Source organism: Helicoverpa zea, chromosome 12, assembly GCF_022581195.2.
Source record: "Helicoverpa zea isolate HzStark_Cry1AcR chromosome 12, ilHelZeax1.1, whole genome shotgun sequence".
In the NCBI taxonomy this organism is placed as follows: Eukaryota; Metazoa; Arthropoda; class Insecta; order Lepidoptera; family Noctuidae; genus Helicoverpa; species Helicoverpa zea.
The window spans coordinates 1863290-2007468 of NC_061463.1; the positions used below are offsets into that span (position 1 = coordinate 1863290).

The 144179-nt window shown below is 36.0% G+C and overlaps 1 protein-coding gene across 6 annotated transcripts; it reads left to right on the forward strand.

The window, feature by feature from the left end:
• The first annotated feature begins 526 nt into the window (after positions 1-526).
• On the forward strand, positions 527-106541 carry LOC124635107 (mitochondrial cardiolipin hydrolase-like). Of its 6 annotated transcripts, XR_006984963.1 has the most exons (6): positions 1974-2487; positions 38046-38095; positions 55073-55110; positions 82705-82739; positions 100147-100185; positions 105544-106541. XR_006984963.1 is itself a non-coding variant. In XM_047170899.1 (4 exons), exons 1-3 carry the CDS (start codon positions 686-688, stop codon positions 1639-1641), a joined length of 801 nt encoding a protein of 266 aa, XP_047026855.1. In that variant the 5' UTR covers positions 527-685; the 3' UTR covers positions 1642-1701; positions 3569-3846. The 6 variants fall into 6 exon arrangements, 1 of the variants encoding a protein (XP_047026855.1); XR_006984967.1 differs by lacking the exon at positions 82705-82739 and having other exon boundaries at positions 1973-2487; XM_047170899.1 differs by lacking the exons at positions 1974-2487; positions 38046-38095; positions 55073-55110; ... (1 more) ...; positions 100147-100185; positions 105544-106541 and adding exons at positions 527-1145; positions 1224-1543; positions 1621-1701; positions 3569-3846.
• Positions 106542-144179: the final 37638 nt, after the last annotated feature.

Genomic DNA, 144179 nt, shown 5'->3' on the forward strand with positions numbered 1-144179 from the left:
GATTATACATAAAAATGGACCTTGACCTCAAGTCATTGACCTTGACCTCAAGGTCAAGGACCATAAGGACAAGGTCAGTGACCTAACTAGAATCGGGGATTTTACATTAAAAATTGACCTTGAGGTCAAGGTCACTGACCTTGAATGACCTTGAGGTGCACCATGGTGTTTCCCCACCCTTCTACTCCCACATCCCACCGGGTCCCGAAGGCTTGATTAGGCGATAGATTTTGGTGAAATTTTTCTAAGTCTTTTTTTCATAGTGTCCCGTTTCGTATCCACTGACCCAAGTAAGTATTCGAATATATATAATATAATAATCACGTGAAGAACTTCCATTTTTTTTTGTATTTTGTTATGGACTTAGGTCCATCAATGTCCTAATACATCAAAGAAATTTACCTTACTGTACCTACTGTATTTATATCTAAAAATATAAGCAAAATATAATCATTTACACCGAATACTAAACGAAGGAACGAAGTAAAAGTATCGTTTTTACGATAGTAAAATAATACAAAATATTTTTGGAATGAGGGTAGTCAAACAAAAATAAGAAAGTAATGCAACCTACAAATATACCTTAAGCAGATGCGTGGACAATATGGTGGACTGTTGATAACTTAAGTTTCTTTTTAATTTGTATTTAAACTAGAAGTGAAGTGAATGCAGTAAATTATTAATCATGGATTGGAAAAACGCAAAGATTCTACTCGCATCAACAGCAACGATGGTCGTCGCAACACAAATAGTGAAAAAAGTTTACAAGTATTTCACCGATTCAAGAAAGGTTACTCAAAACGAACATTCGAGTGAAGACACATGCAACGAAGTCTTAAGTATTAAAAATCGTGAAATAAATGATGTGATACTATTCTCAGACGATATTGTCCGGCATACAATAAAAATACCGCCGAACAAGGATGTTACGATCTGTGAAAGTAGAGAGTTGAACTGTTTTAAATTGATCAAATACATAAAATCAGCACGTGAGACCCTCGATGTGTGCATGTATTTGATAACTAGCAGTGAAATCGCTGAACAGATCATTCGGTTGGGACAGAAGCATGTTTTAGTGAGAATAGTTGTTGACAGTGATATGGCATTCACTCCACCATCGCAAATCAAAAAGTTACAAGAATACAGTAAGCCCCTCTTTTTCTGACGATTATTTACCTATTGTTAAATTATGTTTTTGGTGACCTATACATTTTTCTTTTCAGGTTTTATCCAAGTGCAGACGAACAAGAAAAGTATTTTAATGCACCACAAGTTTTGTGTTATTGACGGGCCAAAAGCCATTAGACGGAAAAACATGTTGAAAGCACACGCGGAGAAGTTAAACATTCATGCCCAGTTCACTAACAACATTAAACAAGCACCAAAGAACCGGTTAATCAAAGGTTTCGTTATGTCCGGCTCATTGAACTGGTCCACTCAGGCTATGGTTTCAAATCATGAAAGTGTGATAGTCACATCTCATCAGCACATAGTCGGAAAATTCGAAAAAGAGTTCGAAAGTTTATGGGTGGAAAATGAACCGGTAATGTTGTACTAGCATTGTAATACTTTAGGTTTTACGAATAGTATCGCAATTTTAATGTATGTCTCTATTTTCAGGCATTAATGACAACGATATGATCATACTGATATTTTACACTGCACAATTAGAGCTTAATTTTACCATAACTGCTTAAAAAGGTGAGTGGATCAAGATAAAAATACTAGTCTTATTAAAGAATACTGGTATTTGGGGTCTTTATCTTATTTTTACAATGTTTCAATTCAAAATCATTCGTGCATGTTCTTTTTCGATCATTTCTAGAAAAACTTTTTTTGTATGGAATAGATAATGTAAATAACTGCATGGATACAAAAAAATATTTTACGAAATATTTTTTATCAAAATTATTTTATTTCAATCTTTGGACGAGAATCTATTATTCGTTTTCATTTCCCGTTCCTCACAGATGACAGGAGATCGACCATAGACAAGTCCATGTGCACTTCAATTTCGATCGATCATATGTTTTCTTTGTGTAGTTTTTTCAGCCGCTGTAATTCGAATTGGTTATAAAGTTCACGTGTTAAATTGCCTGAAAACCCTCAATAATCGGCTCGTAGTGCAATATTGACGCTCGTATGGTGTCTCTAGTGTGTGGATATATAAAATTTTGAGACAAAATTACGTGGTGCATAATAGGTGCATTTCTATGTGCACGTGCTTGCATTTTTCAGGCTAATTGTAAAGTTTCAGATTAAAAGTGCGTTGCAAGGTGACCTTAGATTCATAAGAGCTGTCCTATTTATGCAACCACCTCCGCCCGAGCCCAATTTTTCGGTTTATCCTATAAAAAACGTGTGTACAACAGTGTAAAATAAGTTTGAAATCTTAGGTTGGAAAATACTTTAGTGGTTTTATTTCAACCCAGTGTCGTCATGAATCTCGCATCCTGGATTAGTATTTCGTTGGATGAAGTGTCTGTGGTACGTATTATAAAATAAATGGGTTATAAACTTACTGAATGGGCTAAAAACAAATTGATTTTGAAGGACATTCTAGAAAGGTCATAATGTTTTTATTTATTTTATTGATTGATATTATTTAAGTACTATTTATAACTTTTAAGCCACTATATAGCTGTACAAGACCCCATTTTCATAGCAATAACGCTGTAGAATAATAAATACAAACATTTATTCCACAACATATTTATTTTTACAACTTGCTAACAGTAATAACCCATAGATTTGTTAATTGGCATGTGTTTACCATGTTTTGTTAATAAATGCCTCATTTTTACACAAAAGTCTGACATGTGCATTTGCCACATAAGCAACCATTTCATTGTCAACAGAAAAAACATTTTTCATCAACTAATCCCATTTAAATGAAGCAGTTAATATATCCCATAACTATATAACATGAGTGTAAAGATAATTAACAGTTCCTATATACTTTGTAATTCTCTAAAATAATTAAAACTGTAGTGTGTCAAACATAGTGCATAAGATAAAGCAACAGGTGCATTATGTAATTTTATGATTCATCAGAAAATATATAAATTATACAAATTAAATTAATAACTAAAATCTGAAATATATGATGTTTCCCATCAGGCAATGAATCCATATTCAAATACCATAAAAGTGGCATGGTTCTTAGTTTTTAATTCCTGTAAAAGATTATGAGAATTCAATACTATTACATTATCTTTAACATAGACCATATAATGTTCAAATTATGTTATTTAGTCACTGTCAAAGCCATATTCCCGTAAATAGTTCTATCATAATAATTACCGACTTGGTGTTGACGTTACATCAGATCGAAAGACTCATCAGATCTAGAATTTCTGTAATTAAATCAAGATCTTATTTGTATCCCATTATTAAATTGATAAGGTATCCAATTATTGTTAATTTATAATTTAGTCTGAAAATAAACTACCGAATTAAGTTTAATGTCCACACCATGTCATAAAAAACTTGTTAGTAAGCACTGAATACTATCAATCTAAGAAAAAAATTTACACCAGTTTTTACATTATATTTTGTTTTGTTTCAGATAAATACAACTAAAATGAAATACCACATGTGCCAGTGTAAAATATGTGCAAAAAGTAATTTTATAGTGAACAATTGTAACAAAAGTTGTGCAAACGACCAATATAAAACGTGAAAATAATTATAAAATATTGAAATGTGTGAAAGTCAACAGTTTTCCTATTTGTGTTTATAAAAAGTGCGCATTGGATGCAGTGTTCTTCGCTAGATGGCGTTACTTGGATTATTGCTGAGCAAGTGAGATACTTGTTTAGCCACTCCACGCTAGATGGCGCTTTTGGTGAGTTTAGGCACAAACTTATTCGATAGATTAGCTCCACCAGATGTCGCTACTCAAACGTGCGCCATCTAGTGGCGAGTAGCGAAACAATATTAGTTCCATAGTTGGAGAGATGGCGCTAGTTGGTTCAAAATAGCTATGATTGAATTCTAAAATTTAGTGCCTATGATGCACTTTTACTTATTTTAACGAGTTTTATTTACCATTAAGTTAGTGTAACTACTATCCCATACTACATCAGCTAGCTTTCTTATTGTTTTTGTTTTTCGTATACTTTTGATTTATTTCATTTTTCGTAATGTTTAAAATTAGTTAAGGTAACCTACTTGTAATTTAACTTCCTGAAAGCGTTATGCAAAGTTGGTAATCAAGCATTTATAAATAATTTCAATACAATCGCGTTGATGGATTTCCATCCATAGCATTATAATTTCACCACCGCATTTCATCCTTAAACACTTTCAATGGTCATGGACTGACCAATGACACGTTGAGTGAAATGGTCTTGGACTATGAAATGTTGTGAAATAACAGGTTATGCAATTCGAATAGGAAATTTGAATAAACCAGCCTTAAACCTTACTTACGTAGACAGAACTACCTAACTACTTGGAATTCGTTTTTCGGAAAACTAATTTGAATGCCTTCGGTATCCATTGAGTTGAACGCATCGCTTGTTAGTATTCCTTTCTTATTTCAAATTTGAATACGGTTCTTGGCATCATTGGCCAGTTGTTGGGTTGGCATAGTAGCCGAGCTAGCACTAGCCGCTAGTAAGATCTATATCTACCTCCTTTAATATTTTTTTATTTAATTGTATTACCATAATGGCCTAAATGGCCTCATCTCGCTAGGATCGTTAAAGATAATTTTAATGATCGGTATAACTACATTATCTTTACTGATATTACAAAGCTAAAGAGTTTGTTTGGTTGAACTCGCTAACTTCCGAAACTACCTACTAGCTTATTTAGAAAATTCTTACAATGTTAGATATTCGAAATATCAAGAAAGGCTACTTTTATTCCGGGTGAGGAAAGAATTCCCACGGGACTTGGGTGAAACCATTGGCGGAAGCTAGTAACATTTTTTTGTCATTATTATAATGTTTGAAATTTAAATTAATTATGGTCTTAATGACATGTCAGTTGGCCATTAAGGCTGTGTTTTATGATCGGTATATCTTCAGTATCATAAACAAGTATGAATTAGGTTTCTTTCGATTTAATGTTATTTATGTGATAAATATTTCGTAATTCCTTATCCTTATTATTCAGGACATACAATTAGATTCTAATTACGATGTTTGACATGAAACTTGTTTAGCTTATAGAATATTAATTAACTTGTATTAGCAAGTTTTGTCTACTTAAATATCCTGGCTGATAAGGAAATGTGGTAAATGCTTTAAAATTTAAACCTCAGCTGATTCATATAAAATGGGGCCCTAAATGAAAAGCTTAGATGTGACAACTTGTAATCCCTACTAACATTATAAAGCTGAAGAGTTTGTTTGTTTAAACGCGAGAACTACAAGATACACCATATACCTATTGAAAAAGACTACTTATCCAGGTGTGTAGTCATATGTGGTGTTCTCCCCAGAACTACCACAAATGACTCATTATGAAAGAACTTATTTAGCATGAGCCTTAGTAGTCAAGGTACATAATATTACCTGAAGGTGTTCTATGAACAGCCTAATATATTCAGGCACGGTGGAAGTCTGTTTTATCTATAAAGCCGCTCAGTTTCCTGTCCAGAAAGTCGTGAGGACCTCACATTCTTTGGAATTAATTAAACTGTACCTTGCACGTCACAATTTTGCATTTACGTGTTCTTCTTAGAATGCGTCGGTTTGTCAGCGTATTCTAGCTGCATTACGATTTCGTGTTAATAAGTTAGATTTGCATATATGAAAAATATTATGTACGCAATGATTTCTGGAAATTGATGGCGTTATTTAAATGGTTTTACCGATATCCTTATTGATTGACTTTGGATGTGTGCACCATATCTATCCTTTGCGATTAGAAATTGAATTCTAACTCACCGTTGATAACAGATAGAATTTTATCATTTTTTCCATATAAATTATGTCACAATATCTAATCGCAAAACTACGGATAGTTAGGTTGAAGAAATCAGCAGTAAGTACTTTAAAGAAAAGCGGTTTCGACTGACTCTAACTAGACTAAGTGTGAATACTTTTAGATAGGTAGAAATATAAGTACCTACAGCTCGGTCTACATACCGAGCACATACACGTAAGTAACACAATTCTTCAAGAGGTCACTTGCAAAGGTATAATAATGTCATTATCCGCCATTACAATGGGTCGACGACACTGTAGCTAAGTCTGATTAAACCTGGATGTAACTGGCTCAGAAATGTGTAGACACGGACAAATTAGGTGACTTTACCCAGCGTACCTTATATACGTATGATGTAGTTACGAACAAACGTTTTGGCAATATCATCTGCCTAGCCTTTTCTTTACTGCCTAGTTTAATCAGATGCAACTGAGTAGCAGTGTTTTACAAGGGGCGACTGCTTATCTGACCTTCAAGACGAATTAATTATTCGGGCAACCCTATACCTCTTCGTAAGACCTCAAGCAATAATAACCTTATCAACCCATGCGGCTGTTACTTACCACATTGAATATAAAAATATAGTAGTCTATCATTTGTCTCGGATCTTCTAGCGTGCGTAAGTGTATAAAACTTTTTTATGTTACCCAAGAAAAGTAATAACCCTGCAATCTTGTCTTCATGTGGTTTTATTACAATTTGAATAATACATTTGTTGTGCACTACCCATAAATAATTCATAAAACTCACGTATGTTATGAACTGCTAAAAAACTTGTAACCTACCATGTTACGAGTGCCACATTTCGACTGTATTAAGAGAATACAAACGGCTTAATTTATTAGGCTTTTTTCTTTTTTGGGGACAGTCTGACCTGTGTATCTTGTAAAGATCGGAACACATTAAAAGTGCAGAGCCAGACTTTTTTCTAACCACTGTTTTGGTAGTGAGTGAATAATTGGAACAATAGAAGTTCAAATTCCTTTCGATCTTTCATGAAATAGAATGTTAGTACAATTGTGGGCAATATAACCACTAAGAGGAACAATAAATGGCTACTTACACTCCAGTACAATCATTTGTACGACTCAGGCAATTTAAACCATCCTTTCTACATTCTCTTTGTACAAAAATATATTATTCTCTCACTAAATGGGTTCTTAAATGTCATTATGTACCTTCTTCAGCGCTAAAGCCAATCAATGTCCTGTTAAAATGTTCATTTTGTAACGTCTAATATTAGCAACACCAAACGAAAGTTCGATGATCTGAAAACAGTGTCGTGTTTTCAGTTAGAAAGTCGTCCACGTAACGTATTCGAGAGTGGGACGAAACTTCCCCATGTTTATGAAACCGTGCGCTTTAAAAATAGTGACCGTTTCGCTTTCTGTCGCATAGCTACCAGTGTATTTGCGTCCTAATCCAAAGACGAGTGACTCACGTAACGCTTAACATTTTAAATGTTTTTATATTTACAAACAAAGCTGCAGTTGGGTTAACAGCACCGGATGTTTTGTCCAGATATGGAATATAACGCTTCTAAAGGAAGTGGATAAAATAAAAGGGCGGGTGAATCGGAACTTATAATCGATAAAATCGTACTCGATCCGGGCATACGATTATGGTGTTGTTGACTTCGATTACTGAATGTTGTATTGTGTCGAAGTCGATCGTGACTCGGCGCCACTTTCACGTACAATGATGGGTATTGTCTTACAAGTGGCGTTAATCTTATTGCTTCGCTTATAGGAATCAATTGGAACTTGGAAATGTCTGATATAGACAGTTGAGAATTCTCAGTAGATTATCACAGTCCGGCTGTAGATTTTCATTGATGTCGTTTTGCTGTCCAATATTCCGAATCTTCCCAACTTGATTTTGGAATTCTAATGGTGTAAGGCTGTGCTAGTTCCGTGCCAAATTACGGACTGATAAAATTTTTGATAAACTTAGCTTCTCGCTTATTATTGGAATTTACAGTGCCTATGCACTTTTTATCAAAAGAGTTGGCTCAACTACTAACTCAACGTCCTCTTGTTGAAAGGCAGAACCAAAGGACGGTAAAGTTTTAATTTTACCGTATTGTTGAACTGCAATACGATTTAAGACACTATATTCCCCATTAATTATAATAAACGCACTGTTTAGCGTAAGTCTTGCACGGCGCGGGTCACGCTCAGGACTGCGAGCGGTAATGACGTAGAAGCATCATCAATCTTTTATAACTACCCTCCTAATTAATGCCGTACATTACTTCAGGTTACATTTAACAGCCAATAATTTAATGGTCCCGTCTACAGGTACAAGTTTTTGTGTATTTTATGTGCATTTGTGATTGCACTTACGTTTCTTTTTATGCAAATAAAAAGGTAATTAAATAAGTTTTCTTGCTAGCTGCCGTAATTATTTCCGTAGTTTTGTTATGTTTATTTGTTTAATTAACTTTCTTGAGTATTTTAATTTACTAAAAAGGTGTTGAAGTTGAGTGTCTGGACATACAAATGTACTTACTCGTGTCCTGGCTGTATTTACATATGTGTTTCTGACTATGACTGAATAAAAGTTATACCCTGATGTTTATTTCATACTAGAACATGATCTTGCGTAGGGTTAAGTGGGCTAAATAGAAAAACCAATGATCCGTAAATTGTGCCTGAAAACATAATTATACAGAACTTACCTTTAGTGAAATAATTAACATTTCTCTTAATTGTTTAATTTAGAATCCCGTGATCTATGTGTTCGATAGGTCATGTTTATCCATTTCAAGACATACACGTGTGTAACGAAACAATGTTTTGTTCAAGTTTGTTTTCAAAACATGTTTGTTAACTTGTTGCTAACTTTGTACTAACATTTTGCTTCTTGCCTACTTATGAGGGAATTAACATTGGGTATAATAATACTTTTGTTCCGACATTTTGGTAAATGGCTTTGAAATATTTGGGATCATGTGGGTGATTGAATATTTAAAAATACATTACATATTACTTGAGTGCTTAGTTAGTGTTAAACTAGCCATCTCTCGCGATTTATCTGCATCCCGAGAAAACTACTTCTTGCAAAAGTACCTACTTACCAAGTTTCATCAAAATCCATTGTATAGCTTTTGTCTGAATATGAATCAAACGTATAAGCATAAGTACATCCTTATAAACTTAAAAGCAGGTACCTATTAGTAGGAGTAATACTGGTTAACAGCCACATAGTTACTTGTCATACCATGTTTGGATAATTGATATCCTCCCTAATTTCGGTCCAGGGCCATATTAATTACACTAGTTCAATTGTTAAATCTTAATACATATTATCTTCCTTAAGATGGTTTCGTAACACTCAATTGTTTATAGGATATTTTTATTAATTTGTACTAGCTTCCTTGTTCTGGTATATCAAACTTGTTGTCATGTCGACTGACACATCAGACGGTCGCGCGCCATAATAGTATTACTCGTTACAAATACTAAGGATTAGCTACCCTCCAGACACGCACAAACATGGCGCCTCAAATTACTCTCTAATACAATCGTATAAAATGTGACAATAGCCCAAACTTTGTGTACACCACTCACAATAAACTTTATTACATCTGAACCTATATGATAATAGACTTAGTTGTTTAAATGCTTGAATATTATTCACTCGTATATTATATGTATAATTTACGAGCAATTTGCAAAAGTGCTAGTTTACGACTCTCTTAAAGGGACATTATGTCGGGGTCGTGTTTATGTAGTATAACGACCGGCTAGCTGTGAAGGGGACGCCCAGATTGTGGTGCACACGTATTGAATGTAAATAATCATTATCTTGCATCATTCATCTAATAAACAAGATAAGCCAGGAACAAACAAGACTTATGTAAAGTTCTCAAGTCTCACCTAAGATAAAGGAACGCGCACAATTCTATGTTAGTTAACAGCATTCTTATTAAAATTCTAATCTAAAAATAAAAGCAGTGGAGTTGATGCAAAAATGTCGTGTAACTCGAGTTAAATTAATTTTCGCGGTAGCTATCATAATTTAATTAATTAATTAAGTTTTACACGCAAGTTTGTTCGCGTGAATATGATGACTTGCTCTGTTCCGCTTCTGGCTCTGCTATGCTGTGTTCATTACAACTAGATATTATAATTTTTGCTTTTATTATTATCTCGCACATTCAGAATTTCGGATGAACTCCACCATTTTTTGCGAAGAATGTTTGAAAATTGAAGTTAATTATAAGGTTCGCGTATTATCATAGAGATGATGTTATTATAAGTTTGCTCAATAATAGGCTGACGTTAACGCGTCGGTTGGTACAGCCTCAGGGCGGTGCAGCTTTCCAAACTCTGAATGAGCTCCTCCGCTCCGCATAGCAACAGGATTAGAAACGCTCCAAATTCTCATTGTCAATACACGAATAATTGAATTTTACCATCTTCTAAAAGTTCGCCATCACCTGCATCTGGTCTATGTGAAAAAAAACCGATCCCCATATATTTGGCGTCTCGTTACTCAATGTCTTGTGCCTTTGTGTGTTCAAGGCTATTGTCTGACGCAGATTTTGCCGCGGGCAACCCCAGTTCCGTATTAAGAAATTAAGCCCTTATTTATAGTGGGACAGTATTGATTTACGAGCGTTCCGTTTTGGCGGTTTGGACGTTTCGTACGTGTCGGCGGCGGCGTCTTCCCGCCAGGTGCTAGTGGTAGTTTTTTCCTTGATAGCATTGTGGACGGTTTCGTTTCAAAGTACAATGGTTGCGAGATTTGCACAAAAACGATCCGTAAAAAGGGGGTTGTTGAAAAAACTATGGTTATGCAGAATGTCCAAACGTTAGTTCGTTGGACTGTAGTCGCGTGCCGCAATGCTTTATATTTAAAAGTTGTTTTTTTTACTTGGTTCCAGGTGAAGCCGCAGCTTGACGCGGTGTCTGCTATCACGAATCAACTGATATTGTTTTACACTTTAGACAGCCATTATGCTATGAAATTTTATTTACGTCGCAACTGCCAGCAATTAAAATTACGTTTAAGAAAGATCTTTCAACTATAGGTATTTTCGTAGCCAGCAATTAGTCTCTAAAACCGATGCGTGTTCTAGAGTTCGTTGCCACGGATTCACAAGATTAATGCGTGTTATTCTTCTTTTTCACTGGTTGACACAAGTAGCTCCAAAAATACTAAAATTGATTAGTAGTTGGTGGCGTTACACGGTTTGAATTTTATCTTCAGCACGTCAAGATTGCACCAAGTTAAACGCGTGGGAGTATATTTTAGTTGTGTCGCGACAGCTTAACAAAATTGACACAGTCTGTCAATCGGTTTGATACCCCTCAACAATGGTTCCCGCGCTTTTACAGGATGAATGATTGAACGAATGAATGGGTCGCTGCGGGCGGTTGATGACTGACTTTGTACTTGTGTGTATGACTAAATTAAATAAATATTTTATTGTACATTGTGATTTTGAATGATGACGTTCGTAAAAAGTCTTGTATTTATTTGTTGTGGTTTGCCTAACTTATGTGTGGTTATTGATGGTTTTTTGATTGGATGGCTTTAAAATGATGGTATAAAATCGGCTTGTAGCGTATTACAAAAAGCTTTAAGTACTTAATGTTGAAAGGCAACGAAAAAACTTTATTAAGTTTATAATATAATTTAATCTGAAAACAAACTGTATCTTGGGTCTTAATTAAATACCTTGAAAAAATAGTAATCAAAGCCACTGGCGCCAGATCTAGATAATGTCGATGCGCAGCTTTAGATAAAAAATAATTAATTTTAATTTTCTCCAATTATGTAAGGATTTCCATAATGAGCTTGTATTCGCAGCTGTTCGTGCATTAAAATGTTATTTTCTATTCAGATGCACATACTGGCGAATGAATACCTGAATCTAAATGAACATTTTGCATAAAAATTATCATTTCGTTATTCTGTGGCAACGACTTCCGATGGTGAAAAATTACGTCTAACAATAACAGTTCCTTCTGTGAATCTATTACGCACCTACTCAGGCAATGAATGTTGCATTCTATGTTCTGTCTATGCACTTTTTCTAGTTTTTCTAAGCCATAGTTACAAATTGCATTGCGTCTAATTTATGTCTTTGTTATTCTGCTTAGCTGGTAAGTGTATATAATTCTAGCTACGAGCCGGCATCCAAACAACTTTTTGTATTGTAAGTCTCCTCAGGAATGCAAGTCCGTTACTCTATCGATGCAAGCGCGCGATCTTTAAATATTTTCGACGTATCTCATGGTGCGCACGCGCGGCAACTCAAACAACAATTCGTGTTGTAATCCACCATCTTTTTAGCACTGTAATGTATACCAAGGAAAAACTGTGTAATTGCACATTGCGAAATATCTGCGGTACTATTATTAGTTTTTGTTAATACAGTTTCGTAGAAGCCAGCCGGCTGCCTCAAAATCATCTGGATGTAAACATTGCATTAGAGTTTACGGGTAATTAACATCGGAGCCCACTCTGTTGTGTTACCAACTGTATTACGGCTAATAAGCTTTTTTATCCAGTTTATCGAAAGCCGGTTGACGTTCAATTTCAAATATTGAACAGTGTCCACACTAGACGGAGGGGATCCATAAAAATCAATCACTAGACTCGCTGAGCTGCCGAGGGATAAAAATATCGTTTCACAAAATTGCCTGATTTTTTTTCACTTCTTTTCGTCTCCCCAGCTTGTTTGGACGGGCCCCTTTACTAAGAAAGTTTTGAAAAAGTACGCATTCAACGGATATTAAACCTATTTTGGCTGGGGGAGTCTCAGCAGTATTTTATAGTGTCTAGACTAATTCGCTTAGTCGTTACTTAGGAGTTTCGAAGTATTTTAGGTCTTAAAACTTTGATAATCGACTGCCTATTAAATGGGCTTTGCTCTAATTATGTTTAAAGCCGGAATGTTAGATAACCTCGGCATTCTTGAGGTGGGTTGTCACTATTACCTTGTAGGTTAAGTTGTTGCCAATTAAGTTCATTCACAAATACTCGGTCGTGTTGAATTTAACAATGAGGATAAACTACAGAACAAAAGTTATCTCCGTAATTAGCGACTGACTGACTACAATATTATTATTCGTTTTGCTTTCATAAAAATACGTTGAAAAAAGTCGTGAGCATTTGAGCAATTCACTCTACTAAATGCTGCTAGTGAAATGCAACTAGCGAAAATACTTACAATTTAGAAACAAAACATTTGAAACATAACGGCTTTATTAACAAATAAAAAGTTCTGTATGTTTCAGCACATTAAGTTTGCGTGTGCGGCCACTGCGCTCGCGTTTGTACGTTACTCTTACGGGATATTACAGGGAGTCGGCTCGTGTTAACTCAAATATGTATGTATGTAACTAACTAGTATAGTATTAAATATTAATGGGAGATCGTTAGCTCACACGCGACCGCGTCTAGCCGGGAAGTAGGTTGTAAAGTCGCTTTTTATGGACTGAATAAAATCTGGCCCCTCTGCGCAATATGGCCGCCTCGAGGGTGACAACTTGTTTTCGATGTTAAATTAATTGCTTCGTACCAGAATTAGGGAGTGACGCAGACTTATTGTAATTATATTTTACTTAAGCAATATATTTTTTCCACGAAATTAAAGTGATTGGATGTACTTATTAATAATGCATTGTATACAAACACAGCTCGTAACAAATGTAGGTACGTACTTAAGTGATAAGTATTGTTACAAAATAACACTAACCACAAACTAAATAGTAAGTACGTACTCGTATGTTTTATCTTTTTCTGGAAAACACAGGTTGGGCTAAATTAATACTAATCAGTAAAGTAGGTAGCTATCAAACATAGGGAAATACCCTTCATATGTGGATAAGATTTTCCTCCAAGGAAAACATGAAAAAACAATAACAATAGGCACCTAGACAATTTAATGCTAAAAATATTGATGAAGAATCGGAATTTATATCTCGATTATTCATCGAGACAATACTGCTTAATTAGGTTTCGATAATCGCGTATTGTATTTGACAACACTACCTACCGCTACATATTAAACGTGTTTTTATTGTTGTTTATAGGATGATACGACATTATTGTGATAATATACAATGTTTAACTTGTATACAAACATGCTAGCTAGCAGGTGGATTTTACGATGAAATGATTTTTATAAACAAAATAATTGACCTTGCTTTTCGCCAAAATTTATTTCGTTTCCTCAATTATTGAGTGGGTGGTGATGCCGTCCTAAATCCATGTAATTTTCCGTATTAAATTAAAACAATGTGTTAAAAAAATATTCTTTCGTTTCGTGAGTGACAGTGCGCAGTCGCCGTGACGCTAGTGATGGGCCATCGAGAAAATAATTTGCATAATCGAGTAATCCGTGCAGTTCCGAAGTTATTATCGATTTATCACATTAAAATTGATGATTTGGTTAAATGATGATACGGTTGTTAGGTAATGGCTTATTTTATGGCTTAATCAAGCTTTGGTGTTTTACATTTGAATTCTTGTAAGTAATTTAATAAACTTATATTTAAACAAAATTCTAAATGTTTTTTGTAAATAATCATATAATTATGGAAAATAAATGGCGAAGGGTTTGTAACTGTTGTTTTAAAATACCATTACCATATCCTTTACCAGTTATTGAAGATGATGATACCAGATATTAGTCAACATGGCCGCCTGGCCCTAGGTGTCTGGAAGCAACTTCGCGCCTAAATTTTGAAATGAGAACGCGTGAGAAAACGCTCGCGACTCGTCTTGAATTACGACGTTCGAAATGTGAATGAACGGCCAGTTATAAAAAAAGACATTTGAAACGAACTTTTTGCTCGTACACCTAAGTACTTAACTATTATAACATACTTTCTACCGTTATGAGGAAAAACTTAATTTTATTAAAGTTATCCTGCATTACAACCTACTTTATAGTATGGTTGCGGTTAGTCTAGCCTACTCGTGTATCGACAAACAGTTAATGCATGACGGAATAAGTGTACTGTTAAAAACAGCGTTAATCATTTCTTCGTTAAAAGGTGTATCAGAGAACTATAGATCACTTCTAAACTTGACAATCACAATCACATTCGATGCTGTTAACATTTATTCTATTCAACTACACACTAGTACAACAACTACAACCATACATTCTTAAGTCATACAAGAACAATAACAGCCTTACTTATAAACGTGAATTAATTATAAGTAATACTTAAGGGCTGTTTAAGAAAATTCTTACTTATAAACGTTGCTTAACCATGTCTTAACTAACATTTAATCACTACTTAAGACTTTAAGTAGTGATTAGTTAAAATGTTGCTTAGAAGGTGATTAGAGATTTTATAAGTAAGGGGGTTAAACTACTCCGTGACCCTTAGTAAATCCGGAATACCAGGAAGTTAAAACATTCAAGCCCAAAATCATTTGACATTTCACAACCCGTTCCCTAAAATTAATTCCTACCTCAAGAATTAACTTCATCAAACAAAAATGCTATTAATAAAACTTTCTTGAGCTGTTATGACACAAATCATTGTCGTATAAAAAATAAAATCGTTTCTAATCCCCTTAGTTATCCGTGCAGGGGACTCTTTGTTTTTTTTTTACCATCAAATTGCGCTATAGAAGCAGAACACGTGCTGTCTTGAAGAAATTACGGGTTCCAAGGAGACGTGTTCGATATACTTTAGTTAGACACGGAGTAGGGTGTGTACTGTGTAGTGGTTAGGGTGACCATGAGGCGTAGACACATTAGGATAAGTCAGGAAACTGTAGTTGTGCACAAAGAGCCATTTTGCGTACTTATTTAAAAGGTGCCCGTTAACTGTAAGACCTAGGGTTTAAACACAATAAAAAATCCAGTGTTTAAAATTAGGGTTTCTTTGTAACTTCTGTCCGGTAAGAACTGGTATTACAACAGTCTCACTTTCACCCCTAGTCTCAAATAATAACTTTTTATCGTCATATTTATGACCAAACTTGCTTTAATCATAACCCTTCCTCGTCCAAGTCTTAAATTTTTACGACAGTCCTCTTTGTTGAGTGATTGTCGAAATTAGCGTTGGTAACGGCACAGTCCACGGTAATGGGATCGTTTGGTCACATTATACATGAGCAGGCAGCGCCGGGTGCGGCAGATGGCTCTGCTCAGACGTTCCCTTTTCAATTGCCCATCTCTGCCAAGCACCCATTTTTTTGGCCCCAAACTGATTGTGATCACAACTATTGTAACTTCCATTGTGCTACACATCATTGTTACGGTGAAATTCTTAAGTTCCCGGCTTTTCTAAGGCATATTGCAAATTTTCTTTTTCTATGAATTCTATGAATCTGTGGGAACCATTTTGCAATTTGGGATTAACATTGAGGGTAATGCAGGTATGCATTGGGATTGCGATCGTGAGATGTTGATTAGTGCATTGATTTTGATGTATTGTGTTACAGTTTTGCACTGACGTTGGTGTTACACTGAGGGTACATTGTAAAAGAATTGTTCGTTACCATTCGATTTATTTATAAGCTGCTCTAATGTTGATTTATATCGATTGAATGACTGTTGGCATGAATAATCGTTTTCGCCATTTAAATAGGGCATTTACATTTTCGGACGTAGCTGGTAGGTTGTGAGTTTCAACATGCCTTTTTCCCACACTCTTGACTAGCACAACATTATCTTAGTAGGCCAATTTTACAAATTCGTCGCTTGTATTTTTCTTCAAAGGGAGTTACCCTTTGAATACTCATCGGCAGCCCTCCTGCTGCTTCAAGTGTCTGAGTTAAACACTCAGAATCAAGTGGCCTACTTGTGCCAGTTCGCCGCAATAACTTGCTTCTTGTAGTACATTTTTATAGCGTCGGCTTCTAAAAAGTCGGTAGTAAAAACGCCCTTTCAAACGTCTGTGTGTTTAACAATTTTCGTGTATCGAACAAACAGATCACGTAGCGACGATGACGTGAGTTCATTCCTCACAATTCTGTGACCCTTCATTGCCTCCAATTTGGGTCTTACAAGATTTTGTCGAAATACCTTTCTCAATTTACCTGATAGGTAAATGTAAAAATCGTTCGATGAAGATAATCGGATTTGCTCAATGCCAGACTTACTTAAACGTATCTTAGCTTGTGAGGATAGCAAATACTTGAATAATATATTTTTATTTCCTTGCAAACTGACCTGGAATAAAAGAGGTAACGACTCTGCGGATAAGTCCATAAACGGGACATAAAACTACTCATCATTAAATCTGTCAATAATCTCTTTAAAACCCTATTTTATTACATCATCCCTCTGGCATGTCCATTCGCCATATGCCTCGGAATGTCATTTCATAGAAGCCTCCAATGGCGGTTTCCACCCATAATATGTATGACGCGAGCACCACCCAAATGGCCAAATTGAGTTATAAATCTTGCGCAACGTCTTTATTTTAAATTCGCCAGTTGTCCATTTTGTGCCTAAAAAAAATTAGCGGGCACTTTTTAGTCCCTACCGTTGGATTCGAGTCACGTATGGACAGTTAAGGCGCATCTAGCTTTGGGGAGCTGGGTTTAATCTCAGAGGAATGTTGGATGCTCATAACAACGCCAGTTCTGAGTTATGGACCGATAAACGCGACGGATTTGAATACTACGCGACGAGACGGCGTCAACCCCTTCCTGACGAGCTACATGCCTAGATGGGATCCTTCCGGAGACTCCGAATTAGGAAGTCGCCGTAGTCTAGTCAGATATCTACGGCTATTTGCATTCGTCCCTACGCTTAGACGTTTTCCTCAAAATGAATGGTTCTCATCTTATTAGAAAATAAAGCGTTTACTGAACTTATTGTCTCTACGTGTGTTTAATTCTTTACTTATTCAAGTACTTCATTTGCTTTTTCTGTATCCGCAAAACTTTCATAGATTTACAGTAAAGCATAATTGCTTCTTTAAAACCTCACATTCGTATTGATGATGGTTTTTGTAGCACGATTAAAATATATTTTGGGGAACGAAAGGCCTCTGAGGTTATATTGAATTTCTAGGAAGTCTGACTGGCTGATCGTTGACAATAGAGGCGCCATGGTCACGTTGTTGCTGGCTACGAAATGTTTGTTAGTGTCAAACTAACCGTGGTCGGAGCAAATGCTTCGGTCGAGCGTCAGTGAACGCTTGGTTGGTTGATGTATGTGCAATTATGTTTTACCTTAGATAAGCTTTAATTTTTAAAAAGTCTTTTCAGCAAACCACGTAGACCGTATTACGCTCTAATTTAACGCTACTTTTTGTTAAATATATTTAATCGACGCTATTGTAGACAAAAAGATTTAAGACAATCGGTTTCCGTTTTCTATTGAGCAGATTTCAGCTTTGTCGGTATTTTTAGTTTTTTGCTCTTTGAAGAAAAGAATTTGCTCATTGAAGTTGTCTGCTTTGACAATACATTGAACATAATTGTCGTACAAATATCCTAAGAAATCTTCTATTCTTTAATTAGATTGTAGACAATACGGTCTTCATTCATATTGGTACATTCCTTATAATGGCTAGCAATTCTCATTTGAATGAATTGCTTAACATCAGGCCATATTTCAACATTAATGGCAATATGTAATGTTAGTTCTCTATTTTTGCTTTTGTCATAGAAGTACTGAGACCTTAATTGCTTGTTTTTCATCCGTTATTCAATGAATTATTTCTGTTTCCCCTATGTTTTATTGGATTAAGTGCTCTTAATACAGAACGGAATTGCAAATAGCACTTTTCACCTTCGCCCCCTCTTCCAAGGACTCTGAGGGTGTTCTAAATCTTTTCTATTATTGTGCAATAAACAATATTTTTGTCTAGACTGTATAAATATATCAGAGGTCTAGGTATAGGGGATTCAAATTTAATGGCGTTGTTTGCCTTTATGTGTTTTGTTTTATAACTTATTTTCTGGATACAGTTGCTCCTTATGTCGTGAGGGATGCACTAATGTTATTTGTACCTAACTCCTTAATGGCAGTCGCGTATGTGTTCCGGAAATTACTGGACGTAGACAGATTTATCGCTATGTGAAATAACGTCTACAATTTTGCACTGAAAGTACGAAATGCAAATGGAAACATTTCGTGTAGTTATTGCTTCGTTTACGGGGTATAACATGCCGATCTAAATTCACAGATCTTAAATACCAAGTCGGTCTATTTTTAGCGTCGTCCTCTCTAAACCCAAGGTCTCTTGAGATATGAATGAATGTGACAGATTATCGATCGTGAGCCGACCGGTCGATCATGCTTATCTAATGTTCTGAGTAAATATTGGCTCGGCGCATACCGAGAATTTGGACATAAAGCGATGTGCGAAGGGAGGCTTGCTTAAATATTTAAAGGGTGGAGGATCGGATACGGTATGAAATGCTATGAATGTTGCTGTTTAATTAATGCGCATTTCTGCTTTTAGTTAATAATGTACATCTAGACTTTGTTTACCTGATCCGTATTTTCCAAATAGGATTTGGCAAAGAACTACACCATTTACTTCTAAAGAGACAAAACTTTAGTACGCATTGATAGTGCGGACAATACGATTCTAAACTGCATTCACTACCAATAATAGCATCTTTAACTTCGAAATTTTCCATATCGCCGGTTACCTTATTAATTTTGTTTGTCCGTGTCCAAAGGTTCGGACATATTGTTCGGTTATTGGTTCCGATGTTCCGATAGCCACTACCTGCCGCCTTTACCTGACCACTTGCGTAGTTGTTGTTCCTTTTAAACCGTTCCTTGAAATAGCGATGTTACAGAAATATTTAGACCCATCTGCCGTAAAATAAACTTTCTATTATAAGGTTTGGAAAGCATATTGCGTGTTTATTGTTACCTGGAATCTATGTGACAATTTTTTTTTTCGGTTTCATTGTAAGATGTCCATTCTTATCTTGTCCACTACTTATTGATGGTTTAAATCTTTAATTATTTCAAGTTTACGTTTCCGTATTAGTATTTTGGTAATAAACACTCAGCTGGTGTTCAGCAAATCCCGACAATGAGCAACAGACAAGCTTCAAGGAGCAAGCATGTAGCAGACACGGATACCCCTACATGTGTATACGTTATACACAATTACTGCCAACTTTATGGAGTGCACACAGTAACCATGTAACGTCGGCCCGTCAAAACAAACACGCGAGGCAATACGTCCAATGATTTGATAACTGCAGCGATGCAACGTTAAACTGAGTACGTTGATCGTAAAACGAACCCCAGTACAATGTTATTAAACGTATTGTCTGTTTTATTGGCGCATATTAAATTGTTATTGTCGTGACATTGTTTTATTGGCTTTTGGTGCGTGACGTAAGCGTTTTCGAGTTGTCATTGGATGGGATTTCAATTCGTTTTATGCGTACTGATTCATCATAGTCACATTTTCACATAAGTAATTTTCAGATGTAGATTTCAGAGTCCATAACTTTATTATACATGTTTTAGCATTAAGTCCTTAATATTTGGTTATCTAGAAAAACAGAGGTATTTTTTGTTCGATCATTGAAATGCCTTTAAAATATTTCGTCTGTGTGTACTCAACCTTTTTTGCTCGTCGAGTACACAAAAAACACGTAAGTACTTGCGTGTAATCTTCTTCCAGTAAGCACGAATGTTTCATAGAAAAATTCTCTTGAAAGGTCAGCGGTCTCTTTGGTGGCGTTTTATAGTATCGTTAACCTTTCTTTATCAGGTTTATGACGTCAGAGTTCCGGGGCACGCATCGCCAACCCTTTGCAGGTGTTGTACCATGTCAGGTTATGTCGGCTTTGAAGGGTTTTCTGAATGATGGGTAGCGCTTTTTTGAAATTAAAGAGTGAAGTTTTGAGTGCAATTATTTATGTTTTTTTTTAACTTATGTTGTACTTTCTGTAATGTATTTTTTTATTTAAGTATCCATTACTTGAAAGACTGTTGGAAACTTCCTTGGTACGATTCAATGTTTTTTTTGCATACTCATAATATTTTGTAAAGCTAAATCTGTGTTGTCATATCTCGTCGTCCCTTTTTATGTTTTTCTGAGAATTAATAAACCAAATTAACAAAAAAGCTACCCTTCGCTCAGTCGGCGGACTAACATAGAATTTTAATGAAACCATTAAATGTAATCTACGCTTCTTTCTACAAGAGGAAGTAAAATAATAAAATATCGCTTGTCTAGGTTATTTATATAAAATAGAGCGCCTATTATTTAATAGTATTTCTATAGACCATAGAATAATGCATCCATTTAGTAGATCACGATTAAGATTCTGCTTACTGTTTGTAGATCGCCAGCGCGTGACGCCGACATGGATTTTTGCAATTTCGAACATTAAAATCAAATATGCATCATGTTACATGTTAATAAGATTAACAAAGTTGTCTGCCCATTAAAGAAAGTCCATAGCCCGTAGCCCGGACCGCTAGACCGTGGACTCTGTAATATTTTGAATAAATTACTATTTCCCATCGTAAAGGAGGTATGAATAAGAATTAAGTGTTTTTATTGGATTCATTGCCGTAATACGTGTTTTGAAATTATTTTCGAGTGCATACTGATAACGTTTTAATAGTCCTTCGACCTTGTAATGACTTTTACGATGCATTTATGTTGTATGGTAGAGATCACACAAATAAAGCAAAATATAGACCCCTATAAAACCCATATTGCCGTGTAATATAGTAAATATTAATAAGTTTAAATACATTATATTGTAACGCTGCGTAATCCTGACTATTAAGGGGTTAACCCTCGCGTTTTAAATACGAGAAAGCGCTAAAGGTTGTAATTAAAACGCATAACTTAGACTCTAAATAGATTAAAATAAACACTGCACGTGCTTGCAGTTTTTCACTTGAACAAGAATGTTAAATGACGTTTAATTGATAGTATTGTTTTCTTAAGGTATAAAAGTACCTTTAAATATTCAACGGTAAGTTTAAGCGATAATAAAGTCTCGCCAGATACGGTTAAACTATCACGCAGAATATATTGCAATACAATGCGCCCCATCTTTAATGCACCAAGAAATTTATTACAGCAAACCGAGCGATAAACTCAAAAATAAATTGGGTGTCGCCATAATACGTGTTACTTATACCCGTAGACTATTATTCGTATATAGAACGAATGGGGGTAAACGGGAGGCGATTTCTTTACGAATTTATTGTTCGCGCGCCGTTTTCGCGTCGTATTCAAAAGAGTTATTGGTTATTGTCGATGGGCACGTTATTGTTCGACTTTAGAGGGGGGCGCTCGACTCCGTATGTTATCTTTTTCGAAATGGCAATAAATTTTAAATGAATCGCCGTGTGATTGCAATCGTTGAAGTGGTTATCGGTTTCAAAATGTTCTTTTGTATGCCGGCTGATGTAGCCGACGCCTTTTATCGGTGCATACCGGACCTTAATCGACTGTTATTTTTCCATATAGCTTTAATTAAGAAGTAAAAATGTGGTTCTGTGTGATGGACGTTGGTGTTGTTTCTGCGTTATTAAGTTTTGTTGGTTCATAATTTTTTATATCGCGCCCATGTTTTTATAGTGCGAGGCTTTGTAAAAAACATAAAAAACATACGTGAGCATACTGACATTCTTGTTGGAGATTTCGTCGATAGTAATTTAAGTCAATACAGAATATCAAATCAGAATTAGAGTCGGTCAATAAATTTCTACAAAATATAAAGGCTCTTAAGATTGTTTTGATGAATTCCAATCTTGTTGCCTTGATGTGACCTTAACAAAAATCCTTAAGGCACTTACACTATACCATGAAACAGTCGATGACTTAATACAGTACACCACAGAGAGTACATGATCCATCGACAAGCACAGAGCGACTCATTGCCCTCAGTTGACACTGACAATTTGCGCGGGAAAATTAGCAGCTGCGACTGTTTCCGCCATTCCTGCTATGTAAATCATTTTAAACGACAATTCCGGTTCGCTTTCAATTAATTGTATGTATTGCTGTTTTGTGTTTTAGTTAAGATACTAGTGATGTTAATATAAAAAAGATAAACAGACGTTTGATATCTGTAAAAAAAGATTGAAGTAATTTTTTTTAAATGTGTCTAACGTAAGTTTATGTTTTTTGTAAAAATACCGTAGTTTTTAGTATAGAAGTCGTTATGTTTTACTACGTAAACTTTTGGATAGTCATAATAGTGCATTGACCAGTTACCAGCTGCGATGATTTATAAAAGTTGAAAATGTTAAATCACCCATTCATTTGCCTATCACTCCTTTCAAGTTTCATCAAAACTCATCAATGCACTTTGTAGTTCCACAACTCGTTTTCCTCAATCGATAAACAGCTGACACTCATCTACATACAAATGTACAACACTCAAGTTTATCGATAACTTTCCAACACTAGTGATGTGATATTAACAGACCATTACGTACGTTACACTTCATCAAGCGTTATGTCGTAGATATTAACATATTCAATATCAATACTGTTTGTTTACAAATAGTGCACGGAAGTGCGTGCACGCTTCCAATAAGCTAGGAACACTATAAAAATACAAATAATATAGGCACGTGCTTTTGATTTTTATAGCATTTGTTTATAGCCCTTTAAGGGACGTTTTGTAGTAAACTAGCCGTTTTCCCGTGGTATCACCCTCATCCCGAAGGAACTACTGCCCGTAGCGAGATTAAATATAACCTATGTTGCTTGGGGGTGTAGCTTTCCAACAATGAAGAATCAAGAATTTTTCAAATCTTTTCAGTGTAGTTTCGGAGCCTTTATTGTACAAACAAACAAACAAAAAATATATAACCGAAAAAGAAACATTATTGAATTAGGTACGTTCATCAGTACGAGGAAATTAAACGTGATTATTTTATGAGTTGTTGATATTTCCCTTTCGGATATTCTTAAATGAAATGTTATGGTTTGCGTGTATCACGTCACACGATAATCGAGTTGCTTAGTCGCGGTAATAAATCATATGAAAAAAATATTAGGTCAATGTATAATTGGGAAAAGGGTGGTTTTGAGTTTTTGTGTACAATATTACGAATTTCAAAATTAGATTGAGAATGTCAGTTTCATAATTAGATTAACAGCTAATTAACTTAGTTTTATAAGTTAGGTCCAATAATGTCAGTTTATAAATCTAGATTGTACCAAGTGATTATTCTAACAGACAATGAAAGTAAAACACTTATTTACCTAACAACCATCTCAAAATAAAAAAAAACACAAAAAAAGCCGTATAATTACCGCACTTTCATCAATGACACGGAATTTGAAGCATCCGCGTCGCGCCACCCGTCTGCGCGGACGCAGCGGATTAATACAAATAATTGTATTATAGTCAGCTGTTGCTAAGCCGAATATCATCAAGTTGGTATTCCGCATTCCTAGAGATTGGCGCTATAAAGATTCAGTTAATAGTCAGCGGCTCATCCCACGTGCTTCTGTATTAAGGCCAAGATTCTGTTCGTGCATTAAATATTTATTTTAAACTATTTTTTTCATATTATTATATTTACGCATTAAGCTGTTTTTACTCAGATACCTCGCCTGATACGTCGTAGATTCAAGATATCCAGTTTTACAATTAGGTAATAACGGAAATGTCGCCATTTAAATCGGCTATTTAGGTATTCAAACGGACTACTTACAAAGTTTTTTTCCTAAGTATTTGATTTTTTTCTTTGAATTAGAAACCTATTACGCAAACGCTGTTATGTAAAACAGTTGCTTAGGCGTCTAGTTTTCGGTAACCTTAAACCTAATGAACGAAGCCACAAAAATACAGACGGAACTTGGCCTAGAAACATAAAGGAATTACTTATTTGTCACCAATCTTTTGGCATAGTAACACTATGGTGTTGGTTTCATTTGGCTTGAATTAGCAAGGTATTCCTTAAATATTTTGGTTTGACTTTCGTTCCGAGGGAACTAAATAATAAGTAGCTTATGTCTTAATCCTGGATGTCGGCCCGTTTGAGAGTTAATCACTTACAAATTGAGCGTTAAACACAAAAAAAATAGTGCAGACTCCTTCAAGTCTCTAGATACTTACAAGTTAATGGAAAATACCAGACCTTTATAAAGAAGTTCCACTTAACACTGAATCCCTTATACCTCCAATTTCTAATTCAAACCAGTGACAGCCAGCCCAAGCTTCGCCTTAACCGGTGTTATATGTAATTGGGCCAGGATGTCGGGAATAACCGACTGAGTCATACAATCTCGTGCCTACGCCCACCGCCGGTACACTTTCAGTTCGCCTACAGTGTGAACACAGCTGATAGAGTCGCTTGGTACTTGGTCTAGGCTGGATGATGGTGGGGACAAAATATTTCTTGACAAAATATATCCTGGAAGTATGGCAAGGGTGATTGTAAAGATATCCTTGTAACAGAAAGGAACTTTACCCAGGCATTAATTCAGTAATGAAACTGACAAGTTAAAATGATAAAGAAATCCAATAAGATCTTGACTATTCAACTCCGAAGAATGAAGCCTAGGATCTCTTGCTTAGAATAACGGTATAACACAAAAAACGAAAAATTTGCAATAATTTAAAAGCGTCTTAACTTTTCCTAAAATACGACGGTCTAGATATTTCTTTCGCGAAAACCAGGACTTTGAAGATAAATAGATTTATGCACGTTTATTCAACGATGCAACGAGCCATAGCATATAGGCCACACACAAGCATAGTGACACTGGTATGACACCATTCAGATTTAGAACTATCATAAGCGATCGTACAACTGACCTAGTGGTATTTCGCCAAGTTAAATCTGATCTATCGATTAGGGAAGTGTCGAGTTTCTTTAGGCTCCAATCGTAGCATTTATATTCAAGTTATTTAAAGATGAAGATACGGTTTCAGTATGTATTTATGTGGATAATTGTGGTTTGGATCATTATTTAGGAACGTGTAGCTGGGATAAGGATATAAGCATTTGCAGGTGAGGAAATATCCACTTTTCGTCGTCCATTAACGATAGTTTTGTGTCAATTTCGTCATGTTCCGAATCTAAAACAAACTATTTTACAGGCTGTAAAGTTTGTAGATATTTGTGTTTACAAGACTACTTCAAGACGTCATCCACCATATTGCTTCCTGATTACCACTGATAAAGTATCACCTCACTTCTAGATACGTAAAATAGTGTAAGCGCCCACCAGCGAACGATAAACGTGTCTTCAAGCCAATCGCTAAATAAATGAACACAAACACGTATTTTCACGTGGAGGCCTTCAGAAGTCCGAAATATGCTTCCTACTTCAACATAAACGGGAAACATTAGTCTGTCTGTCTAGCGAACGCTAGATCAAACTGGATAACTTCCTTTGAACGTCTTTGAAAATTCCTATCATATTTTTAGTGGTGTCGTACTTATAATGCACAAGGTTTGTCTTGACCTACCGAAAAGCGGAAAAAAAAACTTTTGCCAAGAGATTATCTACTCAAAAGTTCGAAATGTCTATAGATTGTACGATTACTTCTCATAAATCGTTACTATATCAGAACAAAGCATGCTACTTTTCAGTTAAGATAAGATAAGAGTATTAAGCATTAATGCTCAATCCTTCTCCGTGTGAGAGGAGGCCTGTGCCCAGCAGTGGGACGATAAAAAGGCTGTAACAGAACAGAAGATAAGAGTGGCCTGAATTCACGTATCAGAAAAAAATTGCGCACTCGTTCACAAAAAGAAAATTAATTTCACTGTTTAATCATGAAGCATCTAAGAGATGACTATTTCTTTGATGTTTCGCACGACTCTGTCATTGTATGATTAAAGATCTGACATTTCCAGTTTAGAGTTACTTGTTCTTTGTGATTAGCTTTCCGACTCGGATAAATATAGATTTCAGTTACGCACAGACCGCAATAGTTTTACACAGTGTACCTTCAACACCTATGAACCGACCTTAACCTTCGAGCATTTATTTAATTCTAATGAGTAAAGGCGGAAATCGTAAACACTCGTTGGATAAATATATGCTAACCAGTAGGGGCCAAACAAACTCTATCGTGAATACAAAGAAGGTCAATTTATAACGACAGGTGACACATTAGTGAGGCTCTTCTCACCCTAAAAGCGTCACCAAACGATATTTCTGTACCTTTTTCGCGAGCGTTATAAAAAGCAGACGTGATTATACGCAGACAAAATCGCGGAAACAATACCCGTTCGTCTGCCGCTACTAAACATGTATAAAACATCTGTTACTACGCACCGTACCCACTAGATACGTCTTACTACGCCGTAACCAGTTCCTTAAATACATTGTAAAATATTGCGGTTTTTTTCCAACGCTAACGCGACACTCATATACATAATGTAAATTATCTGGCCAGACGACATTTCGTACTTTTAATTCGATCATTATTTTCTTATATAAAAATGAATGGGATTCACAAATTACGGGTTTCAATGTCACACGTGTATTTAGGTTGGACGTGCCAATTTCTTTGGTTTGCGCCTCAAGGTCTGCTGTTAAGTGGGCGTATATAGGTTAGTAGGATCGTCGGCTAGATATTGCATTGTGTGCTCTGGGAATCTATTGGTTTTGATTACAGTAGCCTTTGTGCGCCGGTGCGAGGTATCAAGTGATTGGAGAGGATTCCTATCTGTTGATAACGTGATGCCTACGTGATGTTTAGGTTTGTAGACGAGTCTTGAGAATTTGTGCGGCATGTCTCAGATTGCTGAAATTTTGAATGAATCTTGACTGAATCACTGTGGTGGTTTTTGCACACGATGAAAACTGAATATATATCAAAGTGGTCGAAAGAATTAGAAGCACGTAGAATACAAAGTAATTTTTTTCCTACAAATTGATCGTCTTGCTTTAAGGAAATTGTATGTTTAAGTAAATTATCAGCTTAAATTTATTCTAGGAATAAGATGTCCTTCGACTAATAAAACATCTAAGCATATTTGTCTTTCCTTATACGAGGAAAGACGTTTTGCGCATTTGCGGTACATCTTAAGTTTGATAATAGTTTTTATCCTGTTGACTGGGAATTCTTCTAAACACATGTGCATAGAATTATCGTAACGTGCATAGAATTACCGTAAAATTAACATTATATTTCTGTTGTAATTGCAAATTCCGTTGACGACTATTTCCTATGATTAGTTACCGATTTGCATTCACAACCAATTTGTTGAATTTTCAGATAGCTTCCTCGATGATAATAAATTTTAAATATGACGTCATTAAGAAAAAAATTGTGGGATGTCGTTGATATACTGTTGTCAGAAAACATTGATATTCCTGTTCAGAATTTACAGTGAAACGAAAGAATTATCATGTAAACCGAGAGTTACAGATGCATTTCAGCCCACGCCCGCTGTAAAAGTGTGAAAGAAATAGGTTAATCGAGGTGTTAGAATAAGCTATGATCTAGTGACCTAGGTCCGGCTAGTTGCTGTTATCTTCCGTGAATACTTGGCAATGAGCTAACGAAGCATTTTCAAAAGGGATAGTTGAGGATACCTTGGGATACCTTGGCAGCTAAGTGGCATATATTTCATGAATCCTTTTAAAATTACAGTAACAATAGAAACATATTTGCTGATTCTTCAATTTGTTTTTATTATGAAGTATATCTTCGTAGCTTATTCTATGCGTAACTATTCCAATATCCCAGTTAAAACAGGCTGCGTCGACCAATGCACCACACGTTCAAAGGTAAACGGTATGATTCTATTTATAAATTGACAATCATACAATGTGGTACATTCTTACGTGTGCCAAGATATGTATGCGACGTGAACAGCTCGAAATAGCTCTTGATTCATTGCGTATTGTGCAATTACATGCACTTTCCTTATGCAGCTCTCTTAGGAAATACTGGCTTTCCTTTTTGGTGCGTCTATGGACATAGTTGTTCGACTGTTCCATGAGTATGGTCCTCGTTATGGTATATGTTTGGTATTCTATTGTTCTGCTGACCTGTTGTGTAGTTACGACATTCTTGTCATCTAGATATACATATATTGATATCTACTTAACTACGCTTATCACCAAGTATCCCAATCATTCCTATACATGTGTTTTATGCAAATTTTTATTGTAATGATTTAGTTTGATTGTAATGGTAATTAATGCGGGTGCTATGCTCATGCTGTAGTTTTATCATACCTGCCTCAGAATATAGCTAGAGGAACTTGAATACTACTTAAAAGAGCTTTCAGCAAAGAGCAAAATTTAAATAATCCTACGTCAACCACCTCATTCTCACCTCAAAAAAACTTATTTTAACTTCATTTGCTTACGCAAATTCCGCTTTCGCAACTATTCTCCAAATAACACAAAGTGATTGTAATGTAATGTGCATAAATATTCGGGCTTCAAGTAAAAGAGTGCAAGTGTCAGTGAACTAGTACTCGTAGGCGATAATCCAATTTGATGCTTGTTCCGCTTGGCAACGCATCTTCATACCAGAGATTGGAGATTTTCACTGTAACCTACGTAATTTTTGATGTTGGTTCATCAAACTCACAGCTTGGTGGAACATAGTTTATTTAAAGAAAATTATTTTCGCAAATATCTATTTTTATTTGCAATAGTGCAAGAGCTTAAATGTCTATGTTGATATATTTAGGACCACGTGAATTTCTGGAGAAAAAATCTTTTCCAGAAATATATATGTATGTAGATTGGTTATCTAATTAAGGTATACCGTAAGTACTTCTTGTCTGAACTAAACCAAAATATAACCCACAAAACCTACAATATTCCTTTTAAATAAACATGAAGACGCCACAGTACTTAGGGATTTACGCCCTACAACAATTCCATTTGCTAATTACTTAGTTAATATTCAAGCGGTGATTTTCCTCGTCCATTGTGAATTATGCTCGGACGTACTTAATTAACGATGTTACCTCTGTTCTGTCACACCGCATTCAGGCCCACGTGACGACTGCAACTGTTGCAATGTAGCCTGACCTAGCACCCTATTCTAGTGTCACTAGATAACGTTACTTAGGTCAAGACTGCTCTATAAATTGTTGCATTCTAAAATCACTCTAAAATATATTCAACGGACAGTACGAACACCAATAAATAACCACGAATATTGCACTTTATTACGTCTGCAATTCTACACGTTCAAACACTTTTATGAGGTGAAAAATGTATGTAGTCTATTTTAAATTCTAGAAATACACTCAGCATTTGATTGTACATGTCGCATGATGACAAATTTTCCCGGTTTTCCTGCATTTGCGTCATCTTGTTAATGCTGGTGCATTATGAAATAAGCTTTTGTATTTAAAGTGTTTAATGTTCTCTTGTCTGGCTTCAACAGAGATTAACCTGTTGTCACGTTTATGAATGCATTTCCACAAATTTTAGCTATTCTTAAACAGTGTAGCGTATTTTAAAATGAATGGTGATGTGCATATTTAAATGGTTGCTACGTGGCATTTATCTCGTTTCAGATATGAGTGATAGATATAGTTGCGGATAGCGTAGTAGGTGCCCTACATGGTTGCGTCACACGGTCGTAGGCGCCGGCGGCGGCGCTTGCGCCCGCGCATCTCGGTCAGTGTGCCACGCGCGCACGCACCTAGTCACGCGCACAGATTCACACCAGATTACGCATTTTCACTAAGATTTTACACATTACAGATGATAACGTGCCTTTGTCATCCTTTATACATTTATAGACATTTTTATCGCAAGATATTGCTTTAGCAAATACATTCCATTAGGTTTCTTCCTTATTGTCACACCCAAGGTCGGTTAGTGGTTTTATTTGCTACAATATATATGTTTTATTTAAATTGTTTTAGATAAAAATTTTCAGTAATATGATAAGAGCGTCGTGCAAAACTAGTTTCGTTTCTGCTGTCTTTTCCTTTATTAAAGTCAATTAGTTCAGACTCTCTGCCAAGTTACTGGTGCATTTGGCTACAATTAAATTTCGTCTCAGTTTTATATGATTTTACAATCTGTTAAAATATTTATCGCAATGCGGTAGTGGTATAAACTTAGATGTTTATTTATTGATAGGAATATGTAACATGAAATATTCAGTTTCTTTTATATTTTCTGATCGTTATTTTCGTTCCAATGTCACTTTTATTTTTGCGATGTGCGAACTTTTGTTGCAAATGCAATTTTACACTCATTGTGACAAGGTGACCGTCGATTTTTATGCAATTTTTTATACCTGTTACCGCATTTTTTTGACGTGAGAACTTACAGATTGGAGTAGAGCCAGCATCTCGTTTCCTATAGAAAAAATGTAACGTTGAAGTCTCGGGTGCATTGCTACATAAATTATTTACGACTTTAATGAAGTTGCATTTTATTTTATGAGTGTTTACATTCCGACGATTGATGGTTTCATACGCTAAATAGTTGTGGAAAAGACATGACAGATGACACTCTCATTTATACATGCACTGAGCACTAATGCGAGATGCATTTAAAATCTTATAAATCTTCGGATTTTTTTTGGTTCTTTTTGTCTTAGTCATTTATTCTTTTACGTTTCCGCTGTAGTGACGTAACTAGGAATATGTGTAGTATAAATAGCGTCCTCAGTAATGTATCTCGGATAGGCCGTGGGTCAATATAGAGCTATATTAGATGGCGTAGTGCCGCCATTACGCGTCGTCAGGAAGGGAGCGCTGTACTGTGACCATGTTTTTTAATGTATTGGGATGTCTCAATCTTGGCTTTTTGTATGTTAATCTTTTGGTTGGTGTAGAACTTGAAAAAATGGGTAATAATGCGTAAAATGATTCAATTGTCTCAAAATCTAAGCCATCATTGACCTGCGTCCTTTATCAATGCTACTCACACAAGCGGTCATTGTATGCAAAATAATTCGGATGTCCAAATGATGTATAATATTTGAATTATAGAGTATCTTATTAGCACAATAGTTACATACAATGCCATTAAAATCTTATAAGAATAGGTAAATGTTCCAGACGTTTTTGGTTTGACTTTTGAATGACCGTCGTTGTAGATGTAAATGCAAATTGTGTCTTTGCTTAGAACATCAGACGATCTATTATAGTTTTACTTAATTCTCCTATTTATATACGTCTGTTGTTTCTGCATTTGTGGGAATTTGTATGGATAGTTTGTAGTTTGATGTACACGGTGGTGCAAAAGGTGACATAAAACTGCTAGAGGCAAATGAATATGTATAACATTTGGGTACTAAGGCTTATATTTCCGGCTAGCTAACTTTGAAAGGTCTTTTAAGAAATGGTATAAAATTTCAGAAGTGTCAGTTCTTTATCTTATTCTAGCTTAACTTTTGCACAAAATAACCTTGTAGACATATTGGTCATTATGATATACGCAGAAACGACATCAAATAAAACCAGAAATCCGTCATAATAAGTTCGGATAAACTATTCGTTGTCCAACAGAGAACATAAAACAGGCAAAAGCTATGATGAAAGACAACACATCCGTTAGCTCTAAAAAGCTGGCTGTACAAAGTGGGCAAAAATTAAAAAAAAAAAGCTCAAAATTTGTTGCTAATTTGTTGCTAATTAGTTGCCAAATAATCGATTTTTTTGCTTTTGCCGATTTCGAGAAATCGTCAACAATGCTAGCTTCACCATAAGCTGGCATGGATTATAAGATAAAAGTAAAGGTAAAATAAACGAAATCACTACAAATTTGTTGCTAATTTGTTGCTGTATAACCAAAATAAATTTGAGGTGCAAAAATTTTTTTTTTTCAAATAGAAAATTTTTATTTGCTTTGCGCGCTTGAATGTCAATTGTTTCATGAAAAAAATATGAAATAAATTTGTTGCTCGTCACAGAACTGTTCCTTGTCACTTAGAGAACCAGCAACTAAATAGACACCCGACGATCGGGTGTCTTGAACTTCGGTGACTAACAAACCGGCCATGCTAGCTTGAATGTCGATTTTTCCGGTGAAAAACGTTGAAATGAATTTGTTGCTCGTCACAGAGGTGATTAATTTCTCTCAGAGAACCAGCAACTAAATAGACACCCGACGATCGGGTGTCTTGAACTTCGGTGACTAACAAACCGGCCATGCTGGCTTGAATGTCGATTTTTCCGGTGAAAAACGTGGAAATGAATTTGTTGCTCGTCACAGAGGTGATTAATGTCTCTCAGAGAACCAGCAACTAAATAGACACCCGATGATCGGGTGTCTTGAACTTCGGTGACTAACAAACCGGCCATGCTGGCTTGAATGTCGATTTTTCCGGTGAAAAACGTGGAAATGAATTTGTTGCTCGTCACAGAGGTGATTAATGTCTCTCAGAGAACCAGCAACTAAATAGACACCCGACGATCGGGTGTTTTTTTCGCTTTTTTTTTTAATTCTATTTTTCTAAGCCATCCTTGAGCGCTAATAAGCAAAAAAAAATTATCGAAATCGGATGACCCTAAAAGGCCATTCCTGTGACTTCCCGCTAGATACATTAAGCGTTCGAATGTTGCCGTTTGTTGCGATGTTTTTGAGCTCGTCAATTTATGAGAGCTCAACAATTTGACTTGTGTGTTATTTTGAGCTCTCCTATTTATTTAGTTGCTGGTTCTCTAAGTGCGAGCAACAAATTCATTTCAACGTTTTTCACCGGAAAAATCGACATTCAAGCCAGCATGGCCGGTTTGTTAGTCACCGAAGTTCAAGACACCCGATCAACGGGTGTCTATTTAGTTGCTGGTTCTCCGATCGATGCCTAACAGTTCTGCGAAGAGCAACAAATTTATTTCCACGTTTTTCACCGGAAAAATCGACATTCAAGCCAGCATGGCCGGTTTGTTAGTCACCGAAGTTCAAGACACCCGATCGTCGGGTGTCTATTTAGTTGCTGGTTCTCTGAGAGACATTAATCACCTCTGTGACGAGCAACAAATTCATTTCAACGTTTTTCACCGGAAAAATCGACATTCAAGCCAGCATGGCCGGTTTGTTAGTCACCGAAGTTCAAGACACCCGATCGTCGGGTGTCTATTTAGTTGCTGGTTCTCTGAGAGACATTAATCACCTCTGTGACGAGCAACAAATTCATTTCAACGTTTTTCACCGGAAAAATCGACATTCAAGCCAGCATGGCCGGTTTGTTAGTCACCGAAGTTCAAGACACCCGAACTTCGGGTGTCTATTTAGTTGCTGGTTCTCTAAGTGACAAGGAACAGTTCTGTGACGAGCAACAAATTTATTTCATATTTTTTTCATGAAACAATTGACATTCAAGCGCGCAAAGCAAATAAAAATTTTCTATTTGAAAAAAAAAAAAATATTTTTGCACCTCAAATTTATTTTGGTTATACAGCAACAAATTAGCAACAAATTTGTAGTGATTTTGTTTATTTTACCTTTACTTTTATCTTATAATCCATGCCAGCTTATGGTGAAGCTAGCATTGTTGACGATTTCTCGAAATCGGCAAAAGCAAAAAAATCGATTATTTGGCAACTAATTAGCAACAAATTAGCAACAAATTTTGAGCTTTTTTTTTTTAATTTTTGCCCACTTTGTACTGCCAGCTTTTTAGAGCTACATCCGTTTAACCTCAACACATGATCATTTCCACCATAACACAAATTTTATTACCGGTACCGACTTCCCCGATATGGCCATTTCCTAATGGTCACCCTGAAATAGGGCGGGAGATAACACGACCAATTTGCAGATCTAATATCCGTACTCCCAAATTATACTCGACCACGGAAAAGGGCACCATGAGTGATCCACATGGGCTGTCTTTATGACGTGTTGTGAATTCCCTGCTTTTATATTAATATAGTTAATAGAGAAAAATGGCCTCCTCTCTGACTTATCGCCGGGTGATATTAATTTGTGCTATTGTGTGGGAGTGAATGTGGTGTTTTGTCTTCTTTATGGGCCACCCATGTCTGAACAAATCTGTAGTTGGCAGTTTATTTTTGTGTGGGAAGTGGTTAATGTTTTCGCGTTTCCTCGTGATCGGTACAATTTTGATGGATCTATATTGAAAGTTTGCTCAAGCTGGAAATAGGCTCAAGCGGAGCTAAACCAGAAAGTATTTATAAAGCATGTTTTTCTACTAGTCCGGAACATTTTATCTCTAATGCACAAATGCACAACCATTATAATAATCATGAGCGGAAATAATTTGTGTGTAGGTTTCGTAACTATGATAGATTCATGGCGTTTTCGTTTTATATGGGCGTGGCTGTTCTGATTCAACCTACGGGATACCCCACTCACTTTCGATTTGAACTGACTCGACAGAGCGTAGGTTCGACGCCGGAGATAAGCTATTGTTGTTTATTATGATCAAAGTAACGGGATCACAAAGTAAATAATGCATCTGGAACAGATGACAAATGTTACTTTCATTTAGGACGAGTTTTATGTACTGCATCGAAATTCTGTTAGACCAAATAATTATAGGTACGGTCTCTGAAAAATATTTCACGAAACTAACCTACGAATAACGAGAGACAAAGTTCAACCTCTTATTCCAACAACCGTCCTTGGAAACCAAGTTCACAAACAAGCCAAACACAAAATTACATTACGGTTTCCTAACAAAATTTTACAACTGATAGCAATTTCCAATATAATCTGTATCGTATCGAAACCCCACTGTCATTAGCAGTGGGTACGGAGATACCTTCTGTTGATAAATCTACTACAAATTGCTTTATGTCATCGATAATACCGTTTAGTTAATGGTCGTAGACATACACTAAATTGGTCTCAGATTATATTTTTTTGAGTGTACCTACTATATGGGATTGTACGAACATTTTATTTTATGTTGTTTTTGCTGTGACAGAAGCTGATTTCTGTGCTTGAAACGATCTTAGCTTGAAGATTCCCTGGTTGACTTTATCAATACTTTTATTTTATTAACTTTTCGTTAAATTACACTAAAAATATCAACTACCTATGTAGAAAAAACTTATATTAACTCAGTTAATCAGTTGTCTGTTCCTATTGCATCCCAACAATAGGCATTCGATTACTACATGGGAATCAGAATTGCCTCCAGTAGAAACAAAGCAAGTCCACGAATTCTGCTTACTCGGACACGAAAACCAGCTAAACCATCAATATTTCAATAGATATCATGAAAAATTCATGAAGTAACCAAGTCCTATTTATTTATGCGGTAAACGGACAATTGTCTTGTACTTCTTGTGAGTAGTTGTGTTTACTTACCTTCACGGTACATAATTATTGAGGTAATTAATGAATCATCTGTTTTATTGTTCGAGTATTCTTGAAAGTTTTATTATTATTTTCTCACATTTGGGTGTATTTTTCTTAGTAAGAATAACCTACTTCTTGGACTTGCTGTGGTCCAATTTACATCATACTAGCTTTCGCCCGAGGTTTCTCCCGCGTCTTGAGGAATCTACTACATAAGTAGCCTCAGGCTCTCCTCAACAAAATGGCTATCCGAGTGATATTGCATTTTTGTGTACTAATATTGTATCTATGTGCGTAGGTATTCAACCAAATACTCAAACTCCCAACATGACACAGTTTTTCATAAACATTATCCTTCCTGCAAACCACGGGTCAAATGTAAACAAACAAATTCGATAAGGAAAATTTCGATAAAAGACTGCAAGCTATTTAATTTCGGTAGCCAGAGTTCCCCTACATTAAATAGTGATCGCATAGCTTTATAGTTTATCTCGTCCCCCTTTTATTCCGAAACATTTTTACGATAACCCACATTATAAAACATGATAGTTTTACTGCGTCAAGTGGAACGTGAAATTTTATAGTTATGTCAATGATTTTAGTTTTATATCTTCTATCTCTAGTTTCCATTACAATTCTGGCCCGCATCACACAAAAATGCGGCCGAAGGACTTTGCTTTTAAATAAACATTCGTTTGTTAACAAGTACTAATTATAGTTACTCATACCTTTTATGTGGTTATTTACTGACGCACAGTTCTCGTGAAAAGCAAGTCATGCAGTGCATGCAAGTTGGCAGTGATTTGCATATCGATTACATTTGTAGGCGTTGTAGGACATTTTCAATTCTCATGTTTTACCTTGTTATTTTTCGGGGGAATTCTAAAAACCGTCTAGGATCCTGTATAAAATAAACGTTTTCCTTATTCGCTCGTTTGTATTTGGAATTTCAAATCCTAGATTCAGTTTGCTGTGTTTCCTATCAATATCAAACAGTCTTAGAATCTTAATTTAATAAATACAGCATGCGAATTTAGATTCGACCTTGGTATTAACCAAAACCATTATCCTTAAAAACTGCCAGACTGATTATATCATCCGCAATTCTTCCTGAAATAAACGCTTTGGCAACGTTAAACATCGTGATCGGAATAACATCCGCCGCGGCTTAACATAATATCCCAACTTTAAGCTGGTACATATCCGTACTTTATCTTAGCTTAAACTTACCAACTTAGCCTTGAAAGTTTCCTAATGCCAAATATCTGACAATCGTGATTCTTCCAACAAGTTTGCATTGTTATTTCACTTTGTGTTAATAGGTTTTAGAGCTGACTGTCATTTATCGAAGAAGGATTTAGCTTGGTGAAATTATAGAACAGGATATTGATAGATTAGTTCCACTTTTAAACATCACCATCATCTGCCATAGTCTTTACCAAACTATCTTGGGGGCAGCTGTTTGTCAGACTTTTTGGCTTCTTTCTTGTTTCGTAGCGACAGCCAAAGTGATATTATAATGTAAATGATCATAGAGACTTAAGCACCCCTTAAAATTGAGAGCCCATAGAATTCAAAAGCCCGTATCGCACTAGTCCTAGACATTCACGAATTCCGGATATCCGTTTAGTAATAACCACTTGCAACGTGCTCGTGAATAAATTAATGTAATGGACCATATACGAAATTCCATAAAACTCCCCACGCGTAGTGAAAACGAAGTAAATGACCCGGCCTAAATGGCAGCGGTAATGCAGTTATGAGTCTGATGCCACATACTTGGTGCTGCTAAGGGGCTGCTACCCCTGGATGGGACAATTAATTGTCCGACAAGCGTCCGGTCTAGACTTTCGGGGCACTTGGGGACACTCAAGTGGACGTAAACTTTGTTCCCCATTTGTCCGTCTGTCCGTACTTCTGGTAATTAATGTATTTCTTCATAAGTAATTAGTGTGTTGACCATGTTTTTTCTTTTTGTTTCAGGGTGAGTACCGCACTACTTGGATGCTTCAATTCCGTTTGAATGTAAGGAGGTAGGATATACAATGATGTTATAGTTTGTAGCTACGGCAATAAAAAAAACCACTACATACATACTCATATAAATCACATGACTTGTTACGAATTGATGACGTCGAGTACATTATTTATTTGTTGAATTAACGGTAAATAAACAATGATGCGTCTGCTACCGTTGTCGGCAAACTATCTAAAATTAGAGCGCCATTAGAGCATTATTGAGTCATTGCATTACTCGGTCGTGGCAAAGTGCATTCACACTTCACGGGAAACCTATTATTGCGAACAATTATAATATCTTACCTCACCTATTTGCACAGGAAAATCCAGTTCAGATATGCCACCTGCATTCTACGCTGTAACTATGTAAATTAAATTAGGACATGAAGTTTTATATGTTTAGTATTGTAGATTAACTTTAATGTGGATATTTACATTTATTGGTTACATTAACAGAAATATTAGTACAGTCATTAGTCGTTGTCGGCTTGAGATGTAACAGAAGCTAATTTCATATACCTCTGTATCGACTGTAGAGAGTCGGAAGGTTAGTTTATTTATGTTTTGAGCGTAAATTTTACTATCACCGAGTTTATATCCAGTGTTTTACGGTGCGCGGAGGTTCAAAGCGTACGCTGTATATACGTACAAGTATGAGTATCTCGACATAACTGGCGGCACGACGGTATCCTATGATTTACTTGGATGTACACTATTCTTAGACGAGGCACAAGGTATGAGCTCACGTGATCACAACGCGGTAGTATTTCGCGAAGTCGTAAAATTCATGTCTTTCGTTTACGTCTGTTGTGCTTGTTTTAGCAAAGGGCTCGAGTTTTAGCCGTGGGTATTAATTGATGGGTATTAGGTTATTTATTAAACGCTCCTGTCGTAGAGCTCGTTAATGGCCACTCGAATTTATTTAGCGTGGGCGGTATCCATTACCTGGTGAGACAACAGCTTAAAGAGGGTAATCATAAGGTCATGTCGAATAGTTCGCCATAGGCCAGTCGCTTTTAGCACAAGTGACGTCACGAAAAACCCGGGAAAATGCGAGGTTAAAGATCACACAAAACAACGTTAAAGTAAATATTTTGAATGTTTCCACGGCTATTTCAAACAATCATTTAGATTAGTACTATTGACCTAGTTTCTTCAATTTCTTTTTCGCGAAGCTCGGATTGTTATAAGAATAAATTTCATTGGCGAAACAAAACGAGGGAATATATTATGTTCTGCAGACAAGCGTTTTGTCAGCAGTGTGGGAATATTATCACAAGACGATAGCCAGAGGAATAGCTTACCGCTTACGAAATCCTCATATTAGTTCTTCGTTAAATCAACACAGTTGCACACTTTACGGTTAGTTAGTGTACAATTTAGAAAAATCGTAAACAAAAGAGATCTATTTTTCGTCTTAGAACAATATTTCAATCCGTCGCTTTTAGCTTTTCACTTGAAATCTACGATCGTTCAGGCCTTGACATGCAACTGTTGAGTGCAAACCAAGTCTATCTGTTCAGTCGTCTTCAGTCTTATTTGTAGCCTGTGATGAGTCATATTTCCTTGTTTCTATGATGATAGAATAGGCTGGTCATACCCCCAGTTTTGTGGAGCAAGTACAAATCATTCATGAAATGTGTTGAACTGTTTGATTTACAATCGTACGCCGTTTGTTTACTTGGCATTATTGCGCTCCAAGGTGTAAGTACTTGGATTGGAATTTTACCCAGGATGTAGTGGGTAGTTGAAAAAATATTTAACTACATACTCCGTACATGATGATATAAGTTTTCGGGTACTGACAATTTATGAGGAATTTTCTTAAGTAATTTTTGGAAATTTTACGTCATACGATACGAGGAAACGTACTTTTGAATACCAGCCAACTTTAGAATATTAGTTCAGTGAAGATTCTTTATTTTTTATTGACATAGGCATACAATATGGCTTTCAGGAAGATATCTTCTCTCTTATGATAGCCCTGTCTCAGGACTGTATGTATTGTGTGTCTAAAAGCATTTACCACATTATGTATTAACTAAAGTCATCATCGCTTACAGATCGACACAATATCCCTTATATCACTTGACCCCAAGATCCATGTGTAACACAGGTCATTATCGTATTATGTGTGTGTCCAGCACCCATTTAATTACAGCTGTTCTCATCACAGCTTAAATGGGGTCCTAAAACTATTGCTGACCATGATCCGATCCTTGTAACGCCATAACAGATACCCTTACTGGTCAAACTATACCCGGTTGATTTTGAAACGGGTTAAATAGGTATAAACATATGAAATGGCCGATGTTCGGGAAAATTTGCAAACTGTACTATTAGAATATACCTGGCACGTCAATATTGTAGCTTTGCTGTTGGATTTGAATTAGTGAAAGAAGTGGTCACAAAGGCTTCTGAAGTTGTTTGTGTTTAACCGTTTTTTGAGGTATTAGTATTGGTGTCTTCTTAAGTATGCAAGTCATAGTTTTTATTGCAATAAAACCTGTCAACTCCCAAAGAACTGCTGTCAAGAATTTATAATGTCATGATTAGCAATCACTGTGAGAGTGATTCAACAGCCCTTTTATGTCTCCATCGATGATTACGAAAGCCTAGCAAACGGATCTCTTTATGCAGTTACTTCTAAACACATGACCAGTATTTTAACCAAAGCGGATCTTGGCAAGACTCAAGGATGATCAAGTAAAAGTGATCAGTCCTTCACAGTGAAAGTAGCAATATATCACATAGTGTCGATGCTACAAGTTGAATTCTTGGCAGACCCCATATTATTGTAGCAATAGTTTCTGGCTATAATTCCTCTTGTGTCATTGGGCGTGTTGGGAATTAATAGCCGGATCCACGTGTTTTGTTTAACTATTTGACGTTAGTGATGAAATTACGATGTAGTGATAAATCTGCGGTTTATGTTTGGTGGTGATCGGTCTTGTTAGCTTGTCTGTTGTTGTGATTGCTCTGTTTCTGTTTATTTGGCGTTCGATTGAGTCTGCGCTTTGCCCAAAATGATGAACGGTTTTAAGACATTGTGGGTCTATTTTCTTGGTTTTGTCTTTAAACTGACATCATTGGAGAGTATATCATCCCATTTCTTTTCTTGAGCTTGATGGTTTCCGATTTCGCACCTCATACGTCACGTAGCGATTCATTTAAATCTTTAGTTTTTGAAAGGAAAGCACTCTAAACTACAATAAGAACAAATCGGACTACACTTTCCTCAACTCCCCCAAATTGGCGATTTATAAACAATACAAATCGGCATTTGTTATCCACAACAGAGGTTCCATTCAACCAATAGCCACGGGATAACTGACCCTCATGAATAAATAAACTTTAAACCACCACGGGTTCTCATGAAACATGCAGGATACTTTCCGTTGATGTGTGGACTTGTCAATATTTGATTTTAAGGAACCAAGCTTTTTGATGCTGAAATTATTAAGGTTAGTTTTTAATAATGAACGCAATATTAATTTCGCATGCCTTCTTCATCATCGGGTACCTATTTCATGTCATACATAATTGGTTGTTCGTTAAATGGCAATTGGTCTTACGTTTACTTCTTCCGATAAATAATTGCATATTAGTCTATGTGTAGTACTTTTCGAAATGGTCTACACTTCCATTAATTCACTTAAGCAAATAATTCATTATAATTCAATTAGTTTCAATTAACCTACAAAACTTACATGATAAGCGATACTAAATAAAACCAAAGCACCGAGGAGCTCGGTAAAGGAAAATTGTCGACTTCCTTATAAAGTACAACGAAGCAAGTACTTGAGTTACACATTCCTCTCGATACAGTCACATGAACCTATCGGGTTATTTATACTCGATTTACTAAATATGTAAATATGACTAATTTTAGTTTACCGGGCAAAACTAGAGTTTGAGTACTTTACTATATAGGTACCTATTACTATCAATTCATACAGTAGGAATGCATTTTTAAACACTGCTTTGCGTTGTAATTTGTAGAGTGTGTGACAGTACAAAAAAGAATAAGCAAACAGATTTATTTAGCTTCCATATCAACAGCTCTAAAGTGGTTTAAGATAAATAACGAAGATAATCAATTAAAACACGTAACTACTACCCGTTGTGTACATACACGAAGAAATCGTAAACCAACGTAATATTTTAATGAGTACACAGAAATTCATTGTAACAAACGATCATACGAAACCACCGATTATTCACAATTGTCATTAAAAAGTTTACAATCGTAATTTCGGGCATGACAATGGTTTGACGCCGGTTCACACAGCGCGTTTTGTTCAGTTTTCACGCGTGGCGGACTCGTACAAATTGCGCCAGATTGTCGTGTAGTGTGCTGTGGCCACATTAATCATTGTAAACGTCGGGAAAACGGTATAATGGTTGCTAAATCCACTACTTATCGGCGGTTGGTTTGTCGGCGGCTGCTCTAGTTTTGTGAGGTGCAAGGTAACTGCTGAAGCGGGAAATCGCTGTGTGTAAAGACCGGCAGACGCATTAGTTGCATAGGAAAGTTACTACTAAGTCGAAATATTCTAATATATATTTTTTTAATATATCATAGGTATCTTAATTAGAACAGACTTATAATTTGAACATTTAAAATTAAACAATAATCAGTTTTCGGTTGGCCATATTTAGAACTATTTGTAACTAACCTGTCTTATGATGTGCTTACAAGATAATGTCTCGTAAATACATTAATTTTAAGTACTAATATGGTAAGACTATTAAATCAATTACATCATCCTATATGAATTGTTTGTCGATACAAAGTAGCATATTGTAATAGAAGGCAATAAAAACTTGACACAATAGTGTTTATAAATTATCTGTCACATATACTGGATATACAATTACATTACGTGGGTGGCTCAATTATGTATAATATTAATGTTATGGACCATGTGATTAATTCGGGCATTATAAATAATGCCCGAGCATTATGAATAATGTCTAGCTTTATCGGGCCAAGTGATTAATAACTATCTTAACTTCATTATTTATCACATTGCACGGGCATTATTATATTGCTACATGACAGTTGGGCAATTTGATAATAAAGCAAAAAATTGAAGTTAGTGACGAAAACGTATCCCACGTAACGGTTGCCCGGGTAACTGGGTTGAGGAGGTCAGATAGGGCAGTCGCTCCTTGTAAAGCACTGGTACTCAGCTACATCCGGTTAGACTGGAAGCCGACCCCAACATAGTTTGGGAAAAAGGCTCGGAGGATGATGTGACGAAAACGTATCGCTGCAAAACCGACTCCACGTAGTCTTGTCTGTCCTACCCCTAGAGTGCAATTCAAAACCGCGTAAGTGTGGAGGGGCGAGGCGGCCTGCGAGCTGAGGCGCAGGTAGTTTTAACGCTCGCCGACGCGGCTGAGGCTGGCCGGCTGAGCCGGCCAGCAAGCCGAAGCTGCGGCGGTGAGCGTGAAAACCATCTGCGACGATAAGCTCGCATGGGACCGCCGGAGCCCCGCAGCACCGGAGCCGTGACAGAAGCCATGCTTGCTGCATGTTGCTTGCTTACATTTTAAACGTACTGAGTTAAAAAATTAGAAGCTAAATAAATAAATTTTATGATGTCATTTAATAGTATTTTAGAAGTTTACTGTTAGAATGCATGCTACAAATTTAGATGCTAAAAAATAACCATCATGCGGAGTTGTATTTAGAGTGGTTTACTTAGAAGATAACGAGTGGCTGAGATAGTATTATATAGATGCTCGTTAATTGTGGCTGACTTAGTAATTAAGAAGGCAACATACATTATTCGGGGCGAATAATTATATTAAAAAGGAGCCTGTTTAATAAGCACCCTTTAAATATGAATTTCCTTAACTTTTAAATGCAAAAACTAGTGGATTTTTAAGGCAGAAGTCCTTCATAATTAATCCAAATCATGAGGCTGATTATTTAAGTGGTTTAATATTTAGTTAATTTTAAATTAAATGGCAATAACAATAAAAAATTGAATATAAATATGTTATTACGTTGCTTGTATTACTTTGCCCAAAAGGTCATGGGCAATATGTATAGTGCCCGGTCAATTTGATTATTTGAATAATTATTATCAAATTGCACTCTCATATTGGGCATTTTTCATAATGACCGGGCATTATGTATACTGCTCAATTTATCACTTGGTCCATAACATTAACATTTTCAATACTAAGAATCAATCAAACAGGTTTGCGATTACAATGAAACCTTAAAGTGTCTCCTATCTGATACTGTCATTTGTCCGTGATAATGACGGCAATATAATTCAACATTGTAAATACTTAAGTTATTATTAGTCACTAATATTGCTAGTTAAACATATATCCTTACAGAATCGCAAGCGATATTTATGAATTTCATTCATATCAGCGGATTTTTAAATCGCTGATTTCAATACTTTGTACCACACGCCATCATTCTTTATTCCAGTTGCGACCCTCAAAATAGAACTAGTGACAAATGATCTTCAATATTGGAAAAAAGCACCCCTACCATAATCGAATATAACTTGTTTGTTCTTTAATAGTTTAACGGTTATTTTTTGCAAATGCAAAGATTGCTGATACGGTCCTTTCATATACGCCGGCTTAATAGCGACCATATATTTTGTCACTGCATTGTAAATGTACACAAAAAGTTGATTAATATTGTTTAAATATTTGGCTTTGTTATTTTTAATGATTAATAAGGTGTTAACTTTTATGGTGTGAGAATTAGCACATTCCTGTACTTAATTGGGTATTATAATAAGGATAACTTTTATCTGTCAGGATAGATGCGAAGAGCTTACTTTCAATAAAATATCGGAGTTTCCTTAAGAGTTGTTTCTAATGTATTTTTACCTCATCTGTATTAGGTTGTATAAAGACTGTTTTGGCATAAAATTTCAGGATGTGAAACAAATCGTTATGTATTAACGTTCCGCTTTTTTAGTTTCATTGTGTGAACAGCGCGATTCGTTCCATTTATACCCTATTAATGTTATGAATTGATATTATAAATCCCATTTACACTATATTATATGTTTCAATAGGCCATTGTGTCTGTTTTCACATACGCACAAATAAATACACAGTAACTGGGCCAGGTATGGTCACATGCCTAAATCAACAGTTTACAGTCGTAAACGATTGTTTAACAATTGTAGAAATCTAACGTTAAGGCGTACTAAATTTTGCAAAATAATGCATTTTGTCAGTTTCTTTTAGAAAATTTCTACATCTTGACATCTATTGGCCACTGTTTTCATGATTTACGTATGAATACTCCACTAATTTTTATTAGGTTCTCGCGGGTTAATCGCATCTGTGGAGCATCAATTTTACTAAATGCACAGTTATGTCGCAACTTATGGTACAAAATTCTCTTTCAAGTGACCATTTACGTCTTTCAAGTGACTATAACTAACATGACAAAACACTTTTGGTAAATCAATAGTAATGATGACTGGATGGCGCTCACACGTTGAATGAGGTAGCTTACTCTAACACTACATTACAAACGCCACCGTCACTTAACTCGAAAACGAACAAAAAACCAACTTTGTTTAAAGATGCATTCACGAAATTCTTTTTGTAGTTTTGTTTAGGAGCCGAAATGAATTTGTTATGAGAAGAGATCTTTTGTGGCCCTCACAAGCGCACAGAAAGGCCGACACTATTACCATATATATTGTCCTATAGTTCTGTGATTGATAGTCTTTTTAGTGTGCAAGTTTGACAAGCCTAGAAATTATGCGGCGACTATTAACTATGTGGTTTTTGGAAATCATTTGCCGTAACATAGACTGTGATTAAGTTGGCTCACCTGACTTCAAAGGAAACTTTCTCCTTTGAAATATGCGTGCAATTCACAAAAAATAACAATGATACATATTTGTAATGACATTTTTAATTGTAGTTATTTACATTCACGTGTTGGGCCGTCGATATAATTTAAAACGTTATCTGGAATCGCACCCTCAGCCCCTACATAATGATATGTTGGCAATTTGAGCCCACATTTTGCGGTTGCATGCAAGCGGCATACGTTGCCAATTTTGTCATAAGGGCTTCAAGTCTGACTCATTCATAATTGTGACTGTTGCTCAAATGATTTTAATGATATCAAAATTGAGTCCGATGATAAGGCTAACGTGAAGATGTTATCGTATGCGAATGGTGTGCGATATGTTTTTTTGAGCATTTTTATGGTAATTGGACTACCTTATGGTTTTGGCTTTATTTGCTTGGTTACCCCTATATAACCTTAAGTTTTATTATATCTTCTGCATATTCATATAGTTTATTGCGTTCCATAATGTACACAGAAGTGAAAAAAAAATGAGAATTAGAGACTAGGGAACTAAGATTAACTTCATTGTAATAATTTCACTTCGCGAATCATACGTAAATCCCACTAAAAGGGCTCTTAAGAGCTTTTAAAATACAATTGTTTACGTCCGCATCTTCATAGCTTACTAAACATTTCGTCAGCGATTGTCATTATGACGGGCGTCGGCCTAGCAACCGACTCTCTTTATTTATACTTTACTATTCGCGGGAGATAAGCGATTGACACTGTTTTCTTTCGGTCTTCGGTCCCTATCGTTAGTGGAAATGTACTTTTGACCCGGATTATGTATTCTCTATTAATTTTATTTTAGTTCTGTATTAACTAGATAATATTAGTCGACTTTTAGACTTATTCCAATCTCAGCTATGTCGAAACGGTGTATTGTAGGTAGAGTATTGTAAAATAAATTTCATTTAAACGCTTTTACGTTTAAGTTATTGTATTTCCACTTCTTTCAAAAAAGGTCTTGATATCTGTGAACCAAAGACAGCATTGCCCAACATACCACGATATGAAAGTCTAATTCACTTCCTGTTAAATTATTAGAGACATATCTATCTAAATATGGTACAAGATGGTCAGATTACAATGCACCTTGAATAAAACCTATTTTGAAATAACTTTCCTCTCGTAACGAGCCTTAAAACTAAAAACGTTAATGAACCGTTGATTTTATGTATTGTGGGAGTATTTAACTTCAAAGTTAATACTGCCATGCGGGTAGTTCAATACACATTTTAATCTTTAACTTTGTAAACAAAAAAAGTCGCAGGCAATTGAAATTTTTGAATCCCACCAGTGGGCCAATACGGGATCATTCCAAACATTGAGCGGACGATTATTATTAAGTCATTAATATACACAGTAACGTATGTCCGTAGAATGGTACCCGCATTGTGCGCACGCGTCTCTAATGAATTTTGGAATCGGACCCCATATTGTATTTTTTTCTGACGTTTAGAATTGACTGCGTGTGGGCACGTTTTGGCTGCAGATTAACTTGCATTGTTTTTTTTTGCTTTATCCTTATTTATGTTAATTTAATATTTTAATAAATAAAGCTAAACATGAGCCGATCTATTATACACAATTTGCTATTATTTATAATGTGTTTTATACTAAAAATATTTTTTTGGAATGTTTTGAAGTTCTCTTCCTTCCTATAATAAATGTCCGTGTATTTTTAGACTTACGCAACCGTTAACGGCAGCTAAAAGGAGTCAGTTAACTTCCTTAATAATGTTGATAAATTCATTAACATCGGCCGTTTATTTAACGTTGATGATGTTTACTCTATCATTATTTAACATAAATTGTAGTAATATATTCTAAAATATTTATTTCTAAAGTATCCAGACATGAATGGTTGCCACTTCGAATCTATTCAGCATTATTTTTATTGCATCTTAAAACCTACTGAGAGTATTTTAAAACGGTACATTTCTTATATCAGACATTTGTATCTTTTTTATTTCAAGCATGGGGAATTTATGCCCCTCATGGGAATCACTCAACGGGATCGTGCCAAAACGTTTCTGACGTATGTAAACAAAACCCTTAAATAAAATAAAAGTTAAACCGGAAACTATAGCCAGTGTCAACATGATCCTTCTGCGAAACTGCAATTAGCCAGCCTACATTATAAAAACTTCGGCTTAAGCAAATAACAATCGTTGTAAAAACCATGGAGATTTACCGAATTTAACAACATTCGGTTTTGAACTTGGGGCTTTTGCCATCACGTTTGTTGTTAAGAAGATACGTTTACTGTTGAATGATACTAAAGTTTGATAGTGGTAAATTCAAATTAGATTTTTCAAGCTTTTATTTTCATCTTTAGTATTCTAGGAATTGGTTCAAATGCATCTTTGTTGCGAAATGAGAAAGTCTGAAGTAATTTAAATTTAGTTCGTTTTACATGTTTTTCAATACGCTTAAATGGTATCAATTGGTAAGTAGTGGTGACTATGCATTATCTAACCAAACACATTTATCGAGCGAAGTGTTATGAATTACCAACATGGCGTTACAAAATTCAAATACTAATATCAGTTTTTTGTGAGTGTCGCATTCTTGGTTGATAAGGACATAAGTAAAGTTTCCACTGCGGCCTCTGACGAAACGAAGTGGAGTCACGACCTCCCATAACTGTTATCTTGAACGATAGCGTTATGTGACAACGACCGATAAGTCCCCGCTACTCACGTCGTCATCACGATTTATGATTTTTAACGGTCCAACTTTAGGCGCCTTTCCTCAAAATTTTCAAACAAATAAAAAAGCCGACTAGGTTTTTGCGGCGTTCAATTTCGATTTGTCTGGTTTGTTTTGTTGTGGGGACGTGATGAAATTGGTTCTATTTAATAATATCACAGCCATTTGATAGATATTATGATGAATATTTCCATAAATTAAAATTTTTCTGTATACTTTTTGCTATAACATGTCAGACTTCAATAAAGGCCAATACATGACCCTACTTTAAAGTGCTATAAAACAAGCCTAAACGCAATGACACGATAAAAAAAACATTCATATTTGGATGATCGTCGCATAACAGTAATAAACGCTATGCATGACTTATTCAGCGCTACTACTGTTTATATGACGTATGAGGGGCGCTCCATGAAGGTACCATTTGCCTGATTGACTTAGAGATAAAACAGAAAATTATGAGCCTCGCTGCCGTTGTGGAACAACCAATAAATTTATAGTGTTTCTAATTTAGAAATGGATCCTGCTTTAGTGTGGTCGCGATCTTTTTGTTACAAGCTTTTACAGGATTAGTGTTTTAGCAGGTATTTGTGTGGCTTTGCATATTTGCGCTGGCTGTGTCCGAACAGCTTTATTTTTCGAATTATAACCGGAATTAGGATTATTCTGATGTACCTAGATAAATTTTGAAGCTTTGTATGCATTTTGGGAGTCAAAGGACTCGTACTACTCTAATGTTGTGTGTACTTTCAAGAATCATAAAGTTAAATGACAGTGCAAAAGTCTTATGTTTTTATAGTATTGCTTTTTTCTTTTCTTATTACATACTTTACTTTAATGATATTTAGGTACCGTATTATTTTTAACTTTTCATATTGTTGCTAAAATGCTGCTTATCATATATGTTAGAGATAGATGTAACACAATCTGGCGAGCTTTTGAACATTACATTAAAATCAAAAGAAACTTATAAAAGTATTCCATCAAGGGAGTGTCTGAAAGCCATTACTGAGTTCTGAGCATTTTTACAGATACACAAGATTTTAGTGAGAGTGTCATTTCATTTGGCAGATTCTTGTAATTTTGACGCTTAAATTCCATGAACTTTTGAAATATGTAGAAAGGTCGTAAAAATCGGGAGGTGACCCCTGTAATAAATGGCAACCGTGCTTTTAACTAATTTCCTACAGTCTTAAAAATATTAATGCTCAATAAAGGATGGTCTTTTAAGACATGACAAACTGATTTTTGTTAAACTCCAGGGTGCAGGAATGCACTTGATAAGCAGTCTAAACTTTAACTAATTATTTTAACTAATTATTAATTTTACTATTAAACGTGTGTGCTTTATTTAATTTTAAAGCGGTATTGTACGAGGTCTTGTCGGCCCCTAAAGTGTGTGAGGTCTAACAAGCCACACATTTGACGAGCAATGAATACTACAGGAGTCGCGAACACGCCATCATTTATTAACAAAATTGAACCGGCATTCTAAACCGAGGGACCGAATTTACGTTCAGCTTCCTTTCGGCGGAAGAGTAATCACGATAAAGCAAAGAGAACCTCTTTAGGATAAACCGGCCGTGTTGTATGAGCCCTCTGATCTCTTAATTCTGCTAAATGAACAGGTTTGTCTGAATTTGTCGGTCGATGCCAAGGGCAACAGACAATGTGACTTCTATGTGCCTTTGGGCACAGGGAGGTAAATAAACTAAATACTCGCATTACTAACTGGAGTGTGGTTTCGCTATATCAAAGGCTTTATTAATTAACATGTCTGGTGATTAGTACGTGTAAAAAGAAAACGGTATTTTGCGTGTGTGTATGTTGCTGTTAAAGAGCAATTTCTAACTTCTTATATATTTTTTTGTTTTGTTCTGTTAGTTGTATTGCTCATATTTCAATGTTCTTTAGTGCGAAAACTTAACTACAGATATGGATATGTGCACCGGATTCTTAAAAGACCCCGCCATAAAAGGCAGTGAGTAATTCCCGTGGGTGGATTGTGATTTGTGTTGGTCCGTTTGACGTCATCTCTAAATAGCTGCATCAAACCCAACGAATTCAAAACAGTATTCAAATATCGCATGAAAACGAAACAGTTTACGCACGTGAACTTGACATTGACATGATTCCGTTTGACACATACAACTGACAAACATATTTGATGGCTCGTTACATAGTCATGTTCCCACAACTGTCGCGACGGCGCATACGATTAAACCAAAACTTTAGGCTGTTTGTACACTGCCTAACAAGACACATAAAACTGTCAATAGAAATGTAATCTTTTACTGTTTGAGAGCAATATCAATGATCATTCAATTGTCGTGTGTGAGGCGACTACTTACTTTGAAGTATTCAACTGAATTGAACCTTGAGTGTATTGTAGTCAGTTTTATTGCATGTTATATCATTATAAAATATGATAAAGATTTTTTGCAAGAAATAAAATTATTCACTCATGGTACGAACCTAACCATATGAGATAAGTGACAATCAATAGTCGCGTGGTAAGATATAAAAGTTGTTTTGACTGTTACACAATATTGCAATTAAATAATTATTGTGGTGCAAATATTACATCAGAAATTATCTAGCAAGCAGCACTTTGGACATTGATTCCTGGAAATGCGACGATCATAATGACATTGGTTTTATAATTTATCAGTTATGGGCATGGTGATAGGCGAAGACGCCAAGCCTAACAGATTTGTTTAACATTCGTGACAAAGCAAATATTAATTCAACTTTTTTTCCTTGACCCAGGATATTTGCAAAAAGGAAATTTGCGTGCAGAACACATGTATTTTGACTCCGTGCGTCAATGCGTGAATATTTCGACACTAAACGAATTCCCTTTTAAAATGCTAATAATATTCAAGCTCAGCGGACGCACTTCGTTTCGACCACGGAGATTTTAGCTCGCAGATAATGCTGAGATTAATACGAACGACGCCTGGAGGCGAGTTAATGTTTTAGTTCGCAACAATGTCCGCCATTTGCAATTTTGTAAGCACTTGGTAGGATAACTGCACTCGACCGCCATAAAGTTGACCTTCATTAATGGCGCCTTATCTTCCTCATAGTTTATTGTCACGGTGCACCTAAACATCGTACTATATTGCCTGCGTTAATATTTATACACTGATTTATTACGTTTTGTTTAAGACCAACAGCGAGATATTTCTGGACGGATGGTTCCTATTCGAAACAATTCTATTTCTGCTTGCTTGCGGTTAAGTGGTTTGGCAAAACATTTTTGGCTTTCAAATCATTGTTAGTAATAATTTAGGCTCACTGTTTATATTTCAAATCTGTGAGGAATTTATAGACTTAATTCAATAAACGCGATTTGTTTTTACAGTTTGCTTATTCAGAGTATTCCAATATAGACTTCATAAAACTTCGTAAGTATTCAATGCAGATTGTTTTTGCTGCAATAAGAAAAAGAATTCTTGCGAACTATTTGTATTTTGCAATAAAACGTGGTATCGGTACGATTTATAGTTTAATGCGAAAGTTTCCCCGAAATATTTTCCTTTTCACCTCTTGTCTGGCCAAGTCCTCATCGGAATCCAATATAGGCGTAATTTTTTTACGCTAATTTCAGCCACGCGAACTTTTGCCAAACTGTTTCTGTCTAGTATTCTGAGAAAGCCAGTTCACTGCACCCACTGGAGTGCCCTCTGCGTAGAAAATTAGATTTTTCAACTTTCTACGATATAAATAAAGTGTTGGTAGTTCGTGCCTCCGCCGCAGTTAGGTGTTTTCGGGCGTTTCTCAATTGTCTGTTATTACACTTTGCATGCAACTTAGTTTTAACCTGTCGAGTCGCTTTTTAATATTCTTTTATTTTTATTGTATCGTCTGTTGTTTTTAATTACGAAAGTTTCGTTTTAGGGGTTGGCGTGGATTAGATTTTGTGTTTTGATAATTTTGTTGGTTTTGAACTGTTTTAGCTATAGCCACAATGATTTACAAAACAGTACCTATTTTTATTCAAGTATATTTAAAATATGTTTTTTACAGTTAAATAAACGAAAACCACAAGTAAATTCGAAACAAATAATTATTTTTTAGACATATTACGTGACTCAAAAATATTCTCCCATAAAATATTTCAGATGTTTTCCTTCACCTTTTTATCAGTCATACCTGGACCACAAACTAACCTGGACTATAAAGTCTGAAATCACCAACCCGAATTGAGCAAGCGTGGTGATTAATGCTCAATCCTTCTCCATGTGAGAGGAGGCCTGTGCCCAGCAGTGGGACGATAAAAAAGGCTGTAACAGTAAAATATTTCAGAATTACAACTCATACTTGCCCAATTAAAACTCATTCAGTTTTCACATTTTATTACATTCAAAATATAAAACAAGCTATCTTCGCGAAAAATCACAAGTTTGTACCACGTAGCCACGTAACATGGAAAGACCGCATTCGGCTTGAAATCTCGCCGCATTCTGCATTGCAGCATTGGGGCGGTTAGCCGCTGCAAAATTGTTGTTTATGCACCACCCCCGGCCATTACTGAAATTATATCACGGTATTACCGATGTTTACTGAATACCGATCTGATAGTTGTTTAGCTATTTTTGTGGGCATATTACGGCTTGTTGTGTTTTTTTTTGTATTATTGCATACTAGAAAGAACGCATTAAGGCATTCTTGTTGCATAAAAATTCGATAATGAATTTTGCTCACTAGTAGAATTAAAATTTTGAGACTCTTCATTATGTATTTTTGCGGACGCAACGGATTGTTGTGCTGTTGCATTTTAGGGTTTACTGTTTCAAGGATGAGTGGTTAATTAGTCCTCATTAAACGGCGTAGTTTTCAGTTCTAGTAAACTTGTATTCCTTAAAATATATCCCACAAGAATTATAGCAAAGAGACATTTACAACGGAGTAACACATGTGTCGTGTTGGCTAGTCATACTGCAGTTGGAAAATACCGGGTCGTAAACAGGATGCATGATTTAGCAAACAGATCTAACACAATATTTGTGTGTAGATTAGTAGTCTGTGACGTCATAGACACACCTTGTCTGTGCACCTACATGTACCAACACTCACTGAAAAAAATATTAGCAAAGGTCGTTACACTTTCATACTAAATAAAATTTTATCATCCACACATTAGCAATGCTACATTTTTTTGTTTATTTTGTTACGCTAACAAGCTCAAAATGTATGTTTCTTTCCTATTTTTAATTAGTCCCACGTCCACTTATGTCCAATTAAGTCTTTAAAACATGTCACACATGACAGAAACCTGACTTCCAAAGTACGAGCACATGAGAAAACTAATTTGTAACTCGGTAAAAAGTTTAATTATATTTTGAACTTTAATTAATTAATTTAAAGTTGAATCTTGCGTGTAATGCTTCGTCACAATGTAATGGTATGTTGGTGTACTCTGATGTTTACCCATCACTTGAGCTTTGATTTCGTCATTAGCATACTAGTGTAAGTTGACCCATTATTCTACATACTGATGTTTGTGTTATGTTCCTGTTGCATGGTTCAAGTGACGATGGTGTTCAAATACGTGGAAACTTTTCGTCAATCCATCATGTCGACACGGTTCTGTGTGAACGGCTTAGATAACGTATCGTACGGTTACGTGCCGGACGGAATTTGAATGAACGATTAAATTTTTTGTTGGACTTCAAATACTTTGATTTGCAGTGGCAGTTTTTTTTGTAGGGAAGTAAATATTTGGTATATCTGATAAATATGATTGTGCATTTTCCCAGTGATAGAGTTATGTCGCTTCCTCAAAAATATTTTATTCAATTATTTTTTTTCTGAAAATAACAGGCAACCTGTTTTGTTAAATGAAATTAACGAGCGATGAAAATTAACAAGCAATAGTTACCATTTAGGAAGGCTAATAAATAATTGTCACTTATGAATAGTTATGAGTAAATACTGGAATATATTCTTGAACGGGAATGTTCCCGTGGTTTTGGACTTGGTAACCAGCATTCTGTGGTTTTAATTACTCTTTTTGAATATTAAGTAAGACACAATGGGTCACATTTATCATTGGTTTAATTTCCATGATTCCTTGAGATTGTTTTTTAACTTCCGACAGTTTTAGGTAGCCAAGGATTATAATTTTCAAATTCCTTGTCAATTTAGACCTTAAACAATTCTACTATACTTTTTAATTTAAAAGTAATGCAATCTGGGACTATAGTTTACGCTTCTAATGAGATTAAATAAATCTTTTATTTTAGTTAAGTCTGCATAATGAAGTAATTAAAATTGAGACGTTTTGTCTGTCTCACTTTAATCTGAGTTGAGCAATATCCTTGTTTTGTCTACGTAGTCCGTTGCCAAGCCGATAAACAGCGTTTAACTATCCGTAATCGATCAGTAATATTCCATTTGGTTGTTTCAGATTCATGCGGTTCACTGGCCGATAAACTGTGATAACAAGTGAGTTTTAACATTTCTGGTCTGCTCGAATTTTATTCGCGATAGTCTGTTGCTATGCGGGATTTCTGTAAATATGCTAGCGTTGGTTGTATTTCAGGCCTTTTTACATACACACTGCTTTGTTATAAATTGCACTCGAATGCAAAATTACCCTAGTTATTGATTGATTATAACGCAAGCTTTAGTTTTTTTAAACGAATTCTCATAAACAAATAAATATGTAATACTAATGAACTCTTCATAAAATAGTTTTACATACATCAGCAATGGCCATTATAGCATTTGTTGAAAGTGTTCTACGCTGCCATGCCAAATTGCCAATATTTTTTTTGTCATATTGCTATCAACTGACCTGTCAATTGTTGTCAAGCCGTTTAGGAGTTCGTTGCTCCTATCTTAGTCTTCTCACCGTCTGTACATTTTGTACCAAGTGTGCCTACTTACCTACGAAATTGATTGATTCGATTGATAGTCCTATCAGGCAGTGAACTATGCTGAATTTTCTAATGGGAAGTGCCTATTATCGCTGTAGACGGATTACCGAATCCGTACCACTGAATCTATTGTCTTTTGGCATGTTGTTATGGAAGATATTAACCGTAATTATATTTATGATAACTGTACATAGGTACATAAGTTCTCAGGGTCTCATATTGTTGTGTGCAATTGTCACTTTAAGTTAGAGCTTTACCTTCTTTTTTAACGACGTCAAGATTCATCAAATGACTCCCGCTGTGGGTTAGCAGCGGTGAGGGAGTGTCAGACTCTTACTGACTAAAAACCGTCATGTTCCGTCGTAGCTTGTCGTAGCAAAATCGTGGCTAGTAACGAAAGACTATTAAAGAAAAACTCGTCTAGCCAGCTGGACCACTGGAACAACAAAACAGCTAGCTATTGATAAAGTTAACAAAGCAACTCTTTTGCATACAAAAAAGTAAATTAAACCTAATAGTTGTACCCAGCAGAGTGTACACTATAATTTATATTGAAGAGTCTTATAAAAAGCCGTCATTACTTCGTCCATCCGAGACTATAAGTGACAGTTAGCTTGGAACTCTATAGTCTATTGTAATCAGGCTAGATAATGAGTTATTTTGTCATTTAGAAAAAGAAAACCTGTTATTTGTGTCTATGGAGTAATAGTGTGAAGACTTTACTGTTTTGCGGTGAAGGCCGATGTGACATAATTTGAAACATTATGAGGCCAAATGAGACTTGATTGTCCCCATATGTAGGTACCTAGCTTTATATTTTTTACTTTTGCACTAATATTTAAAAAAGTTCGTATATTATCTCAGAACTCTAGAATTAATATTTTTAAAACACAACATTTTTCAGTGGTAAGTCATACGATTTTAGAAGCATGATCGATGCCAACTGCGATATTTGAATTTGGCTAAAATATTTAAGACGCCATTCAAAAAAAACCTCTTTGTTTACGTTTTTAAAACAATAATCACGTGGCTATGGAAAATGTCGTGGGAAATATAATATGGGGACACATGCTAAATTCATAGTCTGGTTGTTAATTTCCGCTAAAGATAAGATAATCTAAACTATGGATAGTTAAATAAAGGATAATGTTACCATCACGTTTTTATACAACAACTTATTACCATGGCAACTGTAATTTATAATCTTTAATTTCGCAATTATAAATTCTGAATAGGTACTTACTGATTATGAATTTTGATACTGAAAAATTGCTATTGTAACTGCTACTACTACTATTTTTGTAGCTTCTCGTAGGTTCATTAATGGTCGCGACACAATTATATGCCTATACTTTTCTTAACTGAAGTCATTAATTATGGTATTTTTAACTTTCGTATTGTAGTAATTGCTAAACTCTTTTCGTTTTAAAAGGACCCGGTTTTGTTTTTTGTTTAGCTTTTTAACTTTGAGCATGAGCAGAATATTAATTTCATTTATCAGTCGTAATCAAGCGCGTTCACGCAACATCTGTGAATCTTTCACACCCTTAATTCCTCAACATATGGGGCAGATTGTAACCCACCACAGTTAACATACCTCCACGTAAATTCCATAAAATTAATTGGCATTATTGCCTTTTTTCTCAGTAATAATAGTCCGATGGTATCAGGGTCCGTTATCTCAGCATGCCATAAATCAGGCGGGGCTGCAAATTTAGCTGTTCGCAGAACTACCCATTGTGGTGGATGATCGATAGCCACCACGGGGCCACTCGGAACTTATGCTGGATTTCCCATTCTGAACACCTAATCAAGTTGTTTGTGGTCGTTTTCTTAAGCTGCGTTGACTTAAACGTTTCGTAGGAATGTCGTGTTTCTGTTGTTTCCAGCAATAAATATTGTAATTCGTGTTTAGTAGTCTGTTAACAAATGGTAATATTTCTCTGTGATGATAAATAATGAATGAATCAACGCCATTGGGATACTGTTAGTAATTGTATGGAATATGCCTACACAATGCTTTATTTTCGTGGATAAAATGTAAATTGCTTACCTTACCTACCGAGCTTAATTTATTGAGCGTTGTTCTCTCTTCAAGTAATACAATTAAAGCATTATGATCGATTGTTCATCCAAACTTAGCCATCGCGGTATTCACGGAAACTGCTTTACCAGACCTCAGCTATGTCATTCCAACTCAATACAAAATAAAAGAGTCATTTGTTTTTTATTCGTTGTACGCACAACAAGTCGTTCCCTAGTAACAGCAGTTCCGTAAAAAGTTAAACAATGCAGCAGATTTTATCGAGTGTCACCCTATGCAGCGTGCCGTAGCTAGCTATCTGTCGGATAACGGCTAGCCGGCTAATAGCTACATGATACCGCCGCACGTCTGCCTTTGTGGACGTGCCAATTTACAATGGCTGTTGTATCAAGGGTGCGATGTTCAGTTTTTCCAGCAAGTGGGTTAACGGGCGAGTCTAGTACATTTTTCACCTTGTTTGCCGGAATTTTACTTCTTTTCTTTTCGGCACGGAGTACACAGGGCATGGTAAAGTGTCATCAGCAAGGGGGGTCTTTACTACAGTATAATTATAATGCTGTCTTTTATCGAAGAAAGCTAATTACTTAATTAAAATTTTATCATCTTGCTTATCGACTCTACAAAATAATTCTAATAAATAACCCCAGATAAGTCCATGATTTGATTGTATTTGCGAGCGTGTCAGATATTTCGCTAGTAGGTACACACAGAGTCGCGGTTATCCGCAGTGTAGCTAGGCGCGGCATGCACGGGGAGGGGCGCAGATAAGTATCAGATGCATTGTTTCCCTTTCGAACTGTCACTTAGGGGTAGCACTAACGGTTTTTGCACGATATCGCACCGTGTGCGAAATTTAACCAAACCGTTCCCGTAGTCCGCGGTAACATTCCAATTTGAATAACGTCTGTTTATCGTTACGTTGACATCGACAACTGTTGAGCAATCAAGCTATTGTATTACCTTTCTCTACTTATTGTCACTTGAGCCAACTACTTATTCCCAGGATTTCACTATAAATTACGTGCTTGTACTTCGTTGAACCTTCCGCTGACCGCTCGAAGGAACACGAACTATTATGTCATCATTAACTATTTGTAAAAGTTCATTGTCAGCACTATCGTACCTTATTTTTCCTTGACAAGGTAATGAATAATGTATTCATTGATGATATAAAAGCTCATTGCTTGTAGCTCGAAGCTCACCCGCCTACCAAGAATTCCTCGCGTCATCGGCCACTGTGTAATTCCTATGTTTCCATTGATTGCTGATGGGAGAATTACGCCGTGACTACCAACAAATTACAATATTGTGTCGATAACTTTGTTTGTTTATTGTGCTTATTGATCGATGTTTGTCAGCGCAGATAGATTGATTAGGCACTAATGGTTTTACTGTTTATTCTTTGTATGTCTTATTGATTCTTGTCTGTGCCTTTAGGTCTATACGCTATTGTGAATTTGTGATATCTATAAAAGGCCCCGAAAATATATGACATGTTTGATTGGCAAAACACTTATGCTTTCCTTGTCATATCGGTGGCTGATTGAATTCGCTCACATGACGTTCATTTGATGATATATTGCGCCATCAAATCGTATGCTGCTAGCCCTATCACAATTTACTTGAAGTACTCACAATTTTCCCCTTGTTCAGTTTGTCGTGTGTGAATGGAAATGCGATCTCCTTCTATGGGGTGAATAAATTCCATAGATCTTTGGCCAACGTACTTTTAACGGTTCCCTAAGTATTATTGCGTGTTTTTGTTATGAAAATGATGTGGTATGAGTTATTTTTCTGGGTGAACATGGAATTGTTCACTGGGCTAAGGCTTTTGTTGAAATATAATTGAGGCATTCATTGGTGAAATATTGTTTACGGTAATTTTTATTTATGTGACTGGCTTCAAAGTAGGGAATGTGAAGGAATTCTTATAATCGTTTCGATTGGAGACTGCCTAATCAACAAAGTTATATCTGAACCGTTATACATATATGCAGTTTTATCTATCCATATTTTTCTGCCTGCCTACCTCTGGGACCGTTCATTAAGTACATTTTCCACTACACAGAATACACATTTCTATCTGTACGCTATTATAATTTGATCTGGACATGTGACAGGAGAGGGGTCGGCTGATGTGTGCGCTATTTTAGTGGCCCACTCGATGTACAAACACACAAAATGTAGCCCCGGGCGTACGATATTTATTTATTTACAAATGCCGTAGCCAGTAATAAAAACATCGTAAACATTCTTGCGTGTCTATTGTTAAAGAAATAGCAACGTTTTTACTTCTCCACGGAAACGTACACTCGGATACATTAATATGTAGGATTTTGCTTGGCCATAAATCTGGTAAGCCGATATCTAGGCAATCTATTAACAGCTGTTCAGTGAAGCACATAGGTTTTGACAACTGAACTCGCTTGATCTCGCACGGCATTGTTTTTGCACAATTTCTTTGCCAACGTCTGCGGTATAATTAAAGATTATGCTCGTACAATGCGGTAATCTCGCTCTATTATTCAGCAATATATGCGAGCTTCAATCGGAATCGCTGTATTATTGAAATCTATTTTTTAAAGTTTCAATATTACTCGGAATAAGTTATTGGTTTCTGGCGTTTCTTTGATTGGGTTTTACAGTTTTTCAATGTCTAGGAAGCGGTGTTAGGCGTGAAATACACTAGTAACGTAATGACGCATGGCGTAGTAACCTTATCTGTATTTACAAATACATTTACATTGTTACCGTACTATAAGCTACGTGTGTAAATCGGTTCGAAACACGTGTAGCCTAGGAATACTACAACAATACTATTTGGCGGGTTGCTTCGTCGTGTGAGAACTTCGTTTAAAATCATTTAAACTTTGATTAAACGAACGTTGAGCTGAGCGAGCCTTTTGTCTTCTGCGCATACAATATATTGAGTAACACGAGATTGCTTTTACTCACAAATTCGTACAAGTGAATTTAAGTTATGCTACAGAAACTTTGTGATAATGTATATTATGTGTTATGATTATGACTTAGATTGCTGAGGCTGCTTTATTTTATGAAAGAGAAAACCAATTGAGGTGTACGTCACAACTACGATTTTACTTAAACAGGTACATTTATGCCATCATCAACTCATTAACTGATGAACGTTGGAAAACAGCTAGATCAATATATTTTTTTAGCTATTACTTCTTGTCTAAATCTGCTATGCAACCGACCACAAGTGTAGCAGCGTCCATGAAACGCCACGGTCACAGCAGTCTTACTACCGGCTATTCGCAATAGTTTATAGGTCGTATATGTATGCCAATCAGTAAACTGCGGCCTGGCTAGTTATTTACGTGCTGATATTTTCAGTCTGCAGTTATTACGGCCGGTAATAATCTTTGCCGCCAGTATATATCTGTTTTGAACGTTCATTTGCGAAGCTTGAGAATCTTATGATTGGAAAATTTCTGATGAAGTTCTTACTGAAGAATTGAGTTTCTAGCACTAACGGCCCCTTATTTTAAAAATCGCAATTCTTGATTACAAGTTCTAGTTACAGCAATTAAAATTGCGTTCGAATTAAGGGTTCTACATCTATGACAAACCATTTGACTAGTTCCATTTATCCATATTTGCATATTACGACCTAATCAAATGTCCTCGTTAAGTTTTTCTCCTCATGGGATCTGCATTTTGTTTTGTTTGTCTGGTCGGAAAACAGAAAAACAAACGAAGGAATTAAAATATGTTAATGCGAGTACACTATGAATAAATGCATGGTTAATTCTTGGTCCTTAAGGTCGCCGGTTCGATGCTAACACGGGTTTCATGACTTATATCTGCGATGGTACTTGTGGTGGCAATTTCTTTTTTTACGTACCGCTGTTCGAAAAGGTCAGCATGCACTGGATTTCCGTCATTCTTGCATGCTTGCGCATTTTACTTTTAGTTAAAAAAATAAATAAAAATGTCAATGTCAAATTGAAATGTTAAAAATTTTGCGGCTGCCGTAGCAATTTTTTTGTCGCTAGCTTTTTAGCTTATCTTCGTAAAACTATGTTCTGTCAATAATACTTGATATCTTCGAGTCAATAGTGATAAAATCTTGCCCTTTGTGTTTGGAAAATATTTTTGTATTGCACTTCATAGTTTTGTGGGGATCGTGTCCTATCTGTTATGTAGTTATGTCATTTTGTCCTACGTGCGATATCTTCGCGTCTAAAATAAATATTATTGTATGTTTTTGTTTGTTTATTGCTTTATTTGTTGACATAGAACGCCGTGTTGGTATGAGGAAAGTCCTTTGATTAGTTGTTACATTTTTCAATATCTGAACAGATTTTGATATCATTCCAATGAGAATAAAGTAGCACCTACTGTTTTACAGAATAAAACTTCCTACTCACTTAGCTAATTGAAAACGCGGATAAACACTATTTACAAAGGTAAAGAGAATATTAATGAATGACTTTGTATAAAGTAAACACGCTGTATACAATTAAAACTATCCACACATATATTTACATTTCTCGCATGCTTGCGTACAAGACTACCAACAGTATCCGCTCGACATTAACTTCTAAAAATAATCCGAATAAATTAGTTTACATTACATAACATGTTATTAAGTATGATTCGTGATTACTATCCCAACTGTTAAAGCCAGGGATCGCATCAGTTCTGTACATAATGCCTGCTTTCTGGAGAACTACAAACGTAGTTTAATTGTCGAAATAATTGAACAATTACAAAGGTAGCCGACTGTGAGGGCCCCGTATGTTATGACCATTAACTCACTAGATTCCATCTAGAATGCTATTTAAACCGTAATTTGAGATTTTTCTGTTTACTTCACTAACTGTAGCTTTCAACAATTTCAGAGTAATATTTCATCAATTAATTACGTCCCTATTTCCTTGTTTTGCTAGGTATAATTAACTTGCACCAACTAATTAATCCCCTCAATTAAGACGGTGAGTCTCGACTTTAATAAAAGTGTTCGGATTGCAAAGGCTTCCGTGTTTATCCGCGGGCCCCTAGAAATATTCGGCTAATACAAAGGGCGCACAAATTGTCATAATTGAAAGTTTACGTGCGTTAACTGACATAATTACAAGAATTGTTTATAATTAAAGGCGTTACCTTTTTTCACTAAAACAAGCACCGAATTATACAAAATTACTAGTTGTAGTTGCCTTCTGAACTTATCATTATGTCCGTTCTATGTCCCGGGAAATTGTTCCTGGAAAAAGTTATTATCGTGCCCCATATAAAAAGTATACCAATATGAACCTTATTGGCTAGATAATAGGGCTATAGAAAAACGATCTTAGATAAAAAGCGCAGCAATTTTGACCAGAAATTAATATCTAAACAAAATTAGGTATATTGCTCGTCCTTAACGATGTTTGGTTTGAAATTGAGTCTAAATGGTCTACAAATAAGGTCGAAGCTAAACTAAATCGTTGATATAAAATGTCTTGATCGACAGGTCAATTACCTAAGGGCACGTGCACTGTGTACAAACAAACGGAACATGTTTAAATTAGTGTACGAACAATTGATGTATGAGTGATCGAAACCCACTGAATTGGTCATTACTGGACCGTTGGGTGGTCGCTTATTATTTTTTTATTTACTTTTTTATACACACCGGGTAAAGCAGACAATAATTGCTTACACCTTATACACTAGTCGTAATTGTTTGTAATGAAAGGAAACCTTTGTGAATGGTGTAATGATCTTATTTTTATTCAAATGTAAGGTTTGTGAAGGTGTTTTTATTTTTTTTTTGGGAAATGAATATGCTTCCTGAATTATTTTACTTGATGATGATTATCTGAGCATTGGTACTTATGTAGGGATTTCTACGTGATCAGAAATAGATGGGAAAGGATAGGAAAAGGAAATGTGTATTTTTAAGACATGGTTATACCTAATATTATAGTCATTTGGTATTGTAAAAATGTTAATAGAATAAAATATTAACGCTTGAATTGTGATCAAGTATCACCGTCAAGTTGTCACCTTAGAACATTTTTCAATCACATTCCAACATTTTTTTTTAACTTGACTATCAGTAGTACTATCAATGACAAATCAAACCAATCACTAAATACAACTATAACCTTAAGTGAACGACATCAAAACGACAGCAGACGCACCTGCCATTGATTTACTACATACAAAAAACAAGGCTGCAGAAAAAACTTTAACAATCCCAGGACCTACATTAAAAAGTCATCGGTAGGGATATTAACAAATGTTTAGGAGTTTTAAGGCCTCATTACGGAGGAAGGAAGGTAGAATACGAGATTAATATCAACCCTCAGACACCTGTCCGGTAGGAAAAAACTAACCACTATCAAATTCGAATAATGTTCTACTTATCGGGACTATCTAACTACTGTCAAAGATTGTCTGAACAGTTTGTATAAATGAAGGTATACGAATTGACAAAAATATTAAAGATACAAGTAAAAAAATATGTTGAAAAGTGGTTGAAAAAATCTAAAAAAAATATCATCACGTTAAAGAAATAAAAATGTTAGTTACATCAGTGACAGATTTCCGAGTAGATAAATGTATGACATCAAACATCTCATGAATGTTTATCATGGGATTGCTGGATGTAAATACAGTGGTGCAATCTGTGCAATGCATAGAATGTTTGTCTATCTAAAGTGGCCCAGTTTACAAACACCCAAATGACCCAAAAGGCAGACATGCTTGGCTAAATTCTCATCAAAGATTCCTCTAAAATTAACAGACTTAAAATACACCCCGTATGATCAAAATATAATTTTAAACATGCTGTATAAGATTTGTTATCTCAATAACTTGACACTGAAGACTTAATAAGCCCTCAGGGATTAAAAGTATGAAAGACTCAACCGCACAAAATACATAATTAAATGAAGACGGAGATTGGCTGAAACTGTTGAAACCAAATTTTCTAGACGTCTGCAAAGTTTCATCTAATTATCAACTGAAATAAGTTGGCGTTACACCGGGTGGCATTGTGTTTGTTTCATTATCCCCTCGCCATTCAGGGGGTTATCTTCACGAATCGAAAAGTTTTCACAATAGACCTCCATGTCTGTTACCAGGTAGGCATCCTCAGAAATAATAACGAAGATTCAATAAAACCATTCCAAAGAACATAAAACAATTAATTCAATGCCAAATACATGTTATTAAATATTCAATTTAAAATGATATTCTCTAATACCAATACAGTTTATCAATCCATCATAAAACCCACCACTAATGAAGGGGTATTTGATCAAATTGCGCATTAGATACTCATTAATTTCGGTCTACAAATACGTCCAAAATTACCCAACACCGGATGCGAATCAATCGTTCAATTATAAACACTAATCTAATATCGAGCCACAAGAAATTAAGTCGAAACACAAAGCGAAAAAGTTACACGTAACAAGGAAATGTGGAGCAGGTGATGGCAATTACGGATAGATACAGATGTAGGATGAAACAAAGCTCCGCATTAAACCGGACCACCTTACCAACACCTTTACATTTCCAACAGGCCAGCTGCCATCATTAAAAAAGGAAGTGTCATAAATGACGCCTCGGATAATATTTGTTTTACAATGGCCAATGACAAGACAATAGTTGGGACTTTCCTACAAAATTGTTATTACATACAAAAGTAAGCTCTGCGAACATACCACCCATAGATTTCGATTCATGAGCGCTAGCACCATAAAAGGTTCCATCTCAATGGATTCCGTTCATCTTTTGTTGTCAAGGGTGGCTGGTGAAATGGTCGCGTCTTCCCGGTAAGAGGATTCGTTATTGTTGTAACTGATGAATAAATTTTTATTTACCTCGAGGGAACAATGTCAGTGCCGACAAAAGTCAGCTGAGAGGTGCCTTCGGTTTGTTTGTCCAATTGTTTTTTCAAGTGCCATCAGTTTTTTACGATAATTACTAAAGAAACATGGTTTTCTATGTGGCAACGAACAGACTCGCAATAAAAGCCACGGCAAAATACCGTTCCATATTTTAGTGCGTGTTATTTAAGACTACAAAGACACGCAACTTGGCATTCTCGTAAATTCATCTCGATTCAAAGGAATTTAAAAACGAACAGTATTGCACCAACAACTAATAGGAACGAGTTCCCTCAATCTGATACCGCATTCGCGCTAAATTTTTTCCTCCCAAAAAAAACTGAGGGCTTTAGGTAGGCGCCAAAAAGCCGCCAGTTCTCAGAACGCGAATGAATGAAAAAAGCCATAAACTAAAGTTGCGCCTCACCGACAAACGGCTTCACGTGCCGATGCACCAGAGACCAAAACCCTCCGATGCTTAACAATTTAACGATAAACGAAGAATTGGCCCGTTTTTTGTGTGTGCCTTATCTGTGAGCCTGAGTGGATCAGTGTGGCGATTAGAAACTCTTTAATTACGGGGATGTCATGTCGCTTTGATGTCTGATTGCTTCGCTGGAAATAAAGAATTCGCGATGAATTGTATGCACGAGGGAGATAATCCGCAAGCCGGATAGCGGTCAACATCCTTTGCCTATTTCAAAAAGAATTAGTTTTCGGATTTGGACGTCTAAAAGTTGTACAACAAAAGTGGGTCTAATCTTTGTTTAGCTTAAGAATTATTTGTGATACGACAAACACCGACAGCGTTTTTGTATACGAAAGCTATCTAAAGTTCCGGAAACGGCATATCAATATAAAAACAATTTGTGTTCCGATTATCTGGTCCACAATCTATTACGTTTACGGACAGTTGTGATCCGTTCTCATCTCCATCATATCATCCGGGCTCTCCTTTGGGATGTCTAAGATCATTTCGCTATTTCCTTTGTGGTCTACCACTACGTCTCACGCTGCCTTGGGAATCCTTCTGTGGTTACTTATAAACTAGAGGGTGTATTATAACTATTGTTCTTATTGCTTTGTGTTAGCCTTGTAAGTTGTACTGACAGCGATTTGGTACCTCAGCTTAATAAAAGACGACCCTGGTCTTAAAATTTTATATCAAAGCAGAATAATAAATCTGCTTTTAAAATGCCCTTAAACATAATCAAGTGGGTATGAATACAACCATGAAAAAGATATATTCAATTCTAATTACTCGAATATTAATATTTACCCTCATTGAATATCAAGTTCCATGTTCATTAAAAAAAATCTACATCGGTACGGTCCCAAAATTAAAAATCAAAGCCCGCTTGCGATGAAGCCTCAACGGAAAATTCTAATCTAATCTTCCTCCAAACTTGGTCCATACCCTCTCATATTAAATTGGCTTTGTTCACATCGTTTGTACAAGTTTCAAGCACGTCGTATTCATTTGTATTCATTCATTACTTTGATTGATAGCATGCGAGTGTTGAACAAATTTCGACAAGATTCTTTGATCGAAAATTGATGGCGAAATAATTGCACGGTGTAAGATTGAAGTACGATTTTTGGCAACCTATGCACCTGTACATCATTTGTACGAGTCAATCAGCGGTACCGTAAAAGGTTCCCATAATTACCGCAATATCATTATCTGATTATTGGAAAGTGAAAACTTACGAAAGCATTCCCTTGATGTGTTTATTACGAATTATTCTCGATCGACAAGTTTTTCTCTGTAATATTTAAAGTTTTCAGATTTCTGAAAATTCGGTAAGTCCCAATTTAAAAGTCGCCCAATTAATGTTCCTCAACAATTATTTATTTACAGCAATAATTTCGTTGTCCGATATTATCAGTTTTCCCCTGAAGAGATTTCAGTGAGCGAAAAGAATAACTTTTTAAAAACGATTATTCCTGCGGTGTAAAAATCGCGTGCCTTTTTATCCAGCGTTGGAACAATAAGATGATTAGCAACCCTTAGGCCAAGCTCGCTCCCTTTTTAAACGATAGAATTACTTCTCGGAACTTTGTTACGATGTTTTGATAACCGAGGTCGTTATACGCTCAAAAATCTTACGTTTCAGCGCTCGCGATTATTCGCTTAAGTTTTTTTATTGAGCCTATTAGTGGTAATTTGAAGTTAACTCTCAATTTTTGCAATTTCATAGCTTTAGCTTGTAACAAGTTTTTGTCTGCCGTAATTTATGCTTTTGTGTGGCTTCGTTAGAATCAAAGTTAGTAATCAAATTAAAGTGTATTATCATTGTAAACTTTTTCAGTTTTTCATTAACGAAGTATTATTTCATATTTTGAATAGTCGCGGGCCGTTGACACACAGTCAGCTATGCGGTAATAACGCTCCAAATTGTCAGCAAGACATTTCATTGCCAATGCAAAGGTCGGTCGTTCACAGTCTACGCTCTCGTTGAGATCGTGTCAAGGTGAAGCCGGGTTGCATTAATTAACTAATACATCTGAGAGGCCTCTTGCACAGATAACACGTCCGGCCTGGAGGTTAATATGACAATTTAATACGTTTACGAATTGCTTGGGGATCAATTAGATGGTTATACGCTGATTGGGGTCGATTGATAAGACGTTTGTGAAGGGCTAATGGCCTAATTCAGGTTGATTTAAAAGAATTAGCTTGGTGGTCGAACATTTGAAAGAAAAAAACATTAGAGATCTAATTCCCTCCTTGTGTTCAAAAACAATGCACAATCAAAATGCACTTTGAAGTAATAGAGCGTTTTTTGATGATCAACTAAATCAGACACACCGACAAACAAACTTGTCGATAGTAACGCAACAATTCCACACAAAGCTATGCAAGTACAGTTAGTTAATCTAAATATCTTGAACCAGTACGCAGTATCTCTGATTGCATTCTCATTGTAAGTACAAAGCAATTATGTAATGGCTGAACAAGTTATGATAATGCGCGAGGTATTAGGGTCGTCCAATGATACGGCTGACAGCGAGAGAAAGGTGGGTGACATGCGACTAATTGTGATACTTTCTGTGCATGTTACTTGGTTTGTGGAGTAGTTTCCTACTGGGCAGAAGAATTACTTTAAAAATACTCAAAAGTCTTTTATAAATAAAAACATAAGAATCTGTTTCACACGTCCCTTCCCTCAACTCAAAGCCAAACTATTTCCGAGAAGGAATTTTCCCAGTAGTTAACTGACTCGATTGAAATTTTTCTCTCTCACGAACTTCTAAAATGGTTACTACGTTATTAATAGCATCTATCATTCCAACTGCAACAGAAGTCTTACCAACTGCAAAACGTACAAGACAAATGGCCTACATCGTAAATCAACACTAGAAAATCTAACAACTCCCTTAAAATTGATTCAAACGTATTTCCCCGGCGACAATGATTTACGTTGCTTCCGCGATCTCAAGTTACGTTCGAATGACATAAGTTTCTACACCATATATGTCATGTGTGGGACATTGTAGCCGTGTCTATTACGGAGAGTCGAGGGTGTCGCGTGGCCAGGAATATCTGCCTGTTTAGCCGTGGATGCGTTTACACCGACCGCGGCTTGGGTTCAATCACCCGAGACAAGTGTAGGTACAAAAAATACTGTTTAGACTTTAGGGGTCAGGTTTGTTAATGACCTATTGCTTTTGTGAACTGATCCTCTTGTTTAGCGTAAATGTTTTCAATTTAAGACTCGCAAATATAACGGTAAAAAGTCATATTGTTTCAATGAGCAGTAGAACTGGGAGCAGGTAAGGTGTCATATAAAAAGGGTCTGATACTAAGAATTTGTTATGGAAAACCCTAATAACAATTTGCCTGACTCAGAGATCCCTAGATTTTGCCAACTGTCGAGCTCGTAAACGCTTGAAATATTATATGATAAAGGAAATCTTAGTCTACAGACTTAGGTAAAAACACTTTCATTTGGGAAATAGATAAATGATTTATAAACGTTTGTAATACTTACACCGCTCATTGTAGCTAAGTGAAATCGTTTCCATTTACAATAATGACTTTGAAAGTGTTTGTTTACTCCGTGGCTCTTTCTGCGTTTGCTTTAACAAACATTTGATTTAATCTACCTGCAGCTTTTTGCTTTAATACGTAATGATGTAAACAACGGCTGCTTGTTTCGTTACATTTGCTCAAACTTTTAGCGTTAAGTCATATAACGTGTTTTTCTGCTTAAGTGCTAATGATTGTAATTTTTTTGCATGAATGTTTATTTTCATAATATATGATTATTATTTCACACATAAATTGTTATTAAAATTCAGTTCGGTGTAACAGTGGGGCACGTTAGTCGTTTAGGCGCGCCGGTTCCTATGTACTTTTTGTCCCGGGGACAATTCTAAATCGGGCCGGGTCGTTGCCGGTCTAATTCCGTACTATCCATGCCGCCATACTATATAGTACTCGGTGGACTTCCTATTGCGTAATATCAATACAATTGATTGCGTTTAGCGAATACGAGACACAGTGCACGCTTCTGTGACACGACACACTGTTCGTTTCATTGCGAAACTCAAGTCTTGTTGGAAAGCTGTATTAGTCATCTCCATAGACAGGAGTGCATGTTAATATTAGAGGATGTGGGCGTGTTTATCAGACGTATGATAGCTCTTTTTGTAACACAGATTCGGAGATTAGATTCGGCGTGTAATTGTGACGATAACGTCGGCGTATCGCTTCCCGCTGGATCCGACCGCGTGAATACAAATTAAATATAATGTAGGATGTCGACGAGTGGACAACCATTATGCGTTTTGAATGCTGTTTTATGGTACTTTTGTGAATGGGCCACGTAGAGGGTTGTGTTCAACGCTTGAATTCTTAAAGCGCAATTAAAAACCAATGGCGTGCAGGGTTAATTTATGCATCACATTGAACTTGAAAAAGTTCTACCTTTAGAGACCTACTAATACACATATATGTAAGTGCTACAGTATCGGTCACGTCAGCACTGGCAGACAATGTGGAATTTTAATCTATTTAAACAGAGTGCATCAACGAAGTATATAAAACGCTTGCTAGTAAAGTGTTTCCATTAAGTTAATTCCCTGTGCCCACAATAGATATCTGAAGGCACTCGAACCGTATCAAGACTAGAATAGTTGACAAGGAATGCCGGTCCGCCATGTTGGCTGGCGCACGCGCCGCTGAGCGCCAACTAATTAATACATGCCCTTCCAACTCTTCATTAGCGAGCAGACGCGTTTTTGTCGAGATCGGTGCGCGAGCGCAAGTTTTTCGCGTCCGCGCGTGCGCCGCGGGAAATGAACGCAGTCGCACATAGGAAACGCTATGAGACGCGAATGCAAATAAACATGCTACTATAAAAAGTGATTTTACACCAAGTCATCATACCTTTAATCTGATAAGTACAAAGTACTACGTTTTTGTCATAAACGGGTTTATTTTTTATCAGTCAGGTATTATTTTTTTGTCAGAAGTCGTCGACTCCATTCAAGAATTTTATAAATCCTCTCACACATTTGAATAAGAAGTCAATATTAATAAATCATAAATATAAGCAATAAATCCGCGGAGTATGAAACTACTCTGTAATTAAAATTGTATGATCAGTTTAATTGCGATCGTGTCTATGGTGGGGGTTTATAGTTTTGCCTTTAAATTCTCACTAACATAAACTTTAGTTTTTTCGCTAGTCGAGAACTACACGTACCAATATTAATAAGATGGTGTTTTACGATTCCCTCCAGTGATATGTTTAAATGTCGGTTTTTATACGGTTATGATATTACGTTTTTTATAGTTTCCGGTTTTCGAGTCTGCGGGTTATCTTTATGTTCTATTTTATTGTTGTCTTGTTCAAACGTAGGCACGGTTTTTGTTAGAGTAAGCACTTTTTTGGGAAAACCTCGAATATAAAATTATCAGTTATTTGATCAAGGAGCGAAGTTTGTGATGCGGACTTTATGGCCATACTCTTAGACTGGTACCCGTAAATTAATTGAAGTTTTTATGCATCTTTATTTTGATGTGGTCTTGCGGTTACTTGCCCATTATCACAAGTTTAATTTGAAACCACATAAAATGGAGTCGATTTCTGCGAAACGTAAAATTAAAAGCACTCGCTCGAAGAGTTTTTATCATAAATATTTACAAGAAACTCTTAACTTACTCTGTGACAAAAAAGGAATGTTTCGAATGCCAACGTTTTCGGAAGCAAGACGTGGTGAATGCAAACTACATTATAGCTATAAAAAGGCCTTGATTGATATGGGTTTTGTTGCAAAAACTTGGCCACGTGCAAACTTTTGGCTATCAAAGCGATGGCATTGACCTTTCCGATTGATTCGACAGATATCGGACGGACAATAAGGCTGAAATAAGAGCTTAACTTTGTCCAGGGTTGCCGCACTCTCGACAAACATTATAACTTGCTAAAGTAACATTGTCATAAAAACTTCCAAGAGTGTTTAGGAGATCGTTGTTTTGATCAGATTCCTGTATGTTTAGTACCCCCGATATTCGTTCTAAGTATTGTCTACCATGGTTTGTGAGTCGTTAATACACATGGGTTTATGATAGCCACGTAAGTTATGTGCTTAACAATTTATAGTCGCTTTTAGTCCGACTTAGAAATAAAATGATTGAGGTGGAACGTGCCATAAAATGAAACTGTATTACGTTTAATTGAGACTTTTATAATTATGTGTGCTATAATGTTGTTGTTTTTATTATTTGTTTAATTCGTACTTGTAATAAAACGGTCTTTAATGTATTTAAAAGTTAAACAGACTAATTACTTAATCCCAAATATAATTTTATATTACTTTTTGATATTTAAAAGATTCTCTTGATAAAAAGTTTTTTATTGATTCATTTATAGTTTAACTTTTCATGTCCAAAGATAATATAACTGAAAGCATCAATAGCTCAATAGCAGACATGCCACGTACATTCACTTTCCACAATACCAATTGTTGACTCCCCGTCTTCATAATCTTCATAATTAATTAACATAAGATTTCACACATCACAAGTATATCAATTTCCATACCTACTACTATTGGTGAAATCTCCGCATTTTGAGTATGTTTCTGATAATCTGTTTGCATTTTTTATGAATACTTTATAGTTTTAGTAGATTGTAATGATGATGTGTGAATGATGTGGTCGCCTATAATTGGGAGCGCACACTTCACCTATACAGTCGAATAGCATAACTAATATAATCGTGTAGCTTCTGTTGCAATCCAATATAAATCAATAAATACCTAAAGTATTAACTAAAAAGTAATCCGACCAGCCCTAATAACGGGGAAAATGCAAAAACACGACGGGCGGTCGGCCGGTCGGTTCGGATGGCTCTGTTTGACTCCCGTATCCGCCTGTCCAATCCACCATTAACAGGGGAATGTATTGTAAGATAATAATGACAGACTCTTTACGTGTTACACTCAATATTGTTTGGGCTTTAGTGCATTTCCATAATCTTGTGTTTTGATGCTTTTGATGTTTGATGCTCAGTGCTCGGTGCTCACCCCGGGGAGTACGATTAGCGGTTTTTTTACTACGTTATTTTTGTAAAGATAAAAAGAAAAATGAATGCGTTTCATGAGATGTTGCAAAATTAATTTAGATGTGAGTCAGAAGTTGTCCACATCTACTTATTAAGCGATTTTCATAAATTCCGTTGTACTAGTAAAATAAAAATAATAATAAAAGGCTAAAAGAAAAATAATCACTTGGAAAATCTTTTTACACAATTATCAACTTCATACGTTCCGCATGTTTTCGAATTAGGTATTTTATAAAAAATTACCGAAGTTATAATTTAATTGAAAAATCTGAAAGTCAGTTATGTCTATCGTATTGGTGTCAAGGCTGTAATTAGTAAGTCTGTAATTTATTGTCAATATTATTCTCATTTAGGTAAGTTTTAGAGCCGTGTAACGGTTTCTGAAGATATTTATTCAATTACTGTTTATCAACACTTTTAATCATAATAAAATTTAATCCTTAATAATTTGCTGTAAATTTGAATTGCAATTACGTAGTCCTTCATTAAATATAATTGTCATATTAATAGTTTTGCATTTCGCAGAAGTACGTCGCTTCGTCTAAATATGAAATTATCAAAATAATGCACGTTTCCCGCACAGGCGGGCGACACAAAGCAGGTCGTTACATCCAGCCCGGCTAGCCTCCTACATAGTTCTGCTCAGTTAGTCATAACTTCCGACATATCAAACACTTCACTATTACGTTAGGGAAGTTAGTTTCCGTCCTCTATACACAACTATACCAACAACTTTATCGCCCTACACATAGAGGTCACAATTGAATACAAAAGCGCAGTGTTCGCAAACTTAATTATACAGTTCGCAGCCAAAATCTAACCTATTCAAGCGGTGTCAGGACTGACATTAGCATATCCGACGTCGGCAAATACAATTTTGTTTGGCAGTACATTTGGCTTACCATAATGAGTGGTTTATGGTTCGTGCGATGTACGTGGGTAGACTGACACTCGCGGTCAAGGTTACGCCGTCCGTCGTCCTGCGAAGGTCACGGGACCGGCCGAGACCCTGTCTGTCCTTACAACTTCTGGGAAAATTATACGCTCAGGACACTCGCCTTTTAGATGCTTATCCTTCGAGATGTGTGAGAAACATGGTGCCCACTACATTTATAGGTCAACTCGGTTTAATGTTGCGTCTCTTGGAATGGTATACTTAGTCAAAATGACGCTTATACTCGTTCAAATGCACCTGACGAAAGAGAACATTAGTGTACTCCATACTTATGTGCTTAGCTAAGCGCAAAGTCTACTATATACTGTGTCACATTGTATCGTAACATGCAATGTACCAATTAACCTTTCAAGAATGCAGTCTCAATAAAAATTAACTACTCACAAGCAAAAGCTTAAACAACACAGCCTCTATTTAACCCGTTTCTGAGCGCCATTTATGAATGAACCGACCGCACAACGATTAGTAAAGCAACTATGTTTTCAGTACATAATGCATGTTTTTAGTTACCATTACGCCATATAATTACGAGAACGAACCCATATTTTGATATCGCGTTATAATTTGCAGGCAATTCCGTCGCTACAATGTGGACGCCTGATACACATCAGTGAAACATGATGATACCATTATGTCTTTATTGTACAACCTACACGCCATAGAAAACTCACTGAGATAACATCTCACACAAGTAAATGTCATATGAATGTAATTTACGAAGTTTTGTATGCAGAAATGTCGATTTACTAGCTCAACCTGCGCTCCGAAATGGGTCTTAGGTCATTCATCATTGTCGAAATGTGGTAGTTAAATCTAGCTTCTGCTAGATCTGTCAAGGTCTTTACTAAAACTGGTCTTAGATGTCTGTGTACACAGTCATAAACGGCTAAAATCTCTCTATGCTAGTGGCAAAATAACTCGGTTCAACTAACACAACTTACACTTTCCAACACGCTGAATAGCCAAAGAACTCACAAACAGTTCGGATCCATTAATTACCTAATCAGTTCATTCAACTTTCCGCGGGAAACGGCAGCTGGCGTTTGTACAATATACCATTATTTTCAGATTAGCACACGATCCGAAAATAACGAACCAACCATTTTTGGCGATCGTTACCTCTTCCCCCAAGCATAACATCTTCAATACGAACAGCTATTTATTTAAAAAATTGTTTCCTCATTACCTTCCGGAGCATTGTCCCGCACTAAATTGATGATCGCAATAAGGTATCACAAAACGCACCACTTAATTCGTCAAAGGGGAGCCATCAATCTATTTTCACCGCGGCCTTGGTCATGAAAAATGTTAGTGACTTCACTGGGATCGATCGGCCATTATAAATACGGTTATTATACGCTGTATCGATCCCCCGAGGTTCAAGGTAGGCTGTACTTGAGTACTTCTTGTCTTCTTTCTACTTATTCTTATTTGAATAATGATCGCTTTCAACGGTTGTACGAAATACAGGCGGGATCCCGTCGTCTGGAAAATCATCAAATTCTACATCTCTGTTGATGAATTTCTCATAAACCATTTGTCGTTTTGCAGTTGTGCTAACTCATCAAGATTGTTGTTTAGATATACTTTGGGGCCTTTGATGGACATTTGTTAGATGTTTTATTCAGTCCTGTCCGGAATAAGATTTGATGGCGTGGGCGTGGGCGTTTGTAGGAATCACACATAATTACCTTTATATGTTGTTGTATATAGAGAATCTCCCATCGTTTGACTTGTGCCAAATAATATTTTATTTTGAAACTCTAAAGTTAATAGGCTGACAACCATTTGATTAGCTACATATTAATAATTATAATATCTACCGCTGCTTTGTTTTAGTGACGAAAATTAGTTTGTTTTTATAAACGTTAACCTAAGAGTGAATAAATCTCTTCACACCCAGAGCATTGAAGTTTTCAGTCTAGTCTACTGCAATTTCAGTCAACAACAATTTTGGGAAAGTCCTGTGTTGATACATAACACTTTTTCACATGTCTACGTAAATTATAATTCTTTAAGTACTGGCCTTGTAGAGATCATTGGCAAAACTAATACTTAGCACGTTGGCGTAGTGAGGCCATCTTAGTTCAGCGACACTAAGACGAAATGTGACGAAGGATGACTTCCGTCTCCAAGGGAATTTCACAGCGAATTCTTGGTGAAATTCTTGTGTGTAGACATTCTTTAAAAGGTACTGTGTGATATGAAATAGGGCTTACTGTAAATGGACTTTTCAAGGTTGTCAAATGTTCACTTTAGATTTTAGGTGCTCCATATCGTATATTTCTTCCTTTCTTTACCACCCGCCTTACAACACTGAACAAAGTTATTATCAATACATTACCTCAGTCAAACGACCTCGCATTATACCCAGAACAGGATTACGTAATGTCGAAAACCATTACTCCGTCCCGATCTCTAATCCATCGTGTTTTACGAGAAACCATGAAAAACGATCGTTTCTTCCGAAAGCGCCGGTTTATCGCTTCGGGTGTCTTGCCAACTGTCCATCATATAGGTTCAAGGCCGGCCATGTCAAAACATTCAGCTGATGTAAGTACTAGAGAATCTCACTGATCTGATATAATAAATGAGAACATTTTTAATGTGACTGTGGGCGGCTGACTATGGAATTTGGTATACATATATCTGGGTATGTTTCCTACACAAGCACAGACCACCCAATTTATTATGCATACCCACTTTGTGACCACTGTGGGAGAAATGATAAACCCTATGTGCTGATCTAGAATGTATTCGCTAGGTATACACAAAATTGTATCCCAATCCAGTCGTCCGTAAAGGCTTGCCGGATTTTTGCGTAACATGCCCAAAATATCTAAATGGTGCAGTCGTGCAGAGGACAACGAATGTGCTCTTAAAAGCTTGTTACGATTGCTTTATGCATTTGGAACTCGCTCTAGTATTTTAAGTATTCAGCACGAGTCCTTTTGGTGATCTTTCAAAGATATCAAATGAGGCTAAAGGAACAATTTTACTTAGCCGTCGTACATCGCTCTTTTCGCAAGCTTACTGAACTATGTTTGCTTAATAGAGATGCAATGTAAAGCATGAATTTCGAAAATCTCGTTGTGAGCTCATCGCAAATGGGTGTAATCGCAGGATAGGAGCACGAACGTCATTTCATCTAATAATAATGCATTCCGTAGCGAACAGTGTACCGGCGGTGGCGGTGTTTCCTCTCGCTAGGAGTAGTTTACGTGTTGAATGTTAAATATTGTCGTCATGTCTGTCTGTCAGTGCACGTGTTCCGAGGTTCAAGGGCGGTTCGCCGGTCGTTACACTTCGCTTTTTGCGCGTTTGCGTAACTATACCTCTCCAGACACATAGATTGATGACTAAACCATGTAAACATGACATCGTGGCTGTGACATGTTCGGAGCGAATCTTGGCATCCGGCTTGGTCGCACACCGATACCCATGGATTCAATCTGATTATTTATATTAGTTTTTGTTCACACAAGAATGTTGCGTGATTTCGCCAGATTTTCCACTTAAAACAGCTTATTACGCAATACACTGATTGCTTTATTAGGCACAACTATATAAATAAACATCACCCATATTAAATTGACGCAAAAACTCAGTTTTCAGTGCAAAAAGTTGTCAGTCAAGAACGCTAGTCAATTGCTTTATTAGCAGACTGATGTCTTAGTAACGATTCGATTATTTATACATGAACAGTGTAGCAACTAGATAAACGGGGCAACGGGGACGTAACTAGGTAGCCAATGTTTAATTCAATATATTGCCGACTCCATAAAGACATTGGCAACTAAAACAGCCAATAAAATCTTTATCAACGTCTTATTTTTCCATCCACGTACACAATTTAGTAATGGATTACACCGAACAATTGCTTGACGTCAAATTAATTCTTATTTAAAAGTTTTTATAAGCGGGTACGTTGGCAGCATTATTTGGTCTAAGTACCTCGGGGACTACGGCATTTGTTATGTAAAATAAATATGCAATTTGTTTGTCCGTCTGTTTGTTCACACAGTCGCTCCCGACGCCCCCTGCCGACGACAATGTTTATTTACTACGTAAACACGAGCATCGCTGGCTTCCGAATCAAATCGACTTTTGTAACCAGTTCCCGTGGTCTCGAACCATCGACATCCCAAAAAGAGGAATGGATGGACGTGCTCTAATTTAAAAAAACACAGTAGCGGCGGTTATTATGTCTTTCACACCTTTTTGTTAAGGATTCTCATGTACTGGAGAAACGGTTTCAACTGCCGATTATTATTTGAAAAGCGTTTCTTCATTTAGATTCCTGTATTTAAGTATATCTAGTTCGGCGAGTGTGTTCTTTGTATTCCGAATACTATCTTGAATTTATGTTGATTTAATTCCACTTTCCAAGGTTATAGTTTGCGTAATTTGCTTAGAATATAAATCAGTTCAATACACTTTATATTTATCAATTCTTATTTTATTCACTCAGGGTCTCAGTCTTGATCAAGGAAAAGCATCTTTTTCCGAGCACTCAGCTTATAAATCCAATGACGCAGCACTTTAGTGAAACCTAAAAACTGTGACATGTACAATATAAAACCCTTATGCATATTTAGCGACGGAGTTGTCCAAATTATGTAGACTGTAGGCGTGTGAATCACTTGGTCACTAGTAGCTACTGGCCAAGGTCACAGGGGACCTACGCACCAATCAAAATTTTATGGTGCTTCATACCCGTGTCTCTAAATATAGTTAATGCTCTTGGTGAGCGAGGCCTTTTAAGGGGTTTTCTTTGTCCATCCTTCTTTATTTTGTGTTTGTTTTACAAATGCTTGCAAAAAATTAAGGGTGATTGGTCAGTTGGGCTTTTTGTCCGTTTGTCAGTCAGATTAGGTTTTGTAGGCTTTGAGTGTCTGTAAAATAATTACATGTACTTGGTGATCACTAAAAATATTGTATTCGAAACACAGAGCCGGCGATTAGATATAAACTAAGATGCGCATTACAGTAAATGACAAATTAGATCAAAAATTGCTCTAAAGAAATAATTTCAATCCAAGAACAGTGGTTATATTTTAAATTCCTAAACTTGTTATTGTCAACAATTTCAAAGCGAGTACGTACAAAAATCTAAGATCACATCATCATTCATGAATGCAGACCAACTGTTCGTTTGCAAATGAATCATAACAGCTTCGTCGCTTTATGCCTACATCCTTTCTGCGAACTCGGAGACTCTGACATCCGTACCGCTTTGTATCGGCTTGACTCAGGGTTCAGAGGTCGCTACCGAGCATAGCCAAGTAGTGTATCTACCACCCAAGCTCCTACCAGCGGAAGCAAGGGTCATCGGTTCAAATCAGTTTACGAAAAACTATGCCGACGACCCAAGACGGCCGAAATTGAATTAGAAGGCGTTGTCACGAATTATGTACATGATTGCTTGATGTACGGCCAGCGATTACCAATTGGTTTTTAATTACATGTGGATAATTACTCGTTGCGGTACGTTGAACTGGATGTCGAGGATCGGGTGTCTTGGCTTCACTGAGATGAGCATTTGATTGGGTAGGGCTGAAGTCCAGACTATGGAACTATAGTTTAGTAAAGAGTATTGAGAAGGCGTCTATCAATATTCTAGTTGTACTATTTTCTCTAGCATGTGCCCGGGTAAATAATGTGAGTGATGTGATGGGAACCGTAATGCAAACCAGGAATTATAACTTCGATATTTAGGGGCCTTCTCTTATGGGAAGTGGTGTCTCCTTTCCAACAAGATATCGTGCTATTATTACTCTTCGATGAACAGCAATGTACACGATTCCGATTCCGCGTTTACAACAAAAAGCACAAAATCAGCTGTTATTAAATACCGGTGTTCGGCGAACCAGGAAGAAAATACCTTTTACATTTCGTCGAGTCTTTCCTGATAAATTAATTAAACGGCCAGCTTGCTCCGACGGCCGTGACCCCAAGCTTCCGTTCCGCTTTACAACAATCTTCGTACTCTTTCACTGCATTAACTCGAAAGGAAACTAATGTATTAGTAATTGGCAACTTGATATTCTGTTGGGCATTTTTTGTAGAACCATTAGGATCTAGGTTCGGAGTAATTGCTCTATTTGCCTAGTTAGTTGTGAACTGGTTGGAAGCGGTTTGTGTTCGTTGTTGGGCTGTAGTTCGTGCGTTGGTTTAATGAAAAGAATTTTGGTGGTATGTCCTAGGTTTAACATGATTGTTGTGTTGTTGTACAGGGATATTGCTGTTGTGGATATTATAAGCTATGGTCAGTTAATGATGGTTTTAATTGAAAAACGACTGAACCACATAGCGTTGACCAAATAAAAAAACTGACTAACTTTAAAATGTAGGTACAATATTTTTGAAAGTATTACTTCATGATTACACAATGTTTTTCAAGCAAGTTGCCTTCAATACCTATCTATATACCGATAATCTAAAAAGACCAAGATAATTTGCCAAAATATTTACATGTTATCCTGTATGATTAGATTTCCATGGAACTACATTAATATGCAGCCGTTTGGCAAACACTTGAGTCACCGGCTCGCCATTCGAGCGCAGGCGCATAGTAAAATGACTCAGTACATAACACTTGTAGCTGATACTAAACGATACCAACAATTGTGGTATTTTTAAACATGATAAGATTGTGTGACACATATTTTTATAGTTCGGCCATTCAGAGAATGCGTTCCTGACACGTCGCGATTGAACTGACGACGTAACTTTGCAATGGCGTTGCAGTTACGATAAAAATATTTTTGCTGGTTGTTTACCGTTTTAACAATTGAGGAGCATTAAAACAACATTATTATATCAATAATCAATGAATGTAGTTACGTCGTCAGTTCAATCGCGACGTGTCAGGAACGCATTCTCTGAATGGCCGAACTATAGTCCTAATTCGTAATTCAATTTTATGAGATCTCGTTTTCGCAAGAAGTCAATAATGGGAATTTTATTGTTTCTCGTAACATTTGCATATGCATGGTGTTATAAATAATAGCATATGTGGTCATGGCTGAGTAATCATTTACTTACTTGCATCGATAATGTTGGTAATTTGTATTCGTCATCTTGTTAGATAAGTTTATTATTTCCTTATGGTCATCGGCTAAAATATGTTGTGTGGTTTCAAAGATATAAAAGCAAACTTTACCCTTTTATTTCTTTGATTTTCATTCTGAGTAAAATTTTCTGAGTATAATCAATTGTTTCGCATAATAAAAGGTGTTTCATCTTTAATATTCTGCGGAAGTTGCGAAAGCCGAGCCTAAGATAAGTGAGAGTTAGTTGTAAAGTATACGTTAGTTTAATAAAACAAGCTCTTCCTGGTTAAAAAGAAGTAGAATAACAAAATGACAAACGATGTCTAATTAGCGCTAATTGGTAATGTGTGGTGATAAATTTATTAATAACATCGTGATGATATACGTTATTCCCAAGAATCAAGCTATAACTGTGACAGGGTTTTAAATTCCGATGATGGAGTATCAACATGTGAGTTCGTTTGATCATCTAATTTAGGCAGACGGACGACAATTCCTATAATAACATACTGACGTAACATTATTTGTATTAGCAGCCAAATATGAATTAGATATTTTTTGTATTATCACATCATATTTATATAGGTTTGGACATGATAATAAATTGAACGTATGTATACATTATCAATTTGTGATGCTGCAGATCAATGATCGCTTAGTTTTTTATATTTTTTTGGCACTAGCCCAGTGTACGAACATCGACGTCTATAAAAGGATCGTGTGATGTCTGGCAATCATTTTTATATGATGTACCTCTTAATTGCTCGTACAGAATATGGGTTTTATATCTATACACCGTGAGAACAGGCGGTGATGGCATTTCTGAATATTATTTTACGACTATGTTTTATGAGCGTTGCAACGATTTAGCCTGGAGTTTCATTAATTCGAACGTTCCTATGATTAAAGTGATGTGTTGTGTTGTCTATAATTGTTACCTGCGACTTGTGATCGTTTCTTGCTTGCGGTCATTCTCTTCATCTTTAGCTGTACTTTTTTATGATGGAACATTCCTGAATTGGATTGTCTAGTGATCACAAGGTTTATTGCTAAGTGTCATTGGGCTTTCATACATGCATTCGCGGAAGCGGCCCGATAGACACTCTTGTTTATTACTTGTACATGAAACTTCATTATGAGACACTAAGCGCTGAAATTCTTAGAGGTACTCTAGGAAAACAGTTGGGTCTAGTCGGGCTGATTACATTTTCTCTGGCACGAACAGTACAGGAGTCGTAAGTTATATTATTTTTTTGTAAAGGCCAGTGTAAAGTAGTTGTGATGATGAATTGATGACCGGCTCCAGGTTGGAACAAACATGGCTAGTTATATCGTCACGCTACGGCGGGGAGGCGGTGAACTGTGGACACGATGCACGGGAAAAAATATGGCTATCCACGAACTGTGTTAAGCATAAGGTTCCTTATGATAATGGAAAGTTGTTGGAAATTGTGTCCTCGTCATAATGGATTAGTTGTTTGTGATCTTCAATAAATTCCTTAGGTCCATACAAGGTAGCAATTTTTCTGGTTCTGCGCTTTTTGTGGCCTTAACTCCTGCAATAGAGTAGTACAGGAGCTTAAAGTACTTGAAAGAAAGGGTTTTGTTTCTTCAAACGGAACTCTAAAACGCTGACACTTCATTATCCCTTAATTTGAAATCATGTTTGTTTTTGGTTCCAGATGAGGTTGAAGGCGGCCCCTTGATAACAACTATGGTGAGTTATGTTGTTATAACTACATATTTATTTGTTTAGCTACTTACAATTACGTACATTTTTTGTTGAAAAGCTATCCACAGATACTGATGACTGATAATTTGATGGATCGTGCAAATCGTGATAGTTTTTACCACCAATTCAGTTCAATTGCTTTACAATCTAGTACAATCCGTACGCGTATGACGCACATAAAACGCCGAATCATCTTCGTTATTAACAATAAGCTTAATTAATTTCCATTCGTGTTCTAAGCCAATTAAAGAAATATAAATAGAATTAAAAAGTTTCAAACCTCCTTTTCCTGTTCGCCACAATAATTTTCTGAGAACTTGAGGTTTTTGCGTTTGGTAACTTCGAATTGAAGTTTATTTTCGCCAAAAGCGCCGCAGATTGGACGGCGACAAATTTATATTGGCAATTAAATAACGGTTGTTGATTCATTCACGGTTTTAAACTTGACGCTTCGATCAGACCGCTTTGTTGATGCTGTTAAACGATTTTAGGAAATGGGAAAATGTTTCAATTCGGGAATAACAAAGGGAGGAATTGAATTGCACTTTTGGGTGTTAACTGTTTTGCATAGCTATCGATCCTGTTGAATGGATAGGCGTACGTAAAATTGTTTGGTGGTCACGGTTTTTACCACATCTCAGACGAACAACTCTCTAATTTCTTTACGTAATTAGACAACGAATTTGATATAGTTTTGAACTACCAATAGGTACTTCAAATAAATTATAATAATGAAATAATGTTTGATCCATTTAACACGTTGTCCGTTAACCACAAAATTCTCAGAACAGTTTCAAAAATTCACTTTGTTAGTAAAGTTTGCGGTTTCAGTCTTCAAAATAAAAGTTTCAACTTCGATCTAAACGGTGAAGGTGTTCCACTCGATACAATTAAACGTTTTTGTTATAGATAATTTGGTGAAATATTTCGTAGTAACGTTAATATATTGGACGAACGGTATCGTTTAATTAAAGCGATGGCTATTTTCCTCATCTGTATCTAATAAGTTTAGTGATTGTGGTACCGTATCTGATTGTAATTTCTGCCACTCCTTAATAGTTTTCCTCTTAGGTATTCCGATCATACATCCTCAATCCTCAAACAAATTCATAAGGAAATCTTCAGGTGTAGTTATAATGATGTTACCAAATGGTTGAAGTTATCAAAATTTGCAAGCTACAGATGGCTTCTGTCCACTTTTATGAGTAAAGGATTTTATAAAGAATGTCTCAGTAAATGTACCTGGTACATTTAGGGAACGGTTACCTTTTAAGGAGCTGACTTAGAAATATAACAACATCCTTACGATCCAGTTCCATTAAAACAATTTTGTTTATCATCTCGTTATGTTCTGCGCCATTCTTATGACAAATTCGCAAAACTTGCACGATTACCTCAGACCATTGTTATTTATCAGGTGGGAGTCTAAAGGGTTCACATACCTACACCATTTTATAGCTCGTCTTTATCTCAATTGAACAGCAAATAAACTTAAAGACAGTGTGTGGGTAGATTTAGAACAACTGACCAATGTTTAGAGGGCGAAATGGGAGGTTTATCGCCGTCCCAATTCACATCTAGTTGAATCTTTGTAACCGATCCCGGAATAACGGTATGTGTGAATCATTAGCTGTTGACTTTACGACTAATGCAATAGGCTAATAAAGTGTGAGTCTTGATTACACTTACACAAGATAAATTAAACATTTGATATTGCTGTGTTATTGCCATTTTATAGATGTACCGTCATGGCTGCCTCTCTGACTAACGGGGACCCGTAAATGGATGAGTCATGGTAGATGCAGGCTTACATATCAAATAACCACTATCCATTATTATTTAAGGCTTACAACTGCCCAAGCCTTGCTAAAAATACAGAAAGAATCATATAATGTTAACTGGAAAAGCAACTGACCATATCAATTCAAGATTCCGTTCAAATTCAAACACACATTATAATTTACATCCGAAATGGTCACCGAATCCTCAGAAATCCCTTCCCATGATTGGTTTATCACAAAGTCGGCACTCGTAACGATAACCCTGGCTTCCTCGAAGGCGACCCTCGATAACTGCCGATAACAATGTAAATAGATAGCGACATTTGGTGAATGGAACCCAACAGCCTAACCAGAGGATGTCACTTCATAAATATTTATAATTTTATACCGTTTTGTATCTACGTTTTGATTTTTTCTGTGATTGCTGTAGATAAGTTTATTACATTTGTTCCTTTTTGTCTTTTAGTATAGTATCGTTTGGTGACGTAAAAACAGCTACAGCATTAACATAATTATAAACCGCTAATCTACTTTTGTCAAGAGTTGTGACATATTATATTACAACGCTCTAGGTTTCTATTCGGCTTCACTTTGAAGAGCTATCTTTTTTTGTGGAACTATTCCCAGCTTTCTCTTTTGAGGGCTACCGGCTAGTTCCTTGACCTATTTCACCTTCACTTTCACCTACATTAAGCGTTTTAATGTCTCGCTCCGTTTCATCCTTTTCTTTTTTTTTCACTAAATTGTTGTTAAACAGTAAACAATTGACAATCGACATCATATTTCATCTATCACTTCAAGCAATAGAACTTTCTAGCCACGATCATTGATCAGGAAATTATAACTGATGTAATGCCACAGCGTATAACAATACCCTACAATTTAACCCTTCGGAATTCAAAGGTTAACCGTATGTGTCTTAGTATAATTATCGTGTGGAGTAACAGGATCTTGGTATGTGGGTTCTCGAGATGATAGTGGCAACATTGTATCAGGAGTAATAGGTCGCCTAATGTACTGCTATCTGTGATGGATTGCCCATGTTTCAATGCCACAACTTTTCTTCCTAATGCGATAAATTACATACAATTTATAGTTACCAGTAAGATTTGTGGTTTTGTGTCCTTTATTTTCTCATTTCTACTTTCCTGTTATGGCTCGCCAACTTAAATATGTTTACAAATATGCCAAAGCGTCAGGGTGTTAACTTCGGTGTAAGTTTCATTCAATCCATCTGTTACATAGTAGCTAGTCTCAAACCCGTCTTTATCCTCACCACATTTTTTATGCACCTAACCTTGGCCCATCCCGATCTAACGGCATCGTCATCCGACCGTTTTTTTCCAAACTTCGACGTCATTACACCCTGTCGCTACGTCCCAAATAAATTAAAAAGTCATCATACTACTCCAGTTTTTGTTTATAAGCCTCACAGTTTGGGTGATAGATTTTTTTTTCCAACAAGTGTAACTAGTCGTTTTGTTCCGTTGCGTGATTATAATTATGGTTGATTAGCCACAAATGGGCGGTCCTCGGCAATGATAAATACATTAACTGCTGATTAATTTTGTACTAGAATATCTGTTGGCTAATTAAGAGGATGTGGTTCAAGTACGTTATTTTTTGCGTTCTCGGAATAGTGATTCATAGGTATGATGAACTTTTGTAGTACAGTCCGATACAGATAATTGGGTTCCGATGGACATGAAATGTCCGAATTATGGCTAATTATTCTTCAGGCATTCGATTTAGGTTTTCTGGAGGTTGATTTTAGTAAAAAATATTAAGTTTAGTTTTATTTTTCTTCATCTAAGGTTTGCATGTCAAGCTTTACCTATCGCCGTAATACATGTCTTATCAAATCTTTTAATTCAAGTAGATACGTAATACGTACATCCCTTGATTTCCCAATATTAGCCGCATCATCGTCAGCCAAATGATGATGTTGAGCAAGAAGTCATTATCACCATTCTCGGTACTTCGGCTCCCGATCGAACATCTCGATAAGCCAGACATTGGTACTCAATAAATACTATAGTGTCTTTATCAAAATAATACAGCTGTTTTGTATGAATGACTCATGTTGTGAACCACCCGAAAAACCAAGTTATTCATGGATGACGTCATCGTTTGTGGAAATGTCTGGGAAAGAAAACCCAGGTATAGTTCGGCCATTCAGAGAATGCGTTCCTGACACGTCGCGATTGAACTGACGACGTAACTTTGCAATGGCGTTGCAGTTACGATAAAAATATTTTTGCTGGTTGTTTACCGTTTTAACAATTGAGGAGCATTAAAACAACATTATTATATCAATAATCAATGAATGTAGTTACGTCGTCAGTTCAATCGCGACGTGTCAGGAACGCATTCTCTGAATGGCCGAACTATAGTATTGTTCATCACGACCATTTAATTCTGCTTACTTTACCTGTAGGTACCCTTACAAAGGCCAAGGGCATATTTTGAGTGTATTCTCAGAATGGCCATTTTCATATAAGATTCTGGTTTTTGACTCAGATAAGACACCCCTTTTATTATTGAAAAAAACCGGCCAAGTGCGAGTCGGACTCGTGCACGAAGGGTTCCGTAAATTACAGTTAAATCAACCTATCTCAAAAACTATAAGAGATACTTTGATCAAACCAAAAATCGTTGAAAGAGTTAATTAGCATGCATCACCTCTATTTTTTTTAGAATTTTATACCCCGTAGTTATAAAAATAGAGGGGGGGGGGACATACTTTTTACGACTTTGAGAGCTGATATCTCAAAAACCGTTCACTTTAAGAAAAATGTTTTTTAGAAAACTTTATATCATTTTAAAAGACCTTTCCATTGATACCCCACACGGGTATGTACATCGAAAAAAAAAATTTCATCCCTCAGTTACATGTATGGGGGGCCCCACCCCCAATTCTTTTTTTTACTATTTAGTGTCATATTTTTGTAGCGGTTCATACAACACATATTCCCATCAAATTTCATCACTGTAGTACTTATAGTTTCCGAGTAAATCGGCTGTGACAGACGGACAGACGGACAGACGGACAGACGGACATGACGAAACTATAAGGGTTCCGTTTTTGCCATTTTGGCTACGGAACCCTAATGATAGCTTCTTGACTAACCAACAATAAATGTATTGTCAGCAAAATTATCTTCAGTCCATGTTTTATCCTTAAGCCTTTATATTTTAACAATAGATCCTAGCTTTTAATCAACTTCACAGTAAAAGCCGACACAATCATTTTAACCCCACAATGATCTTGTTCGTTATAATTATATTTTTTTCACCATAAAACCGCTTAGCCACTTCCACTACGCTTGCGGCATGACATTTACATCTTGAATTCATTTTTTTCCAATTACATTATTTTACGGGATGTTTTGACCTTAACCCGAACGCTGCAGTATTATCTCGCTATGGAGTTTATTATGACATTTACAACGAGAATCGAATAAATGATACGCTTTATTGTGGTTTTTTGTACGTTGAAATATTGATTAAACTATATCTTTTCGTCGATCTTATTGTTTATTGGGTTCTTGAGTCGTTGTGTACAGGAGTATTTAATGTTCTCGATTTAGTATAGGTAGTATTACAGTATTTTCTTCTTAAGAACGTTGATTTTTTTTTGCGTTTGCAAGGTTTTGTTTATTTGGGTTTGTTGGGTATTCATCACATATCTTGAAATTCAGCTAATATCTTCTCAGAGTAACATAATTGTAGATTAAATTAGGTACTTTACAGAAAAACTACTCATTCGCAGCTGTATATAATGTCGTGTGTACCTTTTGTCTTGTCTTCAGTACGACACTTAACGTATATCCTACCTTTACCATAACGAAAACCGCTTCACACTCCGATCTATGTCGTCCATTGCAGAAATACACGCAGACGATAAAGGCAGCTTAAAATAGAGGCTGCATTACATTCCTACAGGCTGCTATCGCTCGTGATATATGGTTATATGGCTATGCGTGCGCGCAAGGTCGGCGCGGCATCTGCTGTACCGGCCCGACCGGACGCCGGCTGTGTTCCACTCCTGCGAAGTTTACATGACGGTCATGAGCTGGTTCTGGTAATCGTTCGCTGATTTTTCCTATGTATGTGATAGTCAGTTCTGTAAGTCGGTGGTCTTCGAAGCGTGTTATGAGCTCGTGTGATGGTGGAGGCTCGTAGAGTTTAAACGGTTTCTCCTTCTACAGCTTTATGCTTGAATATTCAACATCTGGATCATTCATATGTGCCTACTCATTTATCCAAATTCTGAAGACTGGAATTAGGGAAGGGGGTATAATGATACTTCCCCTCTTCCTCAAAAAAGTGCTTATTCATGGCCCATACTTGGCCCACTCCACGCATACTTCACGATAGGTCATTTCACTTACTAGAGGGACGCTACATTATCTGAGTGTATTGTGTAATAAATTGAATAGTAGTTGCCAAGGCAACAACACCTCATTAAAGTACTGGCCATCAATCAAAGTTATCAGATCGCCAACCATGTTTGTGCAAATATCTCAACCGGAGCAGTCAGCCAGAGACTAATGAGGCGTCATACCAATAGATAATACACGAATGATGCCTAGGTTTTGTGCGCCAACTCATCTCGGCAATTGTAGGCCAGAATTCCTAAATGTGCTGCTTACGTCATGGAGTGAATGATTTGAGTCGGGTGCTGAAGCAAGTAGTTTATCGGCGAGGCGTGCCTGAAGCCAATAAATTCCGCGTCATATAAGACGCAGCTTAGCGCGCGCGCGGCGACGCTGCGTGCGAACCGGGTCACCGAGGGCTCTGACTCACGGCGCGTCCCCGCCGCGTACCTTCCATTGCAGGGGTGATTGCTCCCAGTAGCTATGCATCCGACACTTTTGTCGCGAAACCTAGCAAAAACGCGCATGCATAATGCAGGTGTACTAAATCAACATTCATTGTGCAAATTACAGGAATCACCGTCAAAGTCAAAGACAAATTCTAGAAATCCGTCCCATTCAAACAATAATTCATACATTTGCCATCTCTGGGTGTCGCTTTTGTATGCAGCTGCATTATTCCACAGATATGAAAACAAAATCTCGCGTCCTCACAGTCGGATGGACACATTGATCGCTGAACAAGTTCGAACACGCTTTTGTGAATGTAGAAAGGCGCGATTTTCTCCGGTGCATATCGCTAAAGCGCATCGTTTATGTTTGGGGCCATAAATCAGAAGTTTACCTTTTGACGTAGCCACCGCAGGTGTCCGCGCGGTATGATCGCGTCGAGACGGCATTGTGCGCTCGGCGATTGTTCCATTTCATTCACCTGCGATCTGTCCGGCCCTTATTAGCTCGTCTATCGCGAGCGTCATCCTTGCGTCCTGTTCACCGGCGCGCCGTCTCAAAGGTTGCCGTCGTCCACACAACAATTTGATATCTGGCAATTCGGTGATAAGATCCAGTCTCGTTTGTCACGCTGCCAGCGTTAGACCGGATGGGAAGCCGAGATGCTGTAATTTGGCCGCACAATACCGCGCAATAATAATCGCAGCCGTTCGTAATTGCGACGACATCCGTTGTACGAGATGTACGTACATGTGCACTCCGTGTGAAAGTTCGAAAGGGCCACTCGTTACCGGACCGAGTGTGTTATCAGAACCTGTTTTACGCATTATAGATATATCGGCTTTCTTTACCGCTCGCCACTCCAGATAACTCATGTACCGATGATTTTATTGCTTTTAAATTGACAAGACTTTTTTTGTATGCTCGTGTTCGTTAACTTAATAAGGGATTAGAAGTCGTTTCACACCTTATACGTTTTGTTGATAAAAAACAATGTGTCATGATGACAATGGAGGCCCTACCACAACATACGGTTGATTTGGTTCGACCGAGCGATTAAAGCTTTTGTCGGTTTTTAGGAGCGGAAGTTCCATTGTCGCGCCTGTCATGTGGTCACTCACGAATTTGATTTGTGTGTGTGTTTTGACAATCGCTGTTAGATAAATGCTCTTCTCACTATTGATTTACTGTTGTGTCCGGTGCCAGAGCAATGAGGTTTTCACTAACGCGATGACGGGAACGAACAAATCCCCGAAAGTTGTTTGCGCAAACTCAGGTAGAAATGCGAAGGATTTTTACGACAAAAAATCAATTGTGAACGAAGCTCAATACGATAAGATCTGTTTCCGACTGTCTACTCTCTTCAACAGATAAATGTAACGTGGGGTTTAATTTTGTAATGTTATCGATAAAAAATATTTTACTTTCGTTGTGTTGTGGGCGTGGGACCCAAGAATCGATCGAAAAACTACCGGATATCCTCTAGTGCTTAGTATTAATGTAAACGTATAATGTTATGGAAATAATACCTTTTATCCTTTTAATTCAATGGGATTAAAAGATACTGTATAATTTGTATAATCTAGCTTTTTTATTCATCGTGCCCCTCTTTACAATTCTGTTTTCATGTGATTGAATTATAAAGGGTAAAATATTCTTGTGTATTATTTTTGAGAGCATCTTGAGAAACAGATACCAGATTTAAGAAAAGGAAGTGAGGTAGACAGAGGCCAGTATTTTTTTAAATACATAAAATATTTTTTTCTTTTGATTCTTTCATGTGCAGAATATGTTTCTGTTATGGCTTCCTTATCCAATTTATCTTCCCTATTCTATTAAAACAAACTGATTTTTTAACACCATTCAATGCATGTACCATCCATCAACACTACCAATTGTCATAATCCGTTACTCAAACCATGATTCGAATAGAACCTCTGCCTCGGTGTCCATCGCCAACATCATTGAACCGTCAAAAAAACAACTAATAAGCCTTCATAAAACTATAAAAAACTATTAAGTAACTATACATCTATCTGACGGTCTTAGATGAAAGATTCAATCACGAACCGAGACGGTTCTTAGAAGCTCGCCTCGTTTTTTCGCTCAATTCAATAGTTTTTGGAGTTCCACGGGTCGTGGTTTGAAGCTGAGTTTGTAAGCGTCTGGCTCTATTTTTTTATTATGTTTGTATTTGCAAGTTACTGTTTGCTTGTCTTTTATATTCTTATTAAACTACGCGTTTGTTTCCTTGAAGCCTATATTTGCTTGCTTGTTCTTCTCGTATCTCTCATTTATGACGAGTTTATCTTCATCTTTATTCTTCTCCAATTTTGTTTAAACAACATTGGCCTTAATACCTAAACTTAAACACCTGTTTTACACTTGTCTAAAAAAATTGTGGCTGCAAAATGAACCATATATGTCAACGTCATAATTTGTCATTTTTTTAGACAAGTCTTAAACTGACGTTTCAAAGTTTTTGTGGTAAGATGGCATATATTTGTAGTTAAATATCCACGGAACCCACAGTATTCACAATTTCTGTCTTACCACATTTTTTCTTAGACACCAATCACTCGGGAGTCGTGAGCTGAGTTTTTTCAACGAGACCCGTTAGTGACCTGCACCCTACCCTCTTCCATCACAGATCACTACAAACATAAATAGTTCACACTACATCCATCCTTTGTAAGGAAACATCTTCAAATTAACACGTACAAACGCAGCGTTGGACGTTGAACTTTGCGATACCATCATCTCACCGTCTACGTTTTGTTGCTCCTATACTTTTATGAATGTGTAAAATGCTAAGTGAATTTTTTTAAGGCTCCAAGAGATTTATTTGGTTTTTTCCTGGACCACCTCGCAGATGACAGTTTGATGATTAAGGGTCGCGGGACGAGCATATGTTGTGAATGAAACGTTTCTTTTGGACACCAAATTGGGGTGAGTGTGTCGTGGGAATGTTCCCTTTTTTATGAAAGTGGATTCTTATAAAATGTTTTCTAATAACGATTGCAGAGAAAGTGGAAGAAATTTGTATTGATGTCGTTACTTTTTATTGATAAAATTTCGTCAATCCTGCTTAAACTGTACTTGTCTGATTGAATTTGGAAATATTGACGTTTCACATTGAAGTTTTCACAGCATCCAATTATTTTGGTGATGAAATTGAAATGGGATTCAATCTGAAAATTGAAAGGCTTAAGTAAAATATCGAATTATTAAAAAAAGAGATTTTTTACAAAAATGTAGTCCATTCGTCATCAATGTCACTATTAATATAAAAATACGAAATTGCCTGCAAATTGAGTTTAAAATATTGTAGTAGGTACGTGTTTTTTTTTTTTTCACAAAAGTGTTGAATTAATACGATCACAGTCATAATATTGGTAATTCAATAAAGATTGTACGTTTTTGTTACGATTTACGTGAAATTTTTCTTTTTTTTTACGATAACTGCTCAAGTGTCGTGCGTAAATATATTGTTATAGAGCCGTTCTCTTTTTATCGAAAGTTTCATATTGACCATGATTTTTGATTATTTATTTTTCGCTCTGTATAAGATCTTTTGGTACGTGAAAATGGCAATGTGTTCAAGTACGTTTATAAGCTATAATCATATATTTTTTTATTTTAACATTTCAACGCCCATCATTTCTTTGATTTCAGTTCGATTAAAAATATGACAAGACAATGAAACATACGAAATTAATTATGTATTGAGTGTCCTTTCATTATTTCGGAAACAAATGCAAATTAGTCAATAATCCAGTATGCCAATACAGTAAAGATGAGACCAAGCTTGATCATATAAGCCGTAATAAAACACTATCCTAGAAAATTATAACCAACCAAAACCCAACAATTGTCATTGACCGCCAACTCAATAACCCAAACCCATCATTACTTTTATTGAGTAAACATAAAAATAACAACATAACACGTGTGAACCATAGAAAACTAACAACAAAATAATTTAATATAAATTAAGGCAACGCGCCCTTAGAATAAACATGGTGTCCAAAATTGACTTATTATGGTATAAAAAGAAGGTTTGTTCCCATTCACTCCAAACCCATTGTTTTCTGTTAGCAAAGTTGTCATACATTTCTTCCAATTGGGTTCAAAATTTGTAGAACAAAATAAATTCTATATACACTATAATTCTATATAAACTATACCTTCTAATTTTGGGAAGCCTAAGCATAAGCTGACGCTCGAACCTTTTGCTTTCGGTATTATAGCCTCCATGTTAAGTTATTTTTCAGTTTGCTGTAATACTGGAAACAATAAACTTCTATTCTATTCTAATTTCTTCCAAATAATTAATTTCTCCAAAAGATTTTGTGTATTGTCTTGAAAATATCAAAATCTTCATACCTTTCGTATCTCGGGGAAAGGATTTAATTATTTTTAAATTATTGTTTTTTTTCACTTTGCACTCGTTGCGAAAGATTTTGTGGAGCAGATGGGAACAAGCCAAAAAGAATATTATGTCGCCACAATGGTGTGACGTATATTATTCGGATCATGGCGCCGTGACGACATACATGGTTTTGGTTAAGTAGATATCATGTGTATGCTCCTTGTTAGAGGTAAAACAATATATTATTTTATGGTTAGCATAATTTAAATCTGTGTTCTCAAATCCAGCATCTTTAAAATATAGCAACTTCAGTTCTGGTAACGAGGGAAACAATTTAAGGGATGTTCAAGAAATACCTAAATGAAAACATACACAACTTGTAATCAGAGCCTTATGTGTCAGATTTATGCTCATACACGTCACACGATTAAGACATCTCCAAAAAAATGAAACCTTACTATTTTACTGACTAATTCATTATTAACTCAGTTTACATTAAATACATTTTAACATGTATTTATAACACATAGGGGCAATCTATTTGAAAATGCGTTTCAAATGAGTATAAATCGATCAAAGCAACGTCGATGTGTTCAGATAATATTGCAATTTGTTAAATAAACCAGTTGTACAAGGAAAACGGTCAGTTGAAGGTTTAGCGGAAGGTTCTATGCAGTTATTCATTATATTGTTTATTATATTAATAACTAGTCTGACGTTGTGTATCTATTTGTGGATACCACTTTGTTCTAATGCCTTTATTTTCTGAACTGTTCGCAAACTTTTATTTAACGCAATTAAAAATATGCTCTTGTCGTGGAGTCCCTAACTAAGCCGGCCTTATGTTCTACTCGCTGGGTAGGTAACATAAATATTTTAATCAAGAATCTTACCCATATATTTGACCAATAATTTAACTCATAGGTTGATAAAATCTACCAAAAATGCATCATTTTCAGCAATTTTTATGTACTACATAGATTGTGTCAAATTCTACAATTTACCACTTACACAATCTGCCAAGCTACTGCACTGTAATCTGCTGATGTAGTCGGAGAGCCGACGTACACAGAGCCACCGTTATCAGTGTCACAATGCGGCGATACCGTCGCACTGCGCATTCGTGCCGTGTTTCGGCTCCGCGACTATAATATTTAAGGCGCGTTGAACTGCTGTAGGATATTTTTATTATTTTTGAATTAAACTACCGCATCATGCCTATACTTTTGTACTTTACCTATTGTTTATGACACTTTAGGAACTTGTTAGGTTAGGTTTTCGAGTTATGAAAACCAAACCTTTATAGAACAAAATGTTCTTGCTTTTTTAAGATTATTATTATTCACTAATTTTATTTACATAGATATTTCTTGTTTATACATCGTTAAGTATGAAGTGTGATTAATGATTACACCCTTTCTGGGACTATGAAAATGAATCATATAGATTTTTAGTCCTGGTCAAAAGTTAGACAAAACAACTACATAAAATTGTTTACTCAATAATAAATCGAAAGCCTCCCCCAAAAGGGTGGTATCACCACATTCGCAGTGGTTCGCTAACCGCAGCCGGCTCCACAACCAGACTAACTAATTGAGCAATATTGTAAGGTCAAAATGTTATTCCTGCTCATTATCACCAGCTTCCGTTGATCATAGCCACCGCTTTGTAATACTGGTTCCTCTATAAGGAAATACGATAGCAAAAGATATGCTTCTATTGAATTCAGGACTTGATAAGCGATTCGTTTTGACTTGTGTTTTGAGCTTGGGTCTACCTATTCATGGTATGTTTGCGCATACAAGATTTAGTAAAAAAGATGTTTGTCACTAAGTATGCTTCACTGCATGACACTAACTTTGCAAAAATATTCGTCACAAAACAAACAGACCAAACTAGCACTATGTACTCAGTCAGGCCACTGCACTATCCAATTAGCAAGTTCTAGACAAACAAAATATCGTAAAGCCAGTCAACCGGGCTACTCACACCATGACCAATCGCTGACGCAACTACCAACCTGGTCAATTCTAATCTGTCTTATCTAGATTGGCATAGCACTTGCATAAACTTAGAGGCTATTAAACATGGCTGCTGTGACGCAGATCACGCTGATGAGCTGAGGTTTTATGAAGAGTGCTCAAGTATTAGTTGAGTAGACATCTCGTCCCTAGGTTTACGCGCCTCCGCACATATTTCACACATTGTTACAGACTCTCTGATTGTATGTCGAGATTCATCACGTTTGCTCGGCTGGGGCTTCACGCTTCCTAGTCGTATAACAGGTTCCTATTGTTCTTCACTTACTATTATTGTTTATTAACATTCCTAACGGGGATGCAACTCTAGCAAACATTTTACACTTCTAAGTAATTCACAACTTTTAATGTCTCCTCATCGCTAATTGATTTATATTGACCAGTCGTTTCTTTGAAATCGTGCGTCAAATGATCGTTTAAGTTAATGAAGAGTCTTGTACAATAATGACGGTTTAACCATGAAGTTTGTATAGCTTGTTCCCCAAGCTCAGTTTAATGCTGGCCTCGAGCGTATCATTTAGAGGCAACGACTTAATGGCATGTTGTGTCTCTTCAATTGTCATATATTTGTCCACAATGCTAACGGATATCATTAGTTCAACAAGTAGGGCGAACCGTATTTGTAATAGAAAGGACAATTTTCAATATTGTTTTTATGAGTGGCGGGTGCCGGACAAAGGTTTATTGTATCGCTTCTGGGTCTAGGTTGCGGTCACACGATATTTCTGTTACGTGTAAGTTCATAGCTACAAGTGTTCCCAATGGATTTCATATTGGACTGCCCCTTATTGAAAATCTATACCTACTGTTGTAACATCCATGTTGAACTTGGAAAGTCCTCTTTAAGAATATGTTTTGTATTTTTATGAGTAAGGACCTACTTACATAAACGTTTTATCTATCTGTCTACGTCCGCAAAAGGAATTTCATAGAAAACCCTATCATAATCTGCAAAGAAACTCGTGACCATGAAAAAAATCTCCACAGTAATTTTTAACCCACACCGTTAAAGCGAAACGAATTAAATGTTGAAACGAGTATGATCGTCGTGTATGATTGAAATTGTTTTCGGTTTTCATGTTATTCATAATTGTACAGGTATTTTACTGTAACCGCTCGCCGTAATGTGCTGAAATCCAACGGTTTTCGAGGCCACCGTGAACCGGGAAATTGTCATGGTGGAAAACATGTATTGTTACAAAATATCGCTTTGATACCTCCACTGTGGATTGCGGATATACTGGCTGTGGTCTTTCTTTGAAAACTAATATAATTCCATTGAAATAAAATTGTTTGATGGTTCTTATGAACACGTTCTGTTCCTGAGAATCCTTTTCATTTACGCCTAGTACGAATTCCATTCCTGTAGTTCCTTGTAACATTATAGAAGATGAAATGCTGCGCCGACACCTAATAAAATTTCTATAAGGGCAGAAGGTTTGTTACGATTATAATCGAATTTAATCCATTCCTCGCAATATCAGCACGTTGTGAGCCAATAAGAAGCAAAAAGCAAGTCATGCCAATATACACGAACACCGAGATATGAAACCAATGCAGCGTGTAGCAAAACGGTAACGTGGATAAGAAAATTCCACAACAATTTCCATGATAAATTTTCGTGAGAAATTATTAAACAGCTTGTTGTTGAGGACTGAATAAAAACAGTGCGAACTCTGTGCTTATCTTTCCGCACAATTTGTGGCCATAATGGAGGGAAATGCAAAAACTTGACGTCGGTAAACGGTGGTCCGACAACCCATCATTATTCATGCACTATTGCAATTTTTAGACCTTGGTACTTGACATGAATATGTAATGTTCTGCCACTCTCCCATGGGTGTTGAGAGAAATACTCCTCTGTTGGTATACATAGCTCTTTAGGAGTATTTCAATGTTAACTGTGATGTTCCCGCGGTTTGAGCAAAGGCTGTCAGGGGATTTGAGAAAACTATGGCACTAGAACTTTTTGGGTCATTGAACAAACCTGCAGCTCACACAATGATAAGTCACTTCCTGAGGAAATTACTCACACCAGGTTCTACTTCACTATGTCAAACTTGGTAACTAAAATTGGTTAACCACCATGTTTGAATCTAAACGTTTACTACTCTTTGGTTTACAATACGATTAAATAAAATTGCCGGGATACATTTTGTCTTTTACTTGAGTTTCTAAATAGAAAGGTAGTTACTTGTTTAAAGCTAAGCGTCCACCTGTCCGCATCGTACGCATCGCACATCTTGTTTGAGTTTCTATATAAATAATACTACGATCCGTTGCGTGCGTTGCGTCCGTTGCGTACGATACCGACAAGTGGACGCTTAGCTTAAATGTACATGCCAGTTGATACCTCCTTAAAATCTCCTAGCCCTAAAAAGTCCTTGATAACTGTATACTAACAAAATGTTTACTAGCACATATCAGTTAGTTCTGAGATAATGATCGCGGTATCTTTGACATCGCATGCGTGTGCAACCTCGGTGATTATAGGTTATCGAATGTAGGACGATGTGTTGGTAAACTTGGTTTGTTGTCATCATGATATTGCTTTTAACCTTGGAATAAAATACCTAGAGTAATTACCTCGCGTTCCCAATATTTTACAAATATATCGTTTTTTGCTTACTAGAGATAGGTATTTGCCATTACTTGTATGGAGCTGCTGTCGTAAATTCTATATCTAGAAATCAAATCAATAGATACATAGAAAGAACACTGGAAACGGCCGTAAAACTATATATCTGTTTTTCATGAGAGTATTGCACAATGATAAGAGGTAAATTAAATTGAAACGTACTAAAGGACATTGTTATTTTTTACCTTGAGACAAGTCTTCAGAATCTGTAGAAATCAGCTGGTTTTCCTTATATAAGTGAAATTTAGCAAAATGCATTGGCATTCAGTGCGCTACACTTATCTGATCAGCCGGTCGGTATGTGTTATTTTATCTGCGGATCTTGGTTAACGCTTCTCTTACGGTAAAGATACAGTAACATCAGTCGTCTACATGTCTGATACTGTTCGATGGAAATTCTATAGTTTTGACTCGTGTAGGGGTACTTACTATGGGTTTATAGACTACTAAACAAATCTCTACTTAACGAATCTGGTTACATATTTTTTGGGAATAGTATAAACTGTCGAGTAAAATACTGTTTTACTGCAGTTAAAACTCAAAGGTCACAGGTAAATAACCCATACCGGTTCTGAACAAGTTTTTCCAACCGCGTAAAATAAGCCTTGAGTCATGAGTAAAATGGCATATATCTCAATAGCTTGAAGTAAAACGGCCACACGCAATACAAAAATCGAGGCAACAGAATGAAGTAGCAACTCATACAACTTCATCGGGAGCCGTCTAACCACTACATAAACAATCGATTAAACTGCAACCAACAGTCGATGGCACAGCTTCGCAACTGTCGAGCCTCCCTGCAGCCATTAACTGCACCGAGCGCTAAACTTAATCGCTATCTATAAATAGACGCGTCTGACTCGGCAGACGTCTCACTACAACTCTAGCGGATACCAACGTCATATCTACAACTTCACTGCACTCGACAAACAACCTTATCTACCCCACCTACAGAACACTTCGCTCTGCTACTTCTCGATTGTAAAATATAATACACAGTTTTCATAGTCGAGATTTTGCTATGCAATTCTGAATCGTACACAAACGCAACAAGGTCGGATGTAGGTCGTAGTATCCAGCGGCGCTCGGATACGTAGGCTGCAAGTTAGGTCGGAAAATGAAGCGCCGTTTATAGTACTCATTATAGTACTATCGTAGTACTGTGTGAGTGTGTGCGTGACGGCGTGTGTTGCGCTGCAATCGGGTGCAGTGCGCTTATGTGTGCGTGTAGCGTGCTTATACTCGTGAATGGAGATTGTATTTATGTTTCCCTGTCTGAGGTCGGACTGCGGGTTTATTGATTTTTTTTTCATTACCTACGCCCAGTTTTAGCTCGCGTCGGATGCAAGGGAATGGGAAAATAGTAATGGAGAGTAGTTGCTTGTCAGTTTGACGTACACTTTTTTATTACGTTTTAGTGGGCCGCATTAGTGGAGGGAAAATGGGGGGTTTAGAATGAATTTGCGTCTGTGTACGGTCGGTTTGTGTGTGTGCGTTGTAGTACGCGAGTAGATGGAGTTTCGCGTAGTTGTCTAATGAGTCCTAGTTTATAAACAGACGTAGATCGTTAACGTTTTAGGTTTTGGCTGCGCTTTCTCCAACTTGCTGAGGGTCATTGAGCGTTGTTCGCTTGTTTGCGTGGGAACAACTTCCTGATCTCATTAGTTAGTTATATGTGGATAGCGAGATGTCATTTATTTATTTCATAATTAATATTTGTTTTCTATTTGCAGGTACCTTCCATACACCGCACGCCACCACTTGCAGCAATGGTAAATATATTGAATTAAAATCCTACTTATTTATACCATGTATATCCAATCAGTTATTTGGTCTATTTTGTATATAAAGGCTTTATAATTTGCCTATAACTTAACTGAAAGAGGTAGTAGGCATTTTCTCAGTAATTTAAAATGAAATGAAAATGATTCGATATCAGCGTCCTTAGTAACAGTATAATCAATATTATTTGATTATGATTACATTAGTCACGTGTGTTAGCAAACGGTACTATTATATTTTCTATATAGTATCGAACGTTTAGAATAAAATACTGGTAATATCGATATTTTGCTTTAAATATTTTAATATATCTGTAACTCTAACAGTAACAGACACAGATTTGTCAGATGAACTACAAGGTTTTCTCTAAACTTAATTACTAAATACGTGTAAAATAACCTATCAAATGAATATCGATTCTCCGTAGAATGAATCATACATAAAAAGGTACCTACTAAGATACCCATTTATTATAATGGTACAAGAATTAAACACTTACATAATATTATCTGTCACGCACATTATATTAATCACTATCTTTTACAAGCACTCTAGGATTGACACGTATCTTAATTTCGTATAAATCTTTTCAATCTTATCGACCAATGAGCTGTCTAGAGCTTGCGATTATCGATAATTTCCCCCGGCCTTCAATTTTGTCGTTGTGGACCCAGTTTATCGATAGATAACACATCGATAAAAGGGGCCGCAGTAGCCACAGTTAACTATTACTCATGTAACACAACTGTACATACTCCACTGTGTACACTAGTTAAATAAAATTAAACCGTCTGTCTTCGAATGAATCACTCGATTATAACAATCGATACTAAGTATTCGGATTACGGCGGACTCGATAATCGTATCTATTTGCGTAACAGTTTTTCTATTAGTTTCAAAGTTTCATTAAAAAGCAATTTCATGGTTTTGCCGATGAAAGGGCCAGTAAAGGCATTTGTAGACTGGCGCGTAACAACCGCATCTTTGCGCACGTACCGAACGGAACGGATTGAATGAAATTATCGATACGAGTACGTTCCGAAAGACGAAAAATCTCCAATGATATTTTACCAATGAGATGGGTATATGTAATTTAAGTATTTACACATGCAAATCATGACAGAATATTTTTCTTATCTTTTAACAATTAATGTGTCCTTGTACCACGTTAGGCGCTGATAGACTGGCGCCATGCACTATCGTCGACACGCACCTTAAGGCAAGAAAATCCCCGCAGCAGTTCTTGCAGTTTAATAAGGAAAATGGCATCGTCTTGCGATGACTCAGCGCATTCTATTAATATCACACAATTACTTTACCATTACAAAATGTTGTTTCTGATAGACTTCAAAGATATCGGCGTCGATTTTTGGGTGACATGTTTTTATATCAATGGCATTTGACTAGCGGTCCCCGCGGTACAAGCGCCCTGAGGGAACTTCTTTCCACACAGTAATACAACGTCCTTTACTTACTCTGACTCTAAACTTTCTTCGTATCAAAATTCAATTAAATCGGTTTGATTCTGTAGTTCAGGCGTATAAAACATCCGTAGTGAAAAAATACAGCTGCTGGTTAATACCTAATTTAACTTTAAATATTGAATAACATCTAGAATATTATAATTTTCGAATATATGTACTTTAATATATTTTGATTAACTAAGGTTGTTAATACCTTATTTCACACATAAGTACAGATAGTACAGTCGCGTGCACATTACATAAGACAAAACACGTGCTCACTGATATTTGAGCAATGATAGTACTGATAACAATTATTATATGATATCTGCAGTACCGTCCTCAGGCACGGTGGAGTGATGACTTGCGCAAGACGGCTGGTAGGAGCTGGATGCGAGAAGCCGAAAATCGATCTCAGTGGCGTGCACTTGGAGAGGCCTATGTCCAGCAGTGGACTGCTATAGGCTGATGATGATGATGATCTGCAGTAAACTGAGAATTATGTGACCTCGCATAACTCACTAAAGTAACTGAGTGACACAATTATATATGTACTCTAAAAATATAGCAAAAAATTGCGTTAATTTTCCGCCTAGCTTTATTTTCTCTGCAGTCCCTAAAGTTTATTCTGAACATTTTTCCAGGATCAAAAACTCCTTAGTGCTTATCACAACAATTTAGACATAATTTTGATTGATACAGAGTAGAAATATTTATAAATAAGCAAAATGTTTCAAACCTTTGAACACAAGTGTGTCGTACAAGCAATAATATCTTCTGAAATATAGTTTTTACACTCTTTTCTCTAAAGAAGAAGTATCGATATCAAACCGATACATGGACATCACTAAATAACGTGAACAGAAAGAATCGAATTAAACTTTGTCGCCTCACCTTGGAATCCAGTGTGTTATAATAAGAAATATTTGCGTCACACTCGCATTACTGAAAGGTTTAAACAGGCATTGTAAGCGATTTGTTCAGCTGTACCGCGCCTGTTGCCACGGGTAAATTCACCTATTGTTCTTACATTGAAATCTACTGAATGTGAATGTGTGTCAACGGGTCAGTTTCTATAGATTATAATTAAGACTGCTATTGCGCAATGACGTCAGTTCTGAAATCACGTTATCGATTCTCGTGATACGATTTAATTCCTAAATCGATAATCGATAAATCTTCTTCATTAAAGAAATGCGCCGCATCCGTTTAATTTTGCATTTAACCAGATTAATTTAGGTACTATGTGACTGGGTCATTTCGTATATCAACTTTGAAAAATCATATGAAATTATAACTGACCCGGATTCACTAAATTAGCACCAGACTGGTCACTGGTCAGCCTATACAATTGCAATTAAACTGTCTGGCGATTTTGGCATACGAACATATTACAAATAGAATGAGTTGTAGGTAGATTATAAAATTACATAAAATTTTATTTAACATCAAGACATAGGAAACGCTCAAAAAATAAATAAGTAATAAATCTAAATGTAGAATAATAAAACGGCTCGATTCATATATAGCAAATTAGAAAATAAATACAGTTGAACTGTGACACGACCTAGAATACGTTACACTTGATAACAATAAACACTACTAATTAGTATGTTTTATTTAAATCAAGTACGGTTCAGCTATATTCGCTTTCTTTCTAAACGACAAAGAACAACACTTGAAACTGAAACATATTATAAACAAATGACTATGCGTACGTCATAGAAAAAAAATGTATAAAACATCAAAATAAAAACAATATTTTTCTGATAAATACCGTTTCTACATAATTAAGACATTAAATCGTAATTTTACAAAATGGTTCATCCCACTAAGTGGTCTCCATCGCCTATAAATTGTATGATTTTTATAGTCAATAGCCCACATCACCGGTCCCCTCCGTAATGCTAATTATCACTAATTAATATTGTTGATCCCTTAAACTTTAACTCAATGCGATTATAAAAATGATAACGAAGTTCCCAGGCTTCTTACCCAAAGGAACTCAAGAACAGAATTACCATACAGATAAAATGAGAAGTATTTATTATGCTTACATCTACTCTGTTTATAAATATTATCTGACTATTGAGGGCACATGCGATAATCGGAGGGAACTCAATGGGAACCGTGATCAGAAAGGGGATATTCTGGCCAAGCTTTCTGTATCAGAACCAATAGCCAAGACACTACCCAAGTCACTTATTGCAAGGGAGAAAAGCTCTTTGCTCACTGGATACCGTGACAAATTAATATGGACCCTAGTATTGTATAAACTGATGTACTCCAGGGGTCAAGTTAGTTTGGAGGCAATGTAGGATTAAGAAACGGGGTAAATAGTCAAGATTACGACGGGGCGTGGGCGAAATCGAGGCCATGATGAAACTGATTGATAACGTTCCATTATACGTATTCTGATAAACTCTGTTGCTATGCCAGAAACCGCGGCTACAAGTTTTTTTTGTTCATTGTATTCTTATGTTAAAATAGGACGCACATGACTGTGCCCGCCTGTGGGTGGACTTGTGTAGGATATGCTAAAATTGTAGATTCTGGGAAGAATTACGATGACGGCTCACCATCACTGACACCCTGGATCAGCTATCAATAAACATCACGAATGCTTCAACAATTTCATGTGATTCTATAAAAAACTTATCCCGAAAAATCAATGCTGAAGAACTAAATTAGCTTTTTCATTTGGGATACATATTTAACATAGCCGAAACTGTAACCACTATAAAAATACCTTATTTCTTTTTATAGCCTGTTAAATTGTCATGAATGGAGCTCTTCCAAATCGTTCAGAACGGAGTTTTCCAAACGTGTCAACGGCTTCCCGCCATCTATTTTGGGGTGAAAAATCATCACAGTTCTAAATAATGTCACCCACGTTTGGCGGGAAGCGACTGACACTCAAATCTTGCCTATAAATTATATTTGAAGCAGTTACCTTGCTTTTAATGTTCAAGCAAATTGGCTGAACACTAAAATATATTTTTATAAATTATGTACACTCGACTCAGACGTGTTCTGTCTGCGATATAGCTATTTGTATTCGTAAGTTATAATAAAAATTACGTTCAACATCGTTAGTCAAATGTAATCTTTTAGCGACGCAAAATTTGCTGGTTCTTGCATCACTTAACTCCCTATCAACACAGCTAAAAATAAAAATATCAGCTTGTGTTGGTCCTAAAATGATCCATTCATGATGTTCTTTGAGCCATTCATGTTCAAGGGTTCAGTTATTGATCCAAAAAGTTGACTAAACGCTGACTCATGCGGTCTATATTAATCTTTCTTCACCCCCTTGCCGGATTTATTGCAGTATTCGTCACAGCGTAATACAACCAATTTAAAATGGCAATGCATTTCTCCGTAGCGCGAAAGTTTTTGTTAATGCACACAACAATGAAACATGGATTATTAAATTTAATAGCTTATGATACGTCATCATTTTCGTTTGAAGCTCGAGGGTGTGGAGTGAAGACGTCGTTCTAGTGACTTGGCACTTTTGCATCTTCATTTTAATTGACTGCGTTTGACGTGCGATCAGTTTTGTTACTTTCGTCAAGTGTTGCAGATGTCTCGCTTTTATAAACATTCTCCCCACGGACCTCATTATTATTGACTTTCGATATATTGTCAACCATTGTACATTCGATATGAAATAATATAAGTTAGACGTTTACCTTTAGTGTAATCCTCTTGAGGTCTGACTCCCTTTGTGCTGCTCATACTCTCATAGAAAAAATATTTCGTATTATTTCTCATTATTATCTTGATCTCTCATCTTCATTTCTTTACCTCCTTTTCCCAGGTTTTGTTTTGGTATTGTTCGTTTTTTTATTATTCTAAATGAGCTTAAAATTTTTGTTTCAGATCTAACGCGACCCGTCCGAAGCTCAGCATTATTTCATCTAGCGTTAAGTTTATTTCCGTTCACCATTATATTAGACTCATAATGTTAGAATCAAACCGTGTAAAATATTTGTTTCTACAAGCCCTAGTTTGATGTGGAATATTACGAAATGTGTAGTCGATACTCATCACCGGTCTTTTACTTACATTGTTAGTACCTTCTCTATAACGTGATAGTGCTCTACCGCAGTTTCGTATATTCTTAGGGAGATTTGATTCATGACTTGAAGAAGTCCAATATTGTTACATTAAGTAATATATTTACCATCAGTTATGGTAAAATCTCGGAGGAAAATGCAAAAATGCTCCTTTAGTTTATAAGTTTTATGACTTTTGTGATCTTTACAACGTTTTTTCCGTTTTCCTCCGCGATCGTCTCAAGTTCGCGCATTTTCATTGTTTTATTACTCAATTGTTTATTTGTGTTGTCTATACGTGTTTTGAATTATATTGACTAACAAATACTAAACAATTCTAACGCATGACTCCTTATTTTTACTATATCAACTCGCGAGTATGCATGACATCAAATAATGTTGTTTTAATAGTTTAATCATTTTAGTTTTAATTGTTTTTGTTCAATATTTAGACAACCTGCTACACTGACATGTTTATATTTTAATTAAGTTTAATAGTTTATTGTAATTTATATATATTGATTGTGTTTACTTCAACAATTTGTAAATTTTGTCAATCATCATTATCGTATCAGTCGTATACAGTCTTACGCCTTGCTCCATAAAACTTGATTTTACGTTAAACTGTGATCGCTTAAATTCGAGTTTTAGTTCATGCATGGCAATTCCCGGGGTTGCTTTCTAGTTTTTTTATTAAGAAAAATTTGATTATGCAATCTGTTAATTACATCAATCAGTTAAATTAATCAATGAAAAAGTAATTGTAATTGTTTTTATTTGTAATGATTTTAAATTGGATTATAATAAACATTTCGGCATGAATAGTGGTTTCATTGAGAGTCCATGTGGCGTCAGTCCCACAGTTATTTCGCATGTCTTGTGAACGTTGAATGGCACGTTTGGAGGTCGGACATAAAGTCATTTTTCAATTAATCCAATGTCATCAGGACGACTCGACCTCTGCACCGAACAGGCTAAGTACCTATTCGCTTACAATTCCTTTACGATAATAAACTTTATAGGTATAATAATAATGATGAATTCCTCTTTGCTCATGCCATCTCGATATAGACTTGAAAGTAAATTTGTACAGTTGTTTCCTTAGTGGACTTTTGTGAGGCGAGTTAAATAGTAGCTATGAGATGAAGAAGTTGGCCGTTACTACGGGAAATGTATAAGCTGAAGATATTTCTGTAGTAAATAGGTCGCATTTGATGTGTCAGTGGCTCACCAGCTGATTTACTCAGTGTTTATCTGCAAGCCAAATTGTTTGTAATACATTCGTATTGTTGTTCCACTAAAGTGCTTAAATGCAGGTGTTAAACAAATACCGCTCCCACTATATCATCGTACTTTGACCCGTTTTATTTATTTATGCTCAGAATAAATCTAGTATGTTTTGATGGGGTTCATGATTTACAAGTATGACGCCTGCATTTTTAGTTTTATGACTATCACGAGATTTGAAGGAAATATTAACTGCTCTGGAGATGTTTACATATTTATTTCGGGCGTCAAACGGAGATTAAATGGTGTTTAAGATAGTTTACTGGAGAAGTTTTATTGCCTGCAGTCATCTTGTTACTGCACCAAGTCAAAAAGACTTAGCATTCAAAATTATACACGAATTAGTCTGTTATTTTAACAAGTATAAAAAGGACACGCAAAGGCAAATCCGGTATTCCGTCCAAAATGTACTACAAAGATGAAACAACCAGTGACCCTATTAGAATATGCAACCTCTTCTCATCCTTTTTCCAGTCTGTCTATGAACCATCTAGTCTAACACCAAACTGGAGTCCAGGCCCAGATCAGTCTGATGTTAACAATACATCTCTCTGTAACTTACATTTCAGCCTATCGTTAATTTGTAAACAACTACAGATGCTTGACATAAATAAGGGACCTGGACCGGATGGCATACCCCCATGTTTTTTGAAATGGTCAGCAAATACATTATGCAAACCTCTATATAAAATCTTTAATCAGTGTATCAGCAATGGTTCGTTCCCTTCTGTCTGGAAAAAGGCTAATATTGTCCCCGTCTATAAAGGAGGTCCCAGACAAAACATTGAAAATTATCGGCCAATTTCTCTTCTGTGTTCATTAGCTAAAGTATTTGAAAAACTTGTTCACCATGAGATATATCCATTCGTTCAAAATTGTATAATTTCGGAGCAACATGGTTTTGTGAAACGCAAAAGTACAGTTACCAACTTGATGATTTTTACTTCCCACTTGTTTAAAAATATAGACGCTAGAGCCCAAACGGACACTATTTATACTGATTTCAGAAAGGCTTTTGATAGAGTCGATCATAAAATACTTTTGAGCAAAATTTCATTCAACGGCATAAGGGGCAACTTATTGCGCTGGTTCATGTCATACATTAGTAACCGCAGTCAAACTATAGTAACAAACGGGTACCATTCTAATACATACTTGGCAACATCAGGAGTTCCACAGGGATCAATTTTGGGTCCTCTAATGTTCATCATTTACATTAATGATATCTGTAGCTGTTTTAAGAATTGTAACTTTCTGTTATATGCTGATGACCTCAAGATATTTAAAAAAATTACATCCATCAATGACTGCTACCTTCTTCAAGATGATCTTAATAGGTTATCTAACTACTGTATTGAAAACAAGCTAGAATTAAGCATCACAAAATGTAAACATGTACCTTTCTCCAAAACCAAACAAATTATCAACTATAATTATAATCTTTGTGGTGAACTACTTCAAAAGGAAACTCAAATTTGTGACCTGGGAGTGCTTTTAGACAGCAAACTCCACCTTAATTTACACATCGAAAAAATTGTAGCCAAAGCCTTTCAAATGTATAATTTTGTTATGAGGTCCTCTTCGAATTTCAAACGACCAGCCACATATCTACATCTTTTCAACTTTTTGATACGGCCACAAGTAGAGTATGCGTGTATGATATGGGACCCGTATTACGCAAAATACGACCAAGCATTGGAAAGAATTCAGCGCAAGTTTCTGAAAGCTGTACAGTTTAAGTGTCGGTTGGGGCGTCTGCCGTATGATGAGTCACTGCAGAAGTTTAAATTATTAACGCTACACTCCAGGCGTCTCTTACTTCAAGCCATGATGCTCCGTGGACTGATACATAACAGGTTTGATTGCCCTGAACTTGTAAATAATTTGTGTTATGTCGTGCCTCGAACAGTAATAAGACGAGGGGTACGCGCTTACCCGGTCTTTGCTACGACTACCTGTCGTACAAATGCGGGTGAGCGGGCGCCTCTACATAGATTAGTTAAGTTGTATAACCAACATTTTGTAAATATAGATATTTTTGCCTTATCTCATAATGTATTTAAAAAAGAATTAGTTAACACACTAGCACTATATAAATTAGTATAAAGTTTGTTCATCCATACTTGTATGCATGTCCTAATCCGACTGTAATATGTGGAAACGTCGTTGACTGTACGTTAACCTAATTTTATTGTAAACCTAGATATAAGAAACAATGTACAGTTGTTTGTTTTTCCCTAACATAATAAAATAAAATAAGACACATTCTTGTAACAGCTTAGTTAGACATTTCATTTATAAATCAAACAAATGACAACAACAACTTTGAGGGCGTGTCAGCAATTACAAATAAGCTGGTTTGTATATTTAAACATGTAAATAACAAGCAGTAATTGTGAAATTTGCTTATTTAACGCTTGCAACTGCATAATTCTTTTAGTAGGCTTCGACAAACAACAGTTACGTCAATCCCATTAAAATCGAAACCAACAGCAGTTTTTATAAATGCATCTGAAAATACATGTTCTAGATTTTTTAAGATAACTCAGAATCTTAAATATGATTTGTATTCCGATTCAAAAATATTAAATATTCGAAAATAATTGTCAAAGTAATGGGTGAAAAATGTTAACGAAGCAACTAATGTTACGAGTGAAAATTAATTCGTCCGTGACAATCTCGGATCGCATCTTATCTGCGGATCAGTTCGGACGATGACCGGCCCGTCTAGTCCGAACACGGTATCTTAAGATGACTAATCTCTACAACGAATCACATCGATGTGTGAGTGTGTAAGCTTTTTACCCACCTGAAATTAACGTGTCAGACACCGGGACATGTTAATTGAAAACTTAATTCGAGCAAATTGCTTCAGTTATGGTTTTTGTATTAAGTTTAGTGAGATTTGATTGAATTAGAAGCTTGGATCTCGATAAGAAGTCAAAAATATAGATATGGTAGCTCGAAAATCACTGCTATGAAGAATAATTACCTAATAACGCAACTGTAGACGTTAACATGAAATTGCAGGAAGTGCAACACACTAATTATTGCAAAAAGCAGTGAATCACTATTATTATATAAACGTTATGTTATGACAGCTCACCACGCCCTAAGAAAGATTTCGCTCAAGCAAACTGGTAACATACAGAGTGACATTTTATGTAGTTGCATATATATGGCGATGCAAAAAAAAAGTCGTGGTGGCCTAGTGGGTAAAGGACCAATCTCTCAAGTATGAGGGCGCGGGTTCGATCCCAGGTCAGGCAAGTACCAATGCAACTTTTCTAAGTCTGTATGTACTTTCTAAGTATATCTTAGACACCATTGGCTGTGTTTCGGATGGCACGTTAAACTGTAGGTCCCGGCTGTCATTGAACATCCTTGGCAGTCGTTACGGGTAGTCAGAAGCCAGTAAGTCTGACACCAGTCTAACCAAGGGGTATCGGGTTGCCCGGGTAACTGGGTTGAGGAGGTCAGATAGGCAGTCGCTTCTTGTAAAGCACTGGTACTCAGCTGAATCCGGTTAGACTAGAAGCTGACCCCAACATGATTGGGAAAAAGGCTCGGAGGATGATATATATGGCGATGCAGGTCGAAAGTTTATGCCGATGAATAAAAGTTGTACCACCACTGACTTTCATACTTACGAAATTTGCTCACTTAATTGGGCTGCCTGTCAGATGTGGAATGTTAGGTTTTCTTCCAGTGGTACGCGAGGCGATAATAATACCGTGCTATATTTTGTTGAAGTATTTTTTTATGTTTTTTTTTTTTATATATAATGTCGGGACAAAAGACATAAATCCTCAAAGTTCATATTTGTAATTTGGTTAGCTGTTGCAATAGTCTTCTATTGCTATTTTTACTTGTACTGCTGTAGATACTTTTGATCTTGTTATGGAGGGATTGACGATGAAAATCCTTTTTCTTTGAAAAGTTTATAGCCTAATCTTAGCTGTAGCATATCTTGAACTACAGTACCACCCTTACCATCGAACACAAGTCCCGGCGGTTGTGTGATGTTTTTTTACCAAGATAAATGTACTTACGATTTAACGATTACATTGTAATGCACAGCCAACGTCTATATTAAGTTACTGTTTTTGTCGTGAAAAAAACTTTATATTATTGCCTTTGTTATGAAATGAGATGTTGAAATCGAGAATAAACCTTCGAGATATTGTTGCAATCACTGACGATCAAGACAAGTATGGCTTCGGAGGATACTTAAAAGAAATACTCAGTTTGATGCTTGAAGTTCTTAAATAGGATTTCAGCAACAGTCTGGAAAGTTGATTTCACGCGAATTCTGCTATGTATAGATATTGAATATATTAGGTAAACATAATAATCTTAATATTCCGATAAAAATAAAACACTAAAGAAATGAAAATTCCAAGAAAAAAATAACAGCTTCTTACACAGAAACCAGTCCGTAATATAATTTACATGTGTTCAGTGTAGGGCTATCCTTCAATCAAGGTGTGTATTAAGATAAATATTTTGGTGATTTGGTCCGTACAAGGATGGTTATTTCACCCATATATCACAACGATGGGTTTAGTAATTGTAAAACGAGTACTTGTTTCTTGAGTGGCAACAATTTTATTATCAAAATTATGTCTACTGAACTAGTATTTATAGTTTCTATATGGCAATAGAAACTCCTAGTAATACTGTTTGCTCTGTATCGACATAAAATATGTATTATTTTCAAGGTTTTCATAAAATGGTACAAAGTTCAATGTTTAGAACTTGATACATTGAGAATTACGAGCTACAATTTCATTTCGTTTGCGAAAAACTTGTAAATGTTGAAGGAATTTGTGTTATTGTAAGGTGTATTTTATATTACCATTGAAATGATATTATAAATGAAGACAAACTATGTAGTCAGCAATTTACAGTAACTAAGTCAGAATTGAGGAATTTAGCCTACTGCTATCACGCTGGCCAGACGGGTTGATAGAGGGTTTTTTTTCCGAGTTTTCCTTCTCTCGCACTGGTGTTCGGTGCATTTTTGACTCCATTAGTCGACTTCTACGACACCCACTGGAAGAAGGGCCGAAAATCGATCTCGGTGGCGTGCACTTGGAGAGGCCTATGTCCAGCAGTGGACTGCGATAGGCTGATGATGTGAAGTCAGAATTGTCCTTCAATGCAGGGAAGATTTATCTTTTTTAGGAACAATTGCAGTGTTTACTATGACCAAGATTCAGATGCATACGAGTATGTATTTATAAAAGGTCATCAAGCCTTTATAAAGGTAACAGTGGGTTTACATTTTAAAGCTTTACAAACGCGTTATAGACTAAATGCAAGAGAAAGTGCACTCGTCACGCTTACAATACCTGACAATAAGTTATATCGCGTAGCTTTGACTGGATTACAGACTGGTGAAAGATCTCTAGTACCTAGAAATTATAATGGTCTCTACAAGTTTATAATAAGAATTGAGTAAGAGCTATCTCTATAGGTCTCAGTGAAAATAGGAGATGGATTTCACAACTTCTTCAAGATGAGTAAATTTTTCTATATTATGTTAACTTAGTTTTTCCCTTTTTTCGTAAATATTCTAAATCCTTCTTAATTGCGATACCTCATATTACTGCTCTTTGTTATAAAACAAATTAATGAGTCAAAGTTTTAATTACTTAAGTCTAGACAGATGTTGTAAGTACCTAGACCTAAATACCGCCTGAAGCCAGCTAAAAATAACCAAAAGGTGAAACAAATGTTAAGAAAATTTGCTCAAACAATGTAAATATGATCATTGTATTAAGTTACGTTTGCACAAACACAATTAATTTAATTTATGACTGCAGTAATTGCATACTATGTTTTCGCAACATGCATTCATGTAACTTGTCTGTATTTGATTAATGGCATTTAAAGCAAAGAGATTAGTTAATAGTAGTAGATTATTTTAATTCTGGACCTTCAGCGCTAAATTGCTTAGCCTTGAGTCTGGATTAAAAGTCTAGAACTCAGACTTCTGAGAAACGCCTACCTAAGCTGAATCAGGTTCGTTTAAATGCCGATATCAGTCTGTCCACAGTTCTTTTGTTTTTATCTGGTCCACTGTCCTAGAATGTTGCCAACGATCGTTCGGCAGAATTTGAAAAAAACTTCGTTAATGTTATTCAGAATATATTTTGAGTTGGATATGAAAAAACCATGACTCATGAACTAAGAAATACTTTGTAATTCCATCTGAATCACAAGCCTTAAATTCGTCGAAACCGTCATGACGTCACAAAACTACCCCTTACTTTACTAACAGCTGATCCCCACGTCATCGTACGACGTAACTGGCGAGGATCGCCTGACCACGTCAACCATCCATACATTCTTCGAACTTCCTCCAGCCAAGAATAGCCAGCAATTGACCATCCAAGGAGAGTAAATGGTCTTGTTATCTGAATCGCGAATGGAGTCCTGAGTGGCGCGATGCAGTGAGGTCGATGCCCTTTCTTCGCCGAAATTCTTGTCAGATGATGTATTGACATAATCAGTGGATTGATAAGTAAGTACTTTATTTAAGGTTTCTTTGTTTTTTTTTAATCTTTCTTGGTTTATGATTGTTAATGGGATTAAATACCTTGTCAGGTTTAATCTGTGGTCACTGGTGTGGCCAGTAATCGTAAAGTCTGGCTATAAAACTGAAAAGTTGATCCGTCTGTCCGTTACGGTAAAACATGCTATTCAATTAGAAAATTGGTTGAGTGGAAATCGCAGAAAACGGTTAGTAATTGGTAACCCAAGAGTGAAAAATATTTTTATAATGTTTATTAAGATTTCAGCAAAAGTAGTTTCGTACGAAATGGAAAACTTGAGTAGTTTATTTTATGAACGTAGAATGAACATATTTAATTTTTGTCATTAGTCAAACTTATATGTGGCACCTTTTTATCAAATCAGACAATTCCTCTAGACACTATTGACCACTCCTTCGTTATATTCAGAACCACAGCAGCCTAGAAACAGTTATAAATCACACAACAATCAAAAGCAAACCACGAATCTATCGACTCATAATCAGAGCAACATATTAATGGGGAAAAAACCCATTGTCTGATCAGCTCATGAATGAACTCGCCGTTCGATCACCGAGGTCCCATCGATCAACCACTGACTCACTCATAAACACACAGACATACAGACGACTAGATACGGCAAACAGTCGATAAGTTGCCGATTTTTTGTAGGCGAACAATATCGCTTGATTGACAGTGCCAGATGGTGAGAACTAACCTTTTTGGGTGTGTGAGTAAGTATCCTGAGTTGTTAAGTTTGAAATATTTGTTGTGGAAAGTAACTGTGTTTATTTGTTTGTTTAGACTTTGTTTCTACAACGCTAAAGCTGAATTTCTTCTACAGAATGTTTTAAATCTTCATTTCCTTTACAGAGAGTAATAACTATATTTTTCTATAGAAAACTGCAGTCAATAACTAGTATTATAGTTCGGCCATTCAGAGAATGCGTTCCTGACACGTCGCGATTGAACTGACGACGTAACTTTGCAATGGCGTTGCAGTTACGATAAAAATATTTTTGCTGGTTGTTTACCGTTTTAACAATTGAGGAGCATTAAAACAACATTATTATATCAATAATCAATGAATGTAGTTACGTCGTCAGTTCAATCGCGACGTGTCAGGAACGCATTCTCTGAATGGCCGAACTATAAAATGTGAACAGTCATAATAAACACTTATTAATAAAATGTCTCCGAGCTACGAATCGAACGGCCCAAGCGATGCTTTCTCCGGCGGCACACAAAGCTTTAATTATCGTGCTTTCGTTCTTAAGTATTTACTAAGCTGTCTCATTAAACAACGTCTAGAACATTGTTTGTTTAAGTATCAAAGGTCAATGTTTGCGTATTGGGACCTCCGACGGGAAGCGTTTGAAATGGTTCAACAGGAGGAATTAGTAGGGTCATGGTCAAAATGTGTGTTGTGATGCACAGACAGTAGTGCGCACTCATGTGAAAGGTAAGTTTAAATATATGAAATCTTCAAACTTCATTTTTGATTCACCTGCCTAGCTTATGTACTATCTTTCGAATTTAACATACCCACAGGTTCGCTTCAATTCAAGCTAAGATTTTAAAGGTCTGTCTTAAAATTAGACTTAATCAATTAAACAGCACCAAATCTAACCTCATGACTAGATCTACGCTTGAGTGTTGATCCAAATAGGTTAAATGATTAGTAACTGTATGTACATGTATACAGCGTGTTCAATTGTCAAAAAGAATTAGGCCTAATATTTTACCATCAAGATTGGCATAAACAAAAGCTCCTTCAAGCAAATCTAATTCTTGGTCAATGGATGTAGAATATTCGTTCAATCGTCCGTGTCCATCGAATGCTCTAATTGGACTGCAGATCGATGCGTGTGGAAAACAATGAGTTTCGATTAGCGTACAAAATGTTAGAGCTTCGGCCATTCACGTTATGAAGCGTGCCGGATTTGGCAACAAGCGACGGCAAGCCAGGAGGTAGAAAAAATAGACTATGTTTAAAAAATGGCACTAAATTAGTCGTGAATGGAAGATACGCATGTGAGTTTGTATGGTTTGTTGTTGGATTATTTAGTACTCATTCACGTTATAAGGTCAGATTTGATTCAGTTTGTACTGAGGGGTAGAAAGGAGTTAGAATCGATTATAGAGGAGATACAAGGCATGGGCAAATCAGCGGGATCTGGCCAGCGAAAACAAATTAAACCCATTAGTGCGATATCATTCAAACAAAAGGATTATTTTCTTAACAAATAACTTGCGAGATTGCAATTACAGCCGTGTGATTGGTTGTCAATAGCACAGTGATGAAAGTGCCTGATAACATCACTAATTCATCATACTGATTAGAAATATTAAACTAGATTGGCGAGTGCATTTGTTACTAAGAAATGAACATGAAATAAAAAGGGGGTAGAGGAGAGAAGAAAAGACGGATGGAGTTAAAGATACCATTAATAAGAAGAGAATGAATGTTAGTATGACGAGTGACAGAGAGTAAAAGAAGTTGAAATGAAATTGGAAACAGGGCAGGAAGAAGAAGAAACATTCAGAGAGTTTCCTTCTCTTTAGTAAGTCTCTTAAAAAAACTGTTTTTGTATAAGCTGTTTAAATAACAAAAAACCTCAAGCTCTTAAGTAAATTAGGTTCCGATAAAACTTGGACACGTAGTTGTCGCTACTACAGAGCTAATCTTGATGACCTTTTCATTACTTTCACTATTAGTATATTGTGTAAGTAGCTATTGGAAACCTAAGCCTCAGACTGTGTAGCTGGGAAAATCTTTAGAGAAACTATTTTGCACTCTTATCTACCTACATTTGTATTATGCTATTTAGAATTTCAATATTTTTTTCAATCAATAAATGCTTGTGCACCATAATATGTCCTACGCAGTTGGCTGATCTCCTTATATGAGAACAAGCACCTGAGCCGATAATCGGCTAGGACATCATTTTTCCTTTACTTACCCACCAGTTTGGATCCACAATTATACTTTTTTCTCTGGACACATCAGATAAAATGTAAAAGGGTAGGACGTATGTATCTGGATATGCTTTAATTCATTTCAGTTTTAATTGTAGGTACAAATATCGTAAGCAAATCTCAGAAACCGATGAACAAATCTCAATGGAACTTTCCTGCTATGACTGGACCAGATTCTACTTAGCTCATAAAAAATATATCAAAATTGACCCAGTATTAGTATTTATATTCTCTTGTTCTCCTTCGGCGAATGTAGAACCGGTCTGACGACAAATGCGTCAGATCTTTTGATGGTTTTAGGCAGAGCTTAGAGCTTAGATATTACATTCTAGCTTATGAAATTAAGTTTCTCTTGCATGAATCAGTTGTTGTGTTGTTAAATGTCGCTTGTTGGTTTAGAAGGTATTAGTAGAGATAATGATCACTGGATCTTTTATATCTTTAGATCTTCTCTATGACGAAACAATATTGTTTGTTTAAAACTGAAGTGAACCCAACCGATTGGTATGAAAGACTCAGTGATAGATGAGAGATAGAGACGGAAATATGTATTTTATCAGCGCACGGAAAGTAGTTCCTTGTTTTAGTTAGTATTTCAGATGTTACACAATTGTTTTTAAAAGCTGGAAGGTAGTTACGTGCTTCAGATCAATAATATCTATTCAAAGAAGATCCATTTGCACTCTCGTAATCGGATGAGTCGAGAAACTTCTAAAAAAGAATCAAGAAATCCATGAAGGCTATACTTGCTTCAGCACTGAGGATATGCAGGTATGTACACATTGACTTGATACTATATTTTTTCACACATCATCTGCCTAGCCTTTTCCCTACTTCATTCCAGCCTAATTGGATGCAGCTCAGTAACAGTGTTTGGCATGGAACGACTGCCTATCTGACTCCTTCAACCAAGCAATCCGATAATACACGGGTTGTCAGACTTTCTGGCTTTTTACTTCCCTTAACGACTGCCAAAGATTTACATAGTGGAAAATAAATTGTGGTAAAATGGTCAATATTTTACCGACAAGTCACTCATTTGGTTCTCTTTAATTGAGATAAAATATATGTATTCTAATTTTAGATAACATTATTTTAGCTCATAACGATTCTGTCAGTACGAAGACCCTCGGTTTCATTTGCTGTCTTAATTTAGACTAAAATAGAATCAAATTATTCTCGTGTTTATTAGACAATTCATTCTTGTTAATATTTTTGTTTATATTAAACTGTTCGCTATCTTATAATTTATAACAATATTTTGTTCTAGTTGTCTAAACGCTGATGTTTAAATTCATATCATTTAGTTTCTTATTACGTGTTTGACATTTTAAAGAGCATTGATTTATAACTTTTTATAATGTCTATACTAAGTAATAGATTGTGAAATTTTTGATTTGGCACCATACTCTAATTGATAGACATACATAAGCTTAAGCCATTAGTTAGAAATTATTTTCTGTTCCATTCGCGTCTCGAAGAAACTTTTCGCGCAACCGGAAAAAAAGTGGCCTACCTATATAAACTTACCCAGGCTTCTAAATTATCTTTGTACCAAATTACAGTCACATCGATTTAGAAGATTTGGTGTCAATACAAACAGAACTACTTTGCATTTATAATACTAGTAAGTACAGAACAATAGTACAAGAGCAGATCGCCTACGTACCACTATATCTATGTGCATTAACTCACTTTCCATAGCGACCGGTCGGTTGCACTAAGCGCCTCCTACATTGGAACCAATCGGGAATTTTAACGCTACAGTTACAAACAGGCACTTGTACTTTTGAGGTGATCGAAAGAGAAAGTTTTGGGAAAATTGATTGTTTTTGTGGGGAAATAAAATTGTTTTTGGTGCTTTATTTAGTGAATAGCTTTCAAGGCCCACATAAAAAACTCCTCGTATCCTGAACGTGTGATTGAGAAACAATAGAAATAGCATAAATTGTTATTCATATATTGTACCTTCTCTATTTAAAATCAGATTCTAAATCCTCAGTTCTATCATTCATCTATCTCATATCACTATGGGTACAGCAAAGTTAGACAGAGCGCCCTTCAAACACAATGGTCGCCAAATAATGCCTGTAATTGAATGATAGAGCAGTGGTTTCGTTTATCGTTATTTATTGTCTACATAACAAGAAGATTTATATAGCCTATCGGTAGCTTAGAAAACTCTAGGGGGATTGTGCGAAATACCGCGGTAGTACCTGCTTGGGTACCACGACCCTGGTGTATACAGAGGGATCCAGAAGTAACAAAAATGGATGTAACTCAGTAGGCAAAAGTCTGTCGTCTCATGATTTCCCGTCCCAAATAAAGTGGAGGAGTAACTCTGGATCTATCTGGCTGCAGTTAAACAGTACTGAGCATGATCTAGTTGTTAAACATCTATTTTCAGAATCACAAAATTGGACGAGACCTGCACTTCAAGCTTCTTAAACTCCACAAAAGATAAATCTTATCCTGGTGCATGAAGTACATATTTCCCTCTAAAGAAAAACCGCAGTATACCTTATACAAAATATTGATATAACTCATTGTATCATACGGGATTTTAGAGGGTGTCTCCGTTATTTCAAGGGGAGATTATCCCGAAGGTGTTTCCCTCCCCTTGCGACAGAATAAATCTGTTTACTATAGTTCAAATATAATCTCAATCTAATCTGGTTTTCTTTGAATACTGTGCTTATGGAGAAGACAGTTTTTCGAGATTCAAAATTGAATAGTCTTTCACTCTCGTCGAATTAATTCAACTATTTGTTGCCTCTCTCAACCGCAATCGATAGATTCGCAGTAGTTTGATCACTGTCACTAGCTGATAATTTTAGAGCAGCAAACTTATTTGACGAAGCCTCCACAAAAAAACATAAAAACAAGTGACATAAATTAAGGATGACTTAACTAGGTGTAGCAACAAACTTGATACACATATAATACTCTGAATAATCTTTATGACATCGTCTCACTAATAGGAAAATTACCGAGAAAGTAACAGTATGTGTGAGTGTACGCGTAGGTGCGCCCGCGCAGAGAAATGTTAACGAAATAAGCGATGGAAAGCAATCAACAGATTGGATGCAGAAGGTTTGGAGGAACTACTTCCTATGGAACTACTTCCCGCTAGATAATAAGTAGCCTATCTTCTTCTCTTGAGTACTTACCACTCATCTCGGTGTCTCAATCGGTTCAACTGCTTGCAACGAATAACTCAAGAACTACTGGACCAATTTCAATGTTTCTTTCACCAATAGAATTCTATTATCGAGTATGAGAAGTAGTTCCTTAAGGGAACAGCTGTTTGTTAGTTCTCTAAACTGCGATTTTCAAAAATTGTAAGTAATGGAGCTACTACAATTTCTTACTCAGTGTTAATAGCTAATGTGCTTTTGATCAGTAGGTGGGTAGTTTTAACATTTTCTTGATTGACGTCGGTTGACTTTATTTGCTTTATATTTCGGGGGCAATGCTCGCTTTTTGGCAGATGTATGATGTTGTAATAGTGTGTATTTATGTTTTAAAGACTTCGTTATTTGTTTTTGTTTTCTTCTATCGTTTGTAGATGATACAGAAATTAATCTCTTTCGTTTTATGTTCAATCTACATGAAAGGACGATTAGCCGTGAATATTTTTTGGCGTTGCGTTCTGTTTGTATTGTATATGAGTATCAACATTTTCATATGGAGCGGCTATCATTTGACCTACACAACCCACATACCAGGAAATTATTTTCAATTTATTGTCAATGTTTCAGGCCAAAAACTACTGTCATTAATATTTTTTTGGCAAAACCCCGAGAAGACCGAACAGGTCATATTGAAATCCTAAATACTTAAATCTAAAATTTAAATTCGAAAAACGCATTTAAGAGCAACATTTTGAATACACTATCAAGAAACATCAAAAATCTGTTCGGCATAGGAAACCAATATGTATGTACATCCAAAAAGCACTTACTATAAAGGGTGTATGCAATCAGAAAAGTAGGAGAACCCGAGAACTTCAAATCGTAGATATATTTCTCGTCCTTTTTCCGTTTCTATTGTGACCACGTAATTAGCTAAGCTTATCAGATGACTGCGGCTGTCATCTGCCTCCGAGTAATCACTACATAAGGGTTCCGTACACTTTGATCTTTTTAACGTTTTGAGAAGAAATTGGAGGTTATTGTTAAATGGGAGGAGGGGTCTTACGGAGTCATGGTTTTTGGTATGTCTTGTGATATTGTTGAATTTAAAGCTCCCGTTATTTTAGGTACATAGAAACAGTTGAAAAATTCATTGTTACTAAAATAAGAAGTATTTTTCTACATGTGATTACTTCAAACTGTATGCATTGCGGATATGCACAATGTCACATATCTGCAATTGCTTCAATTGCAGTCAGTTTTATACCAATTATATACCTACCTAAGTATCTATCTACGAGAACTTCGATTGTGTTGTCATTTTCCTTTTTTTTACAATAATTAAGTAGGCTGTGAATAACTTAAAAGTCTTAACTTAAGCATAGATCTAGTTATACAGTCATGCTCAAACATCAGGCGTGCATTTTGGCGCTCATCGTTAAACTCATGGTCGATTCAATATAGCCTCAGTGCACCTTTAAAGAATAACTATTTAATATATTCAAAGCAGTAAAAACTACGTTTTGGTTAGTGTCACTAGTTTGTCATGCTGATGTAACACTGACCAAAAAATTAATGAGAGATTGCTGTAATGGCTTTTTATAGATTCTTCTTTGAGATATTAGTTTTGAGCGGGTAATAAATAATTTATGCATTATATCAAAATGACTTCTATAAGCACTTATTTTCAAAGAGAGTTTAGTTTACGGTATTGTCTGTAAAGGTATTTCTGATTTCTGAAAAAAGATTGTCAGTTTAAAGATTGCTGTATATATTTTTTTCTATTTATTTAAACTTCATGTAAGAGCTGTACCTTGTACACATTTAAGAATCGTGTGGAAAAATACACAACATCGTCGGAAATCTTGCTTAAACTTGTTAAAAATACTGAATTCACAGACAAATAAAATCTAATAGTTCCGTTACACGTATTGGTACTAATAGCCCATCGATACATCCTTATTGGCAAAATAAATGAAGACATACATCGTGAAGATCGACCCAAAGATAATTACGCTGCAATTTATAACGACGAACATTTCTTTGAACCACTTTAAATAAACTCTTAAGTGTTTTAAGCAGTGTTCAGTTAACATTAATATAGTTTTAGGGTTCCTTACATAAAGTGTAAACCGGGACCCTGTTACTGAGACTTAACTGTCCGTCCACTCGACATCAGTTCAATAGTCGTGACAGCTAGAGTTGAAATTTTACAGATTACATATTATTGCCTTCTTATAACAACAAATACTGAAAACTAGAATAAAAAGCAATATTTTAGGGGGCTCCATGCAACAAACGATTTTTTATCGATAAGAGTACGGAACCCTTCGAGCGCGAACTCAGCTCGCTCTCGCTAGATTTTTTATAAGTACTCGAATCTAGAATAATTTGGCGGCAAAGTGCGGTGAGGTCCAATGCTCCCGATAGCCTGACTTACCTATTCAAATAATAGTCGATTCATCATTTCATCATTTACAAGAAATGGACGGCAAAAAATTAAGTAGAAAAGATACTCGTGCGCAATTCACTGGTTCCGTACTGTTTAGATATAGATTCTGACACGATTTATAGTAGGTAGGTATTTAGTACGTCTATGGTTGAAAAAATAACTAAAATGTAGTCGATAGTGTCTTTCTTACCATGATATTATTTTATTATGAGATGCAAGTCCGATGTCGTTTTGCTTAGGTACAGTCAGGCGAATATACATTACCAATAGGTGTTGTGTTTATTGTTGTTAATGTTTATGTATATAAACAAACACTAGAAATCGAAACTCAATTATTTTCAATAGGACTTAACGTTTTTTTAACCTTTTTCAGCAATACTCTAGTTGTATCACGTTTGTCGTGAAAAAAAAAGTCTCAAGTCGAAACTAGCGTCGCAACTTTTTCAGCAATTTGTGGAGTCAACTGAAATGGTGGAGCTTGTAGGCAAGGAGCCAACTAGATGTTTTTGCGTCTGCAGTAAATTCTACATTTAAGACATGCACTGCACACGGGGAGTTTTTGCTCAAATTGGGCTCGCGTTTGTTTTGGTACTGAGAAAGTGCAAAGAAAAGAATTGGTTGTTTTGAATTGCAAAACTGAAATTCACTTTACACATAAACTACTGATGAAAGAAATAATTTTACAAATCTAGGTGATCAATCTAGGCGCCTTGGAATAATTGATGAACAAACATAAAAAAGCAAATATGCTGACTTTTGGGAACTCGGTTAAATACCTATGGTGGAATTTTAGTAAAAGTTTTCCTCAAGTAAATAACAAAGTACTTAGTCATAGATAACAGACATTTAAAAAGGGATTTCTTCAACATCGCTCTTAAGAAATAAGTACTAACAAGTACCTACTTAAGACTAGAGTGTTCGTGCGATAGTTACGTAAACACATAAACAATTGCAATTTACGATTAATTTGTTATCTTTTACTTTTTAATTTGATTTTTAGTATGAAGGATCCACCAAAAGTTTTTCTGCCCATGTTTTTGTTCCAACGGAACTCTAAAAAAGAAAATATAACACAACGTATCAGTGTGGGAGTGTGGTTCTTTGAACTGTACTAAATGACACATAAAATTAACACCGACATCAACCTTAGCACACAGGTGTTAAGGTCCAATTTTGCTTGTCAGATCGCGACCACCTGCGCGTCATGGGCTCGCCTTGCTAATTTCTGTTATAAGCTAGTCATCTGGATTTTTTGTTTTATTTTTAAGATTAGATCTGTATTTCTTATTATTTTGGACGAGTTAACGCTGTTTCGTTTATTGTTCGGCATTAAATTGTACTTGAATTGTGTCCTTAATTGGTGGGCATTGTGGTCTAAATTCGTTTGCAGTTGTGGTGGGGTTTATGGCTGTTCTATTGTGGGTTATTGTAGGCTATGTATTAGATAGGAGATGGAGAGAGGAGGTGAAAAGAAGCGTCAAGCCTAGCACTAGCCTAGATGGGAGATAGGACCACCTACGGGTATGTTGATGGGCAAAAAAGTGCTTTGAATTTTGGGCTTGGCAACCTATATGGAATTTTGCAACGGAACTACTGCGAGTCATTTTACTGTTAAGTTGCGGGAATCAGGATATGCGGGGGTATCGATTTTTTTTCTGTAAATGTATCATCAATTTGTATTCCATTAGATTATTATTGGTGCCTGATGTCTGGTGCCATTTCTGTTTGTGTGTGTGTGAAAGAGGAACATACAAACTTTCGCGTTTATAAGGTTTATAAGTTTCTACAAGAATAAAAAGTCTCGCGTAAAAGTTGATGAAGTTCCTAATTCCGGGAGTTTATTATTATAACATTAATTAATATAACAAGATTTATGACCGTTCTGAATTGTTATTTTTTTTATTCTCGCTATAAGGCTTCAAGGATATGACACTAAAAAGCATTGTGCAAATTAAGAGGCAAGCGAGAGAAAGCGCGGCAAAAACTTGTATCATGCACACTGTGGGCTCAATTGTGATGCGACAATAAGATTTTTTAATTTAGAGCATTTTTGGAAAAAATACTGTCACTATAGAAACTTATATAGCACTAATTTAATAAGATAAAGTGATCATAAATCATTTTAGACTGGATCAGAAAATAATCTTCAATCTCGATGTATTTAAATGAATGTTCGCCATTATAACGCCTTCAATTTGTTACATAAAACCTAATTAATAATTAAGTCTCCATTTACACACGACAAAACTACAAAACACCAGAATTTCCACAAACAAAAAGGTAATATAAAACCAAAGAATTCGCCTCAAAAGCAAAAACGACGGAAACCAAGTATCAGTGTTGAAAACTAAAAATCGCACATTTATTCTGCGTGCGCGCAATTTGATACTCGTTCGTACGTAGGTATATGTATAGTGGCATTGTCGAAATACGCGCTCCGGTTATTGACCCCGTCTGTGGGCCTAAAAACTGGTACCTGTCGCTTTTCAGAAACTTTAAAGCACCCACATGAACGCCGTGTGAACTAAATCCACATTGTTTCATGTACCTGTGAAACAGGATTCATGTCTGATGATATTGAGTACATCAGTAGAATAGAACTGAAGAGTACCTAGTTGGCACATTTGTGTCAACCCTTATCTAACTCTAGCTTTGGCAGCGATCGGCATTTGTTTGTTTGCAGAGAGTTCTAGAATTCTGTGATGTCATTAATTTTTCAGGATTTGTTCTAAGTTAGTAAGGTAGTCTGTTCGAAGCGTTTGGTACCTGGTTGACTAGCTTTCTTCGCTCTAAGTATGTTTATTAGATTAAGCTGTCTATTAACAAATGCATTGATTGATAATAACGGTTTTGACAGTGAAGTCATTCATATTTTAATAAAAACTTTAATGACCCTAAATTATAGTTTTTCTTAGGATTAAGTTTAAATAAATAGTAATACAGCATTATGCTCTTAGTGGTGATCAATGAAAAATTCCTCCGACTCTTTAGCAATTATTATTTCTACTTTTATTTGTTGTAAAGATATACAAACTCCATGGTATGCATGTATATTTGCAGCGCAGCATTATAAAGAAGTTCCGGCTGTTGTTTTTGATCCCATTGTGTTTTTGTTGCAATATTGTTTATGATTTCAACCATAGATTGCAAAGAAACCTGCTTAGTTTTTTATGTCGTTATATTTCGATGTTGGTAATAGCAAGTATTTATCGGTCAGTTAGAGTACTTTAGACTTCGATTAAAAATACACTTACGGGTGCACCATTTAACTATAACGATAACCGAACCATTTTCAGTTGTCAAGTCGCCGAGTTGACCAATGGGCGGCAATTTTACGGCTGGTAATGGTTTGGTTATCGTTATACTTAAATGGTACAACTTACCCTTAGACGACTGTTCTCAAGTTAATTGTTTTGGTTTACTTTTCACTATTAAATGTTTGATAAATAAAGGGAAAACTCTGTAAAGATTATTAGCCCATTATAAGTCCACGTGCTATAGAATAATATTGTGTATTATTTAATATATTATTTTAACAAATACATCCTTGTTTACGGTTTTCCTTCTCAGGATCACGTGGCAAACGAACAGGTATTTACCTACTTACGTATTTGTATTTTGTTTTATATACGCGTGGAAAGGCGTTTAAAAACACCTATAGGTAAAGGATCTTGGTCCAATTTTCGTATTTCTTTCCCGTCATAATTAATTTTAAACTTTATATGTATTTAAGTTGATAATTCAATTCTTTGCAGAATCTATTATTTGAAAGTTATAACACAAGCGTGCCCTCATAAATAAAGACTGCCCACTATATTTTGATACTACACAAAAAAAAAGCCAAGAAAACGTTAACTGTCAGTATCATTCAAACATGGTTGGCTATTACACTTCGTGCCAAACATCGTGGGCTCACGCGACATGCTGATAGACGTTATATTTTTGTAGTGTATGTAATAATGGGATCAATGAAATCTTGGCCAGTTTCGAGTTTAGCTCATTTCGTTGGAGAAACGTGAGCACGGAAATAGAATTCAGAAGGGCTCGTCTAGACGAGTGAGTAGGATTGTCGTTTTGATGGCACGTAAGATTGGTATAATTAACTTTTATTAAAAGATCTTCAATTATTTCGACATGATATGAAGTTGTAGAGAAAAGTCATATCTTCTTTCAAAGGAAGGTTTGTCGAAACTGAACAAAGGCAAAGTAGGTAATATTGCGGGAACCAAATAAACTTATGCAACTACCATTAAGATGCCTAACTCAATTTGCCTTTATAACACAGTTAATATCACCAACAAGCCTAAGTCCATCAAGCTAAATAAGAGAAGCTGAAAACGACGCGACACAAATGTCAGACATAAATTTCTAAGCCATTCACACTGGAACCGTTTATTTATTTGCCGCCAGTATAGTGTCCCGATAAATGTCACAATACGATACACTTCGGTTAACAAATTTACACCCAGTGTCTTGAAACTGTAGTCTAAACTTAGTTAGAGATAATTTGAATTGTCTTCTATAACTCAATTTGACTATCAACTGTAGAAATGACATAATTGCTTTTTGTCAAAATTTATATAATAATAGAAAGACGTGGTGTCATTTCCTAACTTTTAGAGATAGTCTTTGATTACATTTATATCACCATTACATAACTCCTCCTTCCAAGTAATTCATTGAACAGGACTTTCATATATTTCTAAGTATGTTCTGATCAACTCCTTGCAATAACAAAAGCCGATCAACATTCAAACTTCACAGCCAATTATCACACAGCGCACCTATTATGGCTAATAGGGCTTTGAGAAAAGGTGAAAGGTGATATAAAGTCCATAGGGCAGCGGGTTCCCTGGTGATTGACAGCACATTTCGGCTGCTGAACTACAAAGAGCGACGTCCCGGCTTCCCGTCACGTCACGTCGTTACACGCGGATTAGGAAATGCTTTGAGTGGGGACACCAAAACTGGGGACTGAGTATTTGAAAGATTTTTGTTGTTGTTATTATTGTCGTCTTTAAAATGATTGAGAAATTTGAAGATTGATTTTGCCGAAAATAGATATATTTTCTGCTAAATTAAAAACTAGCCCATTTTTTCAGTAAGTTAGTGTAAGTATTACGCGAAGTAGAAACTATGAAACAGCAAAAGTGCTTATTTAACGGTATCTAAAAGTTGGCTAAGATTCACAAAATCTTAAACAATTAGGTACTCAAAACTCATACTTTGACCAACTTTTCATCAGTCCACAAAAATGTACGAACTCCCAACATTTCGTGGTGTTACAAGCATCTAAAGTAGCAGCCACCCACGGCTGGCGGGTGAAAGAACTCGCCAGTTATACAAACTCCGAGCTTCTGATCTCATCAGGACTTGGACATCATATGATGGAGAGGCAGAATATCCAGTCTGTAGTAGATACAAAGACATGGAGATTGGCAGAAAGAGATGACAAATCTATACTAATATAATATTATAAAGCTGAAAAGTTTGTTTGTTTGAACACGATAATCTAAGGAAGTGCAGGTCCTATTTGAAAAAAAATAGTTCAGTGTCAGATAGCCCATTTATCAAAGAAGGCTACTTTTTATCGGGTTCGTGCAGATGTTTTGAAAGATCTATGAAGAAGCTAAAAGTCGTAAAAATTGTGCTAAAAAAGCTAGCTCAAGTGTATTGAATTGTGTGAATTTCATGTGATTCCGGATGTAAACCCGGATGTTGGATATTAGTGATCGTAAACCGGTTTTTAAGTTAGTAGTGGTTAGTGTTTTAGTTGAGGCCTGTTAGGAATCTATTGCTTTTAGTGCTCATTTGGGATGAATGTGATTTTGAGTAAAAAGTTTAAAATTAGAATTAAAATGATTTTTTACGATGTTATGCTTCCTCTTTCTATCCTCTATATTTTCACGTATGCCAGCTAACCTTCTTCGTTTCCCTACTGCATATCTTCAAACTATTTCTGGATAAAGTTTTGGGAAACAATTTAACTGAAAGTTTATAGTATTTTGTATTGTGCTTGGCAAAAAATTCTCTATATTTATCCTAACTTAGGTAGCTGTTATTTGCGACATCGCTTGCATTTTATAATTGAAAGGGTACTTGTGATGTAAAATAAGCTACTTTCACACCAACTATCTTCTAATGAAAACTCTATCAATATCTATGAAGTCATTTTACAGATTACCCGAATCAAACACTCAGATGACCAGAAAGACCAACTTTGTCATCAAAGACTAAGTTAATGAAATGACGGACACTCCAATTTCGTTTATTTGCATAGATTTAACTGTAACTAGCTTAGGAAGTTATCAATCTCTTCAATGATAGGTGATCGTATCATTAGATTCTTATGTTAATTAGTATATCGCGAGTCAAGTAGTATTAGTGTCAATTTATACTCCATAGGCTCTCTGAGCCTGGTCATATATTTTTTCTAGAACTAGATTTGAATTGAATAGTTCTATTGACATTAGATTAATGTATGGATTTAAAATAGAATGGACAATACACAGAGAGAGTTGTTGTGCTAGGCTTTTGATGCCTAGTATTATTGTGTTGTTATTATTTTACCTTTATTTCTGAAATTCTTATTTGCTGGTAAAATGAGCATGATGCTGGAAAAAAATTGTCTTTGCTTTCATCCATATTCTGGACTCTTTAACCCAATCTACAAAAACATTATTATTGGTAAAAACTGTCTTGATTTTGATAGACCAAAGACGATATACCAAGGAGTAGGTATTACTAATCATTTAAAATGATGATCTATCGATTCAGAACATCTGATTACGTAAGCCGTTACTTTTAAACATTGCTCAGTAACAGTTCGCCGTTTCATCTCCGTCAAGTTATTCACCTCAGAATATTCGCACGAGCTCATAACCAGCTGATTTCATTCAGCACACATTCTCTTTTACTCCGACGAACATAAAAACAACCTGACCACACTATAAAATCCAAATATTTGCTCACAACTATAAAAACATAATTTTAATTGTGCTTTCTCTTCTCGAAAAATGATATCATATTTCTCTTCCTTGATAGGTGATTTAATCAGCCGGAACACTGTAAAATTTTCCTCTTTTTATACTTACTTGTAATTATTCTTATTTTATCACCTCAACAATCGTTTATAGTAATTAATACACGGCAATCGGCAAAAAAGCTTTCGATCGCACCAAACGGTATTCTGAATTCACGCCAATCATGACTGATGCAAAACGGCCAGTTTTTTAAGCGGACGCTGAGACTGGTGTCATCTCTCTCTGACACCGAAAAGGATGAAGGAGAAAGGTAGATTTTTACGAGTCGAAAGTTTTTGCACTAAAGTTGAGTACGTAAGGCGCTGGAATGCAATATTCAGTTGAATGTAAAAATAAAGTGGGCCGGATTGTGGTTGATCCTATCGGGCCAGCGACGGCCAATTATTTGATCCGACTCTGTTGCCATGGCAACGGACGCTTGTTTCAACGCAAACGCCAATCGATTTGTCGGTCATTAAATAAGTTAGTGGCATACTTTTTTATTGAAATAGTCGTAAAATTTAGCGTTACGTGATACCTGGGGAATTTGGGGTATCATGCGTTTTTGTTATGTAACTTATCAATAAAGCTTTTGTATTCAAAATATTTCTTTTGCTACTTTGACGAACAGAGACAAAAACGTATACCTACGGGATATTTAGCATTTCTTACCAATCAATCTACATTTTTAGCCTACTTCCCAAAAAAATAGGTCCTCAATTCAAATGTTTGTATGTTTTTTTTTATCATCGTCATAAGCTAACAACGTAATCTCTAAACCAAAGCATCATTTACCACGTTATACAGCATGTGTACAAATTGAATAGTGTCTCACAAGTGCATAGAGCTGATGAACCGAGGAGAAAGCGTGGCGGGGGGTGATAAAAACCTCACCCACTATAAACAGACAGAGAAAAAACGCAAAAAATATATATTCATTACGATGCCTGTGAGTCTGTGAGACACGCCGACTGTAGCGTCAGCAGAAATAATATAATAAAATATATTGACACCATCTTTCTTAAAAATTAGAATAAAATTGTATGTGTGCTATGTCTCAATATTATTTTTTTGATATTTTTTTTTTATGTGACTTAATTTGTGATTGACTTAAATTTTTTTTAATCTTTTTTGAACTGCAATTTACTGATAATATTATCTTTTTTGATAATAAAAGGAAGGAAAGATAGTATAATATTTAATTAAAAAGATTATATCAATGAACATCTGGCCGAACGAGGAAATTTTCAAACTATTACTCAACGTCATTTGGTAAAGAACCCGCAAAAATCTAAACCGTTAATCATTTGTTGTTGTGATATCAGTTGATTCTTGGAAAATTCTCTGTTTACAGTTTTCCTGTACAAAGAAATAAACTAGGTTAGATATTATCTTTAAAGAAATGATAGAAGTTATTTGTAATTGCACTAATCAACACAATATAGTGACTTCCTGTCTTAGTTATTTCTAAACAAATAGAAAATAAAAGAAAAATAAGTTCAGGTTTTATTTTCTTATTTTTCTTATAAGTATTGTATTCTCAAATACATAAAAATATAAGTTTTTTTTAGTATTGCCTGTCCCGATTACAAACCATAACTAAACGTAGTTTTACTTAATGGTGTTATTCGAACGCGTTAAAAAACACTAAACTTTTTTCCATTTTTTTTTATAATTTTTTTTAAACATCGATTTTTTAATTATTTTTTTTTGCTACCACTACCCCTCACCTGGCCAGTGACCATTGGAGCAAAGCGTATGGCTATAGTCCTCACAGGAAGTTGATTTTTACGTAATTATATTTTTTGTCTCCATCAAAATACACTTGGTAAGTACATATAACAAGTCGCGATGGTAATGCTCACTGTATAATTGTGTCCCTATTTTTGTGGCTTACTGTGTATTTTTTTTTGTGGATAAAGTGTAGATGAGCGTGTAATGTTATTTTTTTTTTGTCAAAAAGACATATTTGAAGTTTAAAATTTAAACATATTACCAATACCAATACATACAATAATACCTACGTTACCTGGGGAGTCAATCTCTGACTTACTTTAAAACCCACCCATGTTCCTTCTAGAGCCTTTCGCGGCCCGGATCCTTTGTTACTTTTTCAGTCAATCCCGAAACAGTAGACTAGAACTCAACCAACAAAAGGCCTAGCCAAAAGATAACTGACCTAATTAAATATTTTTTTCTGTAAGCCCCGTATCAGCTGTCATTGGTTACCCAGCAGCCAGTCATATGTGTGTGATACCATAGGATGCTGTACACGTGCTGAGATAACATCTACTAATAATTAAGTCGTAGTTGCCTAGTGGAAGGAACCCGGATTTTTTTTGTAGTCACTTGCCTGAGGCTTGAAAATTGTTGCTATGGGTATGTAAGGACATATATATATAGAAATAGTTCAGTTGGGGAAGGCGGAAATATTATTTCAGGAGGTGGCTACATTTTAATATCCCAAAATGCATTTAGCTATAACTACATATAACCAAACAGCAACATATACTTAATTATCAGCCGATCACTTGCTGCCCCTTGGTCAAATCGGCGATTTAACAACTGAAAATGGTTCGGTTATTGTAAAACTTAATTCGTGCAATCTACCGTGAATGTCTTACAGCTGATGACAAAGATCATAGCTTACTGAATCTTCAACCACTCTTTCAAAAGATCCTTTTTTATGTCTATCAACTTAAGATGAAGACGATAAAGGTACATAGACCTTTAGCTAACATTGTAACTGACCAAGTGACAGTTCTTTAACAAGCCTAAAAAAATAGCAGGGCTATCAATCATAGCTTCAGTAAAAAAGCAACCGATTGATAGATTCGTATTAGCATGAATTATTTTTTCTAACACATAATCTATCAATACATACACATACACAAATATATAGATCACATATGAAAGAAAGAGAAGTATGATAGATCGGTGATGGATAAGAATCGAGTACGTACGTAGGTCAGTTATTTTTTTGGATCAGTAATCGCCAAATATATTTCGGAGGTGATTGACTTAACAGTTGGTTCGTAACTCGTCACGGTCCACATACTGGTTTATACGACGACATTACATTTTATGAGTACCTGATCTCTCTCCGGTCGTGTCGGATTGCCGTACCATCGGGCGCAGAGAGTGAAGGAATAGAGTGTGCACCTCTGTCTTCGCAAATGCTCGTCAAAGTCAAAGTATCTTTATTGTTGGGCATATGTAAGTTACAGATCTTATGGGTTCCTAGATAGACGGACAAAAACCAGAAAGTTTGAGACCCAGTATTATAGTACCTACTTGGTAACTGTATGGTGGAGGTTTCATATTCAGTCGCTCCATAACTAAAACATTAGTAACTTCTCTGGTATCTTTATAAAGGACAGACACATGATGATCCTACTCTAGGGGAAATACTAGGAACCAAAAGATATTTCAAAAAAAATATTTAGGGACCGGTTAAGATTTGAAGAGGCAATATCGTACTTGTAAAGGGGTCTCTTTAACTGAAAGTTCGATTTATTTAAATAACTGTCTGCTCGTGTAACATTCAATTTAGTTAATTTAAAGTGATTTCGTTACCATTGCAATGGGGTCAAGTATCAGATTGTGACTGACCAATTTAATACTAACATCGTGATCTCACATTTACATCTTACAGGATATGACAAGAACATACTTTCCATTTGTTTTAAGTACTTACTAAGTACTTTTCTCTGAAAGGACAGCCACAAAAGGCAAACTTTATATTGAAAATAATTTAATACATTCTTAATTTTTGTATATTTTGTTTTTTGTAATTTGCAAAAATAATTAACGAACAATATTTCCTAAAGGTTTCAACATACGTTACACAGACAGAGCACGCTAATTTCGTTACAATTTTTTCATCCCAATTCAAATATGCAGTAACGAAAATTCATTAATTAAAAAAAGCCGGCGCCAAGAAAAACAAGTTTAACCTTTAAAGTCCTGCTTACCGACTATGAAATTAAAATGCTAAAGTATGGTAACCAGGTGATTAACATACGGATTAGCAAGGCGGAAATCGTTTGTTCATAGACACGCTAGTCCTTTGGTTAAGCAATCGTTTTTTGTTTGAAGACCCTCCGCGTGTACGAGTACAAATACTTGTAGTTGTCAATAGCTCGATGGAGCGAGACTTGCGATATGTTGATGGTAATGCCATGGGAGTTATAAAAACTTATGTTAATGACATAATCGATACACTCGGCGGATTAGATGACGGCTTGCTTGTGTTCAGTAATGAGCGTGACGTGAATCCGTTTCCTGTATGTCCTACGGTTTCAGTTGCAAGTTTTTCTGTTTGAAAAGTCAAATCGTTGCAGTGTCTGCTTAAGCGTGTAAGCTTATTATATTCGACAAGCTTTATATCTTTTTATTTTTCTCAACATTTTCTTCTTTCTAGATCAAGAGTGACTTCTTAGTTTGCTTCTATCAGACCTTTATTTTCGGCAATGACTGACTAAATGACTTTTTATATACTTAGAATGCCACTGCATACAATCTTCAAAAGGGCATAGGCGTAGGTCCAAAAGCACAAGTATTTCTTCGGGGTACTTGTCAGGAAATATTTTGGGAATCCAAATTGGCTCATAATAGACGCCAGATTACTGAAGATTTCCGCAACGAATCTAAGATTTGCTCGAAAAGTGAAGCTTTTAAAATCCAATCTATATGCAAATTGTGCCCAAATCCTACAATTATAGGAAACAAAACGTGTTTAGCTTGTCCCAGTTTGACGTATTTCTGGGAAAGATTTATTTATAGGTGCTTTGAGAACAATGCGGGAGGCATAGACGTATTAGTTAATCAAGATGTGTTGAAATAAGTTAAGTAGTCAGTTTTTGCAAATCTAATTTCTGATGACAGAGAAGATATATTCATAGGGGAGCAGGATCATGATGCCATGTCAAGTTGGATTGATTCCTTGAATAAGGACATGAATAAGAAGGAAATGGATGTTAGTATGACGGCAGTCAGAGAGGAATTGAAGCGGAAGACATAGTACGCCAAGAAAAATAACTTGGTAATCGGACAGAAAGAAGAAGAGTGAGCTTTCTATTCAGACCTATCTTTTAATGAGTCCTATTTCTGTTCATAGACAGTTTGACTCCTATGTGTGGTTGTATATCGTTACCCCACTTGATAAGTTCATCCAAGTTCAAATCCTATCCATCAGTCATCACCTGCTCCCAGCAGTCCTGCCACCAACTTATAGCATTAAATCAAAATAAATTGATCGTGTCCAAGACATCTAAACATACCGCTTTCATCTATATTAATCATTACTTGTCATGCATTGACGAAATGTATAAGAAGCTTTACCAACCACCTTACTCATGCAGTCACAATCAACCTTATTAGCGAGGAATAAGGTTGTGACTCTAATGTGTGAGGTGGTTCGAAGATTTTTTGTGTGAAAGGCATTGCTGATCAAAAAGATATAAATATTGTAAAGAATCTAGACAGACCGTTAGTAATTCTAGAACTGGTTTGGTTTGATCGGAATCTGGCAGCGTTTGTATCCGGAAACGGTTCGTGACCGGCTCCGGTTTAATTGTGCGGTCATTGTTGGATGCCTTCGAAATGTTTGGAGTGTCACGGTCCTAACTGTTAGTTTAGTCTAGTTTAGTTTATTTGGCTTCGAATCGCGGAATATTTTTACCAACTTATGTTTCACAATTCCAACTTTTCAAGTTTGTAAACAGGTGTGTAGGTAGGTAATGTAACAAAACTTGATTTTTTCATAATTATCCGCCTGTCCTTATCCTAGTTTTATTTGTGGTCGGCACAGCATGTTTTCTTCTTCTCCTTCTGTCTGCTGTCATGTCATTCTAGCCATGTTAACTTTCACAAACTCTATCCATCATTTCTTTGGGCGTCCCCTTCCACAATATGCATTCCTTCCATTTTGCAGTTACCTAAGTATTTTTTTACACCTAAAACCGTAATTATTATTAATCTAAAACAAAACAGATTCAAAAGCTTTGGTTACCTTTTAGAAATTTTCCCAAAATCTCTTATTGATTCTAATAACTCATTCCAATTGATTACGTTTTCCAACAAAACCAATTTACCTTCGTACTTGGCAAATCTATGCACGCGTTATATAATATTCATCATAACAAAGTGAAGTTATTACTAGGTACCTCTTATTCAACATGTTCTAAGAAATATACTCTTTGAGGTAATCCCCTGGCAAAAAGTTCACAGAATTTTAGCTTCGATTTAAATTGAATATTAATATAGACTATGAAATCATTTAATCCGATACTTACATTACTATTAGTTTCCGTTCTCGCATATTTATCATCTACCATTGAGACTATTATTCAAATAGGACCTTTAGTTCCTGAAATTAGAACATTAAACCAAACTAACTCTTCAGCTTTATATAATATTAAGATGAGTAGGTATAAATTAAGACATCGAGGTACCCATTTATTTACTAAACAAAAAATAAACAGTGCTTTAGGCCTTTACATTACCTCAAGTCAAAACGTAACCCTACAGTGTCCAACCATTTCATCAAAACTTGTTCGTACAAAAATGGCGCGGCATTCACATTTATCTCAGTAAATCATCTCCACGCAACATTATCGCCCAAAAGGCAATCCGGAGCAAAGTTTTTCATCTTTCACAGCAATTTTAAAACAAACTGTTACTGCTAATTACCTCGTCTTCGAAGGGCTTATTAGCAAATTATAGTTCACAGGACCTCAAACTGTTAGTATTACCGATCACGGCGGATCATTCAAAGAGGTTTTTTCGCTCCGATATTTTTTTTTCTTGCAAAAAAATCTGGACAGCTTTTTCGTCGGACGAAATAATATGGGACTAATGGAGTACCTGGCGATCGGCAGAACGGGCAGTGCACACGGCATGATGTGTTACTTTGATTAAAATATTATGACAGTACACCTCGACCGGTATTTTGGATTGCTTTTTTATGTTGTGCACCTCGTTTTTATTGCGAATTCCGCAATTTTAGACTGGTGATTTGTCCCTACATTTTAGGATTAACAACTTGCAACGTTGTTTATTTACTCTTTGCTGACTTCCTACAATTAAAAATAAAATAACCCTTTACAAAATCCAAACCAAAACCCACAACAATTTCAATTAAAGAATTAATAACATTGATGCGGTCAGAAGTTATAAAACCACCATTATTGCGGCGGACACAAATTAAAATAATCAGATGCTCATATTAAAACAACCGACATTCAATAATGAATTAACAGCCAAAAACATTGTCGAAACCGCGGCCATCAGCCAACCGCAAACAAAACGGAATCAATGAATACAGAATAACTAAACTAATACTTAAATTACTTAATTGTTTATTCGTGCAAAGTGCATAACTGTTGTGTAATAAAAAATAATAATAATATAGTGCATGTGAACACCGTGGTAACTCTTTATTACAGTGCAAAAGCAAGTAAAAAGTTGGCTTCGGCCCGAAGCGAACTCATTAAGCTAATATAAACGAAACGACGGCCGAATGCCGCCGAACTTCGTGGAAATGCAATGCGAACACAGTCTGGCTTTACAGTAGGATCACTCAACACTAAGATGCTGAAGACAAGTGCAAAGTGCATTGATAGGTTTTAGGAAATATGAGTCAAAGCTTATTTAGAATTCTAGTTCTTTGAAATGCTTAAGGATATTAAAAAAATGCCAATTGTGAGAAATTGCTCATCTAATATCTGCTAAGCTCGAGACTTTAACAAACTTCAACAAAAAGTCCCTAAATCTTTGTTCCATAAATCGAATTATCCCACTGCTTCTCTTACTCTGTGTCGCTTTCCTTCTACGGTGGTACTCCAGATTTATAACCCGACAAAATTAAATCAACTTATAACGTATGTTGTGCCCATATCTCTATTGACCAACACGTTTCGGCGGAGAACAAATTGACAAGTTTATCCGGATAAATCGGGGAGGACAGTGAAAGCACTGCCCGTGATATACAACCATTGCTTTTTGATTTATTCGGGCTATAAACGAGAATGCGTTTTTAGGGTCCCACATTGACAGGAATCCGGAAATAAGGAATGATATAAAGATAGTTTTGGGGCTGATTTTTCCTGAACTATAAACTGATATTATAATGGCATGTTTTAGAAACTCAAATGCTAGGAAATTGCAAATGATAATTACTTAGAAGGTAAAGTATCTTATAAGTGATTGAAAATATAATTTCTCTAGCTAAACATGGGCAGTGGAGCTAATGAAGAGAAATCAAGCAATCAGTTATTGTGATCTTATGGATATACCTAAATGACTAATAAACCTGATGAAAAATTTCACACTTTCATCTCAGTACCAGAGTGATGGTACCTGAGCCACGGAACTCTCGGGAACAGCTCTGGCTTGGCAGTTCCTTAACGATTTCCATCATTGGACAAGTCGGTGATCCAATTAATAATAATAATGGTGAGGGCAAAAACAACGTTACGATGTGCGATTTTGAAGCCGAAATCAGCCCAAATACCACAGCCTCGGGCGGTTGAGGTCAATGCTCGGGAACTGGTTCACAATTATTTGCCCAAAAAAGCCCTTGGTCGTGGGACGCTGGGGGTTAGGCGGCACAGCCAGATTTTTGCAAGTTCCTTAACATTTTTGCGTTATACTCTCTCATAGTAGAGGTATATACCAGGACCTGTTTGACTTCTCAGAAATCTGAGTCGCTTTTGATTTTGGTTTATGGTGATGCGGTATTTGAATGCCCTTAAGGAGCAAGGAATTATTTAATACAGTTCAGTTACAATTTACTTTTAAATTGCCCAAATGAGGCGGGCGGTTTTAATCGGCGTGCGATATAATAAAAATTACAGAGTGCGCCTGTCAGTCTGTTTGGATTAATATCAGGAATTACTGAGCTGGTCGTGGTGATGTTTAAAGGGTTTTAGTGTTTAATTTTTCTTGTTAAGACAATGCCGCTTTCACGATGGTAAATTGTCGTTGCTAATACTTTAGGTGATTGAGATTTGAAAGTTTGTTCGTTTGTCTACCTGGGGGTCCTTATTGGGACCCACCTAACAGATTCCAAAAAATCTGAAACTATACCAAAAAATAACGCTTGAGATGAGCAGAATCTAGCCTAGACTTCATTTGCATATTTATGTTAATCTTCCTTATTTATACCTCAAAATAGAGCTACTAACTAACTAAAAGCCAAGATTTTTATCTTACTATAAATGACAAAAATCCAGTTTCCTTTCAGGTGATTTTCTTGACATTCCTCTGTATTAACGCGCTACCACCCAGGTTGGCCAAATTTACCGGTTTTACATCAACGAATATTATATTAAATGCGATATAATTACGTCTTCGGAATTAAAGTTTCGTTAACAGGAGTAAAGTGTTGCATGGAGGTTTTATTGCGGAATTCGCTTTTGTTATTAGTTATTGTAATTTGGAAGTGAAATAAAGTTGAAGATGCTTGATAGGTAGTTACATACTGCAACTGAGAAATTAGTGTTAAATTGATATGATAGGGTATAATTTTGAAGAGACAGTTATTTTTTTATAATTTTTGCAAATGTGATTTGGCAAATTAGGGGCTAAGTTAACAGAGTGAGTAGATAAACATATTATGAACAAAAAACGAGGTAGTCCTTAGATGCTCGATTTTTTTCAACTTTATCCAAACCAGAAATCAAAGCTCTCATTTATAATGTCGTCATAAAAATATGAGGATAAAAGGAAAAGGTGCTGCTAACTTAGTCTACGGGCTGTCACAGTTAATGCCGGTCTAGATAAACTAAACAGGTAAAAGGAATCATATTTATGGTAATTAAGCATATTTTTAGCTGGGGGAAAACTTTTTACCGTACACTGTCCGACATTATTCGAACGAACTGTTTACACAGTATACGGGTTCCTGTTTCAAATCTGATATTCTAAATAACTCGAAAGTGGATGCTTTAGGAACGGGAGTTTCCTTTTTGAGGAAATCGTCATCAGGAAAAACGATCATAAAGTACAAGCAAATGCAATTTCACGGCGAAATTTTGTGGTCATTCAAAAACTTCGCTAGTATCTCGATGTTTTAATAAAATAATGCTATACATATACAATTTAGTTTCATATAGAAGGTATTAAGGTGTAGAAAGGATGACTCTATTAAATTCATCATCATATCAGCTACTTGCCGTCTACTACTGAACATAGGACTCCTCTAACCATCGATCTTGGGATGTATTCCTACCTTAGTTTATATGTTTATCCTAATAGTTTATTTACATACATCTATCCTGATCGATATCCCGATACTATCAATTAGTAAGTAGTAGTAAAGCGAGTGTATTGCGTGGCGTAGCGTGGCCGCAAACCGCAGCGTCCACTGGTACGCGTGAGAAACCCGTGTTGCGTCACACCGCTGCACTCATATCGATATGATAGTGTTTCCTAACTTATATGCATTGTTGGAACTTACCCATTGATCGAAAACACATAAATAAGATCAAGAAACAAAGTACATCTCCCCAAATGACCCTAAAGTAATAGCACCCAACGAAATGGACCATTTCATTAAAATTTACGATGAAATATTGAAATGTTATTATAATTTATAACACCTTAAAACTCAAGTAACGACAGCCATCATCAAGTGTTTAATTTACAACGTTAAATTCACTTTTACGATCTCCAGAACGTGCCAAAAAGTAAATATGAAATTTTGGAAGAATCATGTCACAACCATTTCGAGTAAGTGTTTCCAGAAATGTCGATAACATGTGTATATTATTGTTTGGAACGGTCAAAATCTTATCTGAATGCAATTCTTTAATATGGACAAGTAGCTTCTATATTGCACGAATCACAATTTGGCCATCAAGACAAGGTAAGTTTAAAATTTTGATGTCGAAAAGACCGACAGCCCTGAAATAAAATTTGGTATTAAAATTTCACCTGTCGACGTCAAAAGGGGTAATAAGTAGGTATGTGTTCATATGGGTATCGGTTTCGGAACCAGTTTTCGATTTTGCATCAATGGGCGAGGTACTGCCCGCCACTGATTTCGAACGTAAATTTCTTTTGCATTAAACACGTTATTAAAAAGCAATGTAGCACAGAGTAGGTTTGGCATAGAGAGGGACTTTAACACTTTGGCCGTAAAACTCACTATCAGTTGTAAATTTTTCTTTCCCTGGCTGTCATATGTCCTAGAATTAACTCTATAAATAGTTTGACTCAAGCTTAAGTCCAAAATCGCCCATAAATCTGTAGTGTTATCTTTTTCTACTTGATCAACCAATCCTATTTCCTCTCCAATTTTCTCTTCTTTCATATCAAAGGCAGCCTCCTCAATCCTTAGTATAGCGTGAGTATCTGTTCCTTCACTACTCTGGTGCCCTCAGGACCATCTCATTTGATCTGGAGCGCGTGTTGCTTTTTTTCTGAATCTCGTGCAAGTTTCGGCAGTCACTTACAGAGGTAGAACCGGCAACATGACGAAGATGTATGGTGATGTGAAGTGCTATGGTGGTTTTGAGACTAATTTTATATTTTAAACTGCACTCTGGATCTCAAGTATATGTTATATGGGTCCGACATAGAAGGCGTAATTTAAAATTGAGTTTCTTCCTCCGAATTTGTGTTGTGGTTGCCTATAGTTCAAGCTTTATGACCTTTATTTATTTACGTATAATGTAGGGTTGTATGAATCACGTTAGGAGATTCAAGCGGATAGCTTATTCTTCAAATCTTCAGGGATTACGATATTATACTGCAATATCGTCCTTTCCATCTCAGTCCCACTACTTATTTATTTAACCATTATTGTACATAGTAAACACATGACAGAAGAAGTAATAACATGCAAATATAAAAAGTTTTTTTGGTGTCTTTTCACTATCGCAATAATTCGTCCATGAACTACATTAGCCTCAAAATAAACTCTGCATCAGTAGCAACCACATCCAGCATCACAGCGTCCGTGTACCCGCCACCTACATAATACACTTCGCAATTTTGTGGTGCACGTAATTGCATAGCGTTTTCGACTCAAATGTTTTATGTTAAGTAGTTAATGTTTTCTTAAAATAATGAGTAGTTGCTCGTAATTGGACGACGGGGTAGGGGAAATCGGCCGATTTTTATCGCCCGTCTTACGCTTTGGTATGTGCGATCCTTAAGTACTGTTATCTTGTGTGGCCGGGGTAAAGTAGTGGGGATTCTGGGGGGATTTGTTGTATTATTCTTTTCTTCTTAGATTATATTAGGAAGGGGGTCCCAATCATCACTGACGTGATATGCTCCGTGGTCTAGTCAATATATCGAGTGCGTTCGATCGATCATATTAATTTACATGAATCCACGGTTATCGAGCCAATCTTCATAATTTTCGAACATAAAAATCAGTAAACAGACTACAATTTAAGCACATGTTATCTAGAAGTAATTTCTCTCGCCCAATCGGCGAACCCGATCACCGATTATTATCGGTAAAAACCACTCGACCTTAATTTATTTCTTGTGATATTTAAACGAGTAATTAATAAAGCAAATAAATCTCCTTAATCGAGTCGAAAAAGTCGATTCGGACAGCCTTGTCCGATTATAAAGTGGAGTGGAATGCGACTCGCGTTTTGTTTTTATTATTATTATTTCAATTAGTGCCGTTCGTTAGCAAATTTGAAATAACTGCTTGTTTTTTGTTTTAGAAAATTAATGTTCTTTTTTTTTGTTATGAATGATATTTCAGTTTTAATGACTCTATTTGATAGGATTTAATAATTTCATTGATGAAGTGATTTTTATTAGATTGGCACTTTAGCAGAACCTTTTTACACACACATGTTTTTTTAGATCACTACAATAATTTCATAGTATTATATTTTTAACCGACTTCCCAAAAAGGAGGAGGTTCTCAATTCGTCGGGATCTTTTTTTTTTTTTTTTTTTATGTATGTTCACCGATTACTCAGAGACGCCTCGACCGATTTGCAAAATTTTTTTTTTGTTTGATAGGGTTTACCTCCCAGGTGGTCCCATAGTCACCAGGTCAGGATCTGATGATGGAAACCCTGAGAAATCGAGGGCAACTTTCGAAAATCGTAGGCATACGTAGGGTAAAAACTTGACACTAAGGCGCATGTCTGATAACACTATGCAATGGTGAAGGCTTGGAGCTGACCTGATGATGAAGACCAGAGAAGGTCGAGGGAACTTGAACAATGAATGTGTAAAAATCTACCTCGTGTTTGGGCTTATTTTGTTCGTATTGACGAGACCTTTGCAACAGTGAAGGTTTGAAGCTGACCTGATGATGGAGACCAGCGAAGGTCGAGGGAACTCGACAATTGAATATGTAAACTACCTCGTGCTTGGGCTTATATTGTTCGTATTGATGAGAACTTTCCACTGCGGATATGACATGCGGATAGTGACAACTATGCTTGTCACTGAAAAGCTAAAAATAAAAAACTTTTTACAAAAAAATAAAACCGACTCCCAAAAACACTGAAAAGCAAAAAAAAACTATTCTTAGGTGCATCGGCCTAGAAGTCGGTGGCGTTATAAACTTAGTAACATCCATTAGACACCGACTTCTAGGCCGATGCACCTAAGAATAGTTTTTTTTTGCTTTTCAGTGTTTTTGGGAGTCGGTTTTATTTTTTTGTAAAAAGTTTTTTCTTTCATTTTTGATTACTGTAGGATAAATTTTAATTTTTATTGTAAACTAGCTTCCGCCAGCGGCTTCGCCCGCGTGGTGTGTAGATAAAAAGTAGCCTATGTGTTAATCCAGGGTATCACCTATCTACATACCAAATTTCAATCAAATCGGTCCAGCCGTTTTTGCGTGATTGAATAACAAACATACATCCATACATTCTCACAAACTTTCACATTTATAATATAAGTAGGATATTTGTAAATATTGAAAGTAAAGTAAATATCTTGTTAAATAAAGAACAATGTTGAATTATGAAAACAAATTTACAGTATATGTAGATTAAAAAATCCCTTCCCAAATATTCATCTCACGCGCCTCCTCATAAATAACTCTACACAATAAAATATTGATCTAAATAGTGTTGCAACCTACCTACGTACAACCCACATGTACTAGCGAATTGTAATTATCAACGTCCTCTCTTGACCCTGTTGAAGTAAATCGTTGACTTTATCCACGCAAATTGTTGCGTAATCACCCAAAAGGTGGACTGAAAAAAATATTTTGCAATGCTGATGCTGATGATAGCTTTTAAGGCGTTTTTAACTAGGTAATAGAGATGGCTAAAGTACGGACTGAAAAATTAAATAAATAATATTAATTTTTTAAGAGGTATACACAGACTAACGTAAAGTAACAGATTTATAAAGTGGGTAGTTCAGAAAATTATGAAAAAAGTGGGTGACTTGCTACTATTAAAGAAACAGTGCCAATCTTCATTAACTGTACCGGACTGAAAAAATGTAGTTTTTAGCGAAAGTGTTTGAAAATAATTGTGATCTATGCAACCGCAATAGCTCAATTCAAAGGCAAGATAACCTTTCTGGGGGAATAAATAATTGAGATTAATTCCTTCTTCGTGTGAGAGGAGGCCTGTGCCCAGCAGTGGGACGATAAAAAGGCTGTAACATATACATTTCACAAAATAATTCAGAATAGAATTAAATATACACAAAAAAAAATATTAAACCCGAAATATAATCAACGCACCGATCATAACAAGCTTTTGTAAACAATGTCAGTTCGCGCGCCGCGCTTGTCAAGGCAGCATCTCGTTTGTTGACCTCCGGTATTAATTTTAAAGTAAAGTGGGTAAAAGACAGTATTATTATCACTAACTTGTTAATATCTCTTACTCATCTCTCATTGAACCTTAGTGAAGTTATTTTGACTAATATAAGTGCAGTGTAATAGAAATAACAGCAAAAACATTTTGAAATATAAGCATCCAACGGCTTTTAACCAAGCGCTTTCGACCGACCGGGACGCTCACCGCGCCCCGCACCACCCGCACACATCGCCCGCGCTGCCCGCGGCGCTCGCACCGCCCGCGCGCCCGCAC

Coding starts and splice junctions, on each gene's coding strand:
- LOC124635107 (XM_047170899.1), top strand. CDS start 686: ATGGATTGGAAAAACGCAAAGATTCTACTCGCATCAACAGCAACGATG. Junction 1,146..1,223: donor CAAAAAGTTACAAGAATACA/GTAAGCCCCTCT, acceptor TTTTCTTTTCAG/GTTTTATCCAAGTGCAGACG. Junction 1,544..1,620: donor TATGGGTGGAAAATGAACCG/GTAATGTTGTAC, acceptor CTCTATTTTCAG/GCATTAATGACAACGATATG.